We start from the raw sequence: 144,179 nt of genomic DNA on the forward strand, positions 1-144,179 counted from the left end.
GATTATTGCATAATGCTCAATAGTAATTTCAAATTCTCAAATTTTGACCCATGAAAGTCAGTAGGCTGTGTCCTCTCACAAGAAAAATGTTTAAGGAACCACAAGTATTTCTCCATCGGAACACTGCACACCTCTAGACCAGAAATAGGCAATTACATTTGAAAAGAAAGAGCAATTATCTATACAAAGCATTCATAAGAAATTATTATTTACTGATGTCTGAAGTAGATACTTTGCTGGATAGATGAAATGTCACACATCCATGCAAGGGAAAGGGTACAGTTCAGTTTCATCCTGCAAGATGTGCGTCAGAAATGGGCATGGGTTTATTTTGATTACACTCTTTCCACCACATCAGACACTAAGAGGATAAATACTGTCACTTCATAATACACATGGAACAAATGGAATTACCTAGAATGTAATAACATGCCCATTTCTGGAAGGACTGAGGAATGGCAGCAAGTCTATCAATCATTTTCCATTTGTTGGTTCTAATATAATCAAATGTTAAACAAATGTTAAATAAATACATAAAAATAATCTTGGGTAGTGAATTACCAATAAAACCGGAGTCAGAAAATTATTTTGAGCCTTAGTTTTGACCGGTACTCACTATCTTCAGATACTCAAACATTGTCCTAGTTTTGAATGGAGATATACTACCAAAGGTTTAGCTATTTCACAAACCATTGAGTTATGGTAGGCAAAGTGGAATTTCTAAAGTTATGTTAACCAGTACTGGACCAGTGTTGGGCCTATGTGCCATTATTATTATTATTACACTTTTAGAGACCTATAAAACTCTTTAGTACTCCATTACCAAGTCTGTCAAACTTCAGGTCACACATCACTCTGTCTCATACAATCTAGCAAGAGTCTAGCATATAGGCATACGTTATTTTCTGAATGACACATCAACCATACTGAGTTGCATCTACATTTACTGTACTGAAAGTACCATCAACAAAATTATACTTTATTCAGATCCACATGCAAATATTCAGGTTTACAGCATCTTACCTTTGGTTTCTATTTCCCCTCTAGACTTAATTGGGATAAAGTCTCATCCTATGCAATGCAAACTTGTGACTCCATCATAAAGCATTCCATAGTTGCATCAATTCAACTGGAGATGTAATCTTTTTTTGGCTGACTCATGTGTTACGAGATTTCTTAGCAAGATATCAAGCATGTTTCAAAATTTCAAAACCATTTTAGCTGAATGGAAAATGGACTACATTGCATCTTGTTTTCCACAAACAGTGTCATATCCAGATATGATTTTTGTTTTCATTCTTAATTTTATTGATTTATAAGCCTACAATGCAAATGCTTAATGATATGCTGAGCAATTATTTAATGCTATGAAATGCTGAAATTGTTATTATACCCAGCATCAACTCAGGTAATATGAAAAATTTAGGGGTAAAGAAGATTTGGAAACTAGCCCTGGCAGAAACTAGATAGTGTGTGTGTGTGTGTGTGTGTGTGTGTGTGTGTGTGTGTGTGTGTGTGTGTGTGTGTGTGTGTTTGGAGGATAAAAATGACAAAGGTTTAGGAGACGAAGAAAGGAAAATACATCAAATCTATGGATATTTGTGCTGAGGAAATATTTGCATGAGTTAGTGGTAGCTGTAAAAGATACTGCCACATCTATCAGAAAGACTGGGGACCTTTATTTAACACAACATAAAAACATTATTTACAAAATGTACATATTTACACGTACATATATACACATTTCTATTTTTTTACTATTAATCATTTTCATATATCTTTACTGTTATTTTCCATAATTGACCTCCACTAATTATTCCACAACCATAACTTATCTTTTCACAATATATCTATAAAATTCCATTTCCCATTAAAACATTCATTCAGTTTTTCATTCCAAATAACCCATATTACATAAAATAAATTCTTATCTATCTTTCTTGTGTATTTTTTCTTCTTGCTTTTATAATATCCTTTCATAATCACATTCATATCTATATTGTGCCATTAATATTCTCAAAAACATTTTCTTCACAAATTTTTTCCAGAGTTTGACCAATCTTTTCCATTTGAAAAAAACATGCTCTGTTGTCTCTTCCTCACCACAAAGTAAACACAATATTTCATGCTTCTTTTAATGTGGCATATTCCCCTTAACTGGTAGCTAATTAATTACCGTTCTCCATAGGGAATACTGACACTCTACTATCCTGGTGCAGCACTTTTTTTTCTTACTTTAATGGCTTTAATCACTTCTCCTGGAAAATTTACCTATGGATTTTATTGTTTCACCACATTATTTTACCACATCATTCTACCTTTTATATATCATCAATTTTTTTATTTTTATTTTCAATTTTACTATTTTTTTCTTCATAATTTTTAATTTCTTCATTTACATATTCTTTTTTATTCTCATCATCCTCAAGTAATTTTTGTACTTATATTTAAACATTCTCACTATTCATTTCTCATTTTTTCCTTTACCTACTTTAATACTCTATACAAGTTGAAAGAAACAGGAGAATAAACACATGCATTTAGTAATCCCAATCCCCCTTCATCTTCACTCATATAAAACATACCAATTTTCACCTGGTTTAATCTTGAACGCCACATGAAACAAAACACCAATTAAACAATTTCCTTTTCATATTTTTTCAGGGATCATATAAACATTTGACATGCATGCTATTTTCCCATTAATAAAGAATTCACCAAATAAATCTTTTTCTTGCATGTTAATCTAAACATCCTCCACAGAAGACATAATTCTTTCATTTCTTTTATCAAACCCTTCCATTGCATCATAACTACGTCATTTTTTCTCAAAATATATCCCCTACAAAAACACCTAATTCACTGAAAAATGCACACTTCCAATTTTCATCCAGTACCCCAGTCCTAACTTTTACCAATAGTCAGGGTCATTCCTATTTCTTTTATCATCCATTCAGATAAACCAAAACTTCCCTCATCTATATTTTGTTCTTAAAAACTACAGCTATATCATCTGTGAATGTCAAAACTACTGGAATCACCACCTCCTTTTGCGTCACATATTGAGCATCTTTCATTTTATATGATACTTCACTCACTATTGCATTCATTACCAATGGAAATAATATAAATAATATATCACACTACATACATATTTCTTTAGGCAGCTGTCTGTTGACTAACACGCTCACTTTATTATTCCAATATGCTGACATACAGTCTTTCCTAATTCTTTTACCTAATCCATACTTCTCCATAATATCCCACAAAGCTTCATTTCCTACTGTATTAAATACCTTGCTAATATGACTCACCTTAAGGTTCACATCCTCTCTTTTACTTATATCATTCACAATTTCTTTCACAGCCAGTACTTCTTGACATTACTTCCTTTTATATCATATACTTTTTTCTATAATATTCCTCATCCTTCCTTCCATTCCTCTCAGTATTATTCTCATAGAAATGGTGCAATCTGTGTTATTCAATATGATGGGACTCCAATCATTTTATTTCATACTGCTTATCTTCCATAAAAAAAAGTTTAATATCCCACTATATAACTCTTCATTTAGAAATGCATTCAGTACATTTACAAAACACCCTCTTTGCCATCCAATAATTTCTTGTATATTCCATAGTCTATGTCATCTGGTCCTGATACTAAATTAGCATTTTCTTTCCTAAGTGCATCATCCAGTTCAAGAACAATAATTTCCTTTTCAAATGATTCCTTAACTCAGTCTGTATTTTTTATTTCCCATTCTCTCTTATGTTCCTTCTTTTAATGTATTATGCATATTTCCAAATGCTGTACTACAATACTCATAATTTGCTTTTGTTTTCTTTTTATCTCTCCTTTTACATTTTTCATTTTCCTCATTACATCCTCCTTTACTATTTTACCCAAATATGCATATACCTCCTCCTTTCTACCTTGAAAGTAACATCTCTGCCTAAACAGTAATGCTTTAATTTTTTTCTTGATTTCTTTTATATATTTCTTTTCCCATATCATAATACTCTTTTGCATTATTATTTAAATTCTATATAGAAGCTCTTTATAGTTATATGATTCTTCCATAACTACAATACATCCCACTCTCCAATTTCATTCCTTAATGTCTCATTTTTTCTTTTTATTCTCTTTTCTATTTTGATATACTTCCCTTCTTCTATCATCTACATCCATACTGATAAATGATCTGAAAAAACCCTGACAGATGTATCATCATTTGCTACACCCAAGCCTTTTGATAATAAAAAAATAATTTCAGATCCAAGTGTTCCCCTTCTGTAAGTCCACTGACATTTGTTCCACATACCTAATTTAGCACATGTTATCACTTTCTGTATTTTTACTTCTTTTCCTTTCTTTTTATTTCCCCTTAAATCACAATTAAAATCCCCTGCAATTATAATTTTCACATTAACTACCGCATAGTCTAATAGTTGATGAAACAGACTCAAATCTCCTTGCAAGTTATATATGCTATGATGCTATGATTCTATAAACATATTCTCTCCACCACCCATCCACAACAGTTAACCTTTCCATCTTTAATAACATTACATCTAGTATGTTCACTGTTTTTTTTAAATAACACAGCCACTCCAGAACAATGTTCACTTCCTAAGTTCCATATTATATTTTCACCCCAAAATGTTTCTGTTTGTAGTTTTCTTTCACTTTTTAGGAATCTTACATCTTCTTATAGAATAACATCCATATCACATTTAGCACACCATTCCAGTATCCCTATCCTTCTTACAGTGTATAGAATATTGTTCACATTTATTAAAAGTACTCTAAAATTGTATTCTTGCTTTTCCTTCTTTTTAGGTTAAGGAAAAACATTTTTAAATGATCATTTTCTTATTTTTACTCTTTCCCAATTGAATGCTATCTTGGGTTAACGTACAAATAACCCCTAATCCTCAGAATCAGATTTTTTCACTGGCAAGAACATCAAAAAAATATTAGCATTGGTCTCTTATCCTGACCTGTCTTCCTGCATGTTATCTCTCATCTTATTTTCCCCTCCATATTTTCTCTTTTTTACATTTTCTTCTTCATCTAGTTCACCCACTCTCATAGCCTTTTGTTGTCCTTCCTCATGTGTCTTTACTTCCCTTTCCCATTCTTTTTCATTATTTACTGTTTGCTCTTGACAGTCCATCCAAATGTGTGCCTTTTTTACACAACCTGCATTCAGGCACCCTTCTCCTTGCTGTATGTCTTTTCTCCCTATACTGGTTACATTGTAACTCATCACAATCAAATGTCCCCATAAAAAGCATGAATTAGACTGGCTAGCATATCTTAATGTTCCTCTATGACCAAACACAAAAATAACACTTGGCAAGTGTAAAATCCTGTTTTTTTTTAATTTCTAAACAGCTTTAACCTCCACTCTCCATTTCATATGCTTCTCTCATCTCTAACTTTCACAATATTATAAACAGTTTCACACAGACCCTGCATGAATTTTTTAAATGTCTTCTTCCAGTTCATCAATTCTAAACTGCAAAGTAACATTTTTTTAACCTTTAAGTTAAGACCAGAAAACAAATAATTGCTTCTTGTTAAATCTTCCTTTCTTTCTGTTAAACAGTTCCAGAAAATTCATCATCAATCTATCAGTTTCAAATGTTAAGTCACAAAAAGTCTCAGTATCAAAAAGTAAAAAATAACTAATTCCTTAAGGTTTAGAAGCCAGAATAGTCATCACATTGTCCCATACTTTGCATCTGCCTATTACGGTGTCATTTTTAATTCTTATTCTCACAGTTGGTATTCTCCTCTTTTTAAAAACACTTTTGCTTACAATTTGTTGCTGCTTTCCTTTCTGCCTGCTGTCACTGCTGAATACATTTTAGTTACTGTGTCATCTACTGCCACAATACTAAACAACTTCTCAGTTTGCTGCTTTGTTCGTATTTAACTTTCTGTTACTGTTGCATAAGCATTAACACTGCTGCCTTCTCTGCTGCCACATCACCTGGTTCCTTTTCCACATTACCATCCTCAGCCCTTCCAAAAAAGTTATCAGTCATCTCATCAAATGAAACAGCAGAAATGTCACCTGGATCATCCTGTTCAATTATTTTTAACAGAACAGCATCTGCAAGTTCTTCTAACAATAGTTCTGTTATCTACACCACTTCAACAGACTTCTTTCCCCCTTCTCCATGGAGACAATTAAATGCTGCTCATTTATAACATCCACAACACAAACGTATATAGTAGTCAGCGTCCCTGCTTAATGATACTGCACCAAAAAAACACAAGGCAATGTAGTAGCGTAGTGAAGTATCAAAACACGAAGGAGCGAGCAATAATCCAAATGAAGTACGAGTAGCTAAATGAAGAACAATGGCAACTCTAAAAGGTACAAAAACTTTTAATGAAGGTAAAAGATGAGCGCTTTCGCGTGGTCCATCCACGCTTCATCAGATAATTTATCAAATTCAGCTGTTGGGTTTATATACATCCGCTTAGCGCGGGAAAACCTTTTAATTGATTAATTAAAATAAAATGAATGCTTAACTTTTAAAAAGACGTACTTCAAACGAACATATTGCATATATATGTGTGTTACTGCGCCTCTTATCTAACAATGAATAAAATACAAATGAACAAATAAAATATGAAATAAACAAATGTTAAAATTTTTAAAAGAACATATATTATGTTTAGTTGCTTTGTTGTATGTCATGACTGTTCAATGTATAGCAAGTTCATCTATGCAACTAATAATAGCATTAAATAAATCATAACATGTGTTACTTAAATAATATGAAAAAATATATATAAGATATATAGGATATATGTATATCTAAAGCATATGTGTTAGATGCAAAATGTATCATAATTATTATTACACAAATTCAAAATTATAATTACTAAGCTCAAAATATGTTCACTAAAAATAAATAACTGCATCAGAGTCTACTCTATGTAAAAAGTGTCACTTATATTGCAAAACTTGTATGTACTATGAAAATAATAACAAAAAAGTAAAATAAATGAATCTGAAACAAGAAGTCAATTGGTACTATACTGTATCCAGACTATAAAAACAAATACAAATGGATGCTAGTTGCATAGTATATATATATATAAACATATAAGAAAATACATAAGGTGACAGTCACTGAATTATGTGCAACATAATATATTTGATCATATGCATAAAAACCATGTACTTATTTCTTGGATATTAATGCTGGTTTGATAGATAAATAGTTGTTGATCCCTGGCTCTATATGTGCACCCAATCTTAATATCCAATTAAGTTCCATGAGTGCCAAATAGTTCTCCTTATCTCCCCCTCTCTGATTTTGTTTTACTTCTTGTAGGACTCTAAAGCAAAATGAGTGAGTTGGAAACTCCATAATATGCTTTGCCAAGGCATTGGTTTCTACAGCTTTACGTATATCATACAGGTGATTATAAATACGTTCCTGTAACCTTCTCTTGGTTAATCCTACGTAAAAAGCCTCGCATTTGATGCAGGTAGCAAGATAAATCAAGTTGCGAGTATTACAGTTGGCATGAAAATAAGGTCTAAAAACATAGTCAGTGTTAGGGTGCTTAAAGTGCTGTATTTTAGTTATGTATTTGCATCTATTGCAATTGTGACAAGGGAATGTGCCTAAATTCTTGACTTGAATACTATTAGTCAAGTTACTTCCCTCATCTGTCTTGATGTGAAGGTCACCACATAAAATTCTTTTAAGATTCCTACTGTTTTTATATAGAAACCTGGGTTGTTTGCTCACAACGTCTCTAGTGTGAGAATCAATAGTTAGAATGTGCCAATTGTTGTAAATAACCTGCTGTATGTTTTTTATATCACTGGTATATGTGATAATATAATTGATATGGTTATCTGTGGCATCTTCTCTTTTATAGAAGTTAGAATAGTGTTTCATATATTTCAAGTCTTTATTATCCTGCTCTGTGGATGTATTATCCCCCAGTACCCCTGTTTTGATGTTCCTAACCATAGAAGGGTTATATCCTCTATTGATAAATAATTTTTCTAGAGAATGTGCTTCTTTATTTAGATCTTCAGTTCTACTACATAATCTATGAATCCTTACGAACTGGCTCTTCACTATGCCTTGAAAAATATGCCTGGGGTGCATACTGTCAAAGGTTAGTATTGAATTTTTCCATGTAGGCTTCCTATATAATGTCGAATCTATTTTACCCTCTGGGGTAAATCTGAGGGTGACATCAAGGAAACTTATTTCTTTATTGGAAGTTTCTTGGGTGAAACGTAAGAACGTGGTGGTAGTACTCAAGTATTGCAAAAACGATTCAAACAGTTCCAGTGAACCTTCCCAGATTATTATAATGTCATCCACAAAACGCCTATAGAATTTAATAAACTTAAAGTTCTCATGTGTAAAAAGATGTAACTTCTCCCACCACAGGACTACCAAGTTGGCATAGGTATTTGCGCAGGGGGTGCCCATGGCTACCCCCCACTTTTGCAAATAACAAGAACTGCCAAACATAAATGCATTATTTAATAGCACTAGTTCTAAAAGTTGACCTATCAGTATGATTCTGTCACTAGAAAAACTGGTCTCTTTGGATAACAATTCTCTTATATATTCCATTCCAGTATCATTCGGTATTGATGTAAATAAATCCTTTACATCCAGTGTTATAAACATATACGAATGATGGCTATCTAGTGTTAAATCTTTAATACCACTGAGTAGATCATATGTGTCTTTAAGAATGGTGGGAAACTGATTCACCACCGGTCTCAAGATATCTTCTATTAATTTAGAAACATGTGCTGTAATCCAGTTTTCCCCTGATACGATGGGTCTAAGGGGAACTGGATACATGCCCTTCTGCACTTTAGGTATCCCTTTGATGACTGGTATCGTGGGATGTTCTATACTCAAGAACTCAAAAGTCTCCTGGCTTATCTGGCGACACATGAGGAGGTCATAAAGAACGTCTTTAACAGTTTTCACAATTTGTGTCACTTCTCTAGATGTTATAGGAGTATATGTGTCAACTCCCGATAGCATATTAAGCATACTTGTGATATATTCCTGCCTATCTAAAACAACTACTCCCCCTCCTTTGTCGGCTGGTTTTATAACAATGTGAGTGTTCTGTTTGAGTTCACTAAGAGAACGAGTTTCTGCTGGTGTTAAGTTATAAAATCTGCCTTTTTTAGTTACTTTACTGAACATCAGATAATACTGACTTTCACAAGCCTTGAGAAAACACTCAATATGTGAAGGCATGATGGGAATGAATGTGCTTCTGGTCCTATAAGGTGTATTCCCCTGATCATGAACAGTATTATTGTTAAACAGCAATTTTAGACACAACCTTCTACAAAACAGCCTGAGGTCAAGTAGCGTATCAGTCAATGTTGCCGGAGGGGCCGGAATGAAACTGAGACCTCTATTTAGAACATGAACACTAGAATCATCCAAAACAAGACTAGAAAGGTTAAATAGTAAGTTAGAAGTCAGTTCTTTTTCCTTCTGTTGTAACCGGGTTGTTCCGCTGAGTACTTCCTCTTGCGGGAATCCCTGCTGTGAGATCGCCCCCTTATTGGATGTAGTGTAGACCGTTTCTGGTACGGTAAAAAAGTTACCGAAGAAGGTAAGGCACTTGAAGTATTCTTAGGAATGGCTCCCGTAGTAGCAGAGGGTGCCTGATGGAAAAAAGCTTCCTGGTTAGGAGGGGGTGTGTCAATAATGGTTGTTTCAATATGGCTAGTCTCAGGTAAGGTTGCCGCACACATTTCTCTGTTCAGCATAGATGTAGGCACCTGAGGTAGAGATTGTACAACAATGTTGGTATCAGCAGGTCTTTTGGATTTAGAAGCAGAGGCCGTTTCTGGCTGTGGCAATGAATTCAGAGTTTGGGAAGCTTGGTGTCTCGGCCAAACAAATACTTGGCCTTTTTGAAAATCGTGATAATCACGTAGCAGCTTCTTTTGTTTGGTGACTCTCAGTCTATCACTGAATAGGTTTATTTGTGAGAATGTATGGTTGATCTTATCTATACAGTACTCTGAGGTAAAACGATCCAATAGTTGTTTATACATAAGGTCCGTCCTATTTCTCAATTCAGTTTCCAGCGGTAAAAAGTAGTCAAGCATTAATTTAGCGTAATTAAACCCCAACTTTAAGTTTAAGTCTTGCCACCGTTTAAGAAGCTCAGGATGTGAATCCCCATAGGTGGGCATACAGAACACCCGCATGCCCCTGGGGACTACTTTAAAGTGAATGCATGCTTCTAGATGTAGCCTTTGCCAGGCGTACCTCTGAAGTTGATATAAATTATCTTCTAAAGTCTTTAATAAAGAATGAAATTCTGTAAGATTCTCACCATTCGCATTGAGACTGGTGTATCCAGCCTCTCCTGTGAAGTCCAGAGACAATAAAGGGTTGCTGTGAATATGTATGAGTCCATCCCATAACGAAGATGTGTCCCTCGGCTCCGGATCCAAACTGATGGTAGGCTCCATAGTGTGCTGGGAATACTGACCAAGGAATAGCAGCAAAAACGTATATAGTAGTCAGCGTCCCTGCTTAATGATACTGCACCAAAAAAACACAAGGCAATGTAGTAGCGTAGTGAAGTATCAAAACACGAAGGAGCGAGCAATAATCCAAATGAAGTACGAGTAGCTAAATGAAGAACAATGGCAACTCTAAAAGGTACAAAAACTTTTAATGAAGGTAAAAGATGAGCGCTTTCGCGTGGTCCATCCACGCTTCATCAGATAATTTATCAAATTCAGCTGTTGGGTTTATATACATCCGCTTAGCGTGGGAAAACCTTTTAATTGATTAATTAAAATAAAATGAATGCTTAACTTTTAAAAAGACATACTTCAAACGAACATATTGCATATATATGTGTGTTACTGCGCCTCTTATCTAACAATGAATAAAATACAAATGAACAAATAAAATATGAAATAAACAAATGTTAAAATTTTTAAAAGAACATATATTATGTTTAGTTGCTTTGTTGTATGTCATGACTGTTCAATGTATGGCAAGTTCATCTATGCAACTAATAATAGCATTAAATAAATCATAACATGTGTTACTTAAATAATATGAAAAAATATGTATAAGATATATAGGATATATGTATATCTAAAGCATATGTGTTAGATGCAAAATGTATCATAATTATTATTACACAAATTCAAAATTATAATTTTATAATTATAATCCACAACACAGGAATATTTGTTTACAAAATGAAGCTCCATGCTGAACAAATTTTTCTCCTAATTTTCTTATTCAATGATTGGGTATCAGATTAAACCTCAGATCCAATTCATATGCATACACTAGACTTTCAGATCCAACTCATGAGCTACTCTCTCTACCCATAATCCCCCAATGAACTAACATGTTGAACAAAATTTTCTCCTAATTTTCACTTACCACCTCCAAACTCTCCATAGATTTTTCTCTGCTCCTCCATGCTGCTCCCTCCCTTAGGACTCCTCCTTTTTGCTTTAGGAGCCCTTCATTGCCATCTAGTAGTTCCAATGATAAGAAAAGTTCCTCAATGCCCTGGCCATATTTTCCCTTGTAATAGAAATCTCCCTTGAAAAGATGCCACTAGTCTAGTGTGACTAACCCAGTCAAGACAGGATAAATAAAATTAACAAATATATATGTATATAAGGAGGTTGCACAAAAGTGACAAGGGAGTATTATATGGGATGCTATAATGGTATTACCAGGAATCCTTTTCAGATTATACTGAAAAGCAGCAACTGACCCAGAGCAGTACCCACACCTCTCAACTGCCCCCGATTTTGCAGAATATCTCTGATTTTCTAATCCTCATACTTTTGATTTGTTCTTTGCACAATATGCATTTTTTTTTGTTAAACTGTTGAGAACTGTAGTCACTAAATAATGGCAGACATTTGAGTTTCAGACATCATAACCTTCAGACAATTCGTGGTAATGCAACACCTGCTATTCTAGCAACAGTCAAAGTAAATGAGAAACCTATCCCTTGATATGGAGCCTTTATTCCTTATTTTTTTTCTTTACCTTGAATTGTTGAGCCAAGAGGTAGGGAGCTACAGCAATACCACATATTCTAGACTACATGGCAAAAATATCACTGCAGATGGTAACAAGGAGGTTTGATAAGCTGGATTTTCACACATTGCAGGTCTTTCCAACTTCCATTTCACAGTACAACCATTAAAAGAAAGATGAGTTAACAAATTGTTTTGGGTGGCTGCTGGTATAAGAATGGTCATGACGGACAGAGATTATGTGAACTCATGGAGAAAGCACTTCTGGAATGCAGTACAATCCAGTGATAAGGTCTAATTGAGTGGTGAAGGTACAAGAAACCCTATATAAGATAGCAAAATACACAGTTATAAGGCTAGAGTTTGTATAAAAGGAGGCAACACGGTGTAGTTCTTTACTCCTTGAAGGCATATTTTTGCTGAGGGGCTAGAGAAAAAGTGTGTTTCATTACATTTCATGGCTGTTTTTCTGTGGCAGTTGTATATGTTTGCTGTTTTTGTTTTTGTTTTGTTCATTGTTTGTTTGTTACACTGAAAAGAACCTGGGAGGGAATAGGTGGGCATGATACCAAACATACTGGATCATGTTAAGAATAGAAAATGTAGTTGAGATACATTCTAGCATATTAATGCATAGGGAGAATGAGAAAAGGAAATACCAGTTTAAAATGGGAAGGAATGTAATTAGCAAAAATAGCAGCAAATGCAACAGGAATATCATGCTACAAATTTAACAAGAGAAAATGAAAGGGAGATTAATTTGCCTGGAGGTAATGAAATCTGGAGTAGGTGAAGAAAATGGGATGAGGATACTTCAGCATGCAAACTGTTTAGCAAAGGAATATGCATCAGTATATTGAGGACATTTGAATGGGTTTAGTCAAATGAGCAGAAACTGAAAGGTTTTAAAGTAGGAAAAGAATAGGATGTTTCCATTATATATGAGTAGATTCCCTGCACCCCCTGTCTATGTCTACTGAGTTCAAGGACACTTTAAGCCTTTTGACTAAGATTAAGTAATGTGAATTATAACCAATACTTTAAAAGTTTAATGTACTGATGTAGCCACATAATACTCAGCAGAGACAAAGGGAAGTGAGTAAGGAAGCTTGTAATAAGTCATTAGTTGCTATGGTAAAGAGTGTGAGGAGGTCAGGATTGGAGTGAACATTTGGGCATATAGCTTTTGTATATATATATATATATATATATATATATATATATATATATATATATATATATATGTGTGTGTGTGTGTGGAATTATCCTGGTGACTAGCACAAATGTGTTAGCCACCAGTTTGCAAAAACATAAAGACTGAGAGCACAGTATGATGGCAAAAGCAAAATGAAGAGGGTAATATTTAGTGATATAGCTTACTTAGAATTAAAAGTAGATATTCCTACATAAAGGCACCAGATGATACTATCTGGTTTCAGTATATGGTATTTTGAATAAAGGCATAAACAAATGGATACATTATTGAGTTATGTGATAAAAATGACAGTTTATTTTAGAAGACATACAAAGACAGACTGAAGGAATGCAGGATATATACTATGAAGAAAGGAAGAAACATGCAGAATACGACTAAGTTAAATATCTGAAGTGAATCAATGTATTCCATATTCACAGCATCTCTCAAAAGAAGTGAGAAGAATAGGAAAAGACTATCTGAGATACATAATGAACAAATACTATGAGAAAGCATATATGTAGCATGGACAGGATAGCAGATGCATGGAAAAGCTCTTCTAATAGTTTTTGTTTTATACATTGAAAAGTACATTCAAGAGTACATGAGATCAACATTATAAAATGACTTGGGTGCATGTGTCAGGTGCAATTTTATTGATTAACTAGGCTCTGTAGCGTATCCAGTACACAAAAAATTAGCAGATTTGGTGGCCCAAGAAATTTTGCTTCCTATGAATTTGTGTGCCCAAATCTAATCGACCCACTGCATCTAGGATCAGATGTGCCAATAAGTGCTAGAAAAGGGGTACATTTATCATCTGTATTGCCATATAAGGCAGAAGGATTTCATTCCTGGCTTGTGCTGCTAAGCTGGTTTTGTCCAACATGCTCTCCCTCCCACTACCATATTATCATTCTTCCTAATTTTAACAAATTTCTTTTCAGCCTGTGGTTATTGCTAGACTTCTTCTCTCATGAAATTGCTAGTATGTCCTATTTCCTCCTGCTTTGCCAATAACAATATTTAATATAATTGTTTCATAACATACAATTGATTAAGATATTATTTAAATCATAGTTGTAAATATGAATGTAATTATATATATTTAATTTCTACTTTGTCTTACTATACTTCTTCATATTCTCATTTTACTTTTAGTCATTTTATATATGTGATGCTCGACTATCTCATTTGTCTTATGATCTCAGCTAGTTAAGCTACGCGATTTATTCATGTAACTTAGTTATTCGTTTGTACTGCCTGACCACTACATTAGTTGTGCTGTTTCTTTTTTTTATGACTAGATTTTCTGGACTATTTCCCTAGACAAGCTATAAATCTTACTTTTTTATGTTAACAAATTACTACAGGACTGCTGTACTGTTCAAGGCAACAAACTCGATCTGAGATATTGTTAGTTCACTGGGGCATTATGGGTAGAGGGAGTAGCTCATGAGTTGGATCTGAAAGTCTAGTATATGTGGATGAGCTGGATCTGAGGTAGAACCTGATACCCAATCACTGAGTAAGAATGAAAATGGACAACATAGATGCATAGTTATGGTGAGAACATAACTCTAATTTCTCTGCCTTACTCTTTTGACTATCCACTGCACCAAGAGTGTTCACAAAAGTGTCCAGCTCCAATTATAGTTCATTGCATACTACAGGTTGTCCGTATTTTTCCATGCTTAGATAACCTGCTTTTCTTTGCAGGGCCCTTTTCAAAATGCCAGGAATCTCTCTCTCTCTCTGTCTCTCTCATGTAAGACATCTCTTGCACAAGCTTGGATTACAAGAGTACACTATAAAGTCTTTCTCGACTCCCTCTCACAGGATGGTATTTCTGGGATGTTAACCAAACACCTCAGTTCAAAGAGCTTTTCTTCCCAATGAAAAAGTAGATCTTTATTTAGATCTATTTCCATGTTTTTCCAGTCAGACTTTGGTCACTTTGAGGGAATACCTCAGTACTTTGGGGTCATGTGGCATTTATGATTCTCAGGATACCCCTAGCAAAACTACACATGAAAAAGATACAGTAGTATCTGAAATCCCTTCAGTCCCAGCATACAAAACATTTATCTTTCTAGATTCCACTGCTGGGGATTGTCAGAAGATAAATATTTTGGAATACACAAGCGATAACCTTAAATCCATGTCTCCACTTCTCCCTCCCTTTTCCAAAGCACTCAGTCACCACAGATGCTTGGACTTTGCTTAGTGAGCAGTTTCAAGAGGGAAGAGAGTGCAGGGGGCTGTAAGACACCAAGAAGAGATGCAAGCACATAAATATCAAGGAGATGGTTGCCCTGATTAAGGCACTCAACTCTCTGAACCATCTTTGGTCCCTGGGACCTCTACAAGTGGTTACAGACAATACCACGGTCATGTGGTACATCAACAAGCAAGGGGGGACCAAGTCATTCGCCTTTTGCAGACTTGCCATGTTAGCTTGAGATATATCTTCCAGCACAATCTCACTCTACAGTTATCCTACATTCTGTCAGAGCAAAATTGTGTGGCAGACAATCTGACCAGGTCCAGGACAGACCCTAATGATGACTAGATCAGGAAGTCTTCCAATATTTAATCCATTTGCAGGGAATTCTTCAATTAGACCACTTTGCCACCTCTCTGAACAATCAACTAGTAAAATTCTGTTCCAGGACTCCATGCAAGAAGGCCTTGAAGATAGATGCCTTTTCTTTTCTTTGGACAGGAATGTTCCTGTATGCCTTTCCACCCTTTCCACTAATATCCAGGGTAGTTCTAAAGATTCAAAAGGAATCCCACAAGATTATTTGTGGTGACTCCCTTCTAGTCCAGGCAGCTGTGGTTCTCCCTTCTACTGGAAATGGCCAGCAGCAATTACCACAAGCTTCCTCAAAGAATGAATTTACTCAGACAAGAACAGGTGGGTCTGATACACATCAACATCATCATCTTCAACTGACTGCCTGGATTATAGGATCTTAATTCCCTTAAGACACCTGTTTTCTGAGGATGTGCATCAGGTACTCATGGAAGTAAGAAAGCCTGCTACTAGAAAATCATATATTACCAAATGGAAAAGGTTTTATAGTTAGTATATCAACATCATCATTACCCATTCATGGCTAGTTATTCTCTAGTTTTACAATATTTGTGTGAATTATGAATCCTCTTCTTTCAAGCAGTCTCATGTCAAATGTTGTTTAAAGGGGTTCTGCATAAGAGGCCTCCGAGTAAACCTATGGCTCCTCCTTGAGATCCTACTTTTGTGTTAGAGAAGCTAACATTTGCTCCATTTGATCCAGCTAATCTGGTTGACATGAGGTTCTTAACATGGAAAACAATTTTACTGATTGCTCTTACCTCTGCAAGAAGGGTATCTGAGTTGCACGATCTTATGGTGAGTCAACCCGGCCTCGTTTTCCATAGGGACAGGATATCTTTGAGAACAAATCCTTCTTTTATACCTAGAGTGGTATCCAAGTTTACTTTAAGACAAACTATCCATCTCGCTGTTTTTTCCTTAAACCTAAAAATGAGGGAGAAAGGATACTCTATACCTTGGATGTCCACAGGTAATTCAGTTACAATCTTAGCAGAATTAAATCTTTCATATCTTCGGATGAATTATTTAGTTCTTGTGAAGATAAGAATAACAGACAACCTGTGTCAAAACAGACTGTTTCCAAATGGTTGTCTAAGGCTATTACTTTTTGTTATACTCACTATTGCAAATCTGTTCCAGGCAATGTCAAGGCTCACTCTACCAGGGACTTAGCTTCAGCTATAGCTTTTTGCAAAGGTTGGATTCTAGAATGATTGTAGAAACTCCTATATGGTCCTCTGTACATAATTTGATAAAGCACTATATGCCTGATTCATTCTTTATGTCTAGGTCAAGCTTTGCTAGGACCATTATCCATGAATTCCTGGACCATTCTTCTTTCACCTCTCAAACATAGCTTTGGTAATCTATCCATATAGCTAAGGCTACCTCAGCAGTGGTCAATTTGAAGAACATAGTACAACTGGTTATGCTGAACTTACAATGACAGTAGATGTTCGAATGATCACTGCTGCAAAAAGTATAAGTTTTTAATTTATTTTTGCATTGTGATTATATCATGTTTCTTCTGTTTATCATGTGATATTTATCATGTGTTTTAAGTATGTGTATATAAAGAAGTGTGTGGTATTACAACCTCAGTTTGAAGAAGTCTCTAGCAGTTGAGAGTGACGATAGCACTTACTGAGAGATATTTTACATTAAAGTGCATTTTTTCCAGCTTTTGGTGACTTTTTGTCTTCTGTGTTACGTAAGGATATAGTCCTTTTGCTGTGTTTTTTGGGATACTTTGTGTTCAGCTATATGGAGAATTGCACTACTTTTGGCAACAGTTTTGTGACATTAATGGAGGTTGCACTTTAAATAATACCCAGAGTGGTTCATTTATTTCCAATAATGAAGGAAGTACTAATGCAAAGGCTTTGAGGCAAGAAGAACGGATTTCAAACAATATAAGAAGTGAAGAAGTAATATGATGATTTTTGGCTCCTCCTAAAAATCCTTTTGAGGTTACTGAACAGCAAATTCAGCACCAGCAAATGTAAGTCACTCTGAAAATTTTCTTAAAATAGAGAAAGATCTAACCAAATTAAAATGGCTGCAATGGGACAATATCTTTTCTGAACATAGTATCAAAACAGAACGAGTACTCAAAGGCCTCAGAGTGACCAAATTGCCTATTGATAATAACCTGCCAAAAGAATTTGTCAACAAATGGTTGGACATAAATCAAAAAGCAGGTTTACAGTATATGGAACTGCTGCTGATTTATAACAATACCACAATCAATGAACTGAATGAAAAATTCGGTCTAATTTCTCAAAAGCCAAAGAGATAACCACAATGGAAAACTTTGATAGCAAAATGAGTACAATTGATTTAAAAAACTTCAATGGGACCTCCATGAATATGCAGGAGGTATGGCATCAGCTTACAGGTTACAGCTAGTGACTCTGTAGCCTAATGACATCAAGGCGCAGAACGCTGTTGATGATGCTAGTGAATCTAATGCTCTAAGGAGATCAGAGAAAATATATCACAAAAACAAAAATCAAACTGTATCCCAGAGTGATATAGGTACAAATAATACAGCACCAACTACTAATATGGCAGGGATGGTTAGTAATGTTAATCCAAGCGAGACACAAATACAGAGGCAGCAAGTAATAGCAAACCCAATAAACAACCAACAGATAAATGTGTACCAAAGAGTTGAAGGGGTAGAAAGAACCTGGGCCCAGGTAACAGCGGCATCCTTGAGGAGCAGTTCCTTAAAAAACAGCTTTGCGAACAAAGGGTCACAAAGAAAGAACTGGTAAAAAAGAAAGCATAACTGGAAAACCTAGGTACTGTTGATTTTAAAATTGTTAACTTGTCTAAATACTTTCTTACTGGCACTGAAAGTATTGTCCTCAGTAGGGGCTGGAATTTTGCACCAGCCTAGAGGGCAAATAAAATGGACACTATCAACAACTTGAGAGACTATGTAAGAAGGTTAAACTTCAATCTAATGTATGAAAATAAGAACAGTGTAGGTACTTATTTCTCTAAACATAGTATTTAAAATCCGCCACTCAAAAAAGAACTTGAAATATTTTTGAATATTTGTGAAAAACAAATAATTGATACCTTAGAAAGTAAACCTGGTTATAGATATTACAATCTATCCAGGGGAGAATGTAAATGCTTTAATAAGATAGTAAATAATGAAAATATTTTGATTCTTAAGGCTGATAAAGGGGGTGCCTTGGTAGTGTTAGATAGAGAAGTATATGAAAGCAAAATGTTAGAATTATTATCTGATATTAATTATTATAAAGGAGTAACCATTTATGAAATAAAAAGAAGTTATGCTATGATAAAGTCTTGTATTGAAGAATGGTATTATACAGGAAGAACTGATGAACAAATAAGAAATTATTTCACTATAAAATATCTTAAACAAAGTTGGATCTTTGGAATACCAAAGATCCATAAGGACTTAAATGAGCCCTCCCCCCAGATCTACTGTGGCAAGAATGAATAGCAAAACAGAAAGTTTATCTATTTTTGCAAATAAATACCTACAGAAAGTAGTAATTGGTACTAGTACATACATTAAAGATGCATTTGATTTTTTAAACAAAATTGAGAATATAGAAGTTACGGATAATGATTTGTTAGTAACTTTAGATATAAAGTCATTGTACACTATGATTCCAAATGAAGAGGGTATGTAAACTGTAGGAATTGAATTAATAAGGTCCAAATTATATTCAGAAAATACAATTAGCATAATTATGGCAGTATTGAATCTTATTTTATCTTGTAATATTTTGTCCTTTAATGATCAGCTATACTGTCAAACCAATGGAGTAGCTATGGGGGCCGCAATGGCCCCAAGTTATGCAAACCTCTTTATGCATGGTTGGGAAAAGGTTCATATATTAGAAAGTAGGTTTAAACAGAACATTGTTAAGATGTTTAGATTTATAGATGATGTGTTTCTAATATGAAGAGACACTGTAGAAGCCTACGAATGTTTTGTGGAATACCTTAATAAAGTTTGTTCTTATTTAAAATTCACCAGTCAGGTAGCTAATAAGAATATTACATTTTTGGATGTACTGATTTACAAACAAGGAAATAAATTAACATCGAAGATATATAAAAAGGAGGTTCAGAATAATAGCTACCTACATTATAGGAGTATGCACCCTAAAAAAAATCCAAGATGAATGTAGTAAAAAGGAAAATTGGTGAGGATTAGTAATCTAGCCAAGGATGATACAGTCTTTCAAGAAGAAGCAGGTAATTTTTGTAAGAGAATGTTGTCAAGAGATTATCCTATGGAAGAAAGTATGGTATATAAATCACAGGTGCTTGAACAGAGAGGCAAAGATGGAAGTATCAAGAAAGATAAGGTTGTCAATAGAAACAACAGAACAGTTCTGCCAGTTACAAATAGTCTAGATGCTCAAATGATCAAAAACATAGTAACTAAAAATTGGGAGTTATTTGGTGCATATCCAGATATAGTTGGAAAAATAGGAAATAGACCTGTATGTACTGAAAAGAGTGCTAAGTCTTATAAAATAAATTCAAGGAAAACTAAACAACCCAAGACATCTGTCAGGAAAGAAAGGGATGGCCATGTGTTATAATTGTAATATGTGTCAGTATTTGTAAACAAAGTCTGAAGAATTAACAGTAGGAAGTAATAAAGTTGGTATAAAAGGCTTGTGTACTTGTAAGTCAAAAAGTGTAGTTTACTTAGCTTTCTGTGGAACATGCAAGTCATATTATGTAGGCAGAATGACTAGAGAGCTCAATAGAAGAATATACGAACATAAATATGCAATACAAACTGGTGATGAAAAAAATGCTTTGAGCAAGCATTATAAAAGTGGATTGTGTAAGGTACATTTCAAGTTTATAGTTTTGGAGTCGTTGCATAATATTCAGAATCTACTTAACATAGAAGAAGAGCTTGGGTGGTTGGAATACTGTTGGCAAACAAAGTTAAATGCCTGTTTCCTACTGGTCTTAAATAATAGGGAAGATGTTGTAATGTTTTTAAAAGGGAAAGGGTTAAAACATTGAACTTTTAGAAAGTATAAGTTTTATATTTATTTTTTGTATCATGTGATTACATCATGTTTCCTTTTATTTATCATGTAATATTTATGATGTGTTTTAAGTATGTGTATATAAAGAAGTATGTAGCATTACAACCTCAGTCTGAAGAAGTCTCTAGCAGTTGAGAGTGATGAGCTCCTTGTGGTGTCCTGCAGAGTGATTCAAGTAGCAGAGAGACAAAAGAGAGACTTTGAACAGATAAAGTATTTTTTTCTCTGCTTTCTAACTGCGACTGTATTTTATCACCAAATAGCGAGCTTCTGGCTTACCTAATATCTCAAAAGCATTGTTTTTGTATTTTAACTGTTTTTTGCACTTATAAAAGTAATTTTTGTGTTGTTTAACTGTTGTAGGCTACACACTCAAATGTGCTAGCCGTTTAAAGCATTTACAGTGTTTCCTGTTTAAGTATCTGTTGTTTCTGCCAAAAAACAAAAACAAAACAAAACAAAAAAAATCCTTGTTTCCCTCCTTTTATAACCTAGAGTAGTCCAGATTTCAGATTTGCTGAATTCTGGGCTGTGGTATAGTTCCTGTGTTGCCCATATCCTTACTTGGATAGGAGGAAGCTTCTCTGTTCACCAGTGAGAGTGGGGAGCTTTGAGCAGCCTATCTATCCCTGGAGGAGTGGTCTCAGCCCAGCAACTAGTAGCTTATTTGCCATTTTGGGCTAATTCCTATCTCTTTCTAGCTCCCTGCCTTAAAACCCACATTTGCACTTTTACGCTTGTTTCTAACTCAGCATAGCTCCTCGTGGTGTCCTGCAGAGTGATTCAAGCAGCAGAGAGACAAAAGAGAGACTTTGAACAGATAAAATATTTTTTTCTCTGCTTTCTAACTGCGACTGCATTTTCTCACTGAAAAGCGAGTTTCTGGCTTACCTAATATCTCAAAAGCATTGATTTTGTATTTTAACTGTTTTTTTGCACTTCTAAAAGTCAGTGTTTCCTGTTTGAGTTTCTGTTGTTTCTGCCAAAAAAAAAAAAAAAACATCCTTGTTTCCCGCCTTTTCTAAGCTAGAATAGTCCAGATTTCAGGTTTGCTGAATTCTGGGCTGTGGTATAGTTTCTGTGTTGCCCATATCCTCACTTGGATAGGAGGAAGCTTCTCTGTTCACCAGTGAGAGTGGGGAGCTTTGAGCAGCCTATCTGTCCCTGGAGGAATGGTCTCAGCCCAGCAACTAGTAGCTTATTGGCCATTTTGGGCTAATTCCTATCTCTTTCTAGCTCCCTGCCATAAAACCCGCATTTGTGCAGTTTTGCATGGTTGTTGTTTAAGCAGTTTTAGACTATTCCCAGCTCCACAAAGTCTGCTCTTCAATTTTTCCTTTAGAATTACTCAAACTCTCAAATTAAGCACTCAACCTTCCTTCTACAGCCCAGAATTTGCTCAAATTCCTCAGTAAAGTACTAACATACTATATAGCACTACACCCCCTTATACTATCTAGAAGTACAAGGCTCCCTATACTATCTAGAAGTACAAGGTTCCCTATTTGTCCATTCCGGACAATCAACAAAACAGTTCTTTAAACTATCCAGGCATATCCAAAGTGCAGTTTCAGGTATACTCTCCAGTCCCGCTGGTGAATCTGGGAATCTTGAGGAAATGTTACAATTGCCTTATGTACACAGACAATCCTCTCCTCCTTCCAACAAACTCAAATGTATGTGAGAGATACAATTATACAGCCAAACTGGAGGCCAAGCTCTCTCAACCCAAGACTGGCACAGTCAGTCAGGCGGAGAAGGAAACCACTCGCACCACACATCCACTCTCACATAGACCAATTGTATCAGCAAACAAGACACATAAACTCAAAAAAACATACTTGGAAGCTGTAAATAAAAATCTGCCAAAGCAGCTGAGACCTCCAAAGAAGGCATCCAAGCAATCGCTACCGCCTAACAACTCTCACATATCATATACTTCACAAAGTCAGTTTGCCACACAGTCACAGCCTTTAAGGCTAAATAACACACCAAATACACTAGTAATAGGAGACTCTATTATCAGGCACACTGACGCCCCGCACCAGAATGAACAAGGAGAAGGTTACTGTAAGCTGCTTGTCAGGTGACAAGATCCGCCACATAACACAAGCACTCAGGTCACTCCACAGCAGGTACAAATATGACTCTGTCATTGTCCATGTTGGTGTGAATGACCTGAGATGTACCTCCTTGGACTACATGAAAAGAGACATAGAGGAGCTCTTGGATCATGTAGCCCAGGCCAGTATGACCCTGACCCTGAGTAGCATCTTGCCCTCACCAAGAATGTTGCCACAGTATAAGGACAAAATGATCAGTTTTAACAATTGGCTAAGCTACTGGTGTCATTCAAAGGGGATCCAGTGTCTGTCAGCCTGGGATGACATGCTCGACAAGTCACGTTGCTTCGCTAGGGATGGCTTGCACTTGTCACCCTTAGGCTTTTGAATACTGGCTAAGGCTCTTGCCACCCCAATAGTGCCTTTTTTAGGCAAGGCTCAAAAGACAAACCCACCTCCACAGAAAATACAAGAAACAAAAAACTAAGGGTAATGCTACTCAATGCCAGAAGAATAAACCTCAAGATGCATGCACTCAAGGCACTCCTTAGTATGGAGAAAATCGATATCTGTGCAGTAACAGAAACTGGTTCAAGGCCCCAGAGAGCACCCTGGCACTACTAGGATATAACTCATACCATTATTTTCGGTCCCAGAATTCCGACTGAAATACTAAAGGTGGGGGAGTATCCATTTTCATCAAGGATACCCACACCTCCAGGATAGTGGTACTGCATGAGGCATCGGAGACCATCCATGTGCAACTAACAGTGGGAAAAACTGCTTTTCAGTTTGTAGCCTGCTGCAGATCACCCACCTTGTCCCAGGACCCCCACTTGGCATTCCTGAGAATATTGGAGAATATGAAGGTCTCACCAAACACCATGATACTGGGGGATTTAAACTACCCAAACATTGACTGGGAAAACTACTCAAGTCCAAACTCCTTTGCCCAACGGTTCCTGAAATTTATAAACTCAAATGCCATGGAACAACTGGTCACCACTCCCACAAGAGGGGACAACATATTGGACATGGTCATCACCAACATGGGGGTTCGATGTTCCACACCAGAGGTAAACCTCTCGTTGGTAAGATCAGACCATAAACCAATCACTATGGACATCCACATCCCGACCCCACCCCCAGCCAAGGAAACCACTGTAAAAAACTTCTCAAAAGCAAACTTCACACTTCTCAAGACCAAGGTGGAGAACTTTAAAGCACCCGAGCTATTGGAAAATGCTACCCAAAACGCAAAATCCTTCACAAATGCATTCTATGAACACCTACAGGAATGCATGGATCGTGCCATCCCAAGTAAAACCAAGACTCACTCCTCCAAAAACAGGAGACCAGTCTAGTGGACCCTGGCCATAAATAAACTTTACAACAGAAGGAGGAAACTATTACATGATTGGGCAAAATCCCAAAAAGGGAAGGCATCCCTGATCAGCACTAGCAAGAAACTTTGATCCCTCATAAAATAATCCAAGGCTAGCTTTGAAAGAAAAATTGCCAAAGATTCTAAAGATAATCACAAGGCTTTCTTTAGCTACGCCAAGAATCTGGGTGGTAACTCCCAAATCTGCTCTGAGCTGGTGCAAAATGGCACAAAATACAGTGAACCCACTGACATTTCCAACATCCTGGCGAACAGGTTCAATGCAAACTTTACTGCCCCCTCCCCCCCAAAAGGACCTGTGTCTATCCCAGAAGTATGCAGTCCCCCTGACATCACAGACACACAGGTGAAAGCAGCCCTTTCCAAAGTAAAAAAAATACAGCATCAATGGGACCGGATGTCATCCTGGGCTGCGTCTTACACGAACTCCAAAAAGAACTAAACCCTCACATAAATTCACTGTTCCAACTCAGCCTCACCACAGGTTATGTACCCAAAGAGTGGCATACAGAAATGGTAATCTCACTCCACAAAGGGGGTGCCACAATGGATCCTGGGAACTATTGCCCTATAAGCCTGACTAGCCTGGACTGCATTGCTATGGAGCACACCATCATGGATCTCATAAACAAAGACATTGGGAACCTCCAGACACTGGACCCTACCCAATTCAGCTTTGTTAAAGGCAGATCTTGCCTCCTAAACCTAGTTGACTTCTTCAAAACAGTTACCAAAGCCATAGATGAGGGAAAGACAGTCCGCATAACCTACTTGGACCTCGCAAAGGCTTTCAACACAATACCCCACTCTGGTATCATAAATAAGCTTACCAGCCTAAATATCAACCCATTCGTCACAAGATAGGTTGCAAACTGTCTCATGGATAGAACTCACATAGTCAGAGTTGTGGGTGCCATGTCTGACTCTAAACCACTTATAAGTGGCATCCCACAGGGCTCTGTCCTGGGACCCCTCTTGTTCGGTATATACTTCTCTGAGATACAAGCAAGCATGGGAGGACTGTGGTGGACCAACTTTGCAGATGATAGCAAACTGCGAGCCATAATCGACTGTCCGACTGACACAAGCATCCTCCAGAAGGGTCTTATGGAGATGGATACCTGGTGTCAGAATCATGGCCTCAAGCTAAATGCCAAAAAATGTATAGTCATCCCCTTTGGGAAAAACAAAGTGCCCACAAACTACCACATAGGAGATAATCGGCTAAGTACAGAAGAAGTAATTAGGGATCCGGGGACCCAAGTAGATAGTTACCTCTCCTTTGACAATCACATTGCCAAAGTGGTTAGAAAAACCTTCTGTATAGCTCACCTAATCACAAAAGGGTTCACATCTAGATCAAGAGAGGTCATTCTGCCCCTCTACTCATCACTCATCAGGCCCATAATTGAGTACAATGCCCCATTTGGGATGTACATTACCCGACACCTGCAACAGCTGGAGAGACCTCAAAAGTACCTCACCAAGATCACGGTTGTCAAACAGATGCCCTATCCAGCTCAATGAAAGAAACTCTAGCTCTACTCAGTTGCTTACCGCCTAGTCAGAGGCGATCTCTGTCTGACGTACAAGGCCATGTCTAACCCGGAACTAATGGACATGCTCCACCTCAAGAAAACCAAATCCATTAGAGCTACATGCTCTAGGGATTTAAACCTCAGCACAGCTATAAATAGGACATGCTGGAGGGATAGATTCATATCCCAGAGGCTTCCCTCACTCTGGAACAGAGTCCCGGTCCATGTTAGGCAGAGCCCCTTGCTGACCCTCTTCAAGAGAAATCTTGATGAGTGGATGGGAAATCGTAAGTTTACTCTTGGGATCACTTCTATGGCCCTGCTGCACAGAGGCTCAGGAATCTAGTCTAAAAGGGAGGCAAAAGCCAACACATTCTGGCTAGGCTTATAAATGCTCTAGGGCAGATAGCCTAGTACCTACCTATGAACCTATGAACCTATGAAAGTGCTTACTGAGAGGTGTTTTACATTAAAGTTGTGTGTTTTCTCAAGCTTTTGGTGACTTTTTCTCTTCTGTGTTATGTAAGGATATAGTCGTCTTGCTGCATTTTTTTAAGGATTGTAGAAACTCCTATTTGGTCCTCTGTGCATAATTTGATAAAGAACTATATGCTTGATTCCTTCTTCATGCCTAGGTCAAGCTTTGCTAGTACCATTATCCATGAACTCCTGGACTTTTCTTCTTTCACCTCCCAAATATAGTTAGCTTTGGTAATCTACCCATATACCTAAGGCTAGCTCAGCAGTGGTCAGTTTGAAGAGCCTAGTACAATTGCTTATGTTGAACTTACAAAGAGAGTAGATGTTCAAATGATCACTGCTGCAGTAGCTCCATAGTCCCTTCATCCCCCTTTTTTTTGGAGTGCTTTTATGCTGGGTGTGGGCATTTATTTTTTGTTATTCTTAGCATTGTCTTTTCAGGTCTCAGCCTCCCTCTCTCTCTGTTGGCCAGTAAGATCTGAAAGGCTTTACTCCCAGGCTTGTCTTTTAGTCAGCTCAGTTTGAAATGCTTGACAGTTTGCACATATAGAAGATGCCCTGAAGTTTTGGAAGCTGGGTGGCTATTATATCCTTGGCAGGATATAACCTGTATAGCTAAGACTTCTTCTTTCGGCTTTTCCTGGTTAGGGGTTGCCACAGTGGATCATCAGTCCGCTCATGATTGGCAGTGGAGTTTTATGGTGTCGAGTTGCCAGCCCGGCACCCAACCTTCCACAGAAGGCACACACACGAACACTCACACCTAGGGTCAATTTAGAGTGTCCAATCCACCTACAGCATGTCTTTGGGATGTGGGAGGAAACCGGAGCACCCGGAGGAAACCCACGCAACCACAGGAAGGACATGCAGACTCCGCACAGAAGGCACCCCAGCCGAGGATCGAACCAGAGAACCTCTTGCTGTGAGGTGGCAATGCTAACAGCTATACCACCGTGGCTGCCCTGTATAGCTAAGATTACTCCAGTGGTAATCATTCAAACATCTACTGTTATGGTAAGTTACACAACTGTTCTTTATTCAATAGGCAAAGAAAAAGTGTTCTGAAATGTGAACTCCAAACATTTTGATCGTATTGTTTTCTGAAGAATATAAAATACTGCTGATCAGAACAATTACATGATGCTCAGCAGTACAGAGTACTGAATGTAATACTGTTATATTGATAATGATGTTTCTGCAAACGGCTTATATGTAATCACTCCGGTCTTCATATCTGACTTCTGTGAAAAGAACAAATAAAGTATCCGATTCCTAAAAGAAAGAGAAACATGCACTGGTTTTATCTGCACAATTAAGCAGTTTAAGCAAAAAGACAAGTTAATCCACACTTTCAGGAAGGTGACATAAATTTTTGTTTCTCATTCTTTCATATAGATGTAGCCAGATAAGTATGTTTCTATGTATGTGTGGTATGCTATCACTTTGTGGGAAATATGACATGCCTGTGTATGTATTCATAATTTCCCTTTTGGAGTACCTTTATCTAATCTTAGGAGTATATCTCATGCTACAATGTACCCTTCAAAATGCAGGGATTTTATCAGTACATTTTAACAGTAATGTTTTCCCCAACTGTAACAAACCTGGACTAATTCCATCTTACATGTTTTTCTTTTAAGCTGCTGCTGTGGCAATTCATCTTAGAAATAGTAATGTGTATTTGCTTTTAGTAATGAGTTTTCTTGTTTTCAAAACCCAGCATTTTAAAAGATAGGATAGACTTGTCCCATTGAGCCAAGAAAGTGGTCATGTGATTCGGAAATAGGTTCTCAAAAAGACCACTTTTCTGAAAGCAGAAGCCTGTTAACAGGAGTGTTATACTGATAATGGTATGTGAGCTTACTAAACCATACTGATATAGCATTATTAAAATCCATTAGGGACATTAGAGAACAGACTGATATTATGTTTACTGAAAATAAATTTGTTTTAGGGATGTGCTGAATAAAAGGAGGTATTTCTGTTGTCAAACTGTCTGCATACTCATCCTCAAGAAGCTTGATTGTGTTAACCCTGTACTTTTATGTTTTTATATGTACATATTGTCATATCTCTCATACACACACACACACACACACACACACACACACACACACACACACACACACACACGAGACAGCTATTTATAAATATATAGATCTACTAGAGAAGTCAGATGATAGGACAGCCCACTTGGCTTCCCTTAGTCAGTTCCCCAAAACATGTACACTGTTTATATTACCTTAGAAGGAGAAAAGGTTCACAGCCAAAAAAGCTAACTGTACAACATAGGCTCAGTCTCAAGTAGCTCTCACATTCACATAAACTCGTTTTGAATTTAAGCCAAAAAATATCCTGTAGCCACACATTTCTTTTGATTAGCATGCCATATTTATCATCCTAGAAGAGTTTTTGAGTTACAGATTTGTAATTTTTTTTTCTATCACACTATTACCACATGAGCGCAACTTAAGCTCTTTTATATATTTTTGCACTATATAGACTTGCTAAACTCCCTCCCCTGGTAATGAAACAGTTCTAGAGCTCTATTTGTGGGTAAATGCATTTTTTGAAGCAGTACTTCATTTTTTTAATGAAACTGCTGTTCTAATCCATCGTAGACACAAGTCTAGTACTGACTCTTACATCTACTCCAGTGCAGTTAACTCTTCCACCTATCCCTTTGCCTTTCCTGTTTCATTCACATGAACATACTCAGAATACGTTTCTTTTAGATCTTTCACCAAAGTGATCAGATTGAGAAAGTACTTTGAAATAGTAATTTCATTCTTTAGTCAATTCCTCCTTTTACTCGCATGGAAGTACAGCAAATGCCAGTAAAACTAACAGTCCACAAAAGTTATTTTTTGACATAAAAAACACAGTAAAAAGTGCTTTTAAAACACTACGGTAGTCCCACAATGGAAAAGTAAACTCAATTTCTCTACAGAAAGTATGTTTTCCGTTAGTTTGCGTAAACTGATAGAAAAAAAGAGTGCTCTGTTTGAAAGAACATTACAGTCTTGAGACAGTCCATTAAAACACAACACTCCTGAACAGGAAAATAATAAAACTATAATAAATTAAAATAAAAAAAAATCATGGCTAAAATCAGGAAGAACAACTTCAATAATGATAAGCGCTGTCTAACTAAACTAAAACTAATTAAACTAAACACGAAACTAAGAGGACTAATTAAGTCCATCAAGTCCACTTACAGGATCAAGATAGTCTCACAGGCTGAAGACAACCATAAAGCCTTCTACAGCTATATCTGTAACCTCAAAGGCAGGACACAGAACTGTGCCAAACTGGTGGTCAGTGATGCCACCTTCAAATAGCAGAGAGACATAGCAAATCTGCTGGCTGACAAATTCAGCTCAAACTTCACCCCTCACTCCCCCGACCTCCCCCCATGAAATACCTACTAGCATAGCCCCATAACTATTAGCAGGGAGCATGTCCTGGCAGCAGTCACTAAGGCCAAAAAGACAGCCTCAATGACTCCCAACAAAATCCTGGGATGCATCCTGAATATCTTGAAACATGACCTATCAAGACTACTTTAGTCACTTTTCAACTAAAGCCTCAAAAGTACCACAAGAATGGTGGACTGCAACAGTTATTCCACTGCAAAAGTTATTCCACTTCACAAGGGCAGACCATCAACTTGACCCTGGAAACTAGACTCATTAGTCTGACCAGTCTAATATGCAAAGCCATGGAAGAAATTATTATGGAAATGATCAACAAAAATATAGGCAACCTTCAGAAACTGAACTCAATCCAGTTTGGCTTTGTCAATGGATGGTCATGCAACTAAACCTAGTGGATTTGTTTGAGAAGGTCACCAAGGCTATGAATAAGGGGAAAGAAATGTATGTCATCAACCCTGACCTGGCTAAGGCATTTTATACAATACCTCACTCTGGTATAGTTGACAAACTCACCAAATTGGACATACATCTCTACATAACCTGTTGGATTACAAGCTGGCTCACAGACAGGACCTGGGAAGTCAGGGTTGATGAGACCACCTTCCCCAAGAGAGTGGTTACCAGCAGGATATTTCTGAATTCCATGCTGGGACTACTACTATTTGGCATCCACTTCTCAGAGGTAAAGGCTAATGTCTAGATCCTTTTGCTGACCAAGTTTGCAGATGACTGCAAATTGGGAACTATCATAGATTCCCTGCATGACACAAACATCTTACAAGATGGTCTAACACAGACAAATGACCAAATGATTGGTGCCAAAATTACAGATAAAGTTCAATGCCAAGACATGCATTATAATGCCTTTTTGGAAAAATGGCCACCCAGACTAATTACTCCAATGATAAGACACACCTAAGAGTTGACCTGGTAGTCAGGAATCTGGAAACATATGTAGACAGTATCCTGGCTTTAACCAACATGTGGCCAATGTAGTGAGAAAATCATTATTTGTCACCCAACTTATAAGTAAGGGCATGGCATCCAGGTCCATTGGAATCATAGTGCCACTTTATGCAGCCCTTATCATGCCCAGCATTGAGTATAATGCCCCTTCATCATGTACCTGCCCAGATATGTGGAAGAGTTGGAATGCCCACAAAGGTTCCTTGCCAAGAGAATCCAGGGTATAAACACATTTTCCTATATGGATCACCTTTAAGTCCTAGCTCTATACCCAGACCAGTGACAGCTGGTGACTTCAAATCAAAGGGGTGCTGCAAGAAACAGCTGAATGGGTGGGGCCAATGGGAAGGGATGTGACCAACTAGAAAGGGGTGGAGCTATTCTCAATACCACATAAAACTGGGACTTTAATTAAATACACTGCCCTGGGTGCCACACCATCATTATGAGAGTCCAATCAAGACAAAATGAAGTGTAGAAGAAAAAAAAATTCAGGGCTGTCTTTGACTTTGCTGCCCTTCCCCCCTGACAAAATCATGGTCAAATGGGGCCTCCCCCCTGCAGCCATTCCAGTGTCCCATTACTTGGCTATTTCATCCCATTTACCATAAACACTGTAATGTGCATACTGCTTTATTTCTACGATGATTTGAATTTCATTTAAAAAGTTTTATTTTACAGCACAAGCACTAACAGACATCTGCTAAACAAAGCAATGCAGTCTCACAATGAAAATTGACTTAGCATTAAAACTTCTCTTCCCTTGAAACTCACATTCATTGAAACAGCATTGAAACCCACATTCAAAGAAAATACATCCGGCCAGTGGCAGATAAAGATTAACTTTGGGCTGTTTTCAAATCATAGGCACCTTACACATGAACCATACATGTGTTCTTTGATACACCTTTCTGATTGTATTAAATTATATTCCTTGTACAATACAGTACAGTTGTTAGAGGGTATTTTAAATGTATTGTTTTGAACATTTTTCCAGTAAACAATGAAACAAAATGCATGTACCAATAATGACAAAACTACCCAATTCAGAACATTTCTATCATAAAAGTCTACTCAAAGTTCTACAGTCCACCAGTATTAGTAAACATGCGCAATCTTTGAAGAAGTAAAAGCCATCTAAATAATTCCACATTAAAGAGATCTGTAACTAATGAAGAGGTTGCTGCTAACAAACAACTTTATATTTCATTGCTTCATCTACAAATAAAGTGCCTGTTGCTTTTGAGTAATAAATTGCCCATGTTACATTAAAAAAATGATAAGCTAGTAATATTGCAATAGGGAATGGATAGCAAACTGATAACAGTTTGATAGTTACCGGGTATCTCTGCCAAAGAGGACATTCTCAGGACTGCAGCATCCACCCCCTTTAAAAGTACATCACAGTACAGTATCAGCAATGCAACAACATACTGTGGGAGTAGAACCCACAGCCTTCTGTATCAAAAGCAAGTACACTACCTGTTGTGCTATTAACAATGCAAGCAGACTCAGCATAAACAGCACTAAACTTCTCATCCCCTGAAGCTTTTAGCTCCTTGTAAAATTCACTCAACACTCAACTGTATCTCTCAACTTTGCAGCACATGAGCACAAGAACTCTGGAAAAAGCTAAAATTTATTGGGGGGGGGCATTTTAAACTTTGCTTGTATAACTTTGGAAAGTTGCTTGAATAAAATGCTGTGCTACCACCATGCATTTCACTGCCAAGTCTTGGAACCAGGACCCTGTGCACTACAGTTAGAACAATATACCACTAGCCAACTCAGCTGTTTCTTGAAAGACAGGAAGACTGAAACATAAATAGCTATCATTTAGTGAATTCAGTTCTCACCATAGCTCTCAACGCCTTAGCACAAAGCACCTGGACAAAGCCAATAATGGGGGAATACAGACCCCAAACATATTCAGTGAATTCAGTTCACACCATAGTTCCCAACCTCTTAGTACAAAAAACATGCACAAAGCCAGTAATGGGGTAATACAGCCCCAAAAATAGGGACACATTTCAAATACTGATCTTATAAACTTAGAAAATTGCTAGAATAAAATAAAATAAATATAGGGATTTAACATAAAATGTTTTGTGTTACCATGAACTTTCTGATAAATATGAAGTCTGAAATTCAAATATCTGTCATTATTTAGTGAATTCAAAATCCAGAAAACCACAGATTTTATGAGGAACAGAACAGAACAAAAATATGAGGCAAAAATCAGAATGCTTTTCAGAAGTGGTGGTGGGTAGGGAATTCAGGCTCTTGCTACCTGCACCCAAGCTTGAGCGTTTGAGCCTAAGTTACTCTGTCTAACCACCAGTTAACTGGGGCATTTTATACACACACACTGGATGCAGAGTCCCACCTATCAAAATAAGCTAGTTCCCCATGCAAAAGTCCACTCTCAGTTCAAATTGACGCTGGAATGCTGAACACACATGCATGTGTTGCCTCTAGCTCATTCCAAGCATGCACAGACTGCAGACCTTGCAGTCCAATCCCCTGGACTTCTGGGGCATCTGGAGTCTGCTGCCTTTTTTTCTGAATCCAGACTGGTTAAACAACAGTCCGGATTCACGTTTCTGAGCATGCATCCACAGAGTTCTGGGATTTTTTTTTATTTTGATTTACAGCTGCGGGGGGGACTCCAATAGCATGAGCTACCATGAGCTACCACTGACCCAGTCTCTTACAGGTTACTGAGAGGCAGTCTATGTCTGGCATACAAGCCATTCTAGGATCCATCTCTGATGGACCTTTTGCACATTTGCCAAATAAACAGCATCTGAACTACTATATCTGAGGATTTAAATTTTGCTTGCAACATACACAGTACATGTTGGTGAGACATATATGTGTATTAGAGGATCCCTGTGACATCTGGCTATATCCCACTGGACTGCCAACAATTAATGTGACTTCCCTTTCTTTTTTGGGTCAGTAACTAAGGAGCTTCAATCTAATCTCTAAAGAAAAACACTGATTTCCAGACACAATATAATGCAATAAAAAACATTTAATAATAAATAAAATGATTGCAAGAATGTAAATCAATAGTTTTCAATAAACACCAGAGGTCAATCACCAGAAATGTAAAATTAAACTGCAGTTCATTATTCTAGTTAAAACTAACTAAGCTTTCTTAATCTAATGAAATAATAATGCCCCTGATCTAATCTAATACATAACAGCAAGACAAAAGGCAGGCTTACTGTTTTTGATGAGTTCTTTTCCATGGGTGTCCACTGACTGCACAGCACTGTAACTGACTCTACTTCACAAAACTGCTCACACTTGACAAACTACAGTCTCAACTGTCTTCAGCAGTCTCAACTGTCTTATTTAAAAATAACAGTCAGCTGTTTGAAAAAGTTCTTTTTCTGTCAATCAGCTGTTTAAATAATCACTTAGCAACCAGGAACATTATAATGACATCACTCACTGTTCAGCTGATTCTCCACAGTACTTTAGAATGTCCTTCTCAAACATGCTCATTTAGAAATGTATCAAAACACTGACAGATTTTTTTTAAACATTCTGTTTAATCAGAGAAATATTCAACATTTTAAAAATGTATTTACATTTTCTCAATTAGACATGTTGGCATACAAGTTAATCTGAGAATATACACAAATCTCCTGCCAGACATGCTAACACAGGTGACAGTGTTTTCATTTACTTCACAATACCCGTGCCCTAAAACAGGCTCCCCATCTAGGTTAAGCACAGTCCATCCCTAAATCTAACCTTATTTAAACATAACTTTGACCAATTGATGGGAAATCAGAAATTCACCCCAGGTCTGGCTCCCATGTCCCTGATAGACAGAGGTAGACAGTAACTATATCCAAACTAACATACCCCCCCACCATGACCTTTACAAACTTCCTAACTAACATACATCCTCCTAATGAATGCTTATGATACATATGTGGTACAATTGCATTGGGGTGGGTTGGCTTGTACAGCTAGGCTTACAAAGACCCTGGTGGTTGTTAGCCTAGTATATACCTATAAACCTATGAAGACATGGTCAGCAGCATGCCAGCAATGAAATGATCTATTTCCATTCTTATCAAGTTATTTCAAGACAAATAGAATTTAGTGGATAAAACCACAGTATAATTCTTAGACCCCAGAAGAACTCTTTTCCTGGATTTCACCATGCGTATTGAACAATGATAGATGACATTACTGCCATTTCATTACTAGAGTGGTTGCTACCAATGCAACTTGCACTTTTCAGTGCATGATGCAATAGTTATAGAAGCAAATGTAGAAAGGCAGTCAAGTAGGCAAATCCAAGACAGACAGCAATACGATGGTCCTTTAAAAAATAAACACTCAGTTTGAGGACTCTACAGGTAAGACACTTTTTATTAACTAAGTTTAAAAATAGTCACTCAAAGCTGAGATGCCAGAACACTGATGACTAGTCTAGAGCCAAATGAAAGACTAGAAGCATCATCCTGTTCCTGTTGCAACTCTGCAAGAAAAGGGCTCATGTCATTCTCATCCTGATGACTCATATTACACTCATTATTTTTGCCTCTTAAATTTGAGTGGTCTGTATGCCAAATCTTTCTTTTAACTATTTTTTTTTTAATTTTCCTGGTTATGTCACAATAACATCTCTGTCATTTGTGTAGTATATATTACAGACTTATTGCTACATTTCAGCTTATGTTATAATTTCTTCTTACACACATGCTAAATACCAATAATTAAATATGCTAAAATTACCCCAGGCATTGAATTATTACATTTATGCACCATTTTTTACACAACTATTCATACTGGGATCACCTTACTGACTCCTGTAACACATGATATACAAACTTTTTTAGATGTTTGTCTGTTAGCCAAACACAATTAAATGAACAATTTAATTAGCATTCCTATAATGGCAGTGTGCCAGGTTCTGTCAACACTGCATTTTGCAGAAATATGGTGATACTGTGGATAATGCATATATAAATAATTTAAAGAAAATAAAGGGATATTTGTTGCATTCACTTCATAAAGAACGTAACTTAAAGGCAGCTTTGTGTTAATGCAGTACCATGCATTAATACTGCAGCACCTTTGGTATGCTTTCATAATTTTATATCAGTTGAACCTTTCTTACAAATACAATCAGCCTATTCAGTACAGATTTTCAAGCCATCCATCTGGAAATACCTCATCTTGAAAAGAACACGAAAGAGCCTAGTTAGTCAGATGCCACAGGCAACATGAACACATATTCTGTAAGTAAATTTAATCTAACGATGGAAACAAATGAAGAGGTGAGATTAAAAACATTTAACTTTGCTGGGATGTAAGATAATTTGTTTATCATTTCTCTGCAGATGTCTTCAAAGGTTCATACTAGGCTATCAGTTTGTAGACTATCATAAGCCTAGATCAGAATCAAACCCTTTACTGTGCATCTGTGAGGTTACAACCTTCACCATTATGCTATCCATAACCCCCTGATCAACTATTTTTTATGACTCTACCTACATCATCATATACCCTAATACTAACTCTTGCTCTAGTGAAAAATATACACAGTGAGGCAAAAAAAAAGAAGAAGAAAATAAACTTCAAGCACATCAGTCAGGCAAACAGGAATTAAGTCTAAAAAATGTTAAACAAAAAGGAATGAGAGAAGGAAGGAAGGAAATTAAGAAAAAGTTGACAACAACAAAGCACGATTGCCTTCTAACCCCAATACAATACCACCTTGTAGCTCTCCAATCAAAGGAATGTTCAGTATAGATATGAAATTTTCTGGGTCTATATTAGAATGTTGAAACCTCACTTACGCGAATCCCAAAAGGCCGACACATAAGCAGCGAACTGCAAGAGCACCGAACTTCTTGAAGTGCGAAATTTGAAATAGCAAAGTGCCATAGTTGTCCACACCATGTTTAGTGAGGTAAAACATCAGTAGGAGATTCCCTTATCTGGTATAGCTCCCTAATGTAAACGTGCAATAGTTACTGACCTTAGGGTTAGAGTGTGGGCTAAGGTAAGTGCATATATAGTAATACATTCAACCTACACCTTAGGGTTAGAAGTAGGGTTAAGTTATGTGCATATATAGTACTACAGTTTTGTAGCTGAATATATACGTAAATTACACTTTTTCCGTACTTAGGTGTTGTTTGTTTATATTCAGATACATTTGTGTGTAATGCACATTTGATTACATGGGATATATGGGTGAAGTGTGGATTATTTATTTTTTTTGGGTAGGCAGTATGTAGCGGGCGGTGGAGTTGGCCAACTATGGGAATTCGATATTCTGAATTTCGCACTTAAGGACGTTCGCTGTTCTTGCAGTTCGCTGTTTATGTGTCGGCCTTTTGGGATTCGCTTAAGTGAGGTTTCGGTATTCTAATATAGACCCAAATTTCCTATCTTCTCTGTAGCCAGCTTGGTAGATATGAGCAACCTGAGACAATGTAGCAAATGTTTCACGTTTACTGACAGCCACTTAATCCTTTAAGAATCAGATATAGTATGTGAGAGGTGCACTTACACAAGGACACTAGAGGCTAAACTCTCTCCTACAAGTGCACATCAGGTTGTTGAAACTACGTACACAGCACCTCCCTCACATAGCACACAACACATACATGGACTAAGATATACTGAGAAGCTTAAAAGCAATCTTCCTGAACCAGCAAGATCACATAGGCTGCCTGTCATAAAAGCTGTGCTTCAGCAAGCCTAATGGAACTCAGAAAAAACAATAACATCACACATTCTATCATTCTCAGTGGAGCTCCACACACTAGACTCCTAAAGCAAACAATCACAGGATTCCTGCCATAGGGTACTTCATTGTAAAACATATTGATGACATACTGATGTCCCTCTAACAATGTTGATCAAGAAAAAGATAACTATTATTTGCTTATATGGAGCCAGGACACACCAAACATGCATGCACTCAAGTGATAACACCACAGGTGACTCCATCATAGTCTGTGCAGGTGCAGGTGTAAATGACCTGAGATGAACCTCTTGGACTTTATGAAGAGACATTATGGAGCTTTCAGACTATGTGTCTCATGCTTGTATGAGCCTAGCACTGAGCAGCATATTACCATCATTGAGAATGATGCCACAATACGAGAAAAAATAATTGATTTCAACAACTGGCTTTCCTTGGGGTGTCATTATAATGGCTTCTAAAATTTGTCAGCTTAGGTGGACATGGTTAAAAGACCAGGTTGCTTTTCCAAGTATAGTCTGCACCTTTCCCTTCTAGTCTTTCAAATACTGGCTAAAGGTTTATCCACCCCCCCCCCCAATATTTATTTTTTAAGGCAGTGCCAAATTGACAAACCTACCAACAAAGCAAAATCAACTCAACTGAACCTCAAAGTGTTACTGCTCAGTGCTGGGAGCCTAAACAGAAAAAAGACTGCCTCAGAATCCTCCTCACACATCTGTGCAGTTACTGAAATAAGGTTTAAAGCAGTAGAGAATACACTGGCAGTGCAAGGTTTTAGTGCCCTCCACACTTTTAGAACAGTAGTTCCAAGACAAGGCTAAAAGTGGAGATGTCTCAACATATGTCAGTAACAAGCATACCTCTAGGGTTGTCAAACAGGATGATGTGCTGGAGTTCCTCCATGTGCAGATCACCATAGACAAAATCCTGTACCATATGTTACCCAAATATAAGTAACCCTCCATGTCTCAAGAAGTTCACAATACATACTTGGACCCACTGGACACACTTACTATCCAATCTAAAACTCTACTTAGGATAGACCTTAATTATCCCTCCATAGACTTGGAATCCTATATGGCCTCAAATCTGTAGGCACTGAGATTCCTGGACTTTGGAAATACAGACATCCTTGACCAAATAGTGAACATGTCCACTAGAGGTTCCAACATACTGGTCCTCGTGTTCAGAAATATGAGAGAATGCTACACCCCCTCCAATTTCTCGTACTCTCTGATAAGGTCCAACCATAAAGTTGTCTCATTCAAAATCAAACTCAAATCCATATTCCCATTAAAACAGTTAGAAACTATTCCAAGGCAAGTTACCTTTTATTTACAAGATGGTTTGTCAAAATTTCCTGCACCTCCGAACCTCAAGTATACAGCAGCTGATGCAAAATTGCTTTCAGAAACTTTGCACAACCATGTCAATGACTGCATTGAGACTGCTGTACCTACCAGAATTAAGTCCAGGACTAGCCCCAGAAACAAGCCACCATGGTGGCATCCCAACTTAAACAGGATATACAACAAAAGAAAAAAATATGGCCAAAATCAGGAAGAGTAACTCATAGGTTAGAACTAGGTTAAGTGCCTTTGTGGGCCACTTTAATCCTAGCAAATTACCCAATATGAGACTCAAACCCTACACCTTGTGTTTGTAAGGAAAACACTTTAACCATTATGCTAACCTCCCAAATTGCAATAACGATAAAAACTCTCATCAAACTAAACAGGCCACTAAGAGGGCTAATCAGGTCAAGCAAATTCAACTCTGAGGTTAAGATAGCCTCCCAAGTGAAAGGTAACCATGAGGCCTTATTCAGCTAAGTCAGAAACCTCAAGGGCAGCCTTTACAGCAATGTACTGAACTGGTGGTTAATGGTGCCATATTCACTGTGCCTAGTGAAACAGCAAACCTGTTAGTGAGGAAATTCAGTTCCAACTACCACCATCTCTTACTCAACATTGTGCAAATAAATACCTTCAAACATAACCCCATCAACTATAACTAGATAGCATGTACTGGCTGCAAGGGCTAAAGCAAAGAACATGGCTTTAGAGGGCCCCTGATAACATCCCAGGATGCCTCGTGAACACTCTTTTAAAATATAACTTATCAGGACCCCTGGAGTCATTATTTAACTATACCCTTAAAAAGGGCTTTGTGGCACATGAACAGAGGACTGCTACAGTCATCCCTCTTCATAAGGAAGTACATGAAACAAATCTGTGAAACTACAGATCCAGTAGTCTGACAAGTCTGATTTGTAAAGCATGAAAAGAATTATCATGGAAATTATCAACAAGGACATATGAGGCCTCCAGACACTGTATTCATCCTAGTTTGGCTTTGACAAAGGAAGGTCATGCTTACTGACTCTGGAGGACTTCTTTGAAAAGGTCACTAAAGCAATGTATGAGGGTAAAATGGTGCATACTGCCTACCTAAGGCATTTGATACAATACCCCTGTCAGGCATAGTCAACAAACAAACAAAAAAATAAGTTATGTACTTACAATAACAGTCCATGTGAGTTGTTCATCTCACCTACATTCTTACTGATGGGGTTCAGAGCTGATCCCTCAGCTTCGAGTCGGCCTACTATAAAGCCCGAGGATTTCAAGTAGCTTGAGGCCAAGTCCCTGTCCCATGATGCACCTAGAGTTACCTCAGATCTTGTTTGCTCCGTATAATAATACCATATGTCATTCTATAATGCTATAAGAGAAAGTATAGAAGGGTTGAATGACCAGGAAGGATCTAGCATCTCAGTCTTCTGAAAACCCAGGAGGGGGTAGGAGGCAGGGACATAAGAATGAAGGCAAGATGAACAACTGGAATGTTCTGGTAAGTACATAATTTCTTTATGTGAAATTGTTCTATCTCCCCGTTCATTCTTACTGATGGGTAGCATCCCATGCACCATCTACCTCAGGTGGGTCACGGGATTATATTTCTCAGAACCGTGGATCCAAAGGAGGCCCAGTCCCTAGAGGCCTGTCAACTTTGTAATGAGTGATAAAGGTATGAGGTTTCGACCAAGTGGCTGCTGCACAAATGTTATCAATAGGAAGTCTGGCAGAAAAAGCAGAGGATGTAGAAACTGCTCTGGTTGAGTGAGCTTTAATTTTATGCTGTAAGGGCATATTGGCAGCTGAATAAGCAAATGTGATACAATCAGATAACCATTTAGACAGAGTTGTTTTGGCCACTGGCATACCTTTCCTGGAGTCTGAATAGGAAACAAAAAGCTGATCTGATTTCCTGAAATCTTCTGTTCTATCCAAACAAAATCTGAGCTGTCTGTAAACATCAAGTTAGTGCAGCATGCATTCTAGATTGTTGGAGTGATTGGGGAAGAAAACTGGCAAATCAATAATTTGGTTAAGATTAGTTTCAGTGCAAACCTTGAGCAAAAGTGAGAGGTTTGTCCGAAGTGAGACTCTGTCAGCATGGAAAATCAAGTAAGGAGATTTAATGGACAAGGCCTGAAGCTCTGACACTCTGGGGCAGAAGTAATAGCCACTAAAAAGATAGTATTCCATGACAAAAATTTTAGGTCACATGAGGAAGCTGGTTCAAATGCAGGAAGAATAATGCGGGAAAGCATAAAATTTAGATTCCATGGGGAATAGGGAGATTTCACAGGTGGTCTAATATGAAACGTGCCTTTGAGAAAGGCTTTGGATAATTTGTGTGACATAATATTCAATCCTTCGAATCCAAGATGAAAGTTAGAAATGGCAGCAAGTTGAACATGGACTGTTGCTGCTGCAGCTCCTTTACTGAAGATCATGGTCAAGAACTCTAGTATAGAGGCCATAGGGGCTTGGTAAGGATCAATATTGTTTTAAGAGGCCCATATAGAAAATTTTTTCCATTTGCTGAGGTATAGCTTCCTTGTAGAGGATTTATGAGAGGATAAGAGAATTTGCTTTGTCTCATTAGAAAGGTTATGGAACCTGGCTATGATGGGAATTGGAGCAGCCAAGCTGTCAGCTTCAAGAACTGCAGAGAGGGATTAAGTTTCCCCAATGAGTGCAACAGAAGGTCCAGAATCCAGGGGTCCTCCAAAAGATGAAGTCAAAGGAAGGGGAACCAAATCTGAAGAGGCCAATGAGGAGCTATTAGAATGATGGTCCTTCCCAGGGCTTTTACTTTCTGTAATACCTTCAGTATCAATGGGATTGGTTGGAACGCATAGAGGAGACCCAGGAGTCAATCATAAATGAGTGCATACCTTGGGGCTTCTCCTGGAGGGGGAATCAGGGCAGAGTAGCTTCTGAATTTCATGTTCCTGTGACTGGCAAAAGGTCACAGCAAGGCTGGCCCCACCTGCGGATCCTGTCCGCTATTTCTATCTTGAGGGACCACTCTTGGGCAACAAAATTGCTCTGCTCAGCTTGTCTGCTATCACGTTGAATTTCCCCCGGGATGTGCATTGCTAACAGAAAGAGCTGGGTGGATATAGAACACTGTCATAATCTTAGGGACTCGCGACAAAGGGAGTATGACTTGGTTCCTCCTTGTTTGTTCAAGTACCAGACCACTGACATGTTGTCTGTCTAAATCGCAATCACACCCAGAGGAAAAGAGTCCTGGAAGTACTGCAATGCCAAAAGTGCTGCTCTCATCTCTAAGATATTGATATGTAGATGTGTCTCTTGATCAGTCCATGTGCCTTGGGCTGTTCTTCCCTGAAAATGCCTCCCACACCCATTCAGGGAAGTGTCCATGGTCACTGTGACCACTGGAGGGAGTAAAACAAATGGACATCCTATTGTGACATGAAGTGAGGTCAACCACCACTGAAGATCCTTTTTGCAGGGGTTTGTGATCATTATTAGGTGAGACATGGAGAGCTCTTGGTAAGACCATTGAGTGAACAACAGCCATTGCAGTATCTGCATGGGCATATGACCTAGTGGTATGGCCAGAATGGCTGCTGCCATCATACCTAAAAAGTTTAGAAGTTCTGATGCTGGAGCCTTGTTTTTGGATATTAGAATGTGGACCTGCTGACGGAGTAGTACGACTCTTTCTACTGGAAGTCTTAGTGTGGTGGTGGTGGTGTCCAGTTCTGCTCCACTAAAGACGATATGTTTCGATGGCAACAAGGCAGATTTTTCTGAGTTTATTGTAATGCCCAGCTGGCTGCAGAGTGACAGAGTGGATTCCCTGGCTTGAATTAGTTGATACCTGGTGGTGGTAGTGAGGAGCCAATCATCTAGGTACAGAAACATCTGGAATCCTAAACACCTCAGGTGAGCCAGGACCACTGCCATGCATTTGGTGAACACTCTGGGGGTGTAGTAAGACTAAAGGGCAGGGCTCAAAACTGCTAATGATTGGCTCCCAGCCATAAGTGCAGATGATCCCTGGATGGCCTGGCCATCTTTATGTGGTAGTACACATCCTGGAGATCTGTCGAGCACATCCAATTGTCTTTCCCTAAGAAGGGAAGAATTGACTGAAGCGTGACCATCCGAAACTTCTCTTTCTTGACAGATTTGTTTAGTCTGGTGAGGTTCAATATAGGTTTCCAGTCCCCAGCCTTTTTTGGAACTAAAAAGAAGTTTGAGTAAGTTCTGGATCCTGTCTGGTCTGCTGGGACTGGTTGGATGACTCTTTTTCTTAGCAACGTTTGGACCGCTACTGTTGCTTGTTCCCTGTAACTGAGTGGAACGTCTGGGATTTTTCTTGTCAGTGGAGGGGTGTGGCAAATTGAATGAAATATCCTCTGGAAATGATACTTTGTACCCAGTTGTTATTTGTTGTTTTGAGCCAGGCGTCTGGGTACAAAGATAAGCAATCACTGACTGCCTCCAGAGCACTGGTAGGGCTTCCCAAAGACGTGATCTCTGTCACCGTGGTTTTGCAGACCCCCTCTGCTGTGAGGGCGTCATCTTCCATTATTGCCCCCTCCTCTGCCCCTGGAGGGGCGGGTTCACCACGTGTCCTGAAAGGCTACTTGGGCTTTTCGTAACCACATTTTCCCTCCCCTTTGATCCTTGGGGTACGGTCTGGTAAGGGTTGAAAAACAGACTCCGACGGCAGACAGAGTCTTTCCCTCCTGCTCAAACCTGGTTAAAGTTTCCTTAACTTTGGGCCCGAAAAGGGATAAGCCATCAAAATGGGTATTCACAAAGAATAACTTGAAGAGCTCTGCAAAGGAACACAAGCGCATCCAGGAGCGTCTCCTAAGAGCAACTCTTATACCCGCTGTCCTGCTTGTTCCATCAGCTGCATATGAAATGAGGCGCATGGATGAGTTAACAATGGAGTTGAGGATAGCAAGCTGGGAGGCAACTTGGTCTGTAGCTCCTGCAGCTACTGTACCCTGAAGAGTATCTCCCAGCTCTTTAAGGAGATCTCTTTGTAGTCTCGTGATATGGATTAAATAGTTAAGCAACCGGAGTGCAAAAGTCGCTGAACCAAACATCTGCTTCCCATATCTATCCATGATCCTGGAGTCTCTGTTAGGAGAATGGGTAGAAGAGGAAGTTTCTGACATTTCCTTTTTGGTGGCTGCTGCCACCACCATTGAATCAACTGGCACATCTTTGGTCAAGAAGGATTTATCTTGGGGGGGCAGATATAAACTTATAAGACCTCCTAGAGACAGGCTCCGTGGAGTCCAGAAACTCTCACACCCTTCATGAGGCCAGCTGCATAAGCTCATCGAAGAGCAGAGACACCCAAGAGGTGGAGGGCTGAGACCCAAAAGCCTTCAGGAGAACTGACTCATCTTCAGTAGGGTTAGTGGACTGCCTGTCACCCCTCTGCCTATGGATTTCAAGTATCTCTGTAAATGAGATATCCTCAGAGGGGGACCATGGGGACCCTTCTGATTCATCCAAATCAGTATCAGATGCTAGGGACTCCTGAGGGCAGTCTAGATATTTCCTCTTACAAACTCTCTTCCTGGGAACCTCATCAGTGGGAGCTTCTGGTGAGGTCTTGGAAGAGCATGGGCCATGCAATGGGGCTTCCTTAGGCTCTGGGTCTCTGTGCTTTGCCATAATCTGTGAAGCAAAAGGGGATGAAGAAGCTGGATCTGAATTTGAGGATGTCTTAGGAGACATAACTCTTCTCATGGCTTTGAAGGCACCCCTGCTCCGATAAGAAAGGACTGATGGATCCGAGGAAACCGCCAATACCCCCAGCACTGGGACAGTAGGCTACAAGCCTGAGGTAGGAGCTGAGCTCATCCGAGCCAAAGCCCCGAGAGGCAGAGTCGGGAACTGACAAGTCTGTTCGACTATCCTCCCCGGACCCGACTAGATAGTGTCAGCTCCTAGAGTCCTCAATCAGCACCGATGATGTCAGAGTGAATGGGACCAAAGACCACAATCAACAAGTCCGACTCTTCTGGCTCTGAAGGACCGGTATAGCTTGGAGGTGGAAGAGTTCTAGCTGGGATAATGGTCTTCGGCTCCGAAGGCACTTGGGTCAGAGCCGATAATTTTGCAAAGGCTGGTGCCTGTAAAAGCTTCTGCACCACATGATCCACATCCAAATCTGAAAGGCTAACAGAAGACCTAGATGAATGGATCAATGGTACTGACTGAAGTAGAAGAGATTTTAGAATTTCAGATACCGGTTCCAAAACAGGGGTGCGGCTCCGAAAAGAAAAGACAGTCGGCTCCAAGACCTGTGGAACTGAAGTCACAGACTTTTTTATTTTTTTTATTCTTTAGATTCCAAAGAAGTCTTGGGAGACTTTGAGGACTTACTCGATCCATCCTGGTCACTCAAAGCCTCCTGGAAAGAAGGTTTCAACAAACCCCTGTCAATAAATGTTCTCTTTCTCTTTCTCTCTTGGAGAACCCAAGAAGGAAAGGAATGGCATATGGAGCATGTTTCTTGCAAGTGTAAAGCACCTAAGCAGTAAAAACAATTGACATGGCTGTCAGTGACAGACATCTTCTGCCCACATTTAGGGCTTTTTTTAAACCCTGACTTAGGGTGTTTGTCCTTGTCATCACCCATGACAGAAAAAATGGACACACCTAGCAACAACAAATATGAAATAGCCTTCTAATAAAAAACAAGCTAAATATAAACACACACACTAGCCCTTTAAACTAAAGCTAACTACAATTCAATATATGAATAAGCCTTCTAATAAAAAACAGGCTAATTATAAGCACACAAGCCCTTGAACTAAGGCCAACAATAAGACACACACTAATTATCTAAGCAGATAATATTAATTAGTGACAAATCACTAAACTATACTTTACTAACAGCTAAAGTTGTGACAAAGGTCACTAACTAATCACACAATACTATCTCTAAGAAAAATGGGTGACAGAATGTCACTGATTAAATAACTTTCAGTCAGAAATTGAAAATGGCCTAATAAAAGACGAGGCCAAATACATAACTATGAAAAGGCACACAAGGGAAAGGGAAACTACAGATAAAGCTATAACAGCTTAGCTAACTAAATATCTAACTATTTTATCAAGAAAATATCAACAATTTTTAGAAATATAATAACAGTAAGGTTTTTATTGGCCCGAGCTAGTGAGAACCTCCAATCTATTGCAGCGGCAAACTAGATCTGAGGTAACTCTAGGTGCATCATGAGATAGGGACTTGGCCTCAAGCTACTTGAAATCCTCGAGCTTTGTAGTAGGCCAACTCGGAGCCAAGGGGTCGGCTCCAAACCCCATCAGTAAGAATGAATGGCGAGATAGAACAATTTCACATCTAAGTATAAACCCCTTTATAACATGCTGGACAGCCAGCTGTCTGGCTGATAGGATCCAGGTTAGAATAAGTGAGGTCACCTCCACAAAGAGGCAGGTCATCAGTGGAGTCCCCAAGGAATCTTTGTTAGGCCACTCCTCTTTGGCATCTACTTCTCAGATGTCAAAGCCAATGTGAAAGATCTCTGCTGAACAAGTTCGCAGATGATTGCAAACTGGGAGCAGTCACCAAATTCCCTCAAGACAAAAACACCCTTCAGGAAGGTCTAACACAGATAAGTGTTTGGTGCCAGTGCCATGGCTTAGAAATCAATAGCAAGAAGTTAACTGTAGTACCTTTTGGAAAGTCGGCCACCCTGGGTAACTACATCATCAGTAAAAGACCCCTAAAAATTGATTCACTAGTCATGGATCTGGGAACTCATTTAGATAATAACCTAGTTTTTGACCAACATGTGTCAAAGGTAGTAAGAAAATCCTTATAAGGGCCCTAGTGGTCATTAACCTGTATATACCTATGAACTTATAAAGAAAGAAAATACAAAAACCACAACAAAGCAATCAGAAAGCATTATGCTAGTGTAGTAAAAACAATTAAGATAATACTGAACAGAAAGATATTTGTTTAAAGTGGACTATTTCATGTGGGCCAGGACTCTTAGATGTGCTATATTGTACACAGAGCACCATAATGTGTGAAGTGACCATGTCCAGATATATTATGATTCAGAGTCCAAGGATGAGCTAGACAGCAGCATGGAAAACTATGCAAGTGACCATATAAGGGAATGCAAATGACTGTGCACAATACAATTAGGAAATAACGAGATGCAAATATATGCCTGTGAAAGAAAGTCATGATTGACAGTCATAAATGTTAGAAGATGCGCAACCAGTCGCATGTCAGTATAAAAGCAAAAAGTCTACAGGAAATTGCAGAGAAGCTATCAGTAAATATACTTGAAGCTGCAGCAGCAGCACTTATGCAACAACATTCGTTATATATGTGCTTCTACATCACAGTCTCTGGCACCAGAGAGTAGCATTATGCAGCAGCACAGTCAGTAGTACCATGCAGTGACAGATGGCAAGGGCAGACACTATTACAGATAATCCATTGCACACCACCAAATAACTGGCAGGGCGTCCCAAACATATTAAGACAGCAGGCCAGGTTTCAGCAAGGTGAGCATATGTTTTGGGATATTTTCTACCTGGATGGTGACACACAGTGATTCAGTAGTGCTGTGTGGACTTCTTACAGGCATCAACAAACAGGGCATCAGTGAGCACTCTGCATCACCTTTAACATAGTAAGGACATATGGAGGGGTGAGTCAGACGTATTTATACACTATATTTATATGTGTGTGTATATATATATATATATATATATATATATATATATATATATATATATATATACATACACATATATACATATGTATATACGCATACACATACATATCTATGTGCACTTTCGCAAACACTAGACATAAAAAAAAAAAAAACAAAAAAAAAAACACTGCACCACTTGAACACAGTACAGTGGGGATAAAGAAATATATCCACTTCCCCACTGTAGTGCAATCTCGGAGTTAGTATGTACAAGTAGCAGGGGTGAAACCCCCTCACCTACATGAATGGTGCAGATGGGGCTTGCCCCACTGCAAAAGCGTGTTTGCGGTGGGGTTTTTTTTTGTCTGTTTTGGTGAACCAGTGTGTGTTTATACTTCTGCTCTTCGAAAAAAATGTGTTTCCTTTGAAGGGAAGTAAACCTATATATATATATATATATATATATATATATATATATATATATATATATATATATGTATACGATGGTGTTGAATGCCAATTACTGCAGTGCCTTCAATTTACAGAATAGTAGCCCTTTTTACTGACATGCCAGTGTGAGCATACACCAGGTGGGTTCTTAACTACCAAATGTGTGAAATCTACAGTGCACACTCATTTTGAGAGGCAGGCAATATAATAAAAACCTTCTTCCTTGGTATGGTGGAGTAGCACATGTTCATTCACATGTACAAGTAGCATATCGCAAAACATATTATGTATTCTGCAGGTGGAGGTGTGATATACCCATGGTGTCCCCTGTTTGCCAGTGAAAGGTAGGCATTCAGTGCTGCTCTTTCATGTGTGTCACAGATGAGGACTCAAGGAGTCAGAAAAATCTACATCAGTGGGTGAAATCAAAACTAATGGTGCATCTCATGGTTGTGTCATGGAGCAAACAGTGATCCACTTGAAAAACTTGAAGGTTGGTGCTAGAACTGAATTCCCCAAAGAAATTACTGTCAGCATCAACTCCAACCTAGAAGAGGAGGAAGCAGACAGCTCTGACGAGATAGTTACCCCCCCAAGTGCTGACTGAATGGGTAGCTACAATACCAACATTACAACTAAGACCTCAGATGCCGAAATCCCTGATGCAAAGAATGGCATCACATGAGTCAGTACCTAAGACTCAGCTGAGGGTTCTGCAATGAGAGTTCAAAGCCAAGGCCCACTTGGCACTGAGGGGATTGGTGTCGAGAGTATCAGATGCAACATTGGGCCAATGGATTGGATCCAGTCATGGAAAAAGAAGGATGTACTACAGAAGCTGTTGGCTACAGGATCACCAAGGGAAGGTGTATCAGTAATAGTAATTCTTGGGCAAACACAATCCACCCTTTAAACAGTGGAGTATGAAATAAAAACCCATGTCTATCTTTGCCTTAACAAAGGCCATCATCCTTTGATCCCAGCCAATAACTGAAATGCTCCTGTCAGACATAAAAAGCCATAAATAAAAGCAGAAAGAAGGCAGCAGCCAAGGATCTTCAAGAACCGTCTCTTGGAGGATTGATTGCTGGTATATTCCTGCCTGGAAGAAACCTCAGGAATGATAATGGATCTGGCACAAGGATGCACCAGAGCTAATCCTGGAGACAAGGATGAATTTCAAGGGATTGGAGTCAAGGCCACTTCTGAGGAAGGAGATCTTGGACGCTTTGTGAAAGGCACTAAAGATGACTTCTCCAGTTTTCTTCCACTTTTCTCTCTCTCTTCTTCTTTTTTGTCTTTTCAGTTCCTCCTGTCACTTTTGTTGTTAGAAGACTTAGAAGGTAAAAGACCTTCTGCGATTATTTTCTTTATTCATTTTAATATGAAACAAGGCCCAAAGGCAATGCAAGTTTTATAAGTAGCCTGGAGATATTCTGACCTCAGGCACACAATGCACACAGGTCATGATTGCCCAGGGTGGTCAAAAGTTGAAAATAAAAGTTAAGAGATTTAACAACTATGTTACTATTATTAACTATGTTATTATTATTATTATTATTATTATTATTGTAGTTATTTAGTTAAGCTATTTGACAACTGCTATAACATATGTCAAACTCCTTTCTTTCTTTCTTTATAATATGTTAATTGATTAGATCTACCAAGTTAACAACTCCTTTCAGTGAAGCTCCAGACAGAAAAGCTCCAAATTTTAATTGCATTCTAACAAACTCAAGGAGTATGTCACTGTAATGCACTTCTACATTATGTCATTAAACATGATCTTGCATGTAAATGCTTATGTTTTACACAAATAAATTAGTGAAAGTGTGTGTGTGTGTGTGTGTGTGTGTGTGTGTGTGTGTGTGTGTGTGTGTGTGTGTGTGTGTGTGTGTGTAGATATATATATATATATATATATATATATATATATATATATCTATCTTCAGTTTATCAAATTAATGAATTAACATAAAATTGAAACTGAAAACAGCGAGAGAACATTGGTAGACATTGGAGTTGTGGTCAGGAATACATTCTCAGCACCAAATCTGAGGCAGTAGCCCTGGAAGAAGTATTTACCACATCATAAGCTCACCCAATAGAATGATCTGCTCCTTGAGAGACAGATGAAATCATATTCTGCAATGCTGTTTTAGAGTCACTGTCAGAGACAGACAATGAATGACTGATAGAGAATGTTCATTTTGTCAAACATATATATGAAATATCTTAACATGTTTGTCTGATAGTTAGCAGCCTGAAAAACTAGAGTAGCTGACATATACACCTTTTTTCCATATCTATCCATGGGTTGACAATTCGTGTCATTTGGGAGGGCATTAGAAGATGAGAAAAGCTTAGATGGTTTGTCAGTATCTGTTGTGACAACTGCAGGGTCAGATGATGGATTTTAATGCAAGTATTTATATGTGCCAAGCACTTTGTCATATCTGTCAGGCTTTCCTGATGCAGAAGGTTATGACTCATGAGTTAAAGATGCAGGCAGCTAGGAAACAGTCTTCTAAACCTTCAAGAACAAGAAGGACAGGCGAGGGCTTGTGAACTTCCATATATGTCAGAGATTATAATATCTCTTTTGCGAATCAGAAATCTACTTTCCCTATAAATTGAAATTTCACATCATTTTCTGAATAGTTTCTCCAAAGGATAGTTCTTCTCAAGGGTAATAATAGGATATGGTATCATCAGACTTATATTTATATCCCAAAGGGGAAAGAGTCATACAAGCATAATCTAAGGCATCAGATTATGGTGCAGAGGACAGATACTCTTCAGATGATATATTCTTTTTACTTTTAAGGGGCAAGATGGAGTAGAAACAAATAAATTATGGGATTAAGTGTCATAAGTGGTTTGACCAATCCCTGAGAAAAATCCTGTCATTCTTGCTGAGGATCTCTTGAAACAGCAGTGGCTGGAGAAGAGATGGATATGGATTTTTGTTTCTTCTTTTTTGGGGGGGTCTCTAAAGAAGAAACCTGAGACCAACCTGACCCCAGAGGTACCACTATCAGAGAAGCAGGGACATCTTCATGCACTAAGAGTTGAGGGACACCATCTGGTACTTCAGAGATCACTAGCCTGGGTTCTGCCTTTGAGGCCTTGTTTGCCACCTGATGAGTCAGACAAAACATGCCTGCAGGGTTTTCCATGTCGGCCTCCAGCAGGGCAAAACAGAGGGAACAGGCCCAGAGGTTGGATAGTCTGCAGGCTTCTCAACCACATCAATGAGTATGTCTGACTCTGACTCAGAGAAGAAAGCCAAAGTAGTGACATTTGTCTTCTACTTCTTGTTTTTTTTTTTTTGGCTGTGAGGGTAAGTACAGGGTGTGAACTTTGGAGGATGTGGTGGCTTCAACTGCTTATTCTCCAAGTACATGTTTGTAGAGAAAATATGACTTCCTACGGGTTTAGGGATGACTTCCTGACACATGCTACTGTCTCTGACATCATGCTCTGGCAATTAACACAAAAGACACTGTGAATTCCTGTCTTTGCAAGGAATTTCATTACCATAGAGGTATATTCCTCTCTTTGACGACACTGACATGTACACGAATGTAAGAAGAGAAAGGATTCTCAATGGGCAATTTAGCTTTCAATCACAGTGACAAACTGGATCTTTTGAAATGACTGATGACCAAGCTGTAGATGATATCTTGCTTCCCTGACTGGAAGAAGAAAATTCTGAGGAGTTTGCCACCTGTATGTCCCTTATTTACCAGCATGCAGCATTTGTGCCAAGGTCTGAGGATGGATATATGGCACATGAGAAAGGAGAGGTTAAGCTATGCCATACTGGCTAGATGCATGGTATACTTGGCAGGATACATCCTTTCTTGTAAAAAAGAGTATAGCAGCCAGTCACCCATCACTATGGCTAATAGGAGTTCTTTCATAGTTATCACAATACCCATCAAGCCATGGTAATTCAAAGATTTACATAAATCTAGTATGGTTAGTTTATCAATAAACATGAAATACAATATTTCATAATGTTATGTGATTATACAATGCTGGATCATTTATGAAATTAGGCGTTATGCATTATTAACAGGTCAATGGCTTTTAACCAATCAGTTATAAAAACTTTCAAAATAATAGCAAAACTCTGAATAATGAACTAAACAGTACCTCAGAGTTAGCAAAAATATTAAAGAAAAATTAACTTTCCTTATAACTAAGGTACAAAGCAACCGCAAGCTGAATGACTTTATCTTTAAAAGAATCAGTTTTAAGCACTTATAAAGGCTACTTCTTAAACAAAAACAATCAGAATAACTTACAGACTTTTAAAATAATAGCTATTGGCCATAATGGTGGTTAGCTGGCTACTGCAGTAAAAAAAAAAACTTTTGACACAAAGTCAGCATGAGATGGAGCATTCATGAAAAAAAACTTAGGTAATCTGCATAAACCCTATTCAACAGACACAATATGTAATTATATAACCTGTTGAAAGATAGATTGGCAATCAGACAGATAAATTTGATTTGTGGATGGGTTCAGGAATTTGATAAATATACACTTGTCACAAAATGCATTTCTTCCATAAATACCTAGCAAATTATATTTCATTTATCTAACATCAGAGCCAACGTGTTTGTGTGTGTGTGTGTGTGTGTGTGTGTGTGTGTGTGTGTGACTCTCATATATTAGTATATAAGCAGGTAATGATTTGTCACTCTGATTTTCATTTGATCAGTTTTTAACTTAGAAATTGCCACCAGATCACGGTCGTGTAAAGCCAAGAAATTCCAAACATTATTTTAAAGGATTACTAAATCTTAAACAAAACACTGTACTAAGACTAAAATGCACCCAAATGTCGCACTGAACTAATACCATTCCCGAGAACTGGAAAAAAATACATGCACTGTTAAACTAAATATAGGGGTAATTCAGAGGTGGTTTACACTTTTAATCTATCCCAGAATAAGTACGGATCGAGATGGAGCTTTTCAAGTAATTAGCATGTTTATTATGGCAAATTTGATATCTAACAGTACATGGAAATAGATACTTGATCTGAAATAGATTAATTAGGACATGACAAACAAGAGTTTAATGCATAAAAAGTTAGTGGTCGTTTGATTTTTTTCTTTGTGTCATCGTTGTTGTTCTTGTAAATGTTTTTGCATGATCGTATAACCTGCTTTCTTATTGGCATGCAGCAATGTTAATAAATATAGTCAAATATAGAAAATAAGGTACTCGTGAGCGAAGTGGTTCAAATCAAATGATATGTGAAATAAATCCAATTGTAGCTAAATATCGAAGTATTCACTCAGATTTGACACAGGTCCAATATAAATCCAAATTGTTTATTATAATCCAACAAACAAAACAGGAATGAAGATGAGCGCTTTCACTAAAGTTTAGCTTCCTCAGATCTTTACATTATGTGGTGTAATACCATCCTTTATATAGTGTTGTCATTAATTACCAATTGAAATAATTGCTGGCAATTAAGCATTGATTAAGGGATAGTGCATTAGAAACATTTAAAAACAGATGTATCATAAAAAATTGTCATAAATCATCATCAGCTTTAAAATATAAAGCATGGTTTACATGTCATAAAAATCGTCATCTTCATCTTTAAAATATAAAGCGTATCTTTACATATGGCATAAGCCTCAGATTAGAATGATAATACATTCCATCATATATTAAAGATACATAATCCATTTGAACCATTTAAAATTGCTTTAAAAAAATGCTTTAAAAAGATTTTTTCACACATATCATCGTCATTAACCTTTTCATAAAAAATTTTTTATATAAAACATAAGCTCCTAATGAGAATAATTATACGTTCCATCATGTTGTATTAGTGAATAGTCAGCTTCGACTATCAAGGATGTTATTTATATATATATATATATATCTTGTGCAACTTGGACGTGTAACCATATGAAAATAGTGATTTATGACATTATCTGAATGGAATGAAAAATGGTGTGAGACCTAATATATATAATCTATTCAAGATTATGTATGCATAAATAAGTAGATGTGACTGGATTGTATATATATGTATATGTATTTATAACCAATATGTATATATATGAAATACAATGCGTATATATGTCGTGTACCGTTATGCAATGTATCGATCTATACACATGAGATTATTGAATATAATTGAATAATTATATATGTATAGATATAATAAAGGTATGAATGAATAGTGTGAGGTACAATATTAAAATGAATATTAAAATATGTGTCTGTAATATATAATATATGAAAAGCTAGGTATATATATGTATTTAAAATGAATGTATGAATGTATTAATGTATTGAATGTGGTGGTGAATATATATGTATATATAGATAAATAAATATGTATGAATGTATGAAAAATATATATATATAAAAATATATATATGAATAAATATGTAGATAAATATGTATATATAGCTATTTCATATAATATATCTAGATTTGTAAGGATATATGAATATATATAAATAAGTAAAAAATATATGAAATATGTGTAAATAAATATATGTGAATAAATATATAAATATATAAATATGTAAATGTGTGTGTAACTATATCATTGTATGAATATGGAGATATATGGAAATATGTAAGTGTAAATATAAAATCATATAAAAATGTATATGAAAGACATTAGGTACATGAAATAATGGATGATGGAGTAAGTGAATGGAAATGGGACTAATATGAGTGGGTAGTATATGGGATGTAGGGAAATATGAGTTGGATATGTAATAACCTGTGGACTAAATATTGATGAGTCATGTGAGTAAGTAGTTGAGAGCAGTGTATGAGTGTAAGTGTAAATTAAACACATGCCACATTCATTATTTAATATGTCTTCGTTGTCTTAGGTATGGTTTGATCGAGGCCCTCTCATTTAAACCATGCCCCCTATCTGCCCTTAATAAAATTATCCAACCACTTTCTTTATTTTCTGTGTGGCATCTTATATTTCCTCCCCTTGGGTTTGGTGTTATAACCTCTAAAACCCTGAATGTAAAAGTGTGTTGTTCCCCTGCTTCCATAACATGTTTAGCTAGAGCATTATTAATGTTTGTCTTTCTAATGCTGTAGCAGTGTTCCCTCATCCTATCCCGTAGGCATCTGTTAGTTTTGCCTACGTAGAATGATGAACAAATTGAGCAAACCGCTAGGTATACAACATGACATGTCATACAATTGGCATTGGCATTAATGATGATTTCTTTATTAGAGTCTGGATGTATAAAAATGGGGTCAATATTGATTAGTGAACAAAAATTGCAATTGCCACAGGGTATAGTAGTATTAACAATACTCATGTCCTTTCTGTGTGTATTGTAACATAAAATCCTCTTAAGATTCATCTTATTCCTGTACAAAAACATAGGTTTATCACCCACTATTCTCTTAATGTCATCATCAATGGTTAAAATATCCCAATATTTATTTATAATAGACCTAATTTCATCATTGTCTCTGGTAAAATAGGTAGGAAACTTAACCTTATTTGGAATAATATTGGTATTCATGTTACTTATATTGGCTGGTCCAAAATAAGGTGCACCTCTTGTTTCTCTTACCTCAGGTGTTATTTCTAGATGTTCTTCAATTTCATTTAATTTATAGCCCCTTACTAGTAGCTGATTTCTCAATTCATTTAAGTCCCTTTCTAGGCCTACTTCATCAGAATTCATCCTGGACATCCTTAGTGCCTGTCCTTTCATAATGTTTTTAAAAACGTACGTTGGATGCATGCTAGTTCTAAACAATAGCATATTTCGATAACAGTTCTTTCTAAAAATTCCTGTGTTAATCAATCCACATGGCAATTTTTCAATAAATAGGTCTAAAAATTCGATTCTAGTCATGCTATATTGTGTTGTAAATTTAAGGCACTCAGTTAAGTCATTAATGGCTAAAATAAAATCTTTTAGAACATTCACGTTACCATTCCATAGAATAAATAAATCATCCACAAAGCGCCTATAAAAAATCACATTAGATTTAAACAAAGAATTCTGGAACAGTACTACTTCTTCCCAGTAGGCTAAAAACATATTGGCGTAGCTATTGGCACATGGTGTGCCCATAGCTACGCCTTCACATTGCCTATAAATATTGCCATTAAACATGAAAGCATTGTTTTCTAAAATCAGTTCAAGGAAATGTGTTATAAGATCAATGAGAACTTCAGAATATTCACTATGCTTCCTAAGATAGCATGCAACATAAGTTAAGCCTAATTCATTCGTAATTATTGTGAATAATGATTGTACATCAAGTGTGACCAGTATTAATTCATCTATAACTTTATAGTCCTTTAATCTATCATACAAATCTGTTAAAAAATGCTTAGAGTCTCGTAGTACATATTGGTTATTATTTAAAATACATCTCAAATGTTTCTCAATGAAAACAGAGATATGCTCAGTCACCCATCCTTTCCCTGAAACTATTGGTTGCATTGGTGGGTCAGTGCAGCTTTTGTGGATCTTCGGCAGACCCTGTATAATGGGAATGGTGGGTGTATGTATACATAAATAATCATAAAGGTTTTTGTCAATTAAACCACTTTTAAAAATGTCTGTTAAGACATTGTGTACATAAACACACATAGTGCTAATAGAATTCATACTCTCATTAATGTAAAATTTATCATGTAACATTGTATTCATTTTGTACATATAGTATTCTGTATCTAAAACCACTATTCCGGATCCTTTGTCCGCTGGTCTGATAGTAATGCTAGTGTCATTCTTCAATTTATTCAGACTAGCTCTCTCATTGTAAGTCAAATTATTAAATCTTCTCTTATTCTTTGAACTAAATCTATTAGTATAAAATTTGTGAAGTTCTTCTTCTGTTAGTTTAAAGTAGGTCTCAACCAAAGGATGGTTATTTGGTGTAAAATCACTTAGGTTTTTAAAACTAAAAAATTTTTTGTCATTAGTGGGTGGATTAGGCGTCTCAAAATCCTCATTAGATTTAAATAAATATTTCAACATTAAATTACGACAGAACACTCTAAGATCCCTTACTGTATCAATAACACAGCTGTTAGTATGTGGGATGAAATTTAGTCCTTTATTCAGGAGTTTAACATCATCATTTGTTAGTTCAATGCTGGATAGGTTAAATATTAAACCCTGTGGTTGTTGTTCCACATTTTCTTTATGGTAGTGTGATGCAGGGATTCCCCCGATATTTTTCTCTTTTGCCTCCCTCTGCTCATTGATCTGGACCTCCTCTGGCCCTTGTCTTGGTGTATGGCTAAAGGGAAGGACAAGTCAATGCTTGAACCTGTGGTAATAACCTTGTCCTTTGTTTTGGGTTTCACGACAGGTGTAGTTACAGATTTATCCTTACTATTAGTATTGGTAATATTAACACTTGGGTATAAGTTATAATTGTTAGCAGTGCCCTCATGTGTTAGATGTATGACATCTGATGAATCATTACAAACAGTAGTTATATCTTTCTAAATTGTAATATTATTATCCAATGGTGCTGATACATTACTGCTAACAATATGAGAATTCACATCATTTTTCTCATACATTGCAGTATTCTCTGATATTTGTAAAACTATAGGGCTACCTGATGGAAATTCAGCGGTAGTATGTAGTGGTTTCCTTATGGCTTTATCAGTATGTGGGACAGAGTTCCTACTAGTGTCCGTATATTGGTTGCCTCTAGTATCATTGTGATTGTTCCCATTAATATTTATTCTTTCATTCATATGTGTGGCTGTTTGTATATTTCTAGCAGCGTTATCATCATAAATTACATTTCTAGGCCAAGTGAAGACATTCCCTGTTCTAAAGTCCCTAAAATCTCTAGAGACCTTTGTCTTCTTCTGCTGAAACAATTTATGTTCATACGCTGATATACAATCTAAAATGTTGTTAAACAAAGCACCAACAATACTTTTAGGAAACTCATTGAATAATTCAGAGTGTTTAGCATTTAGGCTATCTATCAATAACTTTTCTTCAGGCAGAAAGAAATCAATTAACAGCCTCAAATACTTACGGCTTGTTTCAATATTTATGCGTTGCCATAATGCTAACAGCTCAGGATAATCTTTTCCCTGACTGGGCATAGAAAATACCCTGAGTCCTCGTGGTATAATATTGTTCTGTAAGCAGAATTCAAAATGGGCTCTCTGAGTTTGTAAACGTTTAAGTTTATAAAATTCTTTTTCAATGTCCCCAAGAAGTTTATGGAGTTTGTCCATATCCACTGCTGTTGTTGCGTTGTCAGTAGTTGCATCATTCTCCTCGAAAAACCATGTTGGTGTAGATGTTCCATTTAAATGCTTCAAGAAACGTGATGTTAGTACATCCTTACCCCGGTATTCACCTCTGGTCATTTGTACAGTTTCCATGCTCCGATATTCACTTTCGGGCATTTGTATATTCTCCACGATATCCGTGCCTCGGTGTTCACCTCTTGGCTTATATGGTAGTTCAATTTCCACCATCTCGCTTCACTTGTTTACAACTGCCGTAAAATTAACGTCAATGAGTTTAGCGTAATATCAGTAACCTTAAAGTTATCTGTTCGACCACGTATCACAGTTCATGCAAAAAACACAAGCTAGAATCCTCTCAAAAATATATTATCCACTCTCTGACTGGTGCGTTTAGGAAGTGAAAAGTTGTAGACGTAAAATTAACAGCCCAACAAATTAGCTGTTTAACCACGCACCACAGTTCATGTAGAAAACACAAGCTGGAATCCTCTCAAAGGTATACTGTCCACTCTCCGATGGGTGTATTAGAAAGTAAAAAAATTGGTAAACGTAAAAATAATGGCCCAACGGATTAGCGCACTTGTACCATGAATGATAAAGTAGGTCAAATATAGAAAATAAGGTACTCATGCGCGAAGTGGTTCAAATCAAATGATATGTGAAATAAATCCAATTGTAGCTAAATATCGAAGTATTCACTCAGATTCGACACAGGTCCAATATAAATCCAAATTGTTTATTATAATCCAACAAACAAGACAAGAATGAAGATGAGCGCTTTCACTAACGTTTAGCTTCCTCAGATCTTTACATTATGTGGTGTAGAACCATCCTTTATATACTGTTTTCATTAATTACCAATTAAAATAATTGCTGGCAATTAAACATTGATTAAGGGGTAGTACATTAGAAACATTTAAAAGCAGATGTATCATAAAAAATTTACATAAATCATCGTCATCAGCTTTAAAATATAAAGTATGGTTCACATGTCATAAGAATTGTCATTTTCGACTTTAAAATATAAAGCGTACCTTTACATGTGGCATAAGCCTCACATTAGAGTGATAATGCATTCAATCATATATTAAAGATACATAAGCCATTTGAACCATTTAAAAAATGCTTTAAAAAGATTTTATCACACAAATCATCGTCATTAGCTTTTAGATAAAAAACTTTTATATAAGACATAAGCTCCTAATGAAAATAGTTATACGTTCCATCATGTTGTATTAGTGAATAGTCAACTTCAACTTTCAAGGATGTTATTTATATATATATATATATATATATATATATATATATCTTGTGCAACTTGGACGTGTAACCATACGAAAATAGTGATTTATGACATTGTCTGAATGAGATGAAAGTGGTGGGAGACCTGATAGATGTAATCTATTCAAGATTATGTATGCATAAATAAGTAGATGTGACTGGATTGTATATATATGTATATGTATTTATAACCAATATGTATATATATGAAATACAATGCGTATATATGTCGTGTACCGTTATGCGATGTATCGATCTATACACATGAGATTATTGAATATAATTGAATAATTATATATGTATAGATATAATAAAGGTATGAATGAATAGTGTGAGGTACAATATTAAAATAGATACTAAAATATGTGTCTGTGATGTATGATGTATAAAAACCTAGGTATATATATGTATTTAAAATGAATGTATAAATGTATTAATGTATTAAATATGGTGGTAAATATGTATAGATGTATATATAAATAAATATTATTCATATATATATTTTTATATATATATATTTTTCATACATTCATACATATATTATTCTATTTTAATATTGTACCTCACACTATTCATTCATACCTTTATTATATTTATACATACTATTTATTTATTTAATTACATTCAATATTTTCATGTATATAGATCGATACATTGCATGACGATATACCACACACATACGTACTGTATTTCATATATATACATATTGGTTATAAATAGATATACATATATATACAATCAAGTCATACCTACCTATTTATGCATACATAATCCTGAATATATTACATCTATCAGGTCTCCCACCACTTTCATCTCATTCAGACAATGTCATAAACCCCTATTTTTGTATGGTTACACATCCAAGTTGTATAAGATATATATATAAATAACATCCTTGATAGTCGAAGCTGACTATTCACTAATACAACATGATGGAACGTATAATTATTCTCATTAGGAGCTTATGTTTTATATAAAAAATTTTTTATGAAAAGGTTAATGACGATGATTTATGTGACAAAATCTTTTTAAAGCATTTTTTAAATGGTTCAAATGGCTTATGTATCTTTAATATATGATTGAATGCATTATCACTCTAATGTGAGGCTTATGCCACATGTAAAGGTACGCTTTATATTTTAAAGATGAAGATGACAATTCTTATGACATGTGAACCATACTTTATATTTTAAAGCTGATGACGATGATTTATGTAAATTTTTTATGATACATCTGCTTTTAAATGTTTCTAATGTACTACCCCTTAATCAATGTTTAATTGCCAGCAATTATTTTAATTGGTAATTAATGAAAACAGTATATAAAGGATGGTTCTACACCACATAATGTAAAGATCTGAGGAAGCTAAACGTTAGTGAAAGCGCTCATCTTCATTCTTGTCTTGTTTGTTGGATTATAATAAACAATTTGGATTTATATTGGACCTGTGTCGAATCTGAGTGAATACTTCGATATTTAGCTACAATTGGATTTATTTCACATATCATTTGATTTGAACCACTTCGCGCACGAGTACCTTATTTTCTATATTTGACTTACTTTATCATTCATGGTACAAGTGCGCTAATCCGTTGGGCCATTATTTTTATGTTTACCAATGTTAATAAATATGTTTTAAAAACAGAAAGTGCAAGTAGGGTGACAGCAGCATCACAAAGCACTGACAAGAGAGTTGATATCAGGATGACTTGGATAGAGGCTAAACATTGTGAGCGATATCCGTTGCATGGACAGCAGACAATAATAGCAAGAAGAGTACATGTAAATTTGAGTATACGATGCATAAAGCCAGGGATGGAATAATGTGATACGGAATGTGTACTATACCACATTAAGACTACAATATCACTCATGTTTCTGCAGAACAGTGACAATCCATTCACCTATGTACAGAACAGATACTTGCTACCACATTAACATATGAGCAGCCTAGTGATAACATTGTAAGAAGTTTCTGGTGTACACAATAGTGTACTACCTCCTATACTTCACAATATAACATCACCCACTAGACTACCATCTGTCACATCCTTCCTCCACCAGAGTACTGCAGGGTGTAAGTAACCTCACCAACTAGAATACCACATGGATTCATCATCCCTACCACAGTATCACAAAGCACATCCTCATCTCAATACATGAGGTACTTTGTCCAGTACTACAGTATTTAGGGGGGCATCCCCTACCACAGTACCTCTTAGCATTTTCTTCCCCACTTCACTACCAAAGGCATCTCCACTGTAACACCACAGCTCACCTTTTCCAACAAACTGCTCTACAGCACATCTGCTTCCACAGTAGTCCTCAAGACATACCTCTCAAATATTTATCAAATGAGTTAGGGACAAGTTTAAAGATAATACGGGACAAAAGCCCACAATCAGCTACAGATTTTAAGTGTTGTTCTTATATGCTTAAGAAAGTTACTATACAGATTTTAAGTGTTGTTCTTATATGCTTAAGAAAGTCACTATATATACAGTTTTTGCATTACCAAGCATTTTCTGAAGGATATGAAGTCTAAAACTTAAATGTCTGTCATTATTTAGTGATTATAGTACTCAACAGTTGCCAGAAAATAACAAATTTTAAAAGGAATAGAACAAAAATATAAGGAAAATTGGGGACATTCTGCAAAATCAGGGGCAGTTTAGAGCTATGCCTCTAGGGCATATCCTCTCCCATCACAGTGTCCCAAGATACAGGACAATTATCTGTGTAGGACAGAAAAGAAACACAAAAATCTGTTTGCCTCATACTCTAGCATTATGATATACAGACTGTTTAAACACTTTTCTTTTGGGTCCATACCAAAATAGATGTCTCATACAATCAAGGTCACTTAAATGTTATATGGCAATCAATATACTGAAATCCACTGACTATGTCTGGTGTCACTTATACAAGCTGAAAAAAAGAACATGTACAGGATCAAGACATTTTAAGACCACTAGTTTCTCTGTTTTTTTTTTTAATTTATTTATTTATTTTTACTTATACAAACTGATTCACTGTAAATTTTGCATATCAGTAGAAACATAGTAGCAATGGAAATAAAAAAAGACAAGTAGAGTTTTCTGTTGCTCAAATGCTATGACAAATATATTCCAAAATCCATTGCATACCTGTCTTACTATTGTATTAAAATAAGGTAAATGAACTTCTGACTTTCAGGAAATGCTTTTCTTTTTTCTTCTTTGCCATCCTGTTGGTTGAAATCATTAAATTAACCACATTAACATGCAGCTGATTTGTGTTTTGTCATAATCATTTTTTAAACAAGTCTAAAGAACTGCAGATTTTCCTAATAAAGAAGATATATTTTCTTAAGAAAGTGCATGACAAGTTATTACAATTATTATTATTGTTAATATTATTATTATTATTTTCCTGGCTGCTTATCTAACCTGCTTTCTAACAATTCTAACAAGCCCCCTGACACTGTCATCTCACTTATGAAGGGTTGACATCATTTGATCTGTCTTTCAACATACAGTTAGAGAATGATGCTGTACAAACTATGGGAAATTACAAAGGATGAAACATAGTTAGCCGCTGTTGTAAGAACAGACATTTGTTGAGATTGCAATGCTTGGATTCTTTCAGCATTGTAGGCTGAGTGAAATGACTGGTTCTATTATGACCCCCCCTTGCCATATATAAACTCCAAGTATCAGAAGCTGCATAGCAATACAGGTGTTCTGCATTTTTCATGGAACACTGATAGACATCTGAAGTCATTATGCTGGGCTGCATACTGAATATTTGCTGACATTTCCACTTCTTCTTCTACTAGATCAACCTTGTGTTATTCAAATAAATGCCGGTGAATTAGTTTACAAGAGGTGAAAAGCACAGAATTGAAGAGTGCTAATAAACAGTAACTTTTTTATTTCAGACCGTATCTGACAAATGAGCTTATAATTCTTATCACACAGATTATTGAAGGTTGATATTTTCTTCATTAATCAGTTTGTTGGATTTTTTTATTTTTTCATTATTTTAAGCTTTTTGTAAATCAATAAATCCTTTTTTATTATTTTATTTATTAACCAGATAAACAGACTAGGCAGAAGTGCCACTTTTCAGGTGATACCTAGGGATAATGCTTAGTTAAGTCAACTACAAACAATTGCAAAATATACAAGTGGAAATTGAAGGAATCTGACTGAAAATTATGGGACAAAGTGCACAAGTATCCCATAGCTTTAAACAACAAAGCAAGTTTTCAAAGTAGAAAAGCAATATCTGATGCTTAAATAAGTTCCTTAATATTATCAAGGAGAGGTGATGGCTGTTGTGCCAGAACCCAACTCTGTGTGATACATCTCATTGGACATTTCATTTTTTGAACTTTAACATTATTTTACCAATGCAATTTGCTTCCACACTTGACATATATGTATATAATGCATAGCTGGCAGCAATGGATAGTACTATTAGTGATAATAACTTAGTGGTTAAAGAATAACTTTGCAAGGTATGGTACAAATATCAAAAGCACTGCAACTGATTTATCACAGAAATTAAAATAAAAGAGCATGTATTCTTTTCTCCATCCAGTGGGTCATAACAGTATGATAACTTCATATGTATGCCAGTTCCTTAGCAATAGTTAAAAGAAAATTTTGATAATGTATGGAAACACTCCATTTATTAGTTGAAATGTTTAACTGTGCTCTACCAGTTCTGCATTGGTATGTAATGGGATAGTTAGTGTTACAAAACACTGTATAACAAGTGTTCAAAATGTATATTACTATAACCTAAAACTTTATTATAGTTATTTTATGCTGATTTCATTTGTGCATTACTTATATTGACATATTTTATTAACTTACACAACCAAAAATAATCTATACTAGCAAAATATTAATTTATTAGCACATAAAATGTTTAGTGCAGCTTATTAGATATGGATGATATGTAATTAAGTTATGTGTTATTAATAAAAAATGAGTTATTTTCTCTGCTGAATATGTAAATTAAAACATATTTAATATAATGGTTTTACCAATTAATCCTTTACATACTGCAGCTATGATGTGAATGTGCTAATTAATCGTTCCACTGACACAAACATGCATGCATTGTGATCATTCATTTATGCTTTGCTGGTGGCGAAGGTAGATTAGTTATTAGTCTTGTAAGTTAAATTATTTCAGAAAGATATTAGCAAGTAATCATTTTTGCATTTTCTGCAATGAGAAAGAGGATTCAGTTCTCCTGTGTGTCATGATCACATCACAACCATAATGGCAACTGCTTGATAATAGCATATTCAACATTTTTTTAAAGAAAAGACATACAGGAAACAAAAATGGGATATGGTGCACTTCTGCAAAACATGGCAAAATTAAGAGAATATATAATGGACCAAATGGAGAGGTTCATAAGCAGAATGGCTAGAACTTGAGACAAGTCATATCTGGCATGCTGGAGGCAAAGCAGTGTGTGTGAAAAATTTCATACACTACAGGTTGTACAAGGTGGTCTTTTTTTTTCAATTTACAGAATATTGTTCATATAGTTCCTTACTAACACAGCTACATGTTAGCTATAGTGTTATCCGTTTTACTTATGAGGTGTCGCAGCATAGTTCATGTGTTGATCACATCTATTTTATTAGCAGTTTGTAACACTGTACAGAAAGACGACTAGCTACATATCTCTGATAGTACTGTTTTGATCACAGCAGAGTAAAATATATATATATATATATATATATATATATATATACATATATATATATATATATATATATATATATATATACATGCACACACACATTATTCAATCATTCTGCAGTTGTGATTTTTAAGGCATGTGTAACAGAAGTCATATATCACCATTCAGTAAAATAAAAACAGCTTAATTTAACTTTCCTGATCATAACAGCTTTACTTTTTGACACTGATTAACTAAATAAACCTATTTCATTAGATTCTAATAACTTTTTTTCAGCATTTTCAGTGTTGAGGCAGGAAAGCAGCTCCAATTAAGTGGCTTACTAAAAAAATAGACATATAAGATGAGGTTGAGGGAATCAGAGCCATGGCATCCAGATGAAACTTGTTTGTAACTCATAGTCTTAAACAGCTATGCTATATTTCCGGACCAGATATTACATATTATTCACCTTTCTAACTTGTTGGAATGTATTAACTTTGCCATTGCTGATGTGCTGTAAATGTGTTGCGCTTTTGTTGTTAAGGAGTAACAATTTCATCTCGATGTGTATTCTTATGTTAATGTTAATTAAATTAAAGATTTCAATGCAGAGTGCTGTAAAGAATCCACCCCGAAATTATGGTGGATATAAAAATTACTTCCATCAAGGATGATAAGAATTTAGGAACCATAGATGCAACCTTCTCACATCTATCCACTTTCAGTATACAAACCCAAATGGGGTTCTAACATCGTTGATCTGGTCCTTATCAACCCAGCCCCTGCCTGTACCCCCACCCTACATCCCCTAGTCCTTTGTTATATCTGACCACAAATTTTTCTTCTCCTCTGTCAGGCCTAGATGTACTACCTCACCCAAATAATGAGACAATATTTAGCACTTTAGGAGTTCTCCAGAACAAACCTATTTCAGCTTGTAGAAGACGTATGCAAAATTCTTAAAAATCCCTTGCAAATGGACCAAAATGAAAGACTGACACATTTACATCCATCTTTTACCATCATGTAAACAGCTGCATAGAAAAGTCAGTATCCATCCATCCTGAATATAATGGTACATTCAGGAATATACCTCTACGATAGAAATTGCATGTAAATAAACTGTATAACTAAAGATGGAAAGAATGAAATGTTGCAAAAAATTCCCCATCACTGTACCTCAACACCACATGAAACACGTCAGCAAGGAACTTAAGAGCACTACAGAAAATTAAATACAAAATGCAAACTTATGCTTGCCACAGATACCAAAGGAAACTACAAATCTTCTTTCAATTATGCTAGAAAATTAAGGAATAATTCTAAGAATGCACTGTGCTCATCCATAGTAATATCAGACACTGTTATATCAATGATCTAGACAATATATTTGAAGACAAATTTAGTGATAACTTTACCCTGCCTATCCACATTGTTGCTCACACTATACCAAAAAAAATTAGTTTGCTCTGAAATCACCTTGGAAAAAGTCAAAATCCTTGTCAAAGGCTATACATTCTTATTAGTCCTTCTACTGTGCAGAGCATTTAGGAAAATTAGGATGTGCACAAGACAATATAGCATTATTGTCCAGCTAGTTCATGAGGGTGGCTTCCCTTTGACAGGAATTTGCATACTAGTGGCTGCTGAGCCCCCTATACCAGACAGGGTTCCCTACTGTATAAATGAGAGAATTGTGATTAAATCTATAAAAAAAAAAAGCTCTGAAGACCATACCACATCTATATTTTTAATCATTAATAATAACACAGGCCAAACACTACAAATTCCATCTCTCTTCAACATTTGTCAAACCCAGAACTTTCTACATACAGTACCAGTAAGAAAAGATGATTAAAAGTGATGAAAACAATTTTATGATAGGATACATGAATGCTCAGATGTAGAAATGCCAGTCTAAATTCTAAATGGAAAATGCAAGTTGGCACGAAACAAAAAATGTAGCAATCCATCCTCCATTAAATGAGGTCATTCATTTTAATGAATTTCAAAAGTTAATACTGTTTGTAAGTTACCAGTTATATGTGAAGTATTCATCCTGCTCTGAGTTGACATAGACATTATTCAAGAAATATTGTATGCACAATGTATAGAAACTTGCAAAGTGATGATCTAATTCACTTTAATTTTTTATCGTAACTTTTGATATCATTCTGATCAGTTCAGCTTTGTCTGTCTTTTAAACAGTTTTTAATTATGTATGCTAATTATCAGTTATTTTACAAAGAGGATGTAGAACTGTATAATCTCTTTGCTAAAATGTATAAAATTATAGTAGTAAATCCTACATTAGTGTGACACAATGGTGCATCAACAGACGATGTTTACTGACTCACAGAGCTTTACTCATGGGTTCATTTAGACTTTTCAACTTTCCTCCTTAGGCCTGCATGTATCTTTCCATGGTGACTAATTTCTTTCTGCAACACATAGATTTGCCATCTGCTGAACTAGCTATTGTCTAAATTGCCTATAACACATATTATAGTGTGTGTGTGTGTGTGTGTGTGTGAGTGTGTGTGTTTGTTTGTGTGTGTGTGTGTGTGTGTGTGTGTGTGTGTGTGTGTGTGTGTGTGTGTGTGTGTGTGTGTGTGTGTGTGTGTGTGTGTGTGTGTGTGTGTGTGTGTGTGTGTGTGTGTGTGTGTGTGTGTGTGTGTGTGTGTGTGTGTGTGTGTGTGTGTGTGTGTGTGACTGTGTGTGTGTGTGTGTGTGTGTGTGTGTGTGTGTGTGTGTGTGTGTGTGTGTGTGTGTGTGTGTGTGTGTGTGTGTGTGTGTGTGTGTGTGTGTGCGTGTGTGCGTGTGTGCGTGTGTGTGTGTCCACATTTTTTTCACATTCTGCATTTATTTCTGCAGTCACATCTATGACCAGTTTTCAGCTTACATCCATTACTTGCAGGGACAGTCTTATGGTTCCCTGTAAGAATGAATAGAATAAAACAAGTACCTGAAAGTGGATGGAAGGATGAATGAATTAAATAATTTGATTAATTAATTTCTACTAAAAATGTGTACTGTAGCTACTGAAAAATATAACTTTTGTGGATAATTTAGACTGAAGTTTAAATTACTGACGGAAGAAAATTGTATTATAAGTTGAACTTACCATAGCAGTAGATGTTTGAATGATCTCTGCTGCAGTAGCAGTAGCTATATGGGTTATATCCTGCCAGGGATATAACAGCTGGCCACCTTCCAAAGTTTGAGGGCACCTTCCACATATCCAAGCTGTCAAGTAGCTCAAGCTGAACTAAAAGACAAGTTTGGGCACAAAGCCCTTCAACATATTCCTGCCATAAGAGAGAGGGAGGCTATGCCCTGAAAGAGCAAAGATAGGAACAAAAACAACAATAAAAGCATATATGTCCACATGCTGGCATAAAAAACACACCCAAAAAAAAAAAACAAAGGGGGATGGGCAGAGGGTGTGGCTAATGCAGCAGTGATCATTTGAACATCTACTGTTATGGTAAGGTCATTTTACACAACCGTACGGCATTCTTCATATTGATCCCTGCAGCAGTTGCCTTATCTATAGGGGTATATTATCACAGCTAACAATACTTGGGATGTGGAAGGAAGAAGGGTCCAGGAGGCCCTGGCGAATCATCCCATCAAAGCTTGATCTAAACCTAGAGAAGGAATCAAGCTTACAGTGCTTTCTAAAAGTATGTACAGAGGAACAAGTAGCAGCTTCTGGAATGCTTCCAGAGTCCAACCCTTTCCAAAAAGCCATAGATGAAGCCAAGGCCCTGGTAGAAAGGGCAATGACCCTGTCTGGAATACATTTGTTATGATGTGTATAACAAAAGGGAATGCTAGTCTTAGACAACTGTTTGGAAATTGTCTGTGTTGATACAGGTTGCCCCTTCTTCTACATTCACAAGAAATGAACAATTGATCCAAATATCAGACAGTTTTGTTCTGTCAAGATAGTACCTGAGTACTCTGTGGAAATCCAAGGTATGGAATATCCTTTCTTCCTCAATTTTAGGTTCAGGAAGAAAAACAGGGAGGTGGATAGTTTGGCTTTAAGGAAAGGAAGGAACAATTCTCAGAGAAACTCTGTCCATGTGAAAAATGAGAGGATTGACTCACCATAACAACTTGCAACTCAGGTATCCTTCTTGCAGAGGTTAGAGCAATCAGTAAAACTGTTTTCCATGTTAAGAACCTCAAGTCAGACAGATTAGCTGGTTTAATTGGAGCAAGGGTTACCTTCTCTGACACAAAATTAAGATTCAAAGGAGGACCACCAGTTTTCTATGAGGTCCCTTATGCAAAAACCCATTTAAGAACTTTTTGACATGAGACTGCATTGAAATAAGAGGACCTGTGGGCGGACATGTTGAAATGTCCGATAAATTAACCTTGATAGAGTAATAAGAAAGGCAATGGAATAGTAACTCACAAATATTGCAAAATCAGAAAACAGCTAACCCTGAATGGCTGCTGATCATGTTGTTGGTACCAATTAGAAAACCTTTTCCATTTGCTGATATATGATTTTCTAATAGTAGGCTTTCTTGCCTCCATTAGTACCTTCTGCACATTCTCAGAAAACAGGTGCCTAAAAGGATTTAACACACTATCATCCTGGCAATGAACTGAAGATTAATTCCGGGCTGTATCAAACACCCCTGGTCTTCCGTGAGTAGATCCAGTCTGTGATGAAGCTTGTGATAATTGCCCCTGGCCATTTTCAAAAGAAGGGAAAAGCATGGTTACCTGGGCTAGAAGGGAGTCATAGCTATGATCTTGGGGATTTCTTCTGAATCTTTATGAATGGAGTCCTGGAACAGAATTCTGCCACTTGATTGTCTAGACAGGATGCAGAGAGATTTGCTTGAGGAATTCCACACAGGTGGATCAAGGCTTGGAAGGCCCCCTGATCTAGTTTTGATCTGAGAGTCTACCCTGGTCCTGCTCAGTTGTCTGCCACATATTTCTGCTCTGATGGAATGTAGGATGCCTGTAGAGTGGGATGGTGCTGTGAAGATATATCTCAAGCTAACATGGCTAGTCTGCAAAGGGGGGTATGACCCAGTTTCCCCTTGCTTGTTGATGTCCCACATGACTGTGGTATTGTCTGTAATCACTTAAAGAGGTCCCAAAAACCAATGATGGTTCAGAGAGTTGAGTGCCTAGATCAGGGAAAGCTTCTCCTTGATATTTAGTGCTTTCAACTGTCCTTTCTGTCCCACACTCCCTGCATGTTTATCCCTCCTGAAATTGTTACCCAAGCAAAGTCTGAAACTTCTGTGGAGACTGACTGCTTTGTATCTGCAAGGTAGAAGGGTGACTTGGATTTAAAGATATCTTTTGTGTCCACCAAAAGATTTCTCTTCTCACAAATTTCAGCACTGGGATCTGAAAAGATAAGGGGTGTTGTTGCTGGAACCAAAGAGATTTCAGACATCAGTTTATCTTTCTCATGCGGAGTCTTGTCAAAGGATCATGAGAATCATAGATGGCTTGTGACCATATTTTTTCCTGTAGAAGAATAGCTTTTTTGGACTGAGGTGTCTAGTTGACATCCCTGGAACACAATCCTGGGTGAGAAAGTCTTGGAATCTCAGTTTGTGCAAGAGATCTCTCACTCAAGAGAGAGCTAGAGATTCAAGACACCTTGAAAAAGCCTCTGCAAAGATAAGCAAGTCGTCTAAATATGGAAAATGTAAATAGCCTGTAGCCTGTAATGATCTACATTTGGATCTAGAACACTCTTGGTGCGATGTATAGTCCAAAGGGTTAGGCAGAGGACTGATAATGTAATCCAGACACACAAAACCTTAAGAAATGTATGAAGTCTGACTAAATAGGTTATGTGATGATACGCATCTTTTAAGACTAACATTACCAGGAAACTTGAAAGAGGAAGAAGAGGTAGATAACAGGATATGAAGTGACAATATTGTGAATTTGGGCACCATCACAAACAGGTTTGGGAAAGAATGATCCAGAACTGGTCTCCAAGCATTTTTTTCTCTGGCAGTAAATTCATCCCTGAATAAATCACCTTCCCCAGCTAGGAAGGAGGAACTGGTTCTATCATTCCTTGGAACAGCATGTGATGAAGAATAAGTGGAAACAAAAGAGTCTGATCTTTAGGATGAGGAATAACCCCCTGGAAAGGAGGAATTTCCTCCCACTGTCATCTGTACCCTTGATGAATTATTTCAGAACTCATTTGTCTGAAGGAATCTGTTGCCAAAGAGAAAATAGAGGCTCAGACTTTCTGGAAGAGAAAAGGGGCCAGTATGTCAGGGCTCACAAAGTCTCTTGAGACTTGTTGGACTGTCCTTGGTTTTGAAAGGTTTGAGACTTCTTTTTGGAACCCGTTTGCTATTTCTTCTTAAATGCCTGTTTACCAGAATTCTGCTGTGGCTTTTTATTCTGTTTTTTTTTTTTTTTTTGCCAAAACTGAATGAAGGGAAAGAAAATCCCTTGGACAATTTTGAAAAGGATGGCTGAAAAAAAATCTTAAAGATTCCCTGGATCAGCTTACCCTTTCATTGCACTTTTTTATCACCTCTGCAGCAGAGGAGCCAAACACTAAATCTTTATCCAAGGGAGAATTTAAAATGTCATTTTTATACCACCTGGGAGGTTCTGAGAATGCAGCCAAGCAAAACTCCTTAAAACAATACCAGTGGCCATAGCTTTGGAAGCATTATCAACAGAGTCATACACACACACTGCAAATAATGAGTAGTGACCTGTGCACTAGAAGAAACTAAGTTATTTAAAGCATTTTTTATTCACAAGAATAAAATAAAGTTAAAACATTCCTCATACTGAAACAATTTGTCAGAACAAAGAATTACATATGAGCCTTGCAATTTAAAAATCTGAAAATCAAAGTTGCTTAAGTATACACTTTTTTCCCCATACCTATCAATAATTTTCCCATCCTTATCAGAAAGAGAAGGGTTGGAATTAACTAAGTGCTTGCAACAGTGGAATCAACTAATGGTATAGTTGCTGGGTCAGCTTTGGGAATAGTGTATATATGTTTAAAAGACTGAGGAACTTTATACATCCTATTTGCCTTTTTAGTGATAGCTGGCTGACGGTCAAGAAAGTTGCTATCAGTAAGACACACAACCTCTAAAGCAGACAGGACAAGAGGACTGGGTGTAGGTCCTGGAAAATCCTTCTGTAACAACTCATATTTTCTGAGGAACTGAGAAACCACAGTGTTCTTCCACTGAAAACACCGGGACATTCTAGCAATAATCTGAGAGAAAGAGAAACCCTCACAGGTATAATTAGATACAGAATTCTCTTCTGAGTCTAAAGTGGAAATCTGAGAACAAAACACTGAATCCATCCCTGCATCTTCCTCTTGAGAGTCAGAATCTTGAATATATTCATGAAAAGAAGAATCACTCCTTCTTTTACCAGAAACTACCTTACAAGAAGGAATTAAATTCCAGTCAGTCCCAGTAAACTACTCTTGTCAAAAGAAATTTGAGAAGGAGTAGATACATGCTGGGTTTTCTGGTTTTTTTTTGACAGAAAAAAATGGGGCCAGCCATGTTATTAATGGCAGCAGCTGCTTCCCCAGTGATAGGTGCAGCATTCTCACACAACAGAGACACCTTCTCTGTTCACTCTCCCAGGACAGATAGTTTACTCTCCCAGGACTGATAGGAGTGTCTTTCCCTTGCCTACTAATGGTATTCCGAACCCTGCAGAGAATGTGGCTATTCTCCAGTCCATAGTGGCTGTAGGTGCTACTCCAGACAAATCCAGGGTGAAAGATGAGTGGTCTGACATACAAGAAATGGCTATAACACAGTCACCCACCTGTGGCTGAGTCAAACTGATAGCCTACTGTGGTGGCAGAGGCTGTTTGCTTAACCTTTTCTTGTCATGTCTAGAAGAAGGACAGACAGTGAGACTAGTAGTCTGTTCCATGGTCTAGCTGAAAATGTGCATCTTTCCTGGGGAATGCAAACAACAATTGCCAGTAAAATTACCAGTCTACAAAAGTTACTTTTTGACAGAAAAAAACACAGTAAAATGTACTTTAAAACACTATGGTGGAAACATAAACACAATTTCTCCACAAAAATGTATGTTTTCAGTTAGTTTACACTACTATTAAATTGACAGAAAGAAATGAGTGTTCCATTTAAAAGAACGTTACTGTCTCAAGACAGTCCAATAAATAACAAAACTCCTAGCTTTAAAATAACTTTACTGATGAAAGCAAAAAATAAATAAATAAATAGAATAAAATAAAACAAATCAGCAAAATTTAAGGAAATGGAAGTTTTTCCCCCAAAGGGAACTTATCTGCCCAGTAAGGAAAAGTACAAGCTGACTGTCAACCCTCAAAAGTCTCATAGGATCTCACTCTTTGACAGCAGTAAAGCTTTTTTTTCACAGTTTGGGCATGTGGAAGGTACCCTGAAGCTTTGGAAGCTGACCAACTGCTATATCCTTGGCTAGATATAACCCATACAGCTAAGGGTATTGCAGCAGTGATCAATATGAAGAACATCTCTTGGTTAATAATATGCAGGATCTCTGGACATTGAACCTCTCAACACCACCACCTCCCCAGATCTGTCACACCACCCCATCATCAATAAGTAGTATGTATGGAAGGTGCTCTCCAAGACTAAAAATACTTCTTCAATGGACACCTGGCTGTTTAATAAATGATACCAAATGAACCATGATAGATTCACTCCTTAAACTATTTAACCTGTGTTTAACTACTGGCTTTTTCCCTGTGATTTGGCACACAGCGGTAGTGATGCCAATCCAGAAGGGTGGCCCTACCACTGACTCCAGGAATTATAGGCCCATCAGCCTGACAAGTCTTATCTGGAAAGCCATAGAACATATTATCACTGACCTGATAAACTATTAAAAAACCCACAGCAGTTAGTCTTTGTCAAGGGCAGAGCCTGTCTAATGAATCTGGTCATTTTCTTTGAAACATTAACACAGGTTGTTGACAGCAGTCATGCTGTCTACACACTGTACCTCCACTTGGCCAAGGCAGTTAACACCCCCCCCCACTAGCATAATTAGTAAACATGATGCATTGCAAATATATCCCTATATAGTAAATAGGATAAAAAATTGTCTAAAAGACAGAATCCTTACAATGTGTGCAGCAGGTACCTTATCAAAGAATATGAATGTGACCAGTGGTGTCCTACAGGGCTCAGTGCTGAGACCTGTTTTGTTCAGCATTTACTTTTCTGATCTCCAGACCATCATCTGAGAATTCTAGCTAAACAAGGCTGCAGAAGACTGTGAACTGGAAGTTATCACCAAGCCCACTTCTGATGCCTAGGCCCTTCAGGAAGAACCTACACTTGTAGATATCAGATGCAATAAAAATAACTCAAATTAAATGATAAAAAGTGCAATATCAGTGTATTTCATCAACAGCTACTCCAAAATGAGAATGTTGTTAAAGAATGCAATTTGGGTTAACTGCCTCTTCTTTGACCAACATATAATGACACTAGTCAGAAAGTCTATTGACTTAATGCACCTTATAGTCAAAGGATTATCATCCATATCTAAAGAGGTCATTGACTCCCTTATACTCAGTACTGATTAAGCCATTTGTAGAATACAGTGCTGCTACTGCCATATTTCTCAGCAGACATATCAAACAGCTAGTGTGGTAAGATGATCTGGCTTAAAAACCCTAAACTACCAGAGAAGACTGTACGCATTGTCTCTTTATTCAGCATCTATTCCTTGTCTTCTGTGACATTATGGAGACAGTGATTTTGGATTTACATGTACCTCCACAAATCAAATAATCCCACAGATAATAGATATAGGAATAAATTGTACAGGCAAATAAATAAAACATGTGGGTTCATTGCACAGTGCCCCCCTCCCCCGCAAATCATGCAGTGAGATGCTATGCCATCTTTCTTGAAATGCAAAATGGATTATTTGATAGGTATTCACAAATTCACCCTTGGCTTGATTGATCTAGCGCACTTTGAAAATAGAGGTACAGTCTAACAGTGAGTATTGGCAAGGTAAACTGTCTCAATACTCTCTTGCTTTTTATTTGCTGGCATTCCTATCATTCCTATGAATGGAAGTTTTGCTGCACTGAAAAGTAATAGCTCTTAATGGAGAAATTAAAGAATGCCTTTATAGTCAACTGTCAATATTTTCACTAATCAGTTACAAAGAAGGGAACAGGAAAATAAATTAAAATACCAGCACTAGCTTACTCAGTGGGAAATACCAATATCATGTACGCATATATATTTTTTTTATTTCATGCTGCCCATCAATTTGCTAGCTACTAGCAACAAACCTACATGTGATGTTACATATATTCATTATAAGCTCATAATTTCAGTGGTCAGCCTGTTAGTACAGATCAGACAGCTATGGTCAAAACCTGGGAAAGAGCTACATCCTGTAGTATAAGTGTTGACTTTCTCAGTCATCACCTGATCTTTTGTAATTCTGACCATGTCAGTTAAGCATACCACTGCACAAGCAAAACCCCCTAGAAAATGGACTTTAATTTTAGTTTATTATTATTATTATTATTATTATTATTATTATTATTATTATTATTGTTATGTTGTTGTATTTTACTAATCTTATAGCTAGAGTGTTCCAATGACCTTTTTCAGCCGTGACCTCTCCAGAGGTAATGCATATGTAATACATACAGTGACACCTATGTCACTGTATGTAACTGTATGTATTACATATGTATGTCAATGTAAAGCAGAAGTAGAGTGCAGGGTTATTTACAATTCAGGAAACCAAAGCCTGGAAAATGTAAAGTAAATCTTAAACAAACATTATTTTATTATATTTATTTAAAAAAATAATATGAACTTTAGAACAAATGCTAGCAGCTAGCTTTTCCCTTGGTGTTTGATATTCATATGTTAACACTGGTAGGGATTTTTTAAGTTTCTCTGACTGTATCTGAAATATTAAGATGGTACATACTTTATACGTTTTAATGTTTCCTACTAGCATATTTCCTTCAGTAATAAAAATGTAACTGCACACTAAATGCACTGCTTGGAGGACCTTGCCATCATCTGTTGTCATAAGAGCACTGAAAATCCTTTGTAGTTTTAAGGAGAAATATAGGTTTGTTTTTAAGTTGTGCATAGCTTGTCTCATTTCATATTTTAGTAGTCATGTGAAACCAGTTGATAAGGGCATCTTTCCTAAATCTCCATATATGTGGTGCAAAAATAATCTCTGTTTCCTGTACTGTCTGGGCTTTTTCTGTATTAGATCAGAAACTGTGAACGATGGATATGATTGATAACTTCTGCACAATAGTTAGGCAATGGTCAACGTGGAGAAGTTTAAAAGAAATAGAAAAAAGTCTTTGTGAAGTATGAGCTGGGACTGGTAACCATTGTCTGTATAAATAGTCTATTGTGGACTGAGTCTAAGGAATTATAGGGAGCTCATGTTTATGTTTTGGCGTTAAGGTATGGCAAGGGCCCTACCTGATTCTAGCATTATGGAATTTGATACAAAGCAGGCGTTGAACTAAGCTGTGAGCTCTAGGTATTCTGTGAAATATAACAAGGGGGTGAAGGCAAATTCCTACATATGTCTCTGTTTAGGAGTTGACTTATTTGCCTTTTGTGTTACTATGGTTCATAATGGTTAGCGGATTGTTGTTTTGCATTTTATGTGGTATGGTAGATATAAAATCACAACAAGAAAAATCTAGCAAAGTTAGTCTTTGTACTGTGTGATACCTTCAACCTCTTGTATCAGAGGCAATATGGGATATATGCAAATTACCTGTTAAGGATATCAGTGTTATTTGCATATATCCCATGTTGCCTCTGATGCAAGAGGTTTAAGGTATCACACAGTGGAAACTCTAGCTTTGCTAGATTTTTCTTTTTGTGTTTTTTAACCAATTAGTTTTCCTGTGTGACCTTTTTACTCATTGTTTTGGTATGGTAGGTATCATAAATGCTGTTTGGGGCATACTATGTGAAATAATGTTTTTTTCCAATGTGATATTTGGTTGATCTCTTATATGTAATTTTGGATCAACTAGGCAGTGGAACTAGATATAATATGTAGGATATCATCTGTAAAGTGTAAGTGATGATTGATATGGGTATTATGTTACAGCATTGATTCAAAGTGAGGACAATATCAGGTCTAGTACTGATCTATACAGTTCTCTGGATAAGCAGGTCTCCAAAACTGAAATGTTTTCTTTTTACTGGACTTTGAAGATTGTGTTAATAAGATAGTTTTGATGAATAATAACAATTGTTCTAAAGTGTAATCAGTGGTTAGGAGAAAAAGACTGATTCAAAGTCTCAAAAGTGAAGACATTGTTGTCTGAGGCAAACCTCTTCTGAACATTTAATAGCAACAATATTTCTTAATAATCCCTGTAAACTGGATGTGTATATGTTCCCAAATAAGATTGTAGTAGGATAAAGACTGGAAAAGCACTAAGAGGTAGAAGGAGAGCTAATGTGAGGTGTAGAATAATTACAGAATTTTGAAACTTAGGGGGATTACACCTGAGGTGAAAGGAAATATTGAATATGTGTGAAAGCAGCTCTGCTATTACTGGAGATGCTGTTTTGAGAAAGGAGGGGTGTAGAGCAGAAAAATGAGAGTTTGCAATTTTAGGTAGTTTTTGGAAGTCATTACATTATTTGCTGCTTTTGAAGGAGGAGAGGAGAAGAGAAGAGAAGTAAAAAGATAAAATGTTACGGGGTGCTAGACTGGCAATACGATTAGCTGGTAAAGCAGTCTGGAAGGAATATGATGGATTATTTTTTCTGTAGATGATCACCTGATTAGGTTTGCTTGAGATGTGAATTTCATGAAGCCATTAGTTGTTAGAGGGGTTTTTGCTACTCTTTTCTTTTAAGAGCAATTTCTTTGAGGGTGTTTAAAAAGATCTGCATTGTAACACCACATTGGATTGATTTTATGTTAGCAGATAGTCTAAGCTAAATTAGTACATATTTCATATATGTAATGAAAGTTGAGAAATACATTATGCTTCATTTTACTGTAGCTTTCCAGATCTTTCAGCCCATATAGCTAAGCTGGTAAACATTCAAAATGCCTGGACCCCCTAAAACAAGTCCCAAAACACAGAGACTGAAAAGCCAGAAAAGAGGGCTTACATATACCAAGTCCAATATGAACATTTCCTGGAATATTCACTTTTCTCTGTGGTATGGCAATCTTGGAGTTAGCATGTATTATGTCAAATGGGATGGAGTGTGGCGGGCTTTCCCCCCACATTAAAAGAAGGTTAATGGAGAAAAGTGATGTTCAAGATTCACTCTTCTGCTGTTGTTTCAGCCATGTTTTTTCAGCTTGTCATCATCCAACATTTCGAGTTTTGACATTTCAGTAGAGAGCCATCTAATGCTTCATTTGTTGTTTAAGAACAGGGTTTATCCAGCAATATATTTTATCTGTACATCTTCTCAGAGTTGAAAGAATAGCCTGTTTATGACTGGCTCAACCAAAGTATTGAAGAAATGAAAGGCAGCATATTGAACTGGTCTGCATACTGGACCTTAATGGGTAACAAATTAATTAGATAGATTATAGTGGCTGTTTTGCAATATGCATGTCTTCTGCTTGCTCTTGCATACTAAAAAAAGAAACAGACCAGCTAACTTTGTGTACCTGTCAGTTTTAAAGATTACATCATGTAGATTATGAGGTTAACTGATTGGTGTTCTACTACACCTTTTTTTTTCTTCACTGGACTTGCCCAATGGCTCCATCCTGTTCCTTGTTACCTCACTTGTTCCTTCTAGATATGACAGCCAGCCATCAATAGATTAAGTGAGAAAGTGATGGCCCATTTGTTCCCAAGTGGATAGCTTTATTCACCCATTCTTCTGTTGGAAGGCGTGAGTCAGATGTAATGGAATACGCCAGGTGCTGCTCCATGGAGGGTCCTGCTCCATCCCACCTAGTCTTCATAATAACTGTCTAGTCAATAAAAAACATACACGACTCCAAATATATGCATCTCTCTAACTCAGCAGAGGTCGTGTGCTTCAACAATGTCAGCCTTCCCAGCATCTTCCATGAATGAGCCAATGGCTACATTTCTGCTACTGCTGGCCTGATATAGGGTATAGGCTATATACTTCAAGAAACAAAGTCATTTTGCTTCATCACCAGGTAGTACTGAATTATGCCGTTTGCCTTACACTCTGAAAGCTACATGAAACTAAATATGAATTAGGTTCTTTACAATAAAAATATGGACTAGTACCCAGTGAAATAGAAAAGCATTCATTTTAGATTTTGTGCAGTGTAGAAATTGTCATGGTTCAGACATATTTGACCATACTGTTTCTTTAGTTATTTCTGCATTTGTTAACTTCATTCATATGAATATTATGATGTATATGTATTATACCAAATCTATATATATTCACTTATTATATTACTATACTTGGAGTTAAATAAATTAGTCTTATTTTTTTCCAACTATTTAATAAAAGCTTCACTGCTCTGAAATTAATTTGTTTTACTCTTCAGTACCCTGTATTCCTCTTTAGCATTTCACTAGTCTCAGAAGAGACTTTATATTTCAGAGTTATACAGATCTGAACTAAGAACATACTAAAGCAGAATTTCTGAAGGCTGTTGTTTTAATAAGTCCTCGCTAATATGTTATTCAGAGTCATCATTTCAATGCCAGAGCAGCTCAGCGTGAAATCAGACTGCAGTTTGATTCAATTCCTTACAACCTGACATAATCTCTGCATCTGTTCTTCTCATCTTCCAACAGCTACAATACAAATTCACTAGGAAATCCTGGTTGTTTTATTAATACTTATCATATGCTCACATCATACCGCAACCTCTTAGTGCTAGAAATCTGGTCAAAACCTGACATAATGGAGAAAAAGGGCCCAAAAGTATGGGCAAGTTTTAAATATTGCTGTTATAAACATGGAAAGTTGTTAGAATAACATGATTTGAGTTAACATGCATTTGCTGATGGATTTGAAGTCTGAAACTCAAATATATATCAGTATTACTGACTTGAGTCCTCAGATCATCCAAATGATTTAATAGAAAACCACACATTTTATGAGTACCAGGACAAAAATCTGGACATTCTGAGGAAAATACGGACAGTTGAAGGGTATGGTTCACATAATATAGTTCTGGAAGTTGCAGAAGTATTCCTTTCCCAAAGAAAATACACACTTTTTAATTGATTGGCTGCTGATTTTGTTTTCTAACTTACTGTTGAAGTACCACAATAATCAAATTCTAGTTTAATGATATTGGGCAAAATATGCACAACATGTAAAGCCATAATGAATGACTATGGCTAAATTGGCAGATAATGTATATATGTGAGCATATTTCCAAACATTGAAAGACAAAACACCAAATCACAGAATAGCAAATATTACTGAAAATGTAAAACAATCAAGAAAACAGTTGTTTTAAGGGTGGCAAACCCTTCTGAACACCCCCACAAGTGGGGAGGCACTCCCCATATCCATGCTATCAATTCTGAGATGACACAATAGGTTCGTAGATGATAAATAGGTTTGTCCATGCAAGCACTAATATAGTTATTTACCTTTTTTGGGGTGGTCAGTTTTTCCATGATCTGTAGTGCTGTTTCACACTTTTAATTCTGATCATTTTAACCTGCATCTTCACTTCACTGCAGCACATTACTATGTCTGCTTAACTGCCTAATACCTAGAATTCAAATGGAAATAGAGCCTTTTTATGACCTTGGCAAACATGCTATCAAGTGTTCTCCATATGTTCACTGATTACAGCTACACATACTCATTCTTCAGATTTTACCATGTCAGATATGTAGTACAAGCTGATAGCCTACATAGCGGTTAAGACTGACTCATTCCCCTGGGTTTGTTTTCTTTGTTTTTGTCACAAGTTTGTTGATGAAAATTGACACCTCTGGTCCAGCACACCTACATTAATAAATAAAAAATAAATAAATACATATTTTCTACTGAAAACCTATATGGTGTATAGGTCTTTTGACTCCACTTTTAAAGGTTTCTAATTGTGGCCAAAATTAGATACCAAAATGATACAACCACTATTGAATACTGACTAGAGCTTCCAAAACATTGGCTTGGTATCATTACTTTCATCCTGATATAATAGAAGCACTTTCAGTGAAAGAAAGTAAATTTATATCATACTTTTAAGCAAATACATCTGGGCCTTTTAATCAGTGCTGCCACAGATGTTTTCTTGAGGTAAAGGGAAGCAGCATTGTTAACGCTCTGTACTTACTGTGGTCTAAACATAATACTTTCCAGCAACTGAACAAGGTAAGTTTTAGTTATTGTTGAAATCTTTCCTTTTCTATTGCAAATAATTGTGCTTCACTGTTTTGCTACACAACTGCAATGTAGTGTGGTAATAAATACTGGTAATTGTACTCCAGTTTAACCATTTTTTTCTTTTTCTGTTTGTCTTACTTTTCCGTGGGTTTGGGCACATTAAGCATTTAACTTTCTGGACAGAAGGAACACCTTCTCAGCAAAACATATAGTTCAGTAACTACATTTGTAGCATTATCCTCTAAGCTAACAGACTGTGGAATACTGAACTTTGTGACTTATATATTAATATTAGAGTATGTATTTAGTAATGGAAGTAGAATAAAGTACATTTATGTAAGCTGCTGTTACTCATAACATTAGATATTTAAATTCTTCACTGCTACAGCAGCCTTTAAGCTATTTGGGTTATTTCCCTGCCTAGTAAACAATTGGCCATCTTCCCAAACTTCTGGCACCCCCACACTTTCTTTTTGACAGCTGATTGGCTAGCCCAAAGGAGAGAACTCAAGAGTGAAGATTTCTTAAATATTTTCTTGCCCATACAGAGAGCGAGGGGGAGAGAGGAAAAACAGCTTAACAATCCTGAGCCAACAACAAAAGTAAAAATAACATATATGAAGTAGAACTGCATAAGAAGTCCCTACTCTATATACCCACTACAACTATATACAAGAGTAAGAGGATGGGGAATGGATGCAGGCACTGCAGTAGTAAAAAATTCAAACATCTAATGTTACGGCTAAGTGCATACACTACTGTGCTGTGCTCATCATTCCCACTGCTGCAGTAGCCTTTAGGCCAAAGCCTATTTAACCTGGGAAAGAATTATTTATTTATTTATTTTACATTTGTTAAACGGGTAGTGTCTGACTGGGCCATGGAGCCAATTTTCAGCGGAGACCTGAGGAGAAAAGCTCCACACACACAGTTATTGTACAGATAAACACAAAATCATAAAATCATAAAATTAAACACCAATAATAATAATACACTTAATACAAAACTAATACATGCATATTCCAGCTGAGCAGAGATAAAACTTAAGATGTTGCTAGCACTGTTGATACTGAAATATGAAATGAGTGAAACTGTTTGAGAGAAGGGGCTATAGTGTCATAGGTTGTAGCCCACTTAAAATGTCAGTGAATACTGCAAAGTTGACAATCTAAAATGGGATGTAGCAAGAAAGATAACATTGCTTTGGAGGGGGATGAGAAAAATGTTGATTGAGAGGGATTTTTTATCCAGGAGAACAGCTGGAGCATAGCCACCTAGATTTGAGATGTTCTCTGGTTTGGTTTTAAAGGCAGAGTAGTTGGGAGTGTTTTGGTTGTGTCGGGGGAGAGCATTCCAGGCCTTAGCTATTTTATTAGAGTAGAGGCAGTCACCATAGTATTTGCATGACTGGGTTGTTGTTAGCATCAGTCTGTCTGAAAATCTAAGGGGCCTCGTATTGACTTGTGGTTTAACTAGGGAGGACAGTGAGGGGCATAGGTTGGGGTTGTGAATGATTTTGTATGCAAAGGTAAGATGATTCAGTGTTAACAGGTTGGGAAGCTTGACCCAATTCAGTTGCTGGAGAGCAGAGCAGTGATGAGATTTATGGGGATGACTGCTGGCAAATTTTGGAATTTTATTATAGCAGGATGGTAGGTTGTTAAGGTCGGTTTTGTGGAGGTTTGTAAATATTTGTGAGCAGTAGAGTAAGGTGGATAGAAGTTGGGATCTAGCAGTGGCTAGTCTGGCTTGGTTTGTCAGGAACGGTTTGGCATGGACTTTTTTAATTAATGGGGAAATGTGAATATCAAATTTCTGCCTGTCATCTATAGTAACACCTGAGAGTTTGGTGTGGTGTGTGGGTTCAATTGTGGTTCCATTGGTGGAATGAATTGTGATGGATGGAGAGTGGTTACTGGCTGGTTTGTTTGTGAAAAACACCAGTTTGGTCTTCTTGGGGTTTAGAATGAGATTGAGGTTGGATACTTAGGTTTCTATTTCCTGAAATGCTTTTTGTTTCTTATCTTGAAGTTCTTGGAGGGTTGGGGCAGAGCAGATAAGAGATATATCATCTGCGTATTGTACAATCGTGAGTTGAGCTGCTGAGTTTATATTATTGGTAAATAGACTAAAAAGGAGGGGGGCCGAGAATGGATTTTTGGGGTACACCTGTGGACACTGGTAGCAGAGGAGAGAAATTTTTCTCCTATTTAGTGGCCTGTTTACAGTCAGATAGGTAGCTCTTAAACCATGTAAGAGTAGATGAACTTAGATGGTATGTAGCAAGTATGTTTAGGAGAAGCTGATGGGAGACAGGGTCAAATGCCTTTGACATGTTAAGGAAAATGGCTGAGACTAGGAGACTATTGTTCATGAGGTGATGAATGGTGTCGGTAAAGGATATTAAGGCTGTATTAGTACTGTGCTTAGGTCTGAACCCATGCTGGGAGTGGGATAGTAGGCTGTTATTGATGAGGTGATTTTGGAGTTGTTGGTGAATACATTTCTCTAGGATTTTAGCCAAGGATGGGAAGATGGCAATGGGATGATAGTTTGTGATTACCCTGGAGGGGTCACCCTTGTGGAGAGGGATGATATTTGCTATTTTCCAGAGGTGAGGTACGTATTGTTCCAAGATAGAATGATTGATAAGAAGAGATACAGGATAGGCAATAGATGGGGGCAGCAATGTTTAAGAACTCTTTGGGGAGTTGGTCTGCAGCTAGGCTGCTTGGCTTAAGTTTGCTGAGGAGCTTTTTTATGTAGGAGTTTTGGACAGGTTTGAGGGACAATGAGGCAGAGGTGTCAGAGGTAGAGGGGATATTGAGAGAGTTAGCTTTTGGTGGTTATCTAGGAGGGAGGTGATAGATTTAATAAAGTGGGAGTAGAATTGGAATTCTATGGATTCGGACGCATTGGATGTAGTAGGGGAAGGGGTGGAGGTTTTACCTGGGTTAAGGAGGTAGTTAATAGTTTGCCAGAATTTGTGAGGGTTGTGAAGGTGCCTTACCTGAGATGTATGGAAGTATTGTCTTTTGTTATTTTTTATAGATTTCTTTGTTTTGTTCCTTAGCTGCTGGTATATGGTCCAATCATTTATGCCTTTGGTGGATTGGTGTAGGGCTTTAGCTTTATCTATTTGTTTGATGAGCAGTTTAGTGGCATGGGAGTGCCAAGGTAGCTGTTTGGATTTGATGCATACTTTTCTTATGGGGGCCAGACTATTTAGGAGTTCAAGGAATATGCTATTAAAGTATTCAACTGCAAGGTCCAGGTTGAGGGTTCTTAGGGGTGACCAATCACACTGCTGTAGCAGTAGGTTGAAAGTATCAGGGGAAAAATGTTTTTTATAGCGGGTGTATTTGATGGGTGAGATAGGTTGGGTTTGAACTCTTTTTTTTTTTTAGTAAATAGGTGAGGGAGTGATCAATAAGGCTAATTGGTAGGCAGCCTCCTTGGTCATTCAGGTAAGGTTTGTTGGTCAATAGCGAATCAAGTAGTGATTTGTTTGTCAGTATGAGTGGGACAGTTTATGATTTGGGTAAAGTTGTATAGATTGTTGAAGTTAGTAGGGCAGTTGGAAGTGCAGGTAAGCCAATCAAGATTAAAATCACCTAGTGATAGTTTCTTGACTGAAAGTGGTGGAGGACCAGGAGAGGAGATGTTCAATGTTGGGAAGGTTCTTACCTGTGGGTAGGTAGACAGCTATGATAATCATGGCTTTGTGTGAGTTAATACACAGGTACGAAATGAGTAATTCAGTGTTAGGGATGTCTGGTGGGGTTATGTTTACTTTCTCTATTTTAAGAGAGTCTTTGAACATTATAGCTATGCCACCACCTCTTTTGTTTAGTCTGTCTTGGCTTATTATGTTATAATTTTGGAGGGTAATTTCAGGGTCCTTGATGTGAGGTTTTAGACAAGTTTCAGTTATAATGGCTATGTCGGGAGAGTAGGTAGTTAAGGTAGCATGGGATTCTGTGTTCTTATTTACTAGGCTTCTTAGATTAAAGATGGTGATAGGTAAGTCAGATTTGAAAATGACTGGTAGGGGGATTAGTATGTTAGTGGTAGGGATGCTGTAGCTTGAGGTATTTAGGGTAGAGCTGGGAGGTATCTTTGCTGTTTGTGTGTGTTACAGCTAGGACCTGGATTAGGATGGAAGTCTGCAAGCAGCCTTATGTGAGTTAGGGAGTGCAATAGTATGTGTGCTAGTTTGTTATTTATGAGGTGATATCTGAAAGTGGGGGCAGTTGGGTAAGTGGATTTTATGTGAATAGGATGGTAGAGAAGGGAGTAGGTAAGGGAGTAGGGTTGTGGGCTGATTTGACTATATGCTTTGTTTAGAGTTTTGGGGTGGTTGCTTGATAGAGTAGGGGAACTATAGTATTATTGGATGTTATTATTGTGGAAGTTGGTAAAATTATAGGCTAGGAAGAGAAGGCCTGATTGTATAGAGCAATAAAGACAAGTTTGGTAATAGAGCATGGTTGGGGACATTACAGAGATAAAGTGGGAGAGAAAAAGGGTGAGTGTGCTGGAGGAGACAGCAGTGGGAGGAGAATGTGAGCTATTGGAGCTGTAAGGATTTGTAGAGTAGAGGTAGGTAAGATTGGTGAGGTGGGTGGGGGGATGATTGGGGTAGAGTTGATTGGTTCTAGAGTAGTTTTGGGTAGAGTTGATTGGTAGAGTAGATTGGTTGTAGAGTAGAGGTGGCTAGGAGTGGTGAGGTGGGTGGGGGGATGATTGAGGTAGAGTTGATTGGGTAATTGGGTAGAGAGTGTGGTTAACAGAATGTATAAAAGTAATGAGGTGGGTGGGAATGGAAGTAGGGTAGGGAATCAGTGTGAGCCCGAGCGAAGTAGGGCAAACAAAGCGGGTTGAGCCAGAATAGTAATCTTGCACTATCAGTAAAACAATCAGAGAGGTTAGGATATTCACTGTAATCCCATTTATTATGTATTCCTTAATCTTTTTCCCTCTACATGCAAACTATAATAAGAGGTTTATATGAAGATATAGCTATGTGGGATAGTCCTCAGAGAACAGATATTGAATTATAAGTTTTCTGTGAAATAATGTAGGAAGGCAGTGGGTTTTAGTTTGGGGAGGGGTATTGATTCCTTGCTGCCATGCTTCCAAGAGAGTCATAAGATGCAGAGGTAGTTGAAGCAAATTCCAAACAACAAAGGATAGTACAAATTAATTTTACAGTTGTTACATACTAAACAATTTGTCCTTGCAGAATAAACATACTGAAATGGGTAGATTTCTTTCTCAGTTTTATGGTAATAACACCTGGTGAAAAACTGCACTGTGGAATCCTATTATTTCAGGGAGAAAATCATAGGCAGTAGCTTGTGTGCAGGAGAAAACAGGGTGTACTATAAGGGGATGAATAGAAAACAAACAGTAGTTTAAAAGGGGTGAAATAACCCTGAATGGGAAATGAAAGCAGCAGGGCTACAAATTCAGTTTAACATAATACCAATCAATTGCAAGTGTTTAAATTGTTAAAAATTCAGTTTAGCATAATACCAAGAAAGTATGCAGATCAAGGACATTCTGGAGAGTATTCTTAGCAAAGTTTGCTCTGGACCTAGAAAAGGAATCCAGTTTATAATGCTTTGTAAAAATATGTACATAGGGTCAAGTAGATGCCTCTAGAATGTTTCTAGAGTCCACCCATAGTATAGCATCAAAAGAAAAAAAGGCTCTTATAGAATGTGTTTTGATACTGCTTGGAATGGATTTGTTATGGTGGAAATAACAAAAAGCAATAGCTCAGAAGAGCTACTTGGAAACTGTCTGTCTAGACTCAGGGTTTCCCTTTTTTATCCCTTGTTTATGTAACACATGAAGATGGTAATGCCTGTAATCACTTGATGAGGACCTGGGGACCATAGGTGATGGAATGACTTCAAGGCATGGATAGCAGCCAGCATCTCCTTCATATTGATGTGCTTCTGTCTGTCTTTACCCCCATGGCAACTGGCCTCCAAGCAAAATCTGATGGTTCTGTGTTGAGAGATCAGCTTTGGGTCTGAAAAGAGAAAGGCTAACTCAGGTTCATTTCAGCTGAATTTGTTGTCTCCGCCAATGCTGTTCCCTTTTTTGAAAGCCCAAATCTATAATTTGATACTACAGAGAATGCAAATGTTGGGTCACTATGTTTTTTTTAGAAACACGGCATCTTTCTCATTTTCACAGGTTAAGAGGTGTTTACTACACTAATGACCACAAGGGCCTTTTTAAGTCTAGCCATGCATCCAAATCTCTGACAAGTTCTGGTACCCTTGATAAGTGTAAGCAGGGGGCTGGGAGATGAAACATTTACAAGCAGGGGCCTGGGAGATGAACCATTTACAGGTTGCCTTTGCCCATTAGAGATATAGGTGCCAAGCCAGGGATGAGTTTTCTGTTCTTCATCCAATTGTCCACGTTACATTTTAATTGGTTAGGAGGAACTCTGCTTCACATGTATAGGGAGCCTGTTCCAGAGATGGGGTAGTCTCTCGGATACATACCTGTGTCTCCAGCAGGTCCTATTTATATCACAGGCAACGTTAAAGTCTTTAAAATGGGTAATTTTTGTGATGTTTGTTTTGCGGATATACAAGAGGTCCATCAAAAGTGGGGTCTGACAATGCCCTGTATGCCAGGCATAGATCTCCCCTCAGCAGCCTGTTGGAGACAGAATACAGGGATAGGGCATTGAGTCACTCTGCATAAGACATTTTACTTATGCTGTGTATTCCTTTAGTAAGGAACTGCTGTGGATGTTCCAATAGTTGGATATGCCTGGTTAGGTACATACCAAAGGAGGCATCAATGATAGGGCTGATGAAGACCGAATACAGTGGAACATTGACTTCCTTGGACCCAGATGCCATTCCATTGTTTATAAGTTGTGCAACAGAAATATTTCCTCACTTCTGTAGACACATGATGGTCAAAGGCTACTGGGTTAACTCTAAGGGGTGTGCTTTCAATATGATAATTACCAGGGATGGGTGACTTCTTGAAGGATACTATTATGCATTCCTTGGTATTTGATTTTAATCCATGGCTCTGACACTAGTTGTTTGTCTGTTATAGCCCTTCCTGGAGAACCTTTGTGTCAATGTGGGAACCAATGACAGCTGCTAATTTGGAAATCATCTCCAAATTTAGTCAGCCAGAGACCAGTGACATTGGCCTTGACTTCAGAGAAGTAAATGCCAAAAAGGAGTGGCCCAAGGCCTGATTCCTGAGGCACTTCAGTAGTGACTAGCCTCTTTGTAGAGGTAGACTCCTCAATTCTAACTTCCTGGGTCCTGTCTGTGAGCTAGGTACCTAACCTCATGAGTTTATCAACAATGCCCATGTGGGGTATTGGTTCAAATGCCTTGGCCAGGACAAGGTAGGCAGTGTCAACCATTTCGCCCTCTTCAGTTACCAAACCTATAACAAAGCAAATAAATAAAATAAGTAACAGTATGCATGGAAGAGTGCTGACGCTGGCTATTGTCTTATCATATGAAATTTGGCAGCATACATATGCATATATGCATTTAAATGCATTAGAAAAGCATACCATTATTTCAAGTCTTATGTTTTAGTGAGAGTGTGTAATTTCCTCAAGGCAATATTTTCAGACATGCTAACATCAGAATACAAATCATGAATTGCCAAATAACAGTTATTGATGTTGTAATAAAGAATCAGTGTTGTCTGCCATTTCTGTTTGTAGTCTCATTTGTGGACTGTAGTATAAGCATTCTTGTGCCAGTGTACAAGAACAAATGGTGCATCCACAACTGTGGGTAGAACAGAGGCATCAAATTCCTGTCACAATGCATGAAAGTTCAGGAGACGGTGATTGATAAACAGATACACAGAGTAGCAGAATTTAAGATGGGAAATGAGCAGTTCAGATTCAGATCAGGGTGCAGCACAACTGACCTGATGTTTGCAGTGAGACAGGTCGTTGAGAATAAGCTAGAGATGAGGAAATAGTCCAACTGGGCATTCCTAGACTTGGAGAAAACATATGACAAGGTCACAAGAAAGCTGATTTGGGTAGGACTGTGGTGGTTCGAAGTCACAGAAACATTGGTAGAATTAGTGCATGCTATGTACAAGGACCCAATGACTCAAGTACGGACAGTGTTTGGTCTCACAGAGGGTTTCCCAGTTGTAGTGGGTGTGTATCAAAGTTCAGCTTTGAACCCACTGCTCTTCATACTGGTAAAGGACTACATTAGCAAACAGGTCAAAGGGGACAGATCGACAAAGTTGCTGTACACAGATGATTTGGCATTACAAGCAGACTTTGAGCAAGACCTTCAGCAAAGGCTAGGGGAATGGAATGCAAAACTGAAGGCACAAGGGATGAAAGTAAGCAGAGGTAAGAAAGTGGTAATGGCAGCAAATTGGGGAAATCAAAAAAGAGGCTGAGAATTGAGATCGAAGGGAAGATAGTGGAATAGGTTAATAGCTTCAAGTATATGGGAGAGGTGGTTGAGAAGAAAGGAAGTGGGAATGAAGAGATCAAAGCGAGAATCAGTGGGGATGCAACCAACTGCCATAGAGTCTCAGGTGTAGTCTACGACAGAAGAATGCCAAAGAAGCTGAAAAGTAAGGTGTACAAGACAATGGTGCTACCAGTACTACTGTATGGTATATAAACCTGGGCAGTAAAGGAAAAGCAGATGAGGAAGCTAGTGGTGATGAAAATGAGGTGTGTGAGAAGGGTGGTAGGATGTTCACTGTGGGGTTGATGGAGAAATGATGACATAAGAGCAGAAGCTCCAATTGCAGAAAAGATCAAAGTGAACAGATTACAGTGGTTTGGACATGTGTGCAGAAAAGTAGAAGACAATCTGGTGAAGAAGATTTGGGAAAGGCAGGAAGAAGACAAGAGGATATGCAGCAAAGAGGTGGATGGATTGTGTGAGAGAATATCTTCTACAGTCAGGCATGAGTGTTGAAGAAGGCAGGAGTGCAGCACTGAATCAAGAGAGATGGCAACACTTAACATGATACTCCAACATCATGTAAAAAATGGGAGAAAGGGGTAATGATGATGATGAACCTTGTATGCATTTGGAGTTTTTTTGCTTTCATCCAAGAATGTTAAATATTGTGAGGTGCACCAGTTTTTCATTCCAGTGGTATTTCTATCCACATCAAGAACTATGGAAATAGTATATTTGAGTAAGGGGACATGGCTCACCCCAGTGCATGGTTGCTTATTTTATTCTGTGTGAGTTTTGATATTTGTGGAATATCAATTTGATTTCTCAGTGACAGACAATAGGTGACACAGTTGATTAACAGTTAGCTTTGCTGAGTTGCAGTGCTTGATTTTCCAGTTTAGTTTTGGCTGAGATGCTTTCATTGGGCAGCCTACATGTTTTCCGTGTGTCTTTATTGGATAAAGTTAGGTGTTTTGGTTTTCTGCCACACACTGTGTATAAGATGGCAATCCTCTAAACTGCATGCAGTTTTGTAAGCTTTGATGTGACCAAGTGTGTGCATCATGTGGTGGAATGGTGTCCCATTAAGGATGTGTTTCAGTGTCTTGTATCCACTGACTGCTAACACATGTGCTATCTGTCTTGTTACCCTGCATTGTATTAAGCAAGTAGTTGGAGAATGAATGAATGAACAAATGAGCCAATGCTGACTTGATTGTACTGTCTTCATTATCAAATCATGAACCTGTTTTAATTGTCAGGTGTTTAGTATAGCAATAACCCACGCCTGGGTGTGGGTAATGCTAAATTTACCCACGGTTGGCGTGGTTTGGTCCCGAGGGCAAGCCGAGGACCAAACAAAGCCAACCGGGTAAATTTAGCATTACCCACACCCAGAAGTGGTTATTGCTATTATATGACATTATTTAAGAAAAGAAACTATTACTTTTCTTAAATAATGGCATAGTATAATGCCTGTTTGCTGCCCTTCCGCAGATGTCTGGCATCCGCGGCAGTTCTGATGTACTGCGCCTGTGCAGTACATCAGAGCTGTGGGCAAAAGCACGGAGAAAGCAAGATCTCCGTTGCTTTTTAGTGTTCGCTATGTTAAATGAGTTTAACATAGCGAGACAGTTTTAAAATAAGCAACGGACATCTCCGTTGCTTATTTTAAAACTGTCTCGCCATGTTAAACTCATTTAACATAGCGAACTAAAAAGCAACGGAGATCTTGCTTTCTCCGTTGTTTTAAAACACTCGCTATGTTAAATGGGTTTAACATAGCGAGACAGCTTTAAAATAAGCAACGGAGATCTCCGTTGCTTATTTTAAAGCTCGCCATGTTAAACCCATTTAACATAGAGACAGTGTTTAAAAAGAGTTATACTAATGGAAAAAAGTCCGGGCAACCGGACCTTTTTCCATTAGTATAACTCGATTTACAACGGGCACGCTGGCCAATCAGCGTGCACGTTTTGGGGGGATCATGGTATAATATTATTTATTTCATGTTATTGAACCATTGTTGAGTATTTATATTTTGTGATTAGTCTTGTAGTTAAGTACTTAAGATGTAGGAAGATATTATGTATGCACTTTAAGATGTTTATAACATGTTGCTATAACGAAGGGCATGTGGACTCTAGGGCATCAACTTTGCTCATTTGTTTAGTGTCATGTAATTATATGCATATATTTTGTTCACATAACATACATTTTATCTAAAACATATGTTCTTGTTCTTCTTTCGGCTTTTTCCGGTTAGGGGTCACCACAGCGGAACTCTGGTCTGCTACTGATTGGCAGTAGATTTTTATGGCGCCGAGGTGCCAGCTCAATGCCCAACCTTCAACAAAGGCATGCCCATTCACGCATCTCTTTCAATGCCACTCAACCACGGGGAGGACATGCAGACTCCACACAGAAGGCGCTCCCGCCTGTATATTATATAAATGGTGGCTCAGTGAGTCTATGGTTAGCACTGGTACTGCACATCACTTGTTTCTCTGGTTTGGTGCTCTTCTCCTCTGCTGGCTTCCCTTCTGCATGAAATCTACCTCTCTGTTTGAATAAAGAATTACTACAGTACTGATCTCAGCTCTCATTTCAACTCTGCCAATCAACTTGGTGAAACCTTAGCACCTTTACACTATTAGGAATTTCTGTTGAAGTATTTGTTTTTATTGGTTTACTATCAAAATGTCAAGGTGACTTACCTTGACTATGCATATCCTTGACCCAGAATAACAAAAAAAACACCCAGCTGACTGTTCAGAATGTTGATTCTTTTGAAGGAAAGAATCGACATTCAACCGCTCACCATCTAGAAAAAAAAACATACACTACCAGGCAGAAAATGTCCTACTCTTTTACAGGGGGGCCAAGCACCCCTGCATCCCCCATGTGGCAGGCTGTGCCCCCACACCCCCTGCTACTTATATATTCTAACTCCAAGATCGCACTACACTGTGGAAAACAGTAATTTTCCTAATCCCCACTGTAGTGCAATGCACTTCAAAACACCATCACTCCTAAATCACAACCAAAAGCCAAGTATTAATGTTTCACAGTTGACAGAAATTGTGTTCTCAGTTTTGCCTCTCTGCTCCTTCGTGTTCAACCTTCTGACTGTTGAGGTTAAGTCATCTCGACATTTTGATTGTAAACCATTTTTATTTATGTTTACTTTTTAAGAAGCTGTGAAATGATACATTTCTGACAGCGTGCACTTCTTTCTTTCTCACTCGGTATTGAGCTAGGTAAGATTGCACCTCTTTGAGCAGTGGTACAACACAGACTAGAACATCTCACAGTTTTTTATATATGCTAGGATTGGTCCAAATATCTGTCATGGAACTATTAAGAAACATATGTCATGTAAAGCATAGTGCCCTCAGGGAGAAATACATCATGGGACTCTCCATGATACCATGGCAAAACTCACTCAAAGTCATTAATGACTGGAACAGTACAAACTTATCATTCATTTTCCAGGCAAACAAAATTCACTCTGAAGTAAATAACAGCAGAAAGAATAATCAAGTCGTTACCTAGTTAATGCATGGTTTCTCTCACTTTCCAGTGATTATGCCTTGGCTGTCCATAACTCAGTTGCTAACATATGCTAATGTATGTAAAAATGAGAAAAGTTTTAAGTACAACAACCTGTCTGACATATGATATCATGCACCGGATAATTATCATTTTCTAGGACTTTGGAGAATACATTGGACCATAACCTTTCATATTCGGTGCACATAAATGCAGGCAACATTTATAGCAAGTGGAAAGTCACGAAGCTTACATACAGTTGAGGGCGACAGCATATTCCAACTAAGAAACAAAAAGCTAAACATGTCTATGAATGCTGAATGCTAACTCATAGTGCAGATCTAGTCCATAAACATTAAATATGTGAGTGGGAAAGGAATGAGGAAGACTCATCAGAGAATAAGTGAATATAAACACAAAAGGATATTTTCTAGTGAAATGTCTTTATGCATGTCTGCACTGTAACTATGGCTTGAAAAAAAAGAATGCATGCCAGTATCTATAAATGAAAATGTGTGGTGCTGCATATTATTATAAACATACAGACAAGTCTGCCTACATATCAAGGAAGATAGAGAAAGAAATGTCAGGAAAAGAAAGAAAAGTGCAATTTCAGAGTGAAGTTCTACATTTCACTGACTGTAAAGGAAATGTGATACATTCTGTTTGTTGTTCAATTGACCACTTTTTGTTAAATAGCAAATTTCGAAAATATAAATTAATTTTCTAATTAGCTGAGAATTTCAGGTTATATTATTTGTGTAACACGACAGAGATTCCATCTTTCTAAGCATTGTGGGAACTAAACCACAATGCAATGTTACACTGCTGTTAAACTTCACAAGTTTCAGTGTTGTTTATGCTCCAGTCGTGTTCATTAATACTTTACAAAATAATACCCAGCAAAAATATGTGTAGCCCATTACTAAATGCATTTTATTTCTGTACAGTGGAATTTTAGTTAGGCAATAAAACACAATAATATGCACAGAAATGCAGTTGCATAAAACTCATAACATTCATCCCTCTACCTCAACCTCCATTAACAAACTATGAGTTTGCACTGCAGTCAACTGAACTCTTATGTAACAGTGAATCATAATACATAACAGAGGGAGGTCACAACTATTCTGTATAGGTGGGGTTGGACATATATAGTCAAAAAAATCAATTTTAAAATTGCTTCAGCTGTAACAAAGTAGCATTAACTATGTATACGTTTCAGCTTATTCGGTGGCTACAAATGGTAAGAACCAACAGTTGTGCTGTTAATTACTATATAGTTCTAAATAAAGAATCATTAATAGCTGTTGACAAGTCTAGTCACCTATACAGTTAGTCTGAGATGACAATAACTATCGGAAGACAATTAATTAGACTAAGAAATTAATGAAATGCAGAAAATACTGAGGAAAGGAGCAAACAGCCTACAGTGATTCCTTCAGTAAAATTAAGTGTTACAAGATATGACAGCATATTTTAGCAAGTGTTTGCTTACCTCCCTTTTCTGTAAAACACTGTAGTGAAACACATGCTAAGACAAAGTAATCCGATGATATCTCAGCATTACAGGGCAACATAACTACAATAATTTAATTTTGAATACCCATATCCATGGAATTATCAGAACAATAATAGGCACTCCAAAGGTCCTCCACAGAAAAGCCATCTCTGGTTTCTGTGGCAATCCACAACACTTGTCCTTACATCTCCACAATTATGCACAGAAGAGCCAGATGGTAGCGACAGGAGTGGATCTGTAGGCAATCATGATACCTTATGAAGTCACTAACCCTTTAGCAACACGCCTCAGATTAAGGAATACAATATTCCATTTCTTTTCGGTAGTTAAGTGTGAGAGAAACAAACTCTTGTTAAAGCCTGAGAAATTGTTTTATCATTAAGACAGTGACTGATAAAAATAGTTGGCATCACATATGTTATACATGTATTTGTATGTGAGGGTGACAGTAGCACAGTGACTAGCATTGCTGCCTGGCACGAGATATTTGTTTCTGTGCAGTTTGCATGCCCATCTTATGTTTGTGTGGATTTTCTCTAGATTGTCTGGTTTCCTCTCCATGTCCCAATGACATGCAGAAGGTGAACTGGTGATTCTAAATTGTCCATAGCTGTGCATGTAAAGTTTGTGGGTGTGTTTATCCACAGTCATAATCTTCTGGATAACTTAACAATGACCTTTTAACTGCCTGAAGTTATACTGAATAATCACTACATGGCATATAACAGAGCCTTTCTGTCTTTTATGGTTAAAATAATGGGGATGATGAGGTCTTCAGGTGAGCTACATGCTTTGGGTAGCTACATATTCATTACCATATACATCTGTGCAGTTTAGGTAACAGATATTAAAAATTAAAGTGGGAGTTTATCTGCCATAAATGACGCAGTTCTCCTGGCAGTGACAATAATTTACTTATAAGCTGCCAGCTGTTACAATCGTGTCAGGTTTTCTTTCATACAGTGATTAGACATAGTAAGTATTATGAGCTGATGGATTGCTAACAATATGAAGCAAAATCATACCATAATGTGTGTTTCGAAGAAAACATTGTGCTAATGAACAGACTTTCATTGCTTGGGATATAAACAATGTCTTGATGGGCAAGGTTTCAGATTATCATTCTGTATACCTCTAGAAAATAACAAACGGCATCTGCTGGATAAACCATTTTAAAAAGATCACCAACACTGAATCCAGAAGATTACAAAAACAAAATGCTGCTGCATCACATTCAGTGATAAAAATAACTGCTTTACTGCAGTTTTAAATCATTGCTTTGATTATTTCATCAGAGTACTACAAGCAAATGCAGTTATGGAAAACGTGGTATTCCTTTCAAACCTTATTAAAAAGGAGGGAAGAAAAGAATGAAGGAAGGAAGAAATAAAAGAACAGAAGACAGAAAGAAAGAAAGAAAGAAAGAAAGAAAGAAAGAAAGAAAGAAAGAAAGAAAGAAAGAAAGAAGGAAAGGTATACGAGTTGAACTCAGTAGAATGCAAGGATTTGGATCCTGATCTACTTTAATTTTGACCAGCTCTGCATACAGCTATTTACTTTTGTTATAAACACATGCCCACGCATACATGTCTACACACTGAAAATCATAAGATAAGAGTTGTTTCAGTTTATGACAAGTTGTGGCAGATTGTCAAATGACAGTAACTGATAGATATGAATGTGACAACCTTCAGTAGTGAAGTACTGAAAAAAGAGCAGAGCTGAGATCATCAAGAAACTGTCAATCTTCATTTTAGACCGATATCTTTATTATGTCTAATTTGAAAAAAAATCATAATGTGTGAATGCAGTTATGCACACAGACATACAAATACTTATATTTATATTTACATAGAATGCACTTTGGTGCTGTATGCAGTTTTACATTTTTTATTTTAATGGGGGTCCATATTGCTAGTATGGCACACAAATGCATTACTTTCAAGTTGATAAGATTAAGTTGATAAAATCATCACTGAACTGACAAGAGTGCTTTCAATGTCAGCATCAGGGGTTTATTATCAGGCTGCCACCCATCAGTCAAAATTGTCTTGGTAGTTAATAAATGGGTATGAAACAAATTCTATCCACACTCTACACATGTATAAATGTCTGCATCATTTTATGGGGATGTGCATCTACTTTTATGTCACTTTGTATTATGGGATTTGCTTAGCTGTACTACTCACAAAATGTGGCAGTATGTTTAAGTTTGCTTGGGACAAATTTATTTCGCAAAGTAAAAATACTAAGATTTTTTTTTCCATTTATAAAGTCATATTTACTGTAAAACTGCCGGCTGAGAGAGCATAGCAGTCTTTCTTCAGATGTTTGAACAAACTGTTTTATCAAACCATTTTTAGTCTGAAATAAACACTTTATAGTAAAATTTACATCTAGTTAAAATGCAATTATTGTAAAATTGGAAAGACAATGACTAGGCAAGTACTAAAGATAACATAAGAAACACTATATACTGGTTTTCAGAACTTAAACTAAAAAAAATATATATATATATATATATATATATATATATATATATATATATATATAAAATGAACAAGCACAGGAATCTGTCTAGTTCCAACCTCACCACCACGAGTGTTTAAGAAAAAAATAAATAAAAAACAAAGAAACTAGTGGTCTTAAAACTTCATTGATGAGCTCAGTCACAATAATATTTTAAAGTCATGAAACCCAGGTAGTGTTCCAAAGCAGCAAGCTTTTACTTGTCACAGACAAGTGATCCTTAGTAACAAAAAAAATTAGAAATATTTTAACACTGTTAAACACATCAGCTTTTATATACTTAAAAGTAGGTGTAGAAAATGTACGTATTGATAATTTTAAACTAGCTTATTCACTGCAAACAATATAAACAGGGCTGTAAAAGTACATTTCAACACAAGTACTCACCCCCACATACTACTACTACTGATTAGACCAAACTAAATCCTAGTTAAGGAAAACACTACCTATCTATTTGCAACCCACATTCCAAAATCCGATATTAAGAAAAGTATAAAATACACATAAAATGACTTTTAACTAGAATCACTTTCAGCTACCTAATGCAATAAAGCCTTCATCAGGTAGCTATCTAACCTTAAGCATAATCTAACTAGAATGCTATAAATATAGACACAGATGTCCAAGTGAGAACCGCCCTCAACAAAGCTAAGAACACAGCATCAATGGGACCTGACGGTATCCCGGGTTGCGTGCTAAGTGAACTCCAAGAGGAGCTAAACCCGCATATAAAAATGCTATTTAACCTTAGCCTTACTACAGGATATGTACCTGAACATTGGCGTACAGCAACAGTGGTCCCACTCCACAAAGGGGGTACCTCTACAGACCCTGGGAACTACCGCCCCATAAGCTTAACCAGCCTGGTCTGCAAAGCTATGGAAAGAATCATTATGGAACTTATAAACAGAGACATAGGGGACCTACAGACACTTGACCCCACCCAATTCAGCTTTGTACAGGGCAGATCCTGCCTTTTGAACCTGGTTGACTTTTTTGAAACAGTCACTAGAGCCATTGATGAGGGCAAAGCAGTCCATACAGCCTACCTGGACTTGGCTAAGGCCTTAGACACAATACCACACTCAGGCATCATAGATAAGCTCACCAGCTTAAACGTAAACCCTTATGTCACTAGATGGGCTGCAAACTGGCTAAAGGACAGAACCCATAAAGTTAAAATTGCTGGAGCAATGTCAGACTCAAAACCAGTCACAAGTGGTATCCCACAGGGATCTGTCCTGGGACCCCTCTTGTTCGGCATTTATTTCTCAGATGTTAAAGCAAACATGGGAGGGTTGTGGCTGACAAAGTTCGCAGATGACTGCAAACTAGGCGCCATAGTCGATACACCAGCGGACACATACATCCTACAAAAAGGCCCTACAGAAACGGACAACTGGTGCCGGAGTCACGGCCTTAAACTAAATGGCAAAAAATGTATAGTCATCCCCTGTGGGAAAAACAAAGTACCCAGAAATTATCACATAGACAGCAACCCACTGAGTACGGAAAAAGTAATCAGAGACCTAGGGACCCAAGTCGACAGAGACCTCTCATTTGACACCCACGTTGCCAAAGTGGTTAGAAAAACATTCTACCTTGCACACCTAATCATGAAGGGATTCACATCCAGATCCAAGGATGTCATTGTACCCCTATACTCCTCCCTCATCAGACCCATGATTGAGTACAATGCCCCATGTGGTATGTACCTCACCCAGCATTTGCAACAGCTGGAGAGACCACAAAAGTACCTCACCAAGAGGATCAAGGGTCTCCAACATATGTCTTATTCTGCCAGACTAAAGAAACTCCAGCTCTATTCAGTAGCATACCGCCTGCTCAGAGGTGATCTCTGCCTGACGTACAAGGCCATGTCCAATCAGGATCTGATGGACATGCTCCACCTCAAAAAATCCAAATCCATCAGGACCATGAGAGCTAAAGACTTAAACCTCGGCACAAGTATGAATAGGACATGCTGGAGGGATAGATTCATAACCCAGAGGCTTCCCATGCTTTGGAACAAGATCCCAGTTCATGTTAGGCAGAGCCCCTCACTGACTCTCTTCAAGAGAAATCTTGATGAGTGGATGGGAGATCGTAAGTTTACCCCAGGGGTCACATCTGTGTCACTGCTAGACAGGGGCACAGTAAACTAATTCTATTATATAAGGGGGCCTTCATTGTGTCACTACTAGACAGAGGCACAGTATTCTAAATCTATTCTGTGCATTTTTGTGCATTTTGTACCATTTCATGGGGTGGCGAAAGCCACATCACTATGGCTAGGCTTACAAATGCCCCAGGGCAGATAGCCTAGTACTAAACTATGAAACTATAAAAATACATCTTTGTAATAATATCATCTGGTAAACATCCATCCATGTGCATTAGTGTACATAAAAAATTAATTAATTAACAGCTCAAAAAATGTCAGTGCATTGCAAAAAAAAAAAAAAAAAACTATCATGACAGTTTTCATGTTTACAGCCCCAGACGATTGCAACTTTGGAGCTATTAACTCCCAAAGTAATGTTGACATCCTACTGAAAGGCCTCATTGAGACCAATGACTGGTGTCAGAACCATGGCCTTAAGCTCAATCCCAAAAAATGTGTCGTCATCCCCTTTGGGAAAAACACGGTTCTCATTAATTACCACATCGATGGTAGCCCACTGAACACAGAAGGCATTATAAGAGATCTGGGAAAACAGGTGGACAGCAACTTCTCTTTTGACCACCACATTTCCACTGTGGTCGGAAAGTCCTTCTATGTGGCACATCTCATTATTAAGGGTTTTGCATCAAGGAAGAAAGAGGTCATTGTCTCCCTCTACTCTTCCCTCATTAGGCCAATCATGGAGTACAATGCCCCATTTGGCATGTACCTCACTAGACACCTGCAACAACTGGAGAGGTCGCAAAAGTACCTCACAAAGAGGATCCTAGGCCTTAAACACTTGTCCTATATGGACAGACTCAAACAACTCCAACTATTCTCTGTCTCATATTGCCTACTTAGAGGTAATCTCTGCTTGACTTATGAAGCCGTGCCTGACCCAGTTCTGTTAGAAATGCTACAGCTAAAGAAATCACAATTGCTCTGCACCACATGTTCCAGAGATCTCAACCTCATTACCACAATCAACAGAATGTGCTGGAGGGGCAGGTTCATATCCCAGAGACTGCCCATGCTAATGGAATAGACTTTCCATACATGTCAAAAAGAGTACCTCACTGGGCCCTCTTCAAGAGAAATCTTGATGAGTGGATGGGAAATTATAAATTCACCCCAGGGATCACTCCAGTGGCTCTTCTCAACAGAGGCACTGGGAACTAAGGTCAGGTGGCATGATGCCAGGGTAATCCTATGGGCTAGGCTTGTAAAGGCTCCAGAGCCATTAGCCTACTACACACCTATGAACCTATGAACATGTTTATACAATAAAAACTAGTAGAAAAAACATACAAAAAGTACAGAAAACAGTGGATGAAGTAAACTAGTAATGTATAAAAGTATGCAGGTGTGTGCATGAGTGTGCATGAACATCTACTTGCTATTTAAATATCTGTTAACTTGTTGCATACTTGCTAAAGCAGGTCAGTGAAGATACTTGGAAGGAGCCCAAGTAAGAACACGGGGTGTTGCAGGGAGACGTTAATGAAAAGCTGATATTACATAAGCATGGACACTGACAATACTGTATAGGGCATAAAGCTGCAAGATAATTTTTATTTTATTAAGCATTTGTTTACCGGGAATGTTCAGCTGGGACAGAACTCATTTTCAGTGGAGGCCTGGGGAGAAATGCTCCAGATGCATGTTTTTCGAATGTCGGAGGAAACCAAAGCAGCTGAAGGAAACCCGCATGAACAAGGGGAGGATATGCAGACTCTGCAGAGAAGACACTGCAGCCAAGAATCGAACTGGAGAACCCCTTGCTGTGAGGGAACAATGCTAACTGCTCTACCACTGCACTGCCCTAATAGACTGATTAGGAATGACAGAGTAGGGATGGATGAGGAAGAGAAACTTTGTCAAGAGAAAATTAATTGCAAGTTTAGAGATGAGAAATGACACCACCACTTCAAGAGTCCAAGAAAATGATGAAGGCTAGTGCCTTGGTTAAGCATCTTGGTAATTAAATAGCAAAAGAGGAAATTGCTATTGGATCAGTATGCAGTACTGCTCTTAAAGCAAGTTAAAGGAGTACGAGGAGGGGGACTGTCATCAAGTACATCAAGTACATCAAGAGAGGAGAATGGGAGACTGGGATAGAATAAAGGAGTAGGGTAGGAGGAAGAGGGTTATATTCAGAGGGATCTCAGTCTGCCAGATGTAGACAGAGATATCCCAGCTCTGAAAGAGAATGGGAGTGAGATTTGTAATTGAGATTTTAGACTATGAGTGGTTCATGTAGCACATGTAGTTTAGACAGTCTGCAACAGATCACTGACTGGTACTGAAGTGCCAAACGATTGGTAGATGTCAACAGTCATATGCTTCACTGGCAGTAAGGAGATAGTGATCTAAAGACAGCTTAAACTGACAGCAGTGGTAGGGGATATTATGGAACTATCCCTGAAGAAATAGCTGTTTGCTTTTCTGAAAGACAAATGTCCCAGGAAAAGAACCAGTATGTTTTAATAAAATGAGCAGTCATTTGAACCACATCCACTCTGATATCTAAGATTGCAGGATAATATGGCATGGGAAACCAGTAGACATTGTCTACCTGGACATCACTTAGGACTTTGACTTAGTGCCCAACAGGTCACTCCTTTGAAAAAGGGTTAGGGGTAGACCCAGTAATGAGGAGCTGGTTTATGGTATGCTTATACGACAGGACACAAAGTTCTTCTGAGAGTAATAGCGTCATGAGTTAGGAAAGTGATTACTTAGGCACCACAGGTGTCAACCCTTAATTGGTCTAGTCCTGTTTTGTGTATTTCTTTTTCAGAATTATCTCAGGAATGACACTAAGATCCCATGTGCAAAAATGGGAAAAGGGGTTGTGGACGAATGGATGGCTGGATGGATGGATGGATGGCTATCTGGAGCACAAAGCCCTGCAAATTTGTACTAAGTTTGGGTAATTTGTTAATAAAAGTGAATATAAACATAGGACAAAATAACTGGTTTGTGACATATGTGTCTAAAATTAGAAAACAAGTTAATTTTCTTGAATGAAAATGCACATCTCTGTCTAAAACATGAGCAATCAGAAATATAGACACTGGGTTTGCCATTCAAGTTTCTATAATATTATCAGATAAATAGAATATTAGCAGATCAATAGATCCTAGGCTAGATATTCAAACTTATATCCTATGAATTACAAAATAACTAGTTATTCTGCATACTATTCTAATTTATTGTCCTTCACTTGGAGAATATATCAGCTGTTCACACAAAGACTTGCTAACTGCTAATTTCCTAGAATAGTTTATTACATCAGCATTTGTTCTACATCTCTGAATTTTTCTTTCCTTGAGTTGCAGTGATGCAAGGGATTCTGTTTTATTAGAGTAAGAAGTAAAAGTGTATCACCATCTGTGGGGATGTAAAGGTACTTGGGGCTTTACATCACAGGAACATTTTTATTTTTGTCAAGATAGTTTTAATCAGTGTAATATTTCAGTCATGGTGGTTTAACTAAATGATCTATAGTGACAAAGATATCAATAAAGTGAATAAATTCATGGAAAAAGAAAAACAGAATGGGTATTAGATTGCTTTTTTTCCCATTACTGTTTAACATTCTTCTCTTGTTGTTGTTCCCCATCTTTTTCTAAGTACATGACCAGACTTAAAATGTTTTACATAAAAAGTAACATGTAATTATTCTAATTTTCTTAATCTTAATTGCTTAATTGCAGATAGACATACATCATACAAAGACTATGCAAAAGCATTATCAAAAAGGATTGCCTTTTACATACAGCCAAGGTAGCCTAGATAAGCTTAGTATAAACATTCATCCAATTTTTGATGTCTGTAGCTAAACAGTTTCCCTGTTATTTCCATACTTTAAAGTACAGAATCATAATGTCTTTATAATAACCATAATCATACTTGTTATGTTAATATGAAAAAAAAATGGACTAGTTGTGTGATTCTTTTGTATAAAACTCTTTATGCCTTACGTTATCTACTGTATTAGTCCATTTGCATTCTGCCTGTATGCCCATTATTATATATTGTTAATATTTCTTGTATAGAATATCATATTGTATTTGTATTGTGGAGCTTTTCTCCTTGGGTCTCTACTGAAAACAGGTCATGTAGCCCAGTTGGACTAAGCCAGTTAACAAAAGGCAAATAAACAAATAAATAAATAATATGCAGACAAATCTATAAGCAAGGTGTAAAGCCTTTGAAGAGCCAGCATCAATGACTGAATGGGTTTGCAGTCCATATTTTGTTCAATGGGTATAGAAGCATGATATGATCAAGTCAGTACAGTCAGCTACTATGTTTGATATCCTCTGCTCTTGGTTTCTAGCAAGTTCAACTCTGGAAATTGTGGGAAATCAATACAATTCTGAATACATGTTTGTACACTCAGTTATAAATTTAGATAGCTGATAACTGACTTCCTATCTGTGTCAGTCGCAACATTTGTTTCCTTTATCATAGTAATATTATAGTCATGACTGACTACACTTGATAGGTTACCACCTGTCCCACTTTGCAAGGGACAGCCTCTCTTTGGGCAGTTGTGTCCTGACGAAAAATATGAAAAATGGCAAATATCCTGAGATTGTAGGACATAATTAAGTCCCATATTTTATGTAATAGTTGCATAAAATAGTTATTTCTGTATCTAAAATACCTAAATGTTAGAAGAAACAGAATAAGTAACTAAACTGCTACAAGAATAAGCTTTTATTTAGGCAAAAAAGTAAAGTTCTATCCTTTGTACTGACCGTGGGTATGTGTCGGCCTGTAAAATCTGCTGTGTGTCCCGAAAATGTCCCACTTTGGCCATTTGAAAAGGTGGCAACCCTAACACCTGATGTAGGTAAAGTAACACAAGCTGCAGATGCTTATTATTTACAAGTTGTTCTGGTCTGTGAATTAGTAGGGTTTACACTAATTAAGTGCAATTTGATTATTATGCCTGCAGAAAGGTATTTCCATATCATTAGTACATTTGGGGATCACGGTTTATATGTATATTCACAGTCTGTTAACACTATATCATGTGTATTAGCTAGCACAGGATACTGATAATCCTATAAGTTACCCCATGATACTGATAATGGCCACAAGGTGCTGACCACATATATTAAATACTAGAGGATGCAGGTATCACTCACCAGTTACCGCAGGTACATGTGATCCACATCCTTTATTACAAGGAATAGTTAAACATTTAATCCACTTCTATTACCACAGGGTGCAGGGTTATCACAAATCAGTTTTAACAGGATATAGGTGACTACAATAACCAAAGGGAGCTGCTTTTATTGTACAGATGGATACAACCCTGACTATGGCCCAGCCAACCCAGATTTGATCAGTGTCTCAGGCAACTGATACAGTATCAGAGGAGGGATGGGTGTGCCCACCCCCATCCCTGGGGGGTGGGGGTGGGGAATGGGTGGTTATGCGGGTATTCCCTGTCATGATCCCTACTGAAGAATGGAGACATCATACTGGTTAGTATGGTCCAATAGAGGGGAAAGTGTGGTGGGTATGGACTGAGTTTCCATGCAATATGTCACAGGCCCCAACTGCCAGTCTTTCAGACAAAACCATGGGACCACAATGGGGAGGGTGGAGTAATGGCGTAGGCTCAAAAAGTGAAAAATCCTGGCTGTGGTGATGGCTGAGACTCTCAGGACATCTTTAGGTTCTGCAACCAGCCCCAGCTGCTTTAGAGTAAGTCTAAGAAGATGAAGAGAGCTAATAGTCTCAGCATGGAAATGGAGCACTGGGTAGGAAGGATGTAGGATGGATGATGCAGGAAGAGTAAAGTGCTCAGAAAATACCAAAGGGTGAGAGTAATAACATCAATTTCCACCGTGTGATGGTACCCCTCAATAAATTACCCCATGCATGTAATCTACATCAATTAAAATAGGGTGCAGTTAATCCACATCTCTTGCTGCAGTATGAAGGGTAACTTATATCAGTTTGCCACAGGTCAAATATAGCTTGCATCGGTTAACACAACAGAAAGGTAACTAATGTCACTTACCACATGGTTAAGGTCACTCTGTTCAGTTATCCGAGAGGGGGACTGGAGACTTACATTAATTACGACATGCTGAAGGATATTCTGAATTATTCAAAAGACCACCTATGTCAATTGCCACAGGGGGCAGGTAACCAATATCAATTAATGCAGTATGCCAGTAACTTACCTCAATTTAAAATGGTTGAAGACATCACATTTTAATTATCAAAGGGCAAAAGGCTGTAAGCCACTTATGTCAACTACCACAGGGTACAGAAAACCTATTGCAATTGCCATAATGTGAACATCATGTTCATCACTTGTCAGAAATTGTAGGTAACCAGTACCAACTTGTAAAAGGAGCAATTAAACAAATTCAGTTACGTCATGATACAGGTAACTTACATGAATGCCTATATCATTAAAATATGGTGCAGAAAACCTGCATCAATCACCAGGACATGAATACCACCTTCTTTTGCTGACCACAAGTGTGGTAAAACTGCATCAGCTACCACAATGTGCAATTAGCAAATTAATTATTACACAATATATGCAACTTTAGGTCATTTACCCATAGCTCGGGGTAATATACATAAAATACCAGAGATTGCATGTAACACAAAATACCATTCATTTAAAGTAACATACAGCAGTTATCACTGAGTATAAGTGACCAACATCAATTACCATATGGTGCTGTTATAACTTATATCAAATTCCACAGTGTTAACCCATGCAGTGGCATAGGGGATAAATATATGATGATGGTCCAGGTAACCAGAGTATAATGACTGGTTTGGGCAGCTGTCAGAGCCAACAGTGAGGATGACCATGCTTATCCTATGGGGAGGTTCGATACCAGTGGTCATTGATCATCTGTCAAGCTCTGGTGGAAGCCAGGAGTTGGAACAATTGCTGAGCTTGGCACGCAGGAGAACCAAGGACACATGGTATCCCTTGAAGCCAAGGCCAGCACATCCTCAGAGGTTATTCTTCTTTGCCCGATCCAGACTAACAAATAGAGTTAGCACACTGGTAGAAGGGCCTTGGTAAAAACCCTAGCTTGCATGACAGCTAATATGATGGTGCTGACTGCACCACCCTACCTCCCAAACCAGCTGTTCCACTTTCCCTTTTCTTATCTCTTCTTCTCACACTTCCTGTGCTGACATCTGCCAGGAAGAGACTGGCTGGTTGGCTGCCTGGCTAACTGTTCTCCCCCTACTCTTCCTCCCTCCATTTGGGCAGCCCACACATTAGTGGTATTTTTAAGCATGGTGTTCAAAAGCAATAAAAGCAGAAGCCAAAAGCACCTAGGGGCAATCTGAGGGTACTGAAATAAATAAAAAACAAATTAAGTTAACCCACATCAGTTACTAAATATAGTAGATAACCTAAAGTAATTACCACATGGTGCAAATATAACTTATATCAAACATCGCAGATTGAAGGTAACACACATCAGTTCTCAGAGGGTGAAAATAGCCTATATCAGTTACCGGAAGATACAAGTATAACTTCCATCTTAATCCACATCAGTTACAACAGGATGCAGGGACAGCATTCATCAGTTACCACAGGGCAAAGTCAGAGCTATATCATAGTCAAATGAGGCCCTAGGCAGGGGAATGGACTAGGTGCCCCCAACCCCAACAGCCATTCTGGTGGCCCTTTACTTGTCTTTCTCCAATGAATTATCATAAACGCTACTCAAAACTGTCAGCATTCATATAATTTTTTCTTAGCTTTTGAAAAAAAGGCAGAGATATGGATTTAATTGAAAACTGTTAAATATCCTTTATTGACCAGGTTAGTCTCATTAGGGTACTAATGTCATTTCAGGGGGCAGACTCTTGGTGGTATTTATACTATTAGGGTAAATTTGGCCAGGGCATTGTGGAACACCCCCCCCCCCAACTCGTTTTGATGGCTGTGGTGGATGTAAAAGATTTCAGAGCATATAATATTAACAGAGAGATAGAGCCTCAATTTAATATCTCATCTAAAGGACAATACTCTCATTAGGGCAACACCACCCCCTCTAAAGTACACTGCAGTATCAGCAATCCATCTGCATGATGTGGGAGAAGAACTCACAGTGTTCTGCATCAATGGCAGGCAAGCTACCTATTGTGCTTCTAACACTGCTTTGAAATTCAATAGTACAAACACTGATGGCCATTTGGTAATCAAAACAGTTGCACAGTGAAAACAGACATCATGAGCAACAGTAAACTTCTCTTCTTTTGAAACTCACATTCCTTGAGAGTGCTCTGAAGCTCACATTCCTTGAAAATGCACCCCTGTAGTGCTTCAACTGAGCAGTAAAACAAAATGTATGCACTGATAAAGAACAAAATTACCCATTACAGCACATTTCAATCAACTCTATTGACTAGTCTAGTAGTTGGTGTAGAGGACTAAGGTTCTTCTCTCTCCTGTATCCAAAGTACAAGGTTTCAGCCTGAACAAGTTAATTAACTAGCTTGCCATCCCTAACTAGGGCATTGCACACACACAACTCTTTCTGTGTATCTGGATGCTAGTCTAGCAGTAGCAGTTCTCTGGTCTGAAAAGGCACCACATCTACTGCAGTCTGAGAAGTGTTTCAAGTTCATCTAGCAGCACTCTTTGTGGTGGAAGAAGCATAGAGCACCCAAATTAATGGAGAAAGGTAGTACGGCAACAAGGATGTGAAAAAAATGAATGGGAAAAGAAAATTTACAGGATTAGAATGTGAACTCCCCTTTTGTTACATAAGAGTGGTGCAAAGGTACAGCTGTAAAATGTCTGTGAGTACCTGTAAAAGTTGCTGTTTCTGGACATGAATGTATTGTTGGACTTTAGGAAAAAATAAAATGATAGAAAAACACAAACATTTTGAAAACTGTTAGGCTGGATATATGTCTTATTTGACAGCAGTTCTGGCTATCTTAGGAATGCTGTTTTTGAATATATCATTGCTCTGGTAATTTTTACAGACTGTCTGCCTGGATATACTGTCAATTGTAGCAGAACACAAATAAAAGCTGCAAATGGAATAGCTATGTACAGAATGGTGTCCTAAGTACATTGTCAGAGAGCTGCTGCATGTATTTGTCCAAAATTACAGAGCTGTTTTGCTCAAAAGCATCCCTGCCGCAAAGTATTATATTTAAGTAGCATGGGACAAAGATATAAGGAATATATAAAGAATTTTAACCCAGCAGTGACATGCACTTATAGTTGTTCCCTAAATACTGCTGTTTTTATGAACAAAAGCATTTTTAGGAAATTATTTTCCCTGAAACCTGATCCTGTGAGTTATGCGTTTGGGATTTGTCCTTATTTATATTCCCACAAGGTACACACAGTCAAGATATGACTGTATACCATATTACTATGCGGCATAAGGTGTTTTTTGAAACTCTGTTAGAATGAGGGGAAAATATAACAACACTTTAGAAACAGTATTGAAATGGAAAAGTTAATTCTGGCTTGCATACTGATAATCACATCTCACAAATTTTGTAAAAGTCACTATCATGGAAAATTTAACAGAAAACTCTGTGTCAACAAGAAGTCTGTAGTTTTGCACAGAGAATGGTATGCTTTTCAGTTTGGGAGTTTGGTGGAAGGCACTAAGTTGTGATGATATCTTTGAATTTAGAATAAATATGTACACCTTTTTGAATCAACTAATGCCATATTTTATACCATTGAGTGGCTAGCCAGCTCTGCTGCACAGACTGCGATCCATGTTCTTCTGTCTTGAGGATACTGTAGATGTAGTAGATGCCCAAAGTCATTGGTCTATACAACTCCTTCCCCTACATGGTACCATGTAGAGTCTGTGCTAGTGTCCACAGCACCATTAAGTGGTGACTTTGAGATGGAAACAGCGTATTTTCTGCTGGTGGGAGGAACCTACAGAGACACAGGGAGAACATGCAAACTCCACACAGACATTGGTCGGAGGTCAGGATCCAACCTTGTACCTTGTGCATTGGAGTGAAGATCTTAACCTTTATGCCCACTTGTCTTAAAGTGCATGATATGGGTGAAAGTGCCTGAGATGGATTTTAGGATGCACACCATGGGACAGATGAAGAAATGAGGACATAAGAGCAGAAGTCAAAGTAGCTCCTATTGCAGAAAAGATCAAACAGAACAGATTATGGTGGTTTGGGCACAAGTACAGAAAAGCAGAAGACAATCTGCTGCCTTCTAAACCTGGTGGACGTCTTTGAGACAGTTACCAAGGCTATAGACAAGGGAAAAGTGGTACACACAGCCTACCTACACCTTGCAAAGGCCTTTGACACCATTCCCCATTCAGGTATTATAGACAAGCTCACCAGCCAGAATATAAACCCCTACGTCACAAGATGGGTTGCCAACTGGCTCACGGACAGAACCCACATGGTAAGAGCTGCGGGAGCTAGGTCTGACTCTAAACTGGTTACACGTGGCATTCCCCAGGGCTCAGTCCTAGGACCCCTCCTGTTCGGCATATACTTCTCAGAGGTATAGGCAAGCACAGGAGGACTATGGCTGACCAAGTTCACAGACGACTGCAAACTAGGGGCTATAATTGACTCTCCATTACACAAACATCCTCCAAAAGTGTCTCACTGAGATGGACACTTGGTGTCAAAATCATGGCCTCAAGCTAAATGCCAAAAAGTGCAAAGTCATCCCCTTTGGAAAAAACAAAGTACCCACAAACTACCACATAGGTGATAGTCCCCTAAATACGGAAGACGTAATAAGGGATCTGGGGAATCAAGTAGATAGTAAACTCTCCTTTGATAATCACATTGCCAAAGTTGTTAGAAAATCCTTCTACATGGCACACCTTATCACAAAAGGGTTCATATCCAGATCAAAAGAGGTCATTGTGCCCCTCTACTCATTGCACATCAGACCCATCATACAGTACAATGCCCCATTTGCGATGTATCTTACAAGACACCTGCAACAACTGGAAAGACCACAGAAGTACCTCACCAAGAGGATCACTGGCCTCAAACAGATGTCCTATGCAGCTCAACTGAAGAAACTCCAGCTGTACTCGGTTGCCTACCGCCTACTCAGAGGTGGTCTCTGCCTGACATACAAGGCCATGTCCAACCCAGAACTGATCAACATGCTCCACGTAAAGAAAAGCTTATCCCCTCGAGCCACACGCTCTGGGGATCTAAACCTCACCACAACAATAAATAGGACGTGCTGGAGGGATAGATTCCTGTTGCAGAGACTTCCCATGCTTTGGAACAAGATTCCAATCTACATTAGGCAGAGGTCCTCGCTAACCCTCTTCAAGAGAAACCTTGATGAGTGGATGGGAAACAGAAAGTTTACCTCAGGGATCACTTCAGTGGCTCTGCTGGACAGAGGCACAGGGAGCTAATCTAAGGGGGGCGGCGAAAGCCAACACATTCTGGCTAGGCTTATAAATGCCTTCGGGCAGATAGCCTAGTACCTACCTATGAACCTATGAACCTATGAAGATGACTTGGGCCAGACAGGAATAAGGGCATCCAGCAATGAGGTAGATGGATTGTCTGAGGAAAAGATGTGTGACAGGCATGAATGCTGAAGAAGGCGAGAGTGTAGCATTGAATCGAGAGAGATGGCAAGACTTAACATGGCACTCCAACCCCATGTAGCAAATGAAAAAGGGGGGGGGGGTTGATGATGATAATGATGTACAACTGTTAGGCTGCTGTACCTCATTAAAACTTACACCATAATGAAACAGTGCCCAACATGGGATGTGGCATTGAGCAAGATGCAATGAGTTCAGCTATACAGAAACTGAATCAGCCTCAGGTGGACAATCAGAATAACACTAACACAGCTCAGCAAAGTATGAAATCATCATTTCGGTATCCTACATTTGGATGTATAAAGCTAACTATTTCATGGGCCTTGACTGTATTGAATTTTCTCAAGCTATAATGTTTTTAAATGACATCATTTGGAGGAAAATATCTTGGAATAAATGACTGCCACATTTATTTTTACCACAACAGACCTAGCCTTGTGAGTGATTTCTCGGTACATTTATAAGAGAATGCAAGTCTATTCAGGGGATCAGCTATTAATCAAATGAGATAATAAAGTGTTAATGTACTTCTTTATTATTACAAATCTGCTCCTTACCTAGTTGCCAGATTGCTATTATCTGCTTGACCCTGACAAGGTACAGTGCAGAATAATTTATTATGTTCACAGGTTAGTACTAGGCTGACTGCCCTTGTGAGCCATTTTAAGCCTAGCCAGTTATCCCTTGTGAGACTCAATCCCTGCACCTTGTGTTTGCAAGGCAAACACCTTAAACATTACGCCACCTTCGCTGCATTTTGCATAGGAACTGTTTGACCATTTAATCATCATATAGGGACAAAATTTTTATTTCTATATTCCATAAGAAAAAAATCACATTCATTACATTAATTTAGGGTGTATAAAAGTAGTGAAAATTGGAGAAATAACATAGGCCTAACCAGTCAAATTTCTCTATAGGAACAGTAAATGCAATAAACATGTTTCACGTCATAGATGTAAAATTCTTTTTAATGATTGCTCAGTTTATTCTACATTATGCATGCAATAATCAGGATTTGAGTAATTATAGTATAGGTGCACTTCACTGCAAATGTCATCTGTCAAGCTATGCTCCAGTGAGTACCTTCATCAAATTACTGCACCTACCTAGAGCAATATACTATTTTTGAAAATGCAGTACTGTAGGAGTTATTGGAACTCTTCCAGATTTTTTTATTATTTTAATATAATGTTATTTTCTTTTGACTCAACATACAGTTTACTGCCTTTTGGTAACCGTAAACTGACTGTAAGTTATAGGTAACAAGATGTGACTTGTAAAAATGTACAGATTAACACATTTTGTGTATGTGTAATTGTGTGTGTGCATGTCTGTGAATCTGTCCACCTATGCACATGTGATTGCAACATTAGCTGCACATGCTACATTGTGTGTGTGTGTGTGTGTGTGTGTGTGTGTGTGTGTGTGTGTGTGTGTGTGTGTGTGTGTGTGTAAACTCACACATGGACATGTATGCAGATTTCTTGTTTCACTGCAATGATACTGCATAAATGAATAGCACAGGAGGGCTGTGTGTGCATTTGCTAGGGCTGATCTCAGCCAACACCAAGTCAGACGTTATAACAGGCTGACTCTTTAGTTGTTACTTAAAAATCATGGCCCTTGACACTCAGTATGATGCAAATACAGTAAAGAAAAACATGTAAAGAAAAACATACTCCAAAACAATGGATATACTTCAGAGATGGCTATGAAAACAAAAATACCTACACTGAATTTTTATATACTGAACTTGAGGTGATGCTTTATTTCAGATGCATCACAGCATTCTTTTTTTTTTCTGGGTAACTGGAAACCTCACTCACTTTTGTATGAATAACTTGTTTTCTTTGTTTTCACTGCTTACATGCCTTGGAAAAAATAACCATTATTGTTGGAGCTATAGAAAACAACTGTTCAAGTTCAACATTTCATTGCTGAGGGATAAACATTAACTGTGCCTGAAAATTATTTGATCTATTAGTTTATATGAATTTATTAGGCAAAAGGGAATGATTTTTTTCTGCAAAATCAGCAACAAAAATGTATTTTCTTTTTCCACAAGTGACAGTGGCCCAAGACTTAATTATGCAGGGAGGGCCTTGGCACTCTGCACAAAATGCCAATTTTAGGCAAATCTTAATTTGAAATGTTATGATTGCAGTTTTACTGAGCTGAATTTAAATGTTCATTCTGCTGTAATTCATCAAAGAACCAATTTGCAAAGCACAACTTGGTGAAGCTAAACTCCGCAATCACTACTTTCCACAGGAAATCACTACAGGTGCAGTTTCTAGGCATACACCAACAGTCATTCCTTTCTATTGGGAAAATCTTCATTTTCTATGTGTTTGTGCAATCCTGGAGGTGGTATATGTGATGACAGTGCCCTGGCCCAGCAATCAAGGAGCCTCTATCCTCACCACTAACACCAGGGAGGTTGTCTCCTAGAAGAGGAAAGGATAACTAATGCACACAGTAAAGTACAATTACCATTAAGTGCACACAGAGATCATAGACAGTCTGGGGCTGGTTGCTCCCTTGTTCACCAGTTCCCCAATAAGACTCCTCACTGGCACAGCTATTGGGTCCAGGTCTCAGCCTAGCTGGGCAAGCTAAAACCTCCAGTACCCTCTCTGTCCAACCAGTGCTTTGTGTCCCTGCCAAGTAGCTGACACACCACACACACACACACACACACACACACACACACACACACACACACACACACACACACACACACACGAGATAAGTATTTATACAACTTCACAGACACTCCTGGGAAAGGTTGACACAGATTCTCCAGCTGTGCTGCTTTAGCCAGAACATATGGTAGTAATCCCTGCCACCACCCAGCTAAATATATCAGCTACTAAAAGGCCCTTAGAAGGGTATCCAGTTATTACTGTGCAATATTATTATCCAATGGTAATGTGACTATTCAGTCTAAGGCTTATTGGAAGGGCTTATTACAATAAACTCTATAAATATATAATGTACTCTAAAGCATAATTTATCTCTACATAAACCAGCCACAGGTAGAAGGTTTTAAAAATATTTAATAATAAATAATTAAAACACAAGACAAAACTACTACATCATAGAGATATCTAAGAGTTCACAGATCACACAGAAACTTAAAATAATACAGTAGGACAGGTCTGATTTCAAATAAAAATACCAAATTAATCTTTACTAGCTTTAACTATTCCTACAACAAATCACAGTGCTAAAAACATACATGTGAGCATATGCAGAGTGCTGGTAAGTTGGATGTCCAAAGTCAAAATGCCTTTTATATCTCTCTCTGACACACAGTTTATAAAATATAACTAACAAATATGTATATGTGTCCTCCCCAGATTACATCATTTTTGACACTTAGATTTTCCCAGTATTCATATTGCATCATCTTGACACCTGCTCTGAGTTCCCAAGCTAACAGAAATTCCATTTACATTATTTAGCAAGCTAACACCTGCACAGGAGAATACAACAATAAAAGGCATTTCACATATACACTCTAGCAGAAACCAAAGCAATAAAGCACCTTCCACATCTAAATTCTAGTCATAAACTTTAGCCTTATAACAATGGGCATGCAATCTTCATCCAGCCACCCTAGAACCAAATTCTAACAGGAAAGGGTACAACATGCTTCACTGGGCCAGTAGAGTGCAATGTTGCCACATATTTTGCAGTTCCACATTTCACAGTATTCTTTACACTCAAGAAACATGCCTGTATTTTACATTTATTATCAAGAAAACATGCCTGCATGTTACATTTACTTATACAGTTGATAGAATTATGTATCAAATTATATTTGACTAGGCTGGCAGCCTTCGCCCATGTCTCCACAATCGTCACATCCCATCCCTCCCGGGGAACTCAAGTAAGTTTTTCAAGTGCCCCTTTGAGAAACATCGCTTGAGAGTGTCAGGTCTATCTGGGTGTACCTCACCCCATTCCCTGTCTTGAGACCCCATCTGCATTGGCATTGCTACACCCTCTGCGGTGCTGCAGTGACATATGATATGCTTGCAACCCCAGACTCCATCTTAGCAACTTGGCATTTTGTTGACTGGCTCAGTTTAACCATGTTAGATGGTTGTGATCTGTCATCAAAGTGAATTTTCTTCCATACAGATAAGGATGAAGTTTTTGTAGTGCCCACACTATAGCTAGACATTCCTTTTCTACTGCTGCATAGCATTCCTCCCTGGGTTGGAGCCTACAACTGAGATAAACCACTGGGTGCTCTTATCCCTCTGAAGAAATCTGGCTAAGTACAGCCCCCATCCCATAGTTTGAAGCATCCACCTGCACAACAAAGTCTTTGCTGCAGTCTGGACTGGCTAACACAGGGTGTCCTCCCACAGCTTCCTTAAGCTTCTGAAAAGCCTGCTCACATACTGGGGTCCACACTACCATACCTAGCCTGTTCTTCCTTGTCAGGTCTGTGAGGGGAGCAGCTATGGTACTATAATTGGGAACGAACTATTTGTAGTACCCTGCTGTCCCCAAGAATGTCCTCACCTGCTTTTTGGTAACAGGTGCAGGCCATGACTGAATAGCTTCCACTTTGGCAGGTTCAGGCCTTATCTTACCACTCCCCACTCTATGTCCTAGATAGGAGACCTCTGCCATACCCATCTGACATTTGCTCGACTTAATGGTCAACCCTGCCCTCTGTAGTCTGCCCAGCACCTCCCTGACATGCTGAAGGTGCTCTTGCTATGAATGGCTGTAGATAGCAATATCATGCATGTAAGCAAGGGTAAACCCTCCTGCTCCTGCTAAGCTATGTTCTACCAGCCTCTGGAAAGATGCTGGGGCATTCTTCATCCCAAAGGGCATCTTTGTGAACTCATACAAGACAAAAGAAGTCACAAAGGCTGACTTCTCTCTAGCACTGGGAGTCAAGGGCACCTGCCAGTAACCCTTGGTAAGATCAATGGCTGTAAGATACTTAGCCCCACCCAGCTGCTCTATGGCCTCATCTGTCCTAGGCATGGGGTAAGCATCTGACTCTGTGTGACTATTTAATTTCCTGTAATGCACACAGAACATGTTGCTGCCATCCTTCGTTGGCACCAACTCCACTGGTGAGACCCAGGGACTGCTGGACTCTTGAATCACCCCTAGTTCCAACATCTCCTGTACCTCTTCCCTCAAAGTCTGTTTGACTCTCCCAGACACCATATAAGGGGCCTGCCTGATAGGCCTTTGGAGTCCTGTATCCACCTGGTGCTGCACCAGGTGGGTGCTCCCTGGTTTCCCGGTAAACATTCCCCCAAGCTCCTGCAACACTCCTCAGATTTCTCGAACCTGGGTAGGAGATAGCTGCTGGGACATTGCTACCCCTTCCACAGAGGTGTCAGTCCGAGCCTCACTGAGGAGGTCAGTCACAAGATCTCTCTCAGACTCCTCCTGCAATCCACTGCAAATGCTCAGCACAAGGGCCTCCCTATCATGGAAAGGTTTCATCATGTTAACATGGTACAATTTGTGCCCCTGCCATCTGCCTAGCACTTTCACCATGTAGTTAACATCACATACCTTTATTACCACCATGTAGGGTCCCTCCCAAGCTGCTTGCAGCTTGTTGTGTCTGACAGGAATGAGAACCATCACCTGCTACCCTACAGCATACTCTCTAGCTCGAGCATTCCTGTCATACCACACCTTTTTTCTGTTGTTGGTCTGCTGGCAAGTTCTCCTGAGCCAAGCCCATGAGTTCCCTGAGCCTTGTTCTGAGGTTCAGGACATATGCCACAACAGACTCCTTGTGAGACTCACACTCACCTTCCCACTCATCTCGAATTAAATCTAGAGGTCCGCTCACCATATGCCCATAAAGCGACTCAAAGGGTGAAAAACATGTGGATTCCTGGGGAACTTCTCTGTAAACAAACAACAGATGGGGCAAATATTTGTCCCACTCCCTCTTAAACTGATAAGCAAATTCCCATAGCATGGACTTGATTGTAGAGTTTAACCTCTCAGCAAGATCATTAGTCTGGGGATTGTAGGGGGTGGTCTTCATGTGCTTCACCCCACAGGACTTCCACAGACAAGCCAGCAGGTCTGACATAAAATTGGCACCTCTGTCAGACAGTATTTCCTTTGGGAAACCTACCCTGCTGAAAATCTCTAGCAAAGCATCTGCCACCTTCTCGGCCTCAATAGAGGACAAAGCCACTGCCTCAGGGTATCGTGTAGCATAATCTACAATCACTAGGATATACTTTTTCCCTGTGGAACTTGGAATACTCATTGGACCCACAATATCCACAGCTACCCTCTGAAATGGCTCCTCAATCACAGGCAAAGGCATCAAAGGAGCTCTCACCTTGTCTCCTGCCTTGCCTACCTTTTGGCACTGCTCACAGGTCCTGCAGTACCCTGTTACATCTCTGGAAATTGCAGGACAATAGAAGTTTTGCATAATATGCCTCTTTGTACATGTTATGCCCATATGATCTGCAAAGGGAATATCATGGGCTATGGCTAGAAGTGCCAGATGGTAAGCTCTAGGCACTACCAACTGCTGTACTCTCTCACCTTCTAGCCCTCCCTCAGGGGTTCACTGTCTGTACAGTAACCCTTTGTTCCAATATATAGATTCCCCCTTCCCTTGAGAATCAGGTGGCTCCCTAGCCACCTGTCTCAGACCCTGCAATGTAGGGTCTGAGAGCTGAGCCTGTCTCAAATCTCTCCTTGTAACCCTTCCCAGCTCCCCTTCCACAGGAAGTCTGGCATCCTCTGACAGCGGTGCCTTACTGTCAGCCTGGGTACTACTACTCACCTCTACCTTTGGAGTTACCCTGTTCAAGGGAACATCAGTACCAACAAGCAGCTATGGCTCACCTTCAGTTTCACTGTTACAGCGTACCCCACTCCCTGAAGTAACCACCTCAGCAGTCCTGGTTGCAAGTATGCAGTCTGTCTGGGTCTACCCCAGGCTACCAGACCCACATGCTTGTCTCCCAGCCTCACTGCATGTAACTGCATAAGTACTTAGTACTGCCTCATCAAAATCCTTCCCTCTCAGGACATCTGCAGGATGATAGTTCCATACCCCTGTTGTCTCAAGACAACCTACTCTTGGCATTTAGTCTTTCCCACTTACTGGCTCCCTGACCTTTGGTTCCCTACCTTGTCTCTGTGGACATCTGTAATACCACATGGCCCCACTGGTTGCATTCAAAACATTTAACCCTAGCTCCTGGACATGTACCTGGGCTACTGGCTTCTCCTGCTACTGGCAGATTCTATTGGGGCAGTCTGTGCTACCCACCATGGGTTCCTTACGACCCATGAGCAGTACTGGGGGTCCCTTTCCTGTGCAGGGCTACCCTGCTTGCTAGGTATAGGTCTCCCTTCTTCCCCAACTCCTCTGAAGTAGCACACTGTTTATCAGCTAACCAGATCCTCATGTCCTCAGGTAAAGTGCCAAGGGCTTGTTCCCTTACAAAAAGGTCTGCCAGCCCTTCAAAAGTGGTGACCTGATATCCACTCACCCAGCTATGAAAATAAGTGCTCAGTTCAGCAACATATTCACATACATTTTCATATGCCTTGCGTCTATGCTCATAAAACTTTTTCCTATACATTTCAGGTGTTAGCTTAAAACATTCTAATAACTGTCTTTTTACAGCAAAATAATCAAAACAGTCAGTGTCATGCATTTTTGCTAAAGAAGTTACAGCTTTACCATGGAGTAAGGGGGTCAGGAACCGTACCCACAGCCCTTGGTCTACTTCATACTGTTTACATTCCCGATCAAACATATGACTATAGCTATCAAAATTGTCCTCCTCTTTAAACTGTGGAATAAATTTACTGACCTTTTGGGCTTCTGGGGTCCAGTTACTCCCTTCCCCATTACCTCCATGACTCAGGCAAAGAGTCAGCATTTCCCTCTCATGCTTTCTCTGCCGTTCCTGTTCTTCAGCTTCTAGGCTCCTCATTTTCTCAGCTGCTTCTAGTTCCATATGCCTGGCCTCCAACTCAAGTCTCTTTAGCTCCAGCTGGATTTTTAAGTCCACTGCAGTAAGACAGAGCTGTCCATTCTCCGAGGATATTGTATCTCCACTGTCAGTCTGACTGTCCTCCACGCTGCTGTTTTCTGATGCAGCTGTATCCAAGGCTGCAATCAGGTCTGCTTTAGTCAGGTTTCCATGCACCAGTCCCCTAGTCTAGCACATCTCCACCAGCTGACTCCTTGTCAGCTTTCCATACTCTTGTGCTGACATACTGCCTGCTTACTCTGACTAATACTAAGCTAACAAAAGAAATTAAACATTTGTGATCTGAACTCTGAGTATACACTGCATTGCTGTTTTAGAGTACAAAACACTTTTAGAGATTGTTGTACATAAGCTACAGAAATTTGCTCTACCCACACCACTACAAGCCATTTAGTATGTGAAGTAGATCCTACCTCTGCCAAATACGTGTGACGACCGTGCCCTGGCCCAGCAATCATGGAGCCTCAATCCTCACCACTAACACCAGGGAGGTCATCTCCTAGAAGAGGAAAGGATAACTAATGCACACACTAAAGTACAATTTCCTTTAAGTGCACACATAGATCACAGTCAGTCTGGGGCCGGTTGCTCCCTTGCTCACCAGGTCCCCAATAAGACTCCCCACTGGCACAGCTATAAGGCCCAGGTCTCAGCTTAGCTGGGCAAGCTAAAACCTCCAGTACCCTCTCTGTCCAACCAGTGCTTCATGTCCCTACCAAGTAGCTGACACACCACACACACACTCTCTCTCTCTCTCACACACACACACACACACACACACACACACACACACACACATATACACACTTTGAGATAAGTATTTATACAACTTCACAGACACTCCTGGGAAAGGCTGACACAGATTCTCCAACTGTGCCCCTTTACCCAGACCATATAGTAGTAATCCCTGCCACCATCCAGCTAATAATATCAGCTACTAAAAGGCCCTTAAATGGGTGTCCAATTATTACTGTGCAATATTATTATCCAGTGGTAATGTGACTATTCAGTCTAAGGCTTATTGGAAGGGCTTATTACAATAAACTCTATAAATAATACACTAAGCAAGAACAGTTCCAATACTCAGCATCCAAAAGCACCAGCACTATCGAAATTAGTCCACAGGTCAGTTCTTAAATCACCAAATGCAGTTTATTATAAAAATACACATATAATCCATAAAATCATGTTAAGCGCTTTCATCTTCTAGTGAAGACTTCATCAGAACAGTTAATTCTACCATAGTTCAAGCTATATATAGCCACATACTCAAGTCACATGTAGTAATTTCATTAAATACCTTTTTAAAGTGCCAGTGGTAAAATTTAAAACATCCCTATGCTCTCAAACAACAAAACACATATATACATGCTAAAAAAGCTTTTTCAACTGATAATAAAAATGAATAAAACAACATTTCTTCATACTTTTGAACGTTTCCTATGTTAAAATATATATACAAACCTCAACTTCTCATTTATATTCTAACATAGGTTTAACTGATATGTATTCATTAATTCCAGGATGCACTGATGCATTAAGCAGTATCTGCCACCTGGTTTCTTTTTCACCTACTAATTTTTTGATATCCCCTCCCCTAATGTTATATTTAATATTCTCCAAAATGCCAAAATGAAAAGTAGTACATTTATCATTGTCCTTAATGTGTTTCCAAAGTGCATTTTTTTCATCATGATTCTTGATGCAATAAAGGTGATCGTATATTCTGTTACGTAAACATCTTATAGTCTTGCCTACATAAAAACAAGCACATTGGGTGCATTTAGCAAGATATATTAAATTCCTGGACCTACAATTACCCTTCTGAAACCTAATAACAGTATTATTGTAATTTTCCAACTTAATACTTGAACTATTCACAATGTACTGACATTGTGAACAGGTCCCACACTTACTAGTACCTTGGTTCACTCTAGGTGGAACATTGTTAGTAAATTTCTTTTCTAATAAATTTTTGATGTTATATCCATTCCTATACACAAAAGTAGGTTTTTCTCCTACCACTCTATAAACATCTTCCTCAACCCTTAAAATGTTCCAGTTCTTTTGAATAATGTCTTTAATTGCCCCACATTCAGGTGCATACCTAATAACACATGCTTTGCTATATTTTCCATCATCGATCTTGTTATTAACATTATTATCATCATTTTGTACATCTGTTTCTAGGGCATCACCTAAGAGTGGTTTATATCTAGTTCCACTATATTTTTTCACATATTCTATTACATCATATATCATTTTCCAGGGGTATCCTCTATCTGAAAAAAAGAGTCCAATTTTCATTAACTCCTTGTCTAACTCCAAAGGGTCTGTTGTCATACAATACATTGACATTAGTATGTCTGAAATTAGAAAAAAATCGATCCTGGACCACATTTTATGACAACTTGAATAAAATGTAAAGTTATTTGCAATCATTTAATTATTTGTGTATTTAAATGGATCATATAGTTTAAAGTCTGTTTTAAGTTCCTGTAGTGCTATCACTGCTTGGTTATTAAAGGACCTGTGTGAACTTGATTTATCTAATTTGGGATCTTGGTATGTGTTCCAATCCCCTCCTATTATTATATAGTAATTATTATATTGATTTAGGATAAAATAGAGTGATGTTATAAAAAGTTGTTGATTGGTACATGGGGCATATATATTAAGAAGTATCACCGGTTTATCATAAAGTTTAGATGAAAGAATCACATAACACCATCTTCCCTCTTTGTCTATTTTAAAATCTAGAATTTTCTCTTGATATTGGTTTTTAATAATAATCACTACCCCTGCACTATTAGTTTTCCCTTCCGAAGCTACCACCTCTCTAATCCATTTCTTATTCTTAAGGACAGTCCATTGATCATTTGTCAAATGGGTTTCTTGTAATAAAATAAAACATGCCTTTGACTGGAGAAATAAATGAAAAAATAATTTCCTTTTTTTCAAATTCTGGAGCCCTTTAGTATTCCATGAGTCTACTATCCACATACTAAGATATTTAAATCTTTTAAAGATATTTTCAAATTGAGAAATGATACTAAATTCAAATGTATTAGCATAGTAAATAATGTCTGGAAGCAGTCTTGTCGTCCCATCCCTAACCAGTGCCTATCCACTATTCCCCTGGACCAGGACATACATAGGTTTTTTACACTGTTAAAATTTTTATGGGTACACAATCTTACTAAACATCTATTCTTTAACTTACAAAATAAAACACCAAAAACATGCAAAAAACCTATAGAGACTACATCTAACCCTACAAAGCCTAACCAAAACATTCCCTAATAAACACTGATAACTATCCACATCTCTTGAACATATTGTTTAGTTAACAAAAATGATCTTCACTACACTCAGAATTACTATTCTACCTCTCTAATGGTTCACATATTTTATTAGTTATATTAATTGGTTGTATTACCTAAGATAGCTAACTATTTTATTTAAATCTAACCTAAACCGATATATGACAGTACCCCTATTAAACAATAGCATTATTGATTTCAAGATAATTCACTATATGTTTAGTTATCTAGGAAAGAGAAAAAAACAATATTTAACCTATAAATATAACATTAAATCTGACTTTGTTTATCTAATCTAACTTATTTAACATTATAATGACAGCAACACAGGTGAATACACATAGCATTAACTATGCTTTACTGGGTACTATATTTGAATATATAAAATTATAACTAAATAACACAGTTCCCAAAACAGTCAGAACCACATGCCGGTATAAAAGAAGATAGCCTTCACTTCCCTAGAAAAGCCAGGATATAATATCTTCTGATTTTTAAACCTACTGATTATCCCAACACTAAATCCCCTTTGTATCTAAACATTTGCAGTATTAAAACACATCATTAAGACAGGAAAATAAATATTACAGTATACTACAATGTTATTATCACAACCACATTCAGGATAAAATACCTAAGGAAAAAAAAAAAAAAGAATAATTATGATAAAGTTATCGTACTTCTACATTTCAGTTAAATAACACATTTTACCCAGTACATTATTAGTTTAGTTTTAATCCTATCTGAATGGATTCAGTTCCCTTTAAAAAAATAAATAAATAAAAGCTGTAACATACATTAAATGTCCACGGACACTCGTTTTACAGTCCAACTAGTTTCTCCTTCTTCCACAGCAATCTTCCTACTTCCTGATCATGTAATCTTGTTTTCGAGTTCGCGACGGGGGAACTATTATGCGGACGGACTTCCGGATGTGCCACCTCAAAAGCAGACCCTCAGCAGCACCCAAAGGACTTTCTGTTACCTCGCGAAGGGACACAGTTCGTAGAAGACATAAAAATTCGGAAAATCTTCGTGGACGAGCTGGAGCTGCAAAAAGAAGCTAAGTAAATATTTACCAAGGGGCCTGGTGAAGAAAAAAGAACAGACAAAGGATTTTGGAGCCTTGAGACGTAGTAAGCATGGAATCCCAGTATCCACGTTGCTATAAACAGACTGGATGGCCAAGTTAAGCTTCCGACACTGGTAGAGACTTAAAAATCTTCAGAAAGGTAACTTTTGCTTCTTTTTTTGTAGATATGGAATATTTGGATCCATCAACTGTAAAAATTAATGTGTTAGGGTATTTCATTTGGAATTTAATGTTCTTTTCAATGAGGAACTTACAGTATGGAGATAATGCTTGTCTGGCTTGTCTTATTTGCAATGGTAAATCCTGCCCATAGAAACTCTGTTATTTTGCCACATAATATAACCTCCATTCTTTTTAACAGTTAGAATTATTTTATTTACATCCTGGTAGTTGAGTATTTTGACGTAAACTGGTCTAGGAAATGTTTGAGGCTTGTGTTTCTCTGAGAGCTCTATGAGCTCTTTCTATAACTATTTGCTTAACAATGTCAGAGTCATTGAACAATATTTTGAGTATTTGTATGATGGTAGAACTTAAATCATTATATTGGATAGTTTCTGGAATTCCTCTAATAATTATGTTGTTCCTTCTGGATCTTGCCTCCAAGTCCAGAATTTTATTTTGCATAGACTGAATATCCAGGTCATGAATGTCTGTTTTTTTTTGAAAGCAGTGTTATTCTGTCCTCATTTTCGGATATTCTAGCTTCTCATTTATCCATCCTTTCAAGAATTTGACTGCATGTGGCACCAAAAGAAAGTACCTGATTTGATAGCTCTTTCAAAGCTTCTTGAATAGGCAACAAAGCAGTATTAATATCTTCCATGTTAGCCAGTTGATCCGGTTTATTTGTCATTCCAGCTTTTAAAAGTTCCTGCTGTTTTATAGTCTTCTGCCTTTTTATTGTTGAATCTTTTTCTGGTGACTGAAGTGCTGATAATTTGGTTTTAGTTGTTGTTGTTTCCATACTTTTTTCTTCTTTTGACATTGTGAAGCAAAGCAAAACTCTAGTATAACTAACAAGCAAATATCCACGATTACTGGTCAGACAGTTCCTTTGTTTAATACTCTGTTCAGAGTCAGACAAACAATCAGATCTAATCCTGTAAGTTTGATTAATTTCCTCCTGTTCTTTCACCTCTCAAGTGATCTTTAGTTGTTGTAGATTAGTTATATCCAAAAATTAGTGTAAAAAATCTTGTAGTATATCCTCAGGGTTAATTTTTTGAAATAATGATATTTTTTGTTTTCTTTTGAACTAGGATGTTTATATTTGAGTATTATTGATTTGTTTGCCTTTGAGAGATGATTATGTTAATTAGGATGATGTCACTGAATGAGGTTATTTAAATGGTTTTGTTTTTTACTACAAATTTTAAACCTGATGAAGCTTGTTGGGTGAAAGCTGTTGAGCTAGTTGTTTTGAAGTTTGTATATTAAATATGTGAAGTACCTGTAAGTTTTTCATGTTGATTGCTTTCTCTATTGGCCAATATATATATATATATATATATATATATATATATATATATATATATATATATATATATAATTAAACAGACCTAACAATAAGGGTACTAAATCTTTTGAAATTTCTGTTCAGCATTTGCCTGGGATACCAATATAACCTGGTTCAATGTTATTTTTGGAGGGAGCAGACAGCTTTTAGTTTGGGAACTGTTTAATTGGGAAGAAGTGAATTTAACACTGGATTTGTCTGCAAGATTTGGAATCAGAGTGGGAGGCTCAATTAAAAATACGTTCAGTACATAAATGAGCATCATTGCCAAGTTTCTCAGTGTAATTGAAGAAGGCCCTGTGGTTTTCTTTACAGCTGGTACTGACCCTGATATCATACATGGCGTAGCAGTCCTTGATAGCAAGCATGTCAATTTATGGCTTGACTGAAGCACTTAACATAAGTTGAGTGTGTGTGGTAGAAAGTGCAGCAAGCTGCTTGCTATAGTTTGCTACAGTTTTTTTCCAAGCAGCTTGCTACAGTTTCAGGAGCAGAGGACAGTAGTTTTTTTCAATTTTATGCTTTTTTCTGCACCTCAGATTCAGGTTAAGAGGCCATCAGTTTGTGGAGTCCTGGAAGGTTTAACTAGAAAATTTTTAACCATCTCAGCTTTTGTTGGTAGAATTGTAATTTATTGACATCAGGTGTTGTCAAGAGACAAGCTTCTAAGCTACATATTTACATCTTTCTCATGCACAATTAGAGTAGAAAGAACTAAAAAGTTATCAATAAACATGAGGCAGATTTAACGTGTATCCACATTCCTATAGATAGCACACTACCAAAGAAAATGATAAGAGTAAGCGGTGACTCAATGATTATAGGAATGATACTAGTTTTGTTGGTGCTTTTTTCCTGCAGGAATTAAGGAAGACTGTGGAGTGATAGTTTGCATCTGTTCTATACCCATTCTTGTAAAACACCCATCTGTCCCCTACCACTCTTTAAGGGCATTACTCCCATCTGTATTTTTGAAAGGACTAGCTAGAGATATTACTGATTCTTCCATAAGTTCTCTAAGCACTGTTTAGTGAACCCTGTTATGCCTTACTGCATTCTTTATTACTACCTGCTGACTGAAGCTCATTCATGAATGTTTCCTCTGTTGAAGGACTGTTATCATGTACATTTTCCTGACTTTTTCTACTGGCAAAATAAAATAAAGCTTGCTTTCCCTCCTGTGCATATATTAAGTGGTAGTACTGTATAAACATAACAATATAAGTTGTGATTGAGATGGCTATCTATCCAAGTATGACGTAAACTTATATCACACTACCCTGGGAGGGAAAATATGTGACTGTGAACATGTTACACATTTAGAACAAAGTTCTTATGCCAGACATAAAGACAAAATGTTTTGCATAATAGGTTTAGCTGATAACATTGAGCAATGCAAACAAAATTATACTGTACAAATAAAATCACATTTGTTCTCCATATATATCTGTTACAAAAATAAAATAAAACTCTTCAGGTGTTTTTTTTTTCTTATATGTGACATAGACATTTGTATACATCTACATCTCTCAGTGTGTATACATATATATATATATATATATATATATATATATATATATATATATATAATGTGTTCATATGTAGTTGCTACACTACTGATCTGTGAAGATTTTAAGAGGCCTAGCTTTACATTCCCATCCAAACTTTTTGCCTTTATATTTTGCATACAAATAACTCTGAGATGGGCTGAACAAGGGTATGTTAGGATATTTAGATGTTTATCCTGTCCACGAGGAACATGGGTACTAAACTGAGGCTGATTCTGTAGTAACCATCAATTCATCAAAATGACATTTGAATGGAGTAAGAGAAGTGCTTTGCTTTATGTGACGCTGGAGATGGTTATACAAACAGTATTCTCTGTGATACACATCTAGCCCTCGAACAAATTATATTTTGCAAAAGTGATTGAGATTCCTTGAGTGGGTATTTATCAGGCCACTGGATTTGCAAATGTATAATTGGTTTGCTAGAACAGGGTGTGCTGAAACTCTGTAGGAAAGACTGAGGTCGTCTGTCAGGAGCATATATGATACTGAGAAGAGGGGAAATGTTTTGAGATGGTCTGCACAGCTTTTATGATCTAAGTTGCTGGGGGGTGGGCAATATTTTAGCTAATATACCAAAGCCTTGGGTGAAGAGGTGCAGGGCACCCTTAGCAAAGCAGCTTGGACTGCCTAACATCTCTTAATAGGCTGATATATAATGTACCCCCTTTGAATTACACTAAAAGCTAAGCCAATTGTTGGCATCAATAAACTTCTTTGGTTGCATTTAGTAGGCCTTTGTAGTTTAGGTAGCATATGTAGGTCTAGGAGTTTAGTCTGAATTGTGTGTGTTTTGTCTAGTGTTGGGTTTTGTAGTACTGATATCCTGCTTGTTATTTGTTCTGAGACTGTGAGAGAGCTTTGTCTCCAATAACTTTATATAACTATATCACTCACACAATATGTCTGCTGGTTTAAGTAGTAGGTGGTTGTCAGTAAACATGAGACAATTACTGCACTTTCTCAGGATGCCTATTTCAAGCAGGATGGCTACAGAGATGGCTGTAAAATGCAAATCCATCACTCCAGGTGCTTACTAATGTGGACTGAAGGGGTTGCCGAGCTTATGTTTATGGGGTTGTTTACTAGAGATACTACTTCTCATAAACAAATAATCTACACACAAACAGCAACTTACAACTTAGCAGGAACTAAAGCTTCTTCATACAGTTACAGAATATTTAAAACGTAATTCATATTGGGGAAAAGTAGGTTGTACAGATAAACTTAAGGCTCTACATGTCTGCGTCAATGCAATGCAGTCAGATGCACTGCTGGGCGATGTGCGGCATCTCACTAAATCATTTTATTTATAACAGAGAAAATAAGCAACAAAGATTTAATGTATATAATATACAATGCAGAAATATGCAGACACATACATTTACATATTTAAATATTTTATAATGTATTTAACAATTTATACAAGAGTGTCTGTGTGATATAAGTGATATCTATATATGGATGTTGGACATTTGGTTAAACAAATGTTTGTCATCTGCTTGCAGAGTAAAAGCTTCATTATCAAATATGAAAAATGGTGAATGTATTTTATCAAGGTTAGTCCAGCTGAATACAAAGTGTGTAGTGGTACGTATAGTAAGTTTATTAATTGCTGTTTTTCATCCATTTATTTTTTACTTTTACATCCATGTGCAGGGTATTTTAAATTTAGTTACTCGGTGCAATGACTTACTGTTCAACAGCAGGGATTCAGTTCCTTTGAGATATTTCTCTCATTTCATATTCTCCCATTTTAATGTTTATGCAGTCATAGAATTGGTATCTGTATAATTTTGAAGAGGACATGAAGGGGAGGCTTGCCCCCCTGCAAATACAAATCTTACATACTTTGTACTTTGTTTTATTTAATGTTTCTTTTTTTCATTGTTTTGTAAGTTGATCTGTTTCCTTTTCAATTATGTGGTCTTAGTTTGAGCATGTTTTCTGAACAGCTATACTATATACAATGGAAATGTTTCATGTTTTCTCTTTTTTTTTTTTTTGCTGGTATGTGATAATATCAGCTAATGGTAGTGCTTAATTCTAAACTGTGCCAGAAGTGATTGTTGTAGGTATGGACTTTGCACTTCTTAATGTGATTGAGGAGTTAATATATGCAACTTGGAGGGTATTGGGGTGGAATTCCCTGCATTGCATGGTGTGTAGATCCCCCTCCCATGTTAACATTGAGTTTTGAGTTGGCATCTCAGTGCTCTTAGTAATATTGACATGTGTGTGTGTGTGTGTGTGTGTGTGTGTGTGTGTGTGTGTGTGTGTGTGTGTGTGTGTGTGTGTGTGTGTGTGTGTGTGCAGCTTTTTATCAACATCGTAATACCCGCCAAGGCCCAAGGGTCTATTTCAAGGGCTGACCTTATAACTTTGATCTGGTAAAAAGAATTGCTTACAGTCATACAATTTATTGGTAGGAAAAATAATGGAATCATATTCCAGTCTGGACAAAGCATGTCATCAATTCATAGTCATAGCATTGTTGTGCAATATTTCCTGGTAATCAAAACATCATCTAATTACCTATTTTAGCCTTTTGAGCATTCTCTGATTATGTTAGGAAGGGTGTAAAGTGGGAAATAAGTGCATGCTAATAAAATGTTGTCCCTCTATCTATCTATATATATATATATATATATATATATATATATATATGTATATACACACACACACACACACATATATATTTTTCCACACATTCCACACTTTTGTGACATTCTTTGGAGGAAAAAGAAATTCAAAACATAAGTAAAATTTTAAAAACTGTGTTAATAATATTGCTGCAAAGTGCATATTGATTTAGGGATATGTACTTCATTTACATAGCCTGGTGATATAAAATTATATGCCCCCATCCCGATATATAATGTTTTATAACTGCCATAAATAACTCTGCACATGATGTTCTATGTCAACATTAAAATACATAATATTCTATGTTAGTTTGTGCATAAGGACAGCTCTGCATGGGTCTGACAATGAAGAAGTAATACATCAGAATGACAGCAGTTAATAAAATTGGAAGGAGAGACAAGGAGCTGTCCATAGACCCTGTGGTGCTGAACAACACAGCATACAAAACAACAGAATTTCTGCTGGATTACCAATACTGAAGGAAAAGCTTCAATAATTTTGTGGTGCTGAAATCCCCTTTTAAAGATGTCACACAGCATTTGTGAAATGTATTTCACTCATGAATTTGAGATGAAATATTAAATAAGACAATCATTAATTTCTCAACGTCCTTAAGAACAGGACAAATCAGCAGCGTTGTGATATAAAAACATCCACCTGAAGAAAAATCTGTTGACTTCATTTGAGTTTGGAATACAAACAGATGTCACTTGCTATTTTGCTGTCTGTCTTCCTATTTGGAAACCTTACTATTAATTCTTTATCAGTATAGAGAAAAATCTTTGAAATAAATCAACAAAAAGACCATAAAATGCATCTACATGCTTGATGTATTTGTGGTGTTGCTATGGGAAGAGATAGTGGAGTTTGTTCCTTAAAGGTTAACGTGTGTGTGTGTGTGTGTGTGTGTGTGTGTGTGTGTGTGTGTGTGTGTGTGCGCGCGCGTCTGTGTATGTATGAAGACAAATGTATAGGATCTATAAGAGCATGTGATTATCACTGCAATAAATTTATTAATGTAATTAAAGCTTCAGCAATATTACTAGGCTGGTGTGACAACAGACAAGAACATCAAGTCTGAAAGAAGAAAAAAAAGTGGTCCAAAAAGGACTAAGGCATGCTGCAGTAAATGCAGCATCTATCTTCAAACATTGTACAGATCCTAGACAGCTTGTGTATAATGTGTGATGAAAACTAATTTATATGAATTCACATAAATTAATAAGTAGCATGGATATACATATTTCTAAAACATGAAATAAATATAACAGATGAAATGTGAAGAGTTATTTACCAGACTCCATTAAAAACAGCAATGAATAACAAGTTAAGATCACTGGGAATTATTTTACAGAAAAAAAAAATAGCTGAACTATTAATCTGTACAGCTGCTTGAACAGTGACTGCATTAGCCACAAACCACGCTTTTACCCTTTTTATTCTGTGCATGCAATTACACTTAGAAGGCCATAAAACCTGTGAAACATTATTTACATATAGTCTTACTAACTGTCTATGAATTGGTATAATAGGGTTTTGCTTTAACTGGCAAAACAACATTCAAGCACTACTAATCCTCTGGCAATCTTCAATACTGCCATTTATTTCCAAAATCAGAAACAAAAGTTACTTCTGTTTCCGACTCAATTGGCTGCAAAAATAAGTGGTAAGTTTAATGTAATTTACTTCCCTTCTAGTGATAGGAATGTTCAAAGTATAAATGGGTTGGGGAGTTGGCATAATGGTTAAGGTGTTCCCCTCATGAACACAAGGCACATAGTTTGAGTCTTACCTTTGAGGAAAATTGGTTAGGCTTAAAATGGCCCGCAAGGGCCATTAGCCTAGTACTTACCTATGAACCTAAATGTATTCAGGGGCAAGATCATCATACAAAGCTTTATCTGTAATGAGTAACCAGACACTGTTTTGGATATAATGCATGTACTTACTGCTGTGAGTATGGTAATGTCTAGTCTGGTATCTGCACTGTGAAATTTATATATTTTATAAACAGATATCTTGGGTAGCAAAGGACACCTTTAAGACAAAACAGAAAGCAGCAGTTAGCTTTCAAAATACATTGGATTTAAAATACATATAATTTTAGATTTTTTTTCAGTCAGCAACATAAATAGTTTTTTTTTCACATCAGTTTTAAGTAAAACCAGTGACAACTAAGATGTGAAGAACTGATAAAAGTAACATTGACAGCTGCTGTTTTCCAACTGTGAAGATATCTACTCTATTTACTGTATATTGTGCTTATGAGCTTACAGATGATAAATCTGTAGTTCCATGTACCAAGGCATCAAACCAAACAAATTTAGCTCTTTTTACCACAATTTGGCAGGGAAGTGCTAAATTTGTGGAGAGATACCTGATTTTTAAATATACACTTGAGCAGCAGCCTTCTGTCTTGCATTCATTTTCAATGTCAGGTTACACCTGCATTACTTTTAATTTGTTTCCTTGACTTGAGTTGATGGTATGTAATATAGTGGATAGTGTCTACACTAACTATGGATAGTATTGTGTATACTCTCTGTGACTGTATGCAATGTGCCTTTTATGACAAGATGATTATTACTTATTTTAAGCATCCAATGAGCATATAGAAAAGCCAATATTTTGAACTTGTAAAGCTGCTAAAAAAATACTGACTGACAGAATAAATTATTATAATTAAGCTATGGCAAAAAAAAAATAATAAATAAAATGTCACTGGTGCCTACATTTTCCTGTTGCAGATTATTGCCTGTGTTGACCATTTACAGTGTTGCTTCTCATCAATAAAACTAAGTTCTCAGCTTTTAATGTTATTCTGTATTTTCAAAGTTATACTATTTTGCAAGTCTGCCACAACAAAAATAATTTTCTTACAGTGAACTGTGAGTAAAATATAGTTAAATCACTCCTTTTGTATTATAGGAAATGTAGGTTTAACACCAACAGTGCTAAACTGTGAAGACAAATCCAAACTACAAACCAACCACTCCACAGAGTGATGCAGTCCAAATAACCACACAGCCAGTAAAAATATAAATCTTTAATGAAGGTTAAGTGCTTTCATCCTCATATAAATAGTGACTTCCTCAGGACAAAAATACTTCTACACCTGCTGCTTTATATACATTAACTAGTCACATGACCGTAAACATTTAATTGATCCACTACTAACTTATACAATTACTTCACATTAAAATAACCTTAAGGTTATACGTATAAAAATAAAATGATCATAACCTTATCAGCTTAATATAACATTAAAAAATCTCTAAAAACTACTGTTTACATATAAAACTACAAGTTTGCAGATCATGGTCTGTCCACAATAGAAATACTTTACAGGTTCATAGGGAAGTACTAGGCTAGCTACCTTTGTCAGCCATTTTAACTCCATCCAGTTTCCCTTTTGCTGCCTGAATTAACCTATTCCATTTGGTGTTACATTGGACTTACAATCTCATGATCAATAATTATATATTACCCCAAGTGAGACTAAGTGAAATCATGTAATGGATAATTTGAGGGCATACATGCATGGGATAAAACAGTTAGGAGCTGCACCTGTCCATTAGTAGCACAAGGTGCAGCCCTGGGTAAATTTTATGTTTCTCGTCCATTAATTCTAATTATGTTTGAATATGGAAAGGTATGAGCTTTGCTTTATAAGAATAGGGATTATTATTCCTTCCCAAACTATCTGTACTGAAATTTACTTGATCGGGCTATTACTGCTTGAGCCATAGATCCTGGTTATTAGTTCTTTTTTTATAACTGACTGCCATGTGGAATATACATTTCCAGTGTTTATTACCTTTGTTAGACATGAAAAGTGAGTCTTATTATACATCAAGTATGGTCACATCTGCTGCATTATAATAATTTACTACATATAAGAGATAATACAAACTCAGGGTTCCTAAGACGAATAATTTACATAACTGATATTATTGTCTAGTTTGCTGAAAAAAACATTTTTTTTTATCTTTCACGATTTCCTCCAAATTTTGATTTTGGCACATCATATTGAATAATTTTGTTTTTCTAGTTTCTTATTTCTGTGGTGAATTATATCTGAAGTCTTGTACTTCATAACCTTTTACTGTATCACTTACTTTATTTGTTCAGATTTTTTTCATACATTTCTATTTCTTCACAGTAAGCATTTTTTGTCAATTTTATTTTCACCCCAGTTCATCTATTACTAAAATTAGGGATCAGTCTTCCTGACACCACTGAGACCTGAAATAAAATCTTTGAATAGAAATCATATGGTTATCATAATGAAAAACCTTTAAGCTTAGAAACAGGGCACTAAGAACTTGACAAGCTTGTAAAATATTTTGTTACAGCTGCTTAGGAAGTGATGACATTAAAAAATACTGTTAAAATATAATATGTGTCAATATTTATTTTGTAAAAGTATATTTTGTTTAAAAATCATGCATATTACTTCTCTGACTAGATGCACTAGCCTGGAGTGCTTATTTATTTATGTATGTATTTATTTATATATTTATTTATTTTCATTGTTGACTTATCTTCTGCTAATAATTATCAAGGAGTTAGTCATGTAAATAGTACACATAGGCATGAGCAAAAATGTCTTGCATATGCTTATTGTGAAATTTGTGGTGGCTATAAATACATAATTAGAGCAAAACAAATGAAAGGTTCTTTTGTGCAGCAACTGCATGGTTGGAGGGCAGTTGAATATTGAAAAGGTTTTAATGGACTATTATGGTATGACTGTAATACTAGACTTTGGAATGAATGTAAGACAGAAGATCATTGCACAACAAGTGCATATTTCACTAATGTAATGTGCATTGCAACTTGTCCTAGTATATAAAACTGAGACGTACTACAGTGATGTCCTTGGTCATAGTTAATGTGAAAGAGCTGCCTTCCTTACTTCACATGCATAAGGCTTTACCCCTTGTATCCTGATATCACACAGAATTATATATATAGAGCTACTTCACAATGCCGAAATTTCAGAAAGCCGACAACCATATGGCTGACACCATATGACCGACATCCGAAATCTTGACATTGTAAGTAGACCATGTAAAAGGAAAATAAAATTTCCTTTCAACTTCTCTGCCCCCCACACCCCCATAGCTTTAATATACCAACTCTGAGATCGTACTACAGTGCAGGAATGGAAATCTTTCCATTCTGCACTATAGTGAGATGTCGGTTTCACATTGTTGGCATTCTGAATGTCGATCATATGGTGTCGGCCATATGGTTGGCAGCATTCTGGAGTTTCGGCAATGTCAGGTAGACCCATATATATATATTTATATTTATATATGTATAAAAATGCGAATTTGCTGAATTTGAACTTCATTAATTACTTAATTAGGGTTTTAGTCATAATCATATTGTGTTACCAGACAAGATATGTGATTATTAAATATCTGATAAATAATTTGTCAAGCCAACATGAAGAGAATGCAGTGGTCACCCATAGCAATTAAATTTATTAGTTGGTTTGCTACTGGACAGAAAAACTGTCCTTAACCTTGGCATGTCACTGGCTAGTCTTGCACCTGACTCACTGTTATTATCTGCCATTATTTAACATAAGACAATGGCATACATGTCCATTATGAGACATACACCTTTTGTGACTTTTCTGACACTGTACGCTTATGAAGATAAGGTTAGCAATAGCCAGCCTCTAGATAGTGTGCTACTAAAATGATTTGTGGTGGGATGGCTGTCTTTGGCTAGTGGCTGCATAACTGTGATGGAAGCATATTTACAGGTTGATGTATGGGATTCAGATATATGTTCAGCTGCAGAGCAACTGAGGAGATATTTTAATTGGCCTGTCATGATGTCAGAAGCCAGAATGCATATCAATCTTTTTAAATGTAAGCAGACTTCACTGAATCTGTATAGTATAAATCAGGAAAGATTCATACTATGTGCTCTGCAAAAGTATAATATGATATAGTCTGGCAGAAGAGAGAAATGTGTGAGTTACCCAGGCATGAGACCCAGTGCAAGCACATTTTTGTCTCATTTCCGATTGGGCCTTAATAGAAAAGATATAACAATATTCATAAAACACAGCCTTACATAGAGCAGTGCATCACCAACATCTGCCATGGTAAGTTTAAAAGAATATGATATCTGTCTGTAGCTGAAATTTTGATCATATATAGATTTCAAGGAGATAGCAACAAATCTTTGATGCTTTTTACTATTATTTTTTTGAGTATGTGGGTCTCCATGCATCAAAGTTATGTTTAAGAAGGTTACATAACATGCTAGGTATCAGAATCAAATTCGGGTATTCAGCAAACATCCTCAGATTTTTTTCTGTACAAAATGGACATTTTTGCACATCTAAAACAAATACTGTAGTCTATTTAGGTAAACAACACTTGGGTACATACTTACTAGACTGCCTTGAAATGAAGACACTTGTGAGAATAATAGACCTGAAGAATATAAAATAGCTTGAGATAACTATAACAACACTAGTTCTATAGTAATTACACCATCATAAATAAAGCTGAAACAAGTTGAAATAAGTACATTTTCCCTTATGTTTTATTTTTAAAACTACAATATTTCAAAGTAAAGAGAAAATAAAATTGAAAATACCACAGTTAGATTTCATGAAAAAAAAATCTATGCATCTTCTTTCTGTCAGTAATTATCATGCTTCTACGTTTGTGTTGCTGTGACAGTGATGAAAGCTGGATTCCTGATGAGCAACATTATGAGAAATAAATTCGTGACTGCCTATTGTTTCTTGAAAAGCACCCACAAGCAGTTAGGAAACTCATTAAGCAGAAGACACCACAAGAAAATGTAAATAGCAATGAAAAAAAAAAACTAGACACGAGCTAAACTGCCTGTAAATCCAGATTTTGCTTTGTGGTATATGTAACTGACTTTGCTTGACTACAGCAAGTAAGAACCTGTCATATTATAACACAGTTTAAAATATCAAGGTGCCAGGTGTTTAAACGTTCAATATAATTATTGTGTTTTATATATTTCTATGTTGTTACATCAAAATTACAGAACATCAAACTGCAAATGGTAAAGACCATGTGACCGAAATTCCATAATTTTTGGTGGGGGAGTATTTTTGTTGGAGAGCAAGCCCCTCTGCCCACCCCCCCCACCCCCCATTGGCTTTATATACCAACTCTGAGATCAGACTACAGTGGAGAAAGGATAAATTCCCTGAACCCACCGTACTGTGATTTTTCCATACAGCTGCTTCAACTTTTCAGAAACTCAAGTGTATGATCTCAACTATACTTCGACTTTCTGAAAAGTTATTCTTCCAATTGGACCCATTATAGAGATACATATTTAGATATAGATGTATGTGTGTGTGTGTGTGTGTGTGTGTGTGTGTGTGTGTGTGTGTGTGTGTGTGTGTATGTGTGTGTGTGTGTGTGTGTGTGTGTGTGTGTGTGTGTGTGTGTGAGTGTGTGTGCGTGTGCATGTGCATGTGTGCGTGTGTGTGTGTGTGTGTGTGTGTGTGTGTGTGCATGTGTGTGTGTGTGCGTGTGTGTGTGTGTGTGTGTGTGTGTGCGTGCGTGTGCATGTGTGTGTGTGTGTGTGTGTGTGTGTGTGTGTGTGTGTGTGTGTGTGTATGTGTTGGTGTGTATGTCTGTATATGTGTGATCCCAAGTATATTTAAATTAATCCCATTTAATGCATTGCAAAGGCAAACATAGGACAATTCTTTCTCAGAATTTAATTGGTTGTGCAAGACAGATTTACTCTGGGCTTCTGGTGTATAATAACTCTTTCAATACACCGTCACTCCATTTTTATGACAATGTCTTTCCTTTCGGTACTGCAGTTCAGAATCAGATGTTCTCACTTTTGCATGAGCTAGAATGATTATATATTTTTAACGAGATATCACTTACATAATTGAACTTTTGGATGAGGCTTGTGCTACAAGGTTGCCATACCACAAAGATTGGTATAATAAGAAATAATAAGTATTTGTCAGTGCCAGATACTTAATGCGTAGATGGTTGATTGCCTCAGTATGGTAGGGGAGGTGAAGACAGAAACAATTCAAGGCACAAGTGCTATACAAATCTAAACTGCAAAAAATAAATCTGAAGAGTGGTCATTTGTTCAAATGAAGGGCTGTACAAGTTTAATTTCCACTTGCTTCTGCATACGCATCCTACTTGATGTTGAACAGAATAGTTCCTTACAAAGTATTTAACAGGGCTGTCTGCAGCCAGCTGAATAAATCTATGCATTGTTTTCATGTGGATTTCAGAACATCTTGTTTTGATCAGCATGAATGACAATAAATGCAGGGAAAAAATACACTGGCAAGCTTTCCTTCCTTTGTACAGTGCTTCATAAAATATGTTTTAATAAGAATATTATTCCAGCAATAAAAATCTTGAAGGTAGAGCAGTAAGAGACAAACAGCAACTAGAAAATTCAGTGTTCCCTGGAAAAAGAATATTTACAACTTCAGTGCAAGTATGAATGTTCTTCATATATAAAGAAAAATGCATAGTAGCTTTCAAAATGTTGAAAACATACTTGCAATCTGCATATTTAGTTGTTACTTGCATGCTGAAAAACAAAAATTCACATATATAAATGCACACAGACATGCACCTGACATGACTAAACCATCAAAACCATTACTTGGCTTATCTGAGTACCATCCTTGACTGCATATCACAGCACGGTGGTCCAAAGAGATTAGAAATACACATCACAGAAAATAATACACTGATTAGTCAGAAACTCTCAATGAATAGAGTTGTATGCTTCTTTGATGAAAAAAATGTTTAGTCAGAACTTCTCAATGCTTAAGAGTTATCGACTTCTTTGACTTCAGAGTGCATGTTAAATCGCATTCTCTTTGTCAACTTCTCAAGTTAATATTAGTAATATTTAAAAAAATGCCCCCGATTAGTTTTGGATTTACTCCTGATTCTGCAGGTAAGAGGTTGACAGCTACGCCACATACAGAAACAGAAAAGAAAGGAAGCAAGGGGCAACAATTTTAGCAGCAAATAAAGGAAGCAATGGGGTAATAATTTTACAAAGTTGCTCAGATGTTTCTTAAATGTTTCATACCAGCATTTCATACTTTCCTTTTCCTCTAAGCCACCTTTTGACTCAGCATTAAGTCTGTTTTTCAGCAAGGCATTTACAGATATTGCAGCTCTGCTGTGTATACATGGAATATTAACTAGAACACATTAACTCAGGATTTCTAAAGGAAGTGAAATTAATATTAAGTACTTCTATGGCTTTTTTGTGCCCTCTATTTCCTAAAAGTTGAATAGAGTGAGATCAGTAGCTATTAGGTACAATACTGAGTCTCTGCACTTTTAGTAAAGTCTAATGATGCAATATATTTTATTTTATTATTAATTTATGTTTTGTTAACCAGACATTCTACTGGGCAGATGCCCATTTTCCACAGTTGCTTACGAAGATAAGTTCTGGCTGCTGTGAAGTTTTAAGTAGTACCTAACTGAGAACTACAAAACTAAATATACACTGTGATTTGCCTAGTAAGCAACTGCTACATAAATAATAATTAATGAGTAACTATAAAAAAATACAAAAAAAGAATTAATAGTAATTGATAATCAAAACAAAGTAGGCAAAAATCCATTTGATCAAAAATTTAGATTTTTTTTCCAAATGGGCTGCACTCCATGTCAGCCTGCTACTAATACAATAAACTTGAGGTCATTGCACCTTGGTGGTAGGGAGATCCCCTTCTTATAGCAAGCCCCTTTAATGAATGAAACCCCGCTAGCTGTAGACATGACATGGCATGTTTTGCCCTTTATATGGGCTCATCTTAACAGTGTAAGTGAACAGTATGGTCATTATCTAGAAAGGAATGAAACATGTCATGTCTACAGTGGGGTTTAGCTTTATTGGCCTGAATGCCTTAATATAGACTTGCTAAAAATAAAAACTGAGGGGCATTCAGAAGCCATGTAGCTGAAACATTTATATGTCTTTGAGGGGTCATTTGAATATTTCCATCAGATCATTCAAAGGAATGGACTCTCTGGTTTGCCAAGGTCTTTCTAGTGTTTGCCTTTGAGGTTTTCTGTGTGAACTTTTTACTTATTGTTTTGTTCATTAATGGGAGATTTTGCAGTCACCCTACTGTTGTGTACACAAGGCTTTGCTAAGGGTTAAATTATCCACTTATGCTATAAAGATGAAGATATATAAAAGGCAAATCATGTTATGTCTACAGCAAGTATCTGGCTTTATTACTCTGAATGTTTTAATAAAGCCTTACGAAACATGAGGGTCATTCAGAAGCCAAGTAACTTGTATCTCTTTAAGATGCCAATTATATATTTCCTATGAGCCTTCTTCAAAGGATATTTAAGATATACAGTGAAGACTCTGGTTTGCCAGGGTTCTTCATGTTTTTGCCTATGAGTTTATTCTGTATGACTGTTTACTGGCTAACGGGACTTTTGTCCACACCATTTAAAGACTCCCTTAATACCCTTAAAAAATACCCTTGAACAATTAGTCAAAATACCCACTAGGGGAAATAACATCTTGGATCTTGTCCTTACAAATGCAAGAGAAGCGTGCACCATCCCTTGTGTATGTTCATCATGTGTTAGATCTCACCATAAATAAAATTTAAACAAGACATCCCCTCCACTCAAGGTACCTTTAGAAATTCCTTTAATATAATCTACTTATTCATAAATGATACAATGGCAAGCTTCAAATCCCCACCAAACCCAGTTAACTCCATTGAAAACACAGAGACATACACACACCACCACACTATACCAGCATGTAAATAGCTACATAGCTCCAGCTGTACCCTATATTAACAAGTGTATGGCAAATCGCAGAAAGAAACCCACATGGTGGAACCATAATATCATCAAGCTTTCTAAGAAAAAGAAAATAATTCTGACAAAAAGTAAGAGGAGTAATATCCAGAATCTTAGATCCCTTCTCACCAAAATAAACAAACAACTCAGGAGCATAAAAAAATACACCAAAGCCAAGTTTAAGTCTAAAATAGCTACCCAAGCCAATGAAGAAATAGCACAAAGCATTTTTTAGCCTCACCCCTAACAACACTAATGAATTTCTACCTCCATACAGGTTTTGCACTAAATGAATGGTGAGCAGCTACAGTCATTCCCCTGCATAAGGGAGGACTTTCAACAGACACAGGCAATTACAGACGCATAAATCTGACCAGCCTCATATACAAATCCATGCAAAGACTTATCATTAAACTAATCAATCAGGACATAGGGAACCTCCAAACACAGGACCCATCTCAGTTTGAATTCAACAAATCTAAAAGACAAATTTGCATGCAAGACCCTTCAGAAAGAGGGAGGATAAGCCCTGAAAGAACAATGCTAGGGAAAAAAAAACACATAAATAACATTTTGGCATGAACGGCATACTAAAATAACTTGGGGGATGGAATGGCTTCTGTAGCAGTAACCACTCGAGTATCTACTGTTATGGAAAGCTTACTTACACAACTCTACTAGGTTCATCATATTGATCACTGTTGCAGTAGCCTTAGCTATATGGGTAGATTACCCTAGCTTACTGCATCTGAGAGGTGCAATAAGAAGGAGGAGGAAGAGGATACCCCTGTTAAATGGCACTTGCAAAGTCTGATTTAGACCTAGAGAAGGAATCGAGCTTATAGTGCTTTGTGAAAGAATATACAGAGGACCAAGTTGTTGCTTCAAGAATCCAGCCCTTTCCAAATAGCCACAAATAAACCCAAGACTGTGGTAGATTGGGCTTTGACACTGTCTAGAATAGTTTTGTTGTGGTGAGTATAACAAAAGGTGATAACAGTAGAACAACATTTGGAAATAGTCTGTTTTAATAAAGGGTTGTCCCTTCTTCTTACCTTCACAAGAAAATGAACAATTGATTCAAATAATTCAAAGATTTAGTTCTGTCACTATAGTAGCCAAGTAGTATGTGGATAGCCAATGTATGGTGTATCTTTTCTTCCTCATTTTTGGGTTTAAGAAAGAAAATGGGGAGATGGATAGTTTGGTTTGAAGTAAACTTGGATACCACTTTAGGCATAAAAGAAGGATTAGTTGTCAAGGAAACTCTGTCCCTATGGAAAACGAGGTAGGGTTGACTTACCATAAAAGCTTACAACTCAGGCACTCCTCTTGCAGAAGTCAGAGCAATCAGTAAAACTGCTTTCCATGTTAAGAATCGCACGTCAGTCAGATTAGCTGGTTGAAATGGAGCAATCACTAGCTTTTCCAAAACAACATTAAGATCCCAAACAGGGCTCACTGGTTTTCTTGGAGGCCTCTTATGCAAAACTCCTTTCAAAATCATTTTGACATGAGACTGTATTGGTAGAGGAGGATCCATGGGCAGACATGTTAAAATGTCCTGTAAATGAACCTTGAAAGAGAGTAAGGAAGTCACATAGATATTGTAAAACTAGAGAATAATGATTCTTGAATGAGAGCAGGTTATTTTGATGTCACCAACTAGAAAACCTGTTCCATCTGCTTATATATGATTGTCTAGAAGCTGGTTTTCTTGCATCCATTAATCTGCTCATCACCTCAGTAAGTAGGTGACTAAAAGGAATTAAGACCCTATCATCCAGGCAGTCAGTTGAACATGACAGGTGTCGGGGAGTATCAAACACCCCTATTCTTGTGTGAGTAGTGATGGTCAATGACAATGCTTGTGACAATTGCCCCTGACCATTTCCAAAAGAAGGGAGAACCACCATTGTCTGGGCCAGAAGGGAGTTATTACAAAGATCTTGGGGGGAGGGGTTCCTTCAGAATCTTCACAAATACCCTGGATATTAGTGGAAAGGGTAGAAAAGCATATAGGAACATTCCTGTCCAAGGAAAAGAAAAGACATCTATCATCCAGACCTTCTTGCATGGAGTCATGGAGTAGAATCTTGCCAGCTAATTGTTCAGAGAGGAAGCAAAGAGATCTCACAGAAGGTGTCACAGACGGATCAAACATAGGAAGCTCTCCTGATCTAGTTTGCATTCATGAGGGTTTTCCCTTGTCCTACACAGCTTGTTTATCACAATCATGCTCTGACAGAATGTAGGATGGCTGTAGAGTGAGACTGTGTTGTGAAGCCCTATCCGAAGCTAACATGGCTAGAATGCAAAGAGGGTATGACCTGGATCCCTCTTGCATGATGATGTACCACATGACTCTGGTATTGTCTGTAACCACTTGAAGAGTTCCTGGGGACCAAAGATGATTCAGAAAGTTGAGTGCTTGATGCAAGCATTTCATTTATATTTATGTCTTATGTCTGTCCTTGTTGTTCCATATATCTTACACTTTTGTTCCTTCTGAAACTTTTCCCAAGCAATATCTGAGGCATCTGTGGTGACTAACTTCTTTGGAAAATGAATGGAGAAGGGGACACCTGGATTTAGGGGTATTTGTTGTCTATAAGTGACTTCTCTTCCAACAAGCCAGCACTGAGATTTGAAAAGACAAAGGGTGCTGGTGCTGGGACCAAAGAGACTTCAGATACTGCTATATCTTTGCAATGTGGAGTCTTGCCAGGTATATCACAAGAATCATACAAGTCAAAATCCCAACTTATACCTTCACAGTGACCAAAGTTTGAGTGGAAAGCTGTAAAAGTAGATTTAGATACAGATCTATTTTGTTCCTGTAGAAGAAAAACTCTTAGAACTGTGGTATCTACTTCACATTCCAGAAACACATCATGTGAGAAGGAGTCAAGAAAGACTTTTCTGAATGTTCACTTTGAATCCCAGCTTGTGTAAGAGATCTCTCATTCAAAACAGAGACTCCTGGCATTTTGAAAAAGACTTTGTAAAGATAGGCAAATCACCCAAAGCATGGAAAAATGTAGATGTCCTGTAGCCTGAAATGAGCTATAACTGGAGCTAAACACTTTGAGAACACAGTGTGGTGCAGTCGACAGTACAAAGGGTAAGGCACAGAACAGGTAATGTGATCCAGACAAGGAATACCTTAAGAAACGCCTTAAATCTGAAAGAATATGGATTTGATGATAAGCATCTATTAATCTAGTTTTACCAAGAAACTTGAAAGACGAAGAGCAGGTAGCAGTTTGTGAAGTGACAGCATTTTGTATGTGATCATTATCAGAAAGATCCAGACCTGGTCTCCATGCATTTTCTTTCTTTGGCACTTCAATAAAACCCCATTCCTACCTGGGAAGATGGAACTAGTTCTATCATTCCGTGAGACAGCATGTGATGAAGAGCAGGTGGAAATAAAAGAGCCTGATCTGGAGGATGAGGAATTGCCACCTGGAAAGGTTTACCGTGTCTGGATCACATTACCAGTTCTGTGCCTCTGATACTGTCTCCCATGCCATAATTCTCTCTGAGCTATCCCAACTTAACCTTTCCACACCAA

Source organism: Protopterus annectens, chromosome 6.part1 (genome assembly GCF_019279795.1).
Source record: "Protopterus annectens isolate FY-2018-M chromosome 6.part1, PAN1.0, whole genome shotgun sequence".
NCBI classification, from domain to species: Eukaryota; Metazoa; Chordata; order Ceratodontiformes; family Protopteridae; genus Protopterus; species Protopterus annectens.